Consider the following 121,896-nt stretch of genomic DNA (forward strand, 5'->3'; position numbering starts at 1 on the left):
TCCGAGGTTCAAACCCCGGGCCTCCTTGACCCATGTGGAGCTGGCCCATGCGCAGGGCTGGTGCGTGAAAGGAGTGCCCTGCCACGCAGGGGTGTCCCCCACATAGGGGAGCCCCACACGTAAGGAGTATGCCCCGTAAGAAGAACCACCCAGTGCAAAGGAGAGTGCAGCCTGCCCAGGAGTGGTGCCTCACAGGCAGAGAGCTGGCGCAGCAAGATGACACAGCAAGGAGAAACACAGATTCCCGGGTGCTGACAACAACAGAAGCGGACAAAGAAGACCTGAGGAATGGATGCAGAGAACAGACAACCGGGGTAGGGGGGAAGGGGAGAGAAACAAATAAATAAATAAATCTTTAAAAAAATATGTTAGGAAAAGACTTAACAGACTCATTGTAATGACTGAGAATGTGCTGGAGCATAATTAGTGAATGCATATTATAGATATATATTAAAAATACAGAGAGGTAAGTCTCACATATATTAACACAGTATACCAAGAATACAAGATTAATGCCAGTTGTTACATAATAATATTAAGTTTCTGGAAATGGTTACAAAGGAAAAATTCTAAAGGGAATTGAGATTATTTAAATTGGAAATAGAAATCTGAAAGGAAAATTAATAGGTATTTAGTAAGAAAAATGCATATTTGCGAGAATGTCGCTGAGCAATTCTTTCTTTCTTTCTTTGTATTTTTATTTCCCCCACCCCCTGAGATGGCCCCCTTGTTTATTTGCTTGGTTTTGCTTGTTGTTTGCTCATTGTCTGTTTTTTCTTTGGGAGACATCAGGAACCGAACCCATGTGGGAGGCAAGTGCTCAACAGCTTGAGTCACATCTGCTCGCCATGAGCAACTCTTTTAATGATCATTAACATTGACTCTATCAAACTGTGCCAAAAGTAGAGAGATTTAAGACAAATTAGAAAGCATTTCCCAAGCAGCAAGGTAACAAGCTTCTGGAATACAATGCCAAGGAAGTTAGGCAGTCTCACTCCATGGGAATTGTTTCCTTTGAAAAAAAGGGTAGTTACAGCCTATCTTTCAGGGTCTTCAGTGATTTTGCTTCAGAGGAGGGAAATAACTAAATGATTTCTCCATCATCCTTTCAATTCTCTCTGTAGGTGCTCTGTCCCCTCATTCTTTTTCTGATTTCTTTGAGGATGGCAGAATATCAAGACTCTTTTCAAAAGGAAATTAGATGTTTTATTACTAGTCATATTACCTATAATAAATTAATTTTGAATTTTTAAATTTCTTACAGCACCTTTTGAAATAACTTTTTGCATACATATTTTTCTTGCATACAAAGTTTAAAATGGATTACAGGTCCACAATTCCTTTTTCAGAAACCTTGAATAAAACTGTATTTTGGTGGGCCTTACCTTGGAATATGTGATAACCAATCTCCCCAATGTATCAGTTAGACTCTTTATACTTTTCCTAAACATGGTTCTTCTGCCCCTGTTATGTGAACCTATAATTAGCACAATATCCATTATATCCATTAAATCTTATGTCTGTTCAAAGTCTGGTTGAGCCCTGAATCTCAGCAGAGTTGCAGCCAATACCCAATCTCCAGTTCACTGGACTCACCCAGAACAACTAACAAAAGGATGATGATAGACAATGCCTATCCCCAAAAGTAGAGAGTATCTAAAACTGCAAGCAAGACAGCTCCATCCATCTGACCCATGGGATCCAAGCCCCCTCTCAATTAGAAACAGAGTGGGCATTATCATTCCTAAATCCTCTACATTGAGGCATGAACAAACATAAGGGGGAATGCAACTATAGACTAAACTAGACTTTTCATTATCATAGCAATGGAAGAACTTTCAACACTGATATAAAGACAGTGCTCACCAAAGGTTCTGAGGGGGAGGGAAAGGGAAAAATAGGTATAACGTGAAGCATTCTGGGGACATTGGAATTGTTCTGCATGATATTGCAATGACAGATACAGGCCATTATACATTTTGTGAAAACCTATAAAATTGGGCAGTGCAAAGTGCAAACCGTAATGTAAACTATAGACCATGGTTAGTAGCAATGCTTCAATGTGTTCATCACTTGTAACAAATGTACCACACTAATGAAAGATGTTGCTAATGGGGGAAGGTATGGGGGGGGGGTATATGGAAATCCCATTGTTTTTGTTTGTTTGCTTGTTTGTTTTGAGGTACTGGGACCAGGGATTAAACCTATGACTGTGTATGCAGACCAGCACTCAACCACTGAGCTACATTGGCTCCCCTGAGTTGGCTCCCTTGTCTGTTTCCTTGTTGTTGGTTCACTGTTTGCTTGTTGTTTGAGGCACTGGGAACCAACCCCAGGACCTCCCATGTGGGAGGTGGGCACTCAACTGCTAATGCCACATCTGCTTCTTCCCCTATATTTTTGATGTAACATTTATGTAATCTAAAGTTTCTTTAAAAATAAAAATAAATAAAAATAAATCAATTGACCAAAAAAAACTCCATGGTATTTTGGAATTGAGTATTCTGATTTTAGATAATATGGTGAGGTATCATATATTATATATGTTCCCAGTGGAGTCTAGGCCAGTACCCATAATCAAATATATTAATTTCTGCAGTGATGTGTCTGAATATTCACACTAAGTGAGGTAAAGACTATCAGCTCAGGTTTCATTTTGTTACCAAAAAAGTTACAAAAATGAAAGATGTTATTAAAAGAGGATATGTGAGAGGGGGAGGAGGTGGAGTATATGGGAATCCCCTATATATTATTTTGTAATACTGTTAACAGCTACTCTTCCAGGAATAGAGTTTGGTTTGGGTCCTTTTGAAGGGAGTTGAAGAAAATATGCTTTTTTGCAAAGGAAGCATGCGAATGAAATATAAAGCCTATGCAAAGCCACCCAAACCAACAATGCAAGATATTTTAAAAGTTAGAAATAACATGGCTGTTGTGAAACAATTTCATATCATTCATTTTATTAATAAGCCATTATTTCCGGTTTCACTTTAAAATTCATCTATAAAACATTCCTTTTATAAATTCAACTGTCCTGAAGCAAAGATATAGTGCCACCTAATGGAAAAAATAGCTAATTACAGCCCTTACTGGAACTAGGAATTAACCCAATAATTTCATGAATGTGTGTAACTACACACACACACACGCACACACACAATGGGTGAGTTTCTACACCTCTCATCTTTTGAAGCCAAACAGGTCCCAAGAACACGTAGTACTCATAGTTCTTGCAAGATCTGCTCTTGGATTTGGACTATTAAATGCAAATGTGTTTTTATTAAGTATAGCCACCAGCACCGTATGCTCACTCCTACCCCATGTCTTAACTACCTACAAAACATAACCTTAGGAGTGCTTAACTTTCTGCCCTTGAGAACCATGGCCTCTTCAGAGGTGGAAAGACCATCAACGATTATTTAAACCAGTGGTTTTCTACCCTGGCAGAGTATTTGAATCATCTGGGAAAGTTAAAAACTACCCTTGCTGGATCCATCAAGAGAAACTCTTATTTAACTAGCCTGGGGTAAGACCCAGACTTGGGTGCTTTGTAGCAGCTCCCCAAGGTGATTGTAACGTGCAGTCAGGGTTAGGAAGGGATGAACTTGAAAGCAGCTGGCTTGTTTTATAGTTGAGGAAACCAAGGCCCACTAAAGGGAAGTGATTCTCTAATATAGACTGTTAGAGACTCTGATGATGTGGGCTATGGGTGGGAGGCTCTTTGTCTCTTCAGAGATAACCTAGGCTCTCTGACTTGGGGGTGTGACGGTAAGAGGCTGCAGTCCTGCCCTTGGTAACAATGGCAAGGACTCCAGTCCCAGGAAACAGTTTAATAATGCAAGGTCTATAAACTTTAAGTATTTAGGGGAAATGCAAACTAAATATGCTAAAAGCTTACCTAGAATGTCTGAAGTCCATGCTAAAAGCTTACCTAAGATGTGGAAGATATATATGCTAATTGAAGCCTACTGAGAACTGAAACAAAGGGACCATTTGGCCTTTCCTCTCTGTATAAAAGGGATTCAAAAATCTTGTTCGGGGCTCGGGATTCGAACGAACGCTCTGGAATCCGGTCAGCCGTCAATAAACCATTTTTCCTTCTCAAAATCATTCCTGAGTCCTGGCCTCTCTATACACAAATAATTGAACCTCGCTCAAATTCTACAACACTGATGTATTAGTAATCACATTTCCTTCCCTTGCATCCTGGTGTTCCTAGCCACCTTTTCTCAAAAGCAAAACTTCCATATAAGGAGATGAGGCAGGAAATGATATATTTAAGAATTCAAATTCAACAACATCAAATCAGAAATAAGCATGTTCTTTACTTCTGAGAAACTGACCTCCAGATTAAAATCATGGTCATTTTGATCCCTATTTCTTTCACCCCTCTTTCCATTATTTCAGCAAATCCTATTAGTACTTTCATAAGCTCTGAGAGGGCCAGGACTAGGTTTGTCTTGTTCACTGCTGTATTCTTAGCCTGAGTACCATGTTTGGCTCATAGGAAGCACTCAATAAATATTTGCTAAATTAAATAAATGAAACCAGGGTCTTGTGGACCCTCTCTTGAGATCAAGCTCTCAATTCCTCCTGACTGGGTTACTGTTACAGTCTCTTTGTTACTTTCCCAGTCTTCCTTCTTTCCCAGCTAATACATTCTGCTTGTTATTTTCAGACTTTCCTAAACATGGCCTTCACCATCTCTTGTCCCTGCCCAGAAAAACATCTCCATTTCAATTGTTTCCTTACCTTGACCCTACCCTTACTCTCCAAACCTATTGTCACAGTTCCCCATCCCCTTCCATTCCTGCCATGTCTCTAGCTCTATTTCCTTCTGCTCATTCATAACTTAGTGTCTTGAAGTAGTTGAACAAACAGGCCATGGAACCAGGCTGTTAGGGGTTCAGATTCCAGCGCCGCAGTGTAATCGCTCTAAGCCTCAATTAAGTCTTCTATAAAATATGTGAGCATAAAAGAAGATAATGTATTTAAAGCACAGAGCACTATGTGCAGTTTTATTGACAGTAGCAGTAAAATCCAAACTATGATTATTTGATAATACTATTGTTTGAACTGATTATTTGATCATATAATACTATTGCTTATCACAGTTGTCTAATGCTGTTTCCTTTATTGGAATGCCTTTCATTCTTCTCCAAGCTCTACTCATCTCTAGGGTCCAAATTATGTCTGATAGAGAAGTCAATAGACACCTCTCAAACTTACCTTACTCTACCTCTCTGTAGAATTAGGTAATGTTAACTACTTTTCCTGGGAAAGGCTACCCTGGAACCCCAGACAGTCCACCCTTCCTGATTCTTCTCATCATTCACATTTCTCATTCCCCTTAGCCACCTGTCATTTGGTTCCCATTATCCACCCTCCATGCTGTAGTTAGTTCCATTGTTCTATTTTGTTCTATAAGCTCTATTCTGTTCCATTTGTCATTGCTCTATGTTACATGCATGCTGATTTAGTAAACAGAATCTATAAGCCTATTGAGAGCAGGAAAGTTGAGCCCTTTGTTCCAAGTTGGCTTCTACATATTTTTTGTTGGTCTAGTAGTTTTGATGTGGGCTATGGGTGGAAGGCTCTTTGTCTCCTCAGAGATAACTAAGTTGTTTGACTTGTGGGTGTGGAACGGTAAGAGGCTGCAGTCCTGCCCTTAGGGACAGTGGAAGCGGCTCCAGTCTCAGGAAATGTTTAACAATGCAAGGGCTATAAACTTTAAGTATTTAGGGGAAATGCAAAAAGTAAATATGCTAAAAGCTTATCTAGAAGGTCTGGAGTCCATGCTAAAAGCTTACCTAAGATGTGGAAGAGATATATGCTAATTGAAGCCTATTGAGAACTGAAACAAAGGGACCATTTGGCCTTTCCTCTCTGTATAAAAGACGTTTGAAAATCTTGTTCGGGGCTCGGGATTCAAACTGAAAGCTCCCAAGTCCGGCCGGCCATCAATAAACCATTTTTCCTTCTCAAAATCATTCCTGAGTCCTGGCCTCTCTATACTCAAATAATTGAACTTCTCTTAAATTCCACAACATTTTTGGCGACTCTGGTGGGACAACAAATGAAGGCCAGAGACAGTAGCATTTTGCTGCCCCTTCCAAATCCCCGAGGAAGCCGGGAGGACTCGGGTGAACCCCAAATCTGGGCGCCCCTGGATTAAATTTAATCCAGAAAAGATGTGGGCTCCACCAGAATCTTCCCGACAAAAATCGAGGGCAATGGAAGGTCTGAAGAGAAAGATTCTGGGAACGAAAAAGAACTCCGAACATGGAAGAAGGTAAGACTCCCCGGGTGAGCACAGTCTGGAAGGCCCTAGCTTTAATTGCTAGGAAGGGGAGGCTGATCACCTCCCGAGAGAACCCTAGTAGCCCCAGAAGGCTGGGGGAAGCCGTTCTCTCTAGGCTTGGGAAAAGGAGGAAACCGGGGAAAAGCCCTGGTGTTTTGGGTTTGTCTAACTGCATGTTAGAATCTGGTACTGGTCTTATATCCACTAAAGGAGTGGAGTCTCGATTTTAATAGGAAGGGCTATTTATAGGTTCAAGTCCTAATGTCCTGGAAATTGGTCTAGATTAAGGAAAACAAAACTTGGTTGCAGGAAAATGGATCGGCTTTTCTGGTGGAGCTTGGTCTGGGTGTAAAGTTTAAACAGTGGAAAAGTCTAGCTGAAATCTTTTGTTATGGTGCTAATTTGTGAATGAATTCGCTTTATACCAAATGTTAAGTGTTCTGAGGTTTGTGATGGCTGTGGGGGCAGCCATGGTGAAAATAAATATATAAACTTGTGGGTCAGATTAGTGACCTTTGTGCTTCTGTCTGTGTCAGCTCAAGGCTAGTGTTGGAGTTGTGTCCTTATGTAAAGTGGAATTACAGCTGAGCTGGAGCCCTCCCTTGCCATTGGCAAGGGAGTGAAATGATTCTGGGGCAAAAGCTGAGGAGTCTGGATGTTTGCGGAGTCTAGATGTTTTGTGCATGTTCTGCTGTCTTGTCTCTGGTCTGGCCCTTTGCCGGGGCTTGGAGGCCATCTGTGTCCGCGCCACGCACCCAAGTTTGTTGGGGATGTCCCAGTCAGGGTGGCTGGGTCCCTGGGAGAGTTGCCAAATTTGAGTAGGTTCTGTCTGCCCATTTTGGCTGAAAGCTGGAAAGGGGGGAGCGGCTTGCCCCTTTCCAGTGAGTCCACCCTTCTATTCATAAGCCGCATTCCTGTTTGTTGTGCGCCTGACTGCCTGGAAGCGGGGGGAAGTGAAGAGGGTGAAAAGCAGAATCAGAATAAATGCGGTAAAGTTCCCTCCTTAGGGTGTCAAAGCCAAAATACCTTTGCATTCTGCCCAGGTTCTTAGAAGGTATTGTAGTAACTTTAAGTAAGAGAATGTGTTCTGTGAAGGTAAAATTTGTCTTAAGGGTATAAATAATTATAAAAGTTTTACAAAGCATTGTTTAAATTAAGGTATTTAAATGGCTAATTGCAGAAGGTCATTATTTAACAAAAACTGAGTTAATAATAATAATAATAAAAGGCAATTTTATAACAAACATATTCAGCAGCCAGTCTCCCCTGCCAACTTGCTTCCAAAAAACTGTTTCTGGTATTACATGCTACTAAGTATTTAAAGTGAAAAAAAGTTCATTATTTTAACAAACTTGTTTAGTATTAATGGCAATTACATGTTGTAAGAAGTTTGCCTGGTAACTTAGTATGTGGGATATATGGAGTGTGTTTTTATTGTTAAGGAAACAGAAGATGATTTTGTCCTAAGATAAAATGATTGATTATTGGAAAGAGTAGAGTGTGGGACAGAACCTGAATGAATACTGAAAGTGTAGAAGGTTTGTGGAAGGAAAATTTTTATGATTAAATTGAGTAAGATCAATATACAAAGAAAATCTTTTATCAATAGCTTCTTGTGCTTTAACCTCATCATTTCCTCAGTGTTTGAAGAAGAGTCTTACCTCTTTTAAAAACATTTTATGTTCTAGAAATCAAATCCTGAAAAGTAGCCTTTTATTTCAAACTAACTGCAAGAGATTTATTCTTTTACTTTAAAGGAAAAATTAAAGTAATGGTTAAGTTCATTTAATATGTTATAAGTTGAATGAAAGGTATTTAAAGGTGTTATAAAATTAATAGGTTTTTAAAAAAATTAATAAAAACTGTAACTAAGAGTTAAAATCATTTATAAATGCATTTATATTATAAAACAGTGGAAAGACAATAACTGAGATTATAGCTGGGTGAATTTAGCCTGAAACTATTATTTAAGTGTAAATTCTACACTAACCTTTCCTTTGTTTATGGTTACTTCAAGCCTAGCCTCACCCTTTGCCTTTGCCTATGGTTATTTCATAATTGAGAAGAGCTGGGACATCACTGTCTCCTCTCCTGGTATTAGTAACCCTTTCTCTCATGAATTCAAGTGTAAACTAAATAAATTGCTGCCTGATAGAATAAGGTTAAATGGCCACTGGAGTTTTATTATCTCCAAAATCAAAAAGGGGGGTGGAGGGGGAGAAGTCTCCTGCCTTGACGGTCAGTGTTCCTAAGAGTGGCAATTCATGAGAGAAAGCAGTCTGTCTCCCTGAGGCTTCAAATAGCCTCAGTAAATATATATATAAAATTAATCTTGTTGCTTATCCAAAATTCTGCTAATTTCTAAGTAAAATATAAGTTCTAAAACAAAATGGTGCTAAGGCATTGAGAACATTTTGGTTATTACAATCCATTAAGTAAGAAAGAAAATTCTTGTGGTAAACTGCATGGTCATAGTGCAAATTAAGAAGAGTTTCAAAAGTCTTTGAAAAGTTTAAAGTAACTAAAGTCATGTTGTTGTGTCAAACTATTCATGTCTGCCTATTTGCTCAAATTGTTGAGGTTAAATATGCAGTTATATAAGTAATATGTATTTCTGGACCCCTAATTAATTAAGCTAAATGGTATATAAAATAATGCAAATTATAAGCAATATCAATGAGTTGTGTTTGTGTCTAACTCTTTGTGTCTGCCCATTTTAAAAAATGCTCAATGTATGTCTTCATACATCAGGATAATATCAAATTAACAAATAAAAATTCTTAAAAGAGGTCTATTCAAATTGTTAAAAATTAAATACACAGTTATATTTATAAATATTCTTAAAGCCCAAATTAAACTAAGCAGGATGAAAAAGTCATAGAAATCTGATTATGGAAACAATTGGGAAAGGGCCTCCTCTTTGCAAGAGCTTTTAAGGCAAGACTTGGTGTGGCAGATTAAACCTATCTACTAGGCTAGGGAATTAAGAATCAGTTTGCCTGGTAATTTCCCAGTTTAAACCTTTGTCAGCCATAAATTGCAAAAACAAAACAAAACAAAACAAAACAAAAACAAAAACAAAGATTAGGTTAATTTTCACATAAGAAAAATGTTGATGTAACCTGGCGGCCTGCTGCCTCAGTCTCCCACTCCCGGGTTGGACAGCAGTGGAGGAGACCAGTTTAGGCCAGTCCTATGGGCAGTGGAAGGATGCCCAAGAAGGAGCTAAGTTGGTGCCATTTCAGCACTAAATTCTATTCCTTATTTGACAAAGGGGGGAGCAGGTAAAAACTAAAATGGTTGGAATGTGATAGAAGAAGCAGTTAAATCAAACTTTTATCTCAGATAAGCTGTAACTTCTGAAGTATCCAATCTATGGAAAAACAGGAAGAGCTTGCATGCTAGGCTTAGGGGTATAAATTGTGTCATTTTTCTTTGTTCGTGGCACCAGCCATATTTGGCTCTGCACCCCTTCTTGCAAGATTGAGAATAAATTATTTTCTTCTCCACAATCTGGTGAGCCTTAATTTCATCCAGAAGATTTCTTTCCAACGAAATAAAGGTAATTAGTGGCTCTATTAACAAATTTCAGTAAGTAAAGGAAAGTCCATAAAAACTATGGAGAGATCTTTCCTGGGTTATGATTTTTAAAAAATTAAGTAATTGTGTAATGTGTTTTAAAACCTGGTAGTCAGTATGCATGTGTTTTAAAACCTGGTAGTCAGTATGCTTTTAATTTAATAATTTTCATAACTTAAAGAAAAGAAGTTTTTAGCTTCCTGTAAGGGAAAAAGAGAACATTCCTTGCATAAACTATTATGGTTTCCATTTTATTTAACTTGAGTGTAATCGCCCATAGTTAATTTATAAACTAAATTAACATTATATGTACAAAATCTTTACAGTAATGAAAATTGTAAGTTCACATTGGTGAAATTAGGCTAAAGGAAAAAGATTGTAGATATGCTCTCTTAAATAAAGAGTAAATTTCTTTCATTGGTAATTGTAATTTAGTAAGTTTATTTAAACATGAGGTGGCTAGTCAATGTGGTTATAGTCAATTATAAAGAGTTTGTAAAACATCTTCCAAACTGAAAATGTTTAAATAGTTCTAGTTGTAGAAGTCATTGTTAACTAAAGAAACTTAGATTGGTATTGGTAGCAGAAATAACTTCATGATAATAAACCTGTCTGAAGGCCACTGCAAAATACACATTTAAGTAAATGGTAATAAAAAGTTGTCTTGATTCTATTGGAAATATTCTGTTTTCATTCTAACAATGAAAAATAATATTTTTCCTCTTACTAAAGTACCTACTGTTATCTTCATAGTAAAATTGTGTAAGTAAACAGTCATTTGATATATGTGTTGCATTAAGTTGTTTAAAATATATATAAAAACAAGGAATAAACTTTAACATTGTCAAACTCTTGTGCATTCAAACCAGGCCTTGAATACATTACAGGTGGCCTCTCCATGTGAGTTATTGGCTAGGCTGGTCACTGACCCCTCAATTAAAATATGTGCTATATCAGTCTCTGGTTCTGCTCCTGAAGTCGATGGAAACTATATTGCAGTTTCAAGCTCCTGCAGCCAATAATGACTCGGTACAGCCAAGTGTACAATGGATATCGCCTCCAGACTGGCACTGTTCCATGGTGCCAGAGAGCACTATGCACCAGGCTAGTAGAATACTGGAAAATCTCTCTAAGATGAAGGATGCTGCAACTTGCTCACTGTGTTGAAGAACATGCTAAGTGGAGCCATGATACCAGGATACTGTAAGTAAAACTTAAACACAATTGGCATTATGGCCTGCTCTCATGGAGAGATAACATGTAAAGTATTACAAACCTGAAACTCAAAACTAATAATTGCAACTCTGAATCCTTATGCATTAAGTAATACATTAGTTAATATTAAGTGCTGCACTTTTATCCTGTACTAAATATATGCCTAATAATTGTAATGTTATCTTTTCTATTTTGGATCAAGTGCAGAAGTATATTAGACATGTTAAATTCCTGGTAAAATCATTTTCTAAACAGTTAATAACATGTCTATAGAATAAGGTGGCAGTCTCAGCCAGTCTCAGTCAACTTCTATATTCTGCTGTACTCTGCTGTGTAGCAGAAGTGAGGCTTGCTTGCTGATGGTGAGTCACCTATTGAACAAGTCAAAATTGCTAGAAATTGTACAATGAAAACCAAGGTGTAAAAATCTTTATTCTGTAGTTCTGATCACTCCCACAGGTGAAAACTAAGAGTATTTCCAAATTAATGTTCTAATCCTGAGTGAAGCCAGTTGCCCAAGGAGTGCCAGTTCACCAGGAGCATCTGATAGAGCGAATGAGTGTCAATCATTGAACAGCTTGGAATGTGTCTTCAGACAAAGCTAAGTGTCTGTTGCAATTTCTCTCTAAAGATGGATAACTTAAAAAAGAATATATATGCTGTTCCCACCAGCTTTTAAGGAATGCCATCTTTATAGGCACCTAACCTTGTCTACCTCTGTAATCCAATGTGTCCTCTTTTAAAAACAGGTATTCCAAATTTTTAATTAAGTTTGTTTCTTTCAGAGTGAACATCTTATTAACCATATGAAAACTTCATCCAGCTTCGTACAGAATGCCAGATCCATCTTCCTCCAGTTAGAATAAATTAAAGAGTTTTACACCTTATTAGGCAATGACTACAGCCCATGGCCAGCAGGAAGCAGTTACAGAAAAGAGATCGTCTCCCTTCAGCACCCCTTTTAAATTAAAGGTGTAAACTCTTTAAGAGTAAAATAAAAGTAATAGATGGATCTGGAACCTGACTGGAAATCCACGTGAGTGCCAGTGGCAGCAGAATAACTGCAGGAGGCCCCTGCCCAAGATTCTGCTGTCCAGAATGAAAAGTTCTAAACTTCTAAAAACAGTCCTGGATGCTGTACTAAAGACTGATAAATAATCAATCAAGACGACAAACAGCCATCCACCTCATAGCTCCAACGATAATTATGCCAAAGCTTAGCAAGATAAACTTTGGCAAAAGGGGGGGAATGATGTGGGCTATGGGTGGAAGGCTCTTTGTCTCCTCAGAGATAACTAAGTTGTTTGACTTGTGGGTGTGGAACGGTAAGAGGCTGCAGTCCTGCCCTTAGGGACAGTGGAAGCGGCTCCAGTCTCAGGAAATGTTTAACAATGCAAGGGCTATAAACTTTAAGTATTTAGGGGAAATGCAAAAAGTAAATATGCTAAAAGCTTATCTAGAAGGTCTGGAGTCCATGCTAAAAGCTTACCTAAGATGTGGAAGAGATATATGCTAATTGAAGCCTATTGAGAACTGAAACAAAGGGACCATTTGGCCTTTCCTCTCTGTATAAAAGACGTTTGAAAATCTTGTTCGGGGCTCGGGATTCAAACTGAAAGCTCCCAAGTCCGGCCGGCCATCAATAAACCATTTTTCCTTCTCAAAATCATTCCTGAGTCCTGGCCTCTCTATACTCAAATAATTGAACTTCTCTTAAATTGCACAACAGTTTTATAACAATTCCTAGACTGCACCCACCCTGTCTTACAATAATAATGAAGTATTCAGTTTATCTCCTAAAACAAATCTCTCTCCCTCTATCTATCTGAACAACACTCTCATCCAACCAACCTCCCAACTGAATTTTAAAGAATCGAGCTTCATCACTTGTTTCAGATTTAATGCTAACAAGCATTCACTGAACATGTACTCTGGGCTAACAATAGTACTAAACCAAGCCTAACTCCAAGTACAGGATCTTTGCAACTGTAAGTTCTTATTGTTCTTCCTCATCTTTATAGAATTTGGGGAAACAAGAGTGTTATGTCCAAAACCTGAATCTCTCTTGGAAATTAATAAGAATAGTCAGTCTGAAATTTCAAAGTATTTAACCAATTAATTACATTTTCTTAATTAAATAATTAAGAAATACTCCCAAATACTCTTGGGAGGTAGGTGTGTTTTCCCTAATGCTTTGATGCATGTTTGACCAGTAATAAGAACATGGAGAACTTATTCCAAGCACAAATGACAATGCAGAAGTGACTCTGGCGTCAACCAGGACATAGGCCATAAATACCTGAGGCAACTTGAATTTTGTCTAGACACCCACTTCTGTTTTTTTCCATGACTTGATACAAATTTTCTTCCCTTGCCCAGCTCTCCTAATTTGTAATACTAATTGGCACTATCTGGTTTGACCATAAGGTGCCCCATCAACTTCCACTAAAGATTAGAAGTTCTGATAGCCAAGTTTCCACAGATGTGTGGGACAGTGGGTGGGTGGTCATTTGCCATTTGTGTGGTCAGATTTGCTGCTGTGAATGTCAGTCAGCCAGGCACTCTCACAAGGAAACAGGTTATGATAATGCCTCTTGTAGCCTTATCTTGTTGCCCAAGTTTTACAGTTTATAGAGTATAGAATAGTTTTTATGTGTTCTAAGTAAAAACATGGCAATGTCATGCTAAAGAAATTACACAGGAACTCACCCTGCAGTATTCCTGGGAAGTCCATGTCTCAGACTGTGTACTTTTCTCGTTTTCTTGTCTCATAATAAACTCTTTACTACCTTGCCTTCCCTATGATGTGTCCTTAAATTCTTTCATACAACATAAGCCAAGAACTTAGAAGCCCAGAAACCAGACTCATCTGGAAACATTATTTGGTGACCCAGGCCTGGAGACAGAGAGGCGAGTGGCACTCCCCAAACCCCATCGAGGACTGGTGAGTTTTTAATTAAAGGCTTTCTGTGCCCTCTTTTGTTTTATTAGCAAGGTCCCTGAGATTACCTCCAGGGTCCTTGAAGTTGTTTGTCTATAAGATGCAGAACAGTTGCTGCTTTTTTAAAAAAAAAAAAGATTTTTAAAGCAAAGCTCTTGAAGTAAAGATAAAATGTTGTAAATTGTATTTTAAAACATTGGGAACAATTTGGTTATAAACCAATAATTAAAGAACAAAATTCTTGTGCAAAACTGCATGGTCAGTGCAAATTAGAGTAATTAGAAATAGACTTCAAAGAGATCTTTTCACTATAATGTTATTTTACAGTTAAACTTACTTTGTAAGAGAATGAAAATGATAAGTAACTGTCTCTCTATTTGGGTCTGCCTATTTGTTCAGTGCATATCTTCATAAAATCAGGGTGGTAATATCAAATTAACAAAAGAAAATTCTTAAAAAGAGCGCTACTCAAATTGTTAAAAATTAAATATGCAGTTATGTATGTTAATGAATATTCCTGGAGCCCAAATTAGGCTAAGGAGGATGGAAAGATCATATAGAAATCTGAATACAGAAACTATTGGGAAAGGGAAATAGATTTTCCTAAGCACTTTGACCTACTCAATCCCCAGGGCTTTCTCTTTGCAAGAGCTATAAGAGAGGGGCTAGTTATGGCAGATTAAAATCTTATCTTCTAGGTTGGGGAATTAAGAATCAGTTTGTCCTCTAATTCTCCAATTTAAACATTTTAACAGCCTTAAAATAAAAATGGTTAATAATACCGTTACCAAATTACAGTAAGTAAAGGAAAAGTCCTTGAAAGCTATGGACAGATCTTTAAAACAAATTTAAAAATTGTTGTATTTCCGGAACCTAACAGTCAGTATGCTTGTAAGATTATTCATGATTTTAGAGTTTTATTAAAGAAAAAAGAGGTTAGCCACCTGTAAAAGAAGGAAAAAGAACACTCCTTGCATAAACTATGAAGGTTTCAATTTTATTTTGTTTGGGTATTATCTCCCTAGGTTTATAGAACATCAATTAAATAAATTAACATTATATGTATTAAATATTTAAGATGATGAAAATTGTAAATTACTTTAATGAAATTAAGGTAAATTGCATTGGTTGCTAAATGTAAATTAATTAGCTTATTTAAAGATAAAGTAACTAGTCTATGTGGTTAGGGTTAATTTTAAGGAGTTTATAAAAGCATCTTCTAAACTGAAGTATTTAAATGGCTAATTAGAAACCTAAATTGATATTAATGACAAAGTAACTTCATAACAGGGAAATCTGTAAGGGGCCACCTCAATCTGCTTATTAAAATGGTGGCGAGGAAAGATAATCGTTTTTTTAAAAAGATTTATTTATTTATTTATTTTTCTCCCCTTTCCCCCCACCCTGGTTGTCTGTTCTCTGTGCCTATTTGCTGCATCTTCTTTTGTCTGCTTCTATTGTTGTCAGCGGCCCAGGAATCTGTGGTTCTTTTGGTTGTGTCATCTTGTTGTGTCAGCTCTCCGTGTGTGTGGCACCATTCCTGGGCAGGCTGCACTTTCTTTCGTGCTGGGCAGCTCTCCTTATGGGGTGCACTCCTTGCGTGTGGGGCTTCCCAGTGCAGGGACACCCCTGTGTGGCACGGCACTCCTTATGTGCATCAGCACTGCACATGGGCCAGCTGCACACCTGTCAAGGAGGCCCGGGGTTTGAACTGAGGACCTCCCATGTGGTAGATAGACGCCCTAACCACTGGGCCAAGTCCGCTGCCCAGGAAAGATAATCTTGATTCCATTGGGAATCTTAGATTTTCATAAAATAATGGACAAAGTAGTTTCTCCTATACTGCTAAAGTAAAATAACTATAATGTCATCATGGTAAAGGTGTAGAAGTAAAAAGCAAAGCACTATAATAGTTAAGTTCATTTGATATGTTATGCATTGCATTGGAAGTGTTTAGAAAGTGTATAAAGATTAAAAGAGATAGACTTCAGTATTGTCAAACTCTCTTGTGCATTCAAACCAGGCCCAAATAGCCTGCATGGTGCCTCTCCATTTGAGTTATTGGCTCAGTCGGTCACTACAACCCCTAAAACAAAAACATTTCTGAACAAGCTCCTGAAGTGGATGGAGAGTATGCTATATTTTCAGACTCCTCCATCAGCTGGCAATGGCTCCATATGGCCAGGTTTACAATGGACATTGCCTCCAAACTTAACTCTGTTTCATAGTACTGAAGGGCTTGTTAATTTCTGGAGCCTGCCTTCCTAGCTTTTCTCTAGGGTCAGCAGTGCTGCAGCATGCTGGCTGTGTGGAGGACATACAAAGTGGAGCAATACCAGAGTAACATGAGTAGAACTTAAACCAACACAAATGGCATTATGGCCTGCTACCATGGAGAGATAATATGAATATGGTATTGCAGATCTATATCCAACCCCTCTCAAACCATCCCTAACCCCTGACAACCACTAATCTTTTCTACATCTCTATAATTTTGTTACTTCAAGAATGCTATATAGTCTATCAACTGATTAATGGAAAAAACAAATTGTAATGTGTACATAAGATGGAATATTACTCAGCTGTAAGAAGAAACAAAGTCATGAAGCATAGGACAACGGGGATGAACCTTGAGGAAATTATGTTTAGTGAAGCAAAGCAGACACAAAAGGACAAATATTGTATAACTTCACTATTATGAATTAAATATAATGAGCCAATTCATGGAATTAATAGCTAGACTAGAGATTACCCAAAAAATAGAATAAAGGTAGAGAATAGAAAGCTGAGGCTTATTCTGTGCAGAACTGACAAAGTTTGTTTGTAAATGTTTGGAAATGGATAGAAATGTTGAAAGCACCTTATAAGGGTTTGTAATTAACAGCATTAATATGTGGATATTAGAGTGTCTGAAAAGGAAACTCTAAGGTCATATCACTAAAAGGAAAGCTAAAAATTGAAATATGACTGTTAAGCATAGCGAACCGTCTTGTAGAAAATAAGTATGCTAAATAGTGCATATATAAGAATGTTTTTTTCCTCTGAAACAGAACAAATGTATGTTAATGTTACAAGATGTTAATAATAGAGTGACATTTGGGCTAAAATATAACCAAAGCAAATTATGGATTGTAGGGTATAGTAATACATTAATATTCTTCCATCAATGGTTAAAAAGGTTAAGTATGCTGAGTGAAAGAAACTAGACAAAACACTACATATTGTCTGACTCTATGCAAATTTAAAGACAAATTTATAGAGATGGAAAAGAGTAGCAGTTATGTATGGCAGGGGAAGAATAGAGGGTCTGAGAGGTGACTACTGAGGGGTAATGGGTTTTTCTTCTTGGAGTAATGAAAATACTCTAAAAGTGAATACACAACTCTGATTATATCAAATGCCATTGATTGTACACTTTAGAGGGAGTGTGTGGTTTATGAATGCATTTCAACTAAAATTCAACAACAAAATAGAATGCTATATAAATGGAATCATATAGTATATAACCTTTAAGATTGCTTTTTTTTTTTCACTCAGTACAATTCCCTGGAAAGCATACCAGTTTTTGAGTGTACTGATAGTTCATTCCTTTTTATTGTTGAGTAGTATTCCATGGTATGGATGTACCACAATGTCTAACAATTCACCCATTGAAGGACACCTGGGATAGTATGAATAAAGCTGCAATGAACAGGTTTTTGTGAGAACATAGTTTTCATTTCTCTGGGATAAATACCCAGGAGTGCAACTCCTGAGTTATGGTAGTTGCATGTTTAGTTTTATACAAAACTGCCAAACTGTTTTCCAGGGTGGTTGTACCATTTTACATTCTCTAGCAAAGTATGAGCAGCCCAATTTTTCTGTGCGCTCAACAGCATTTAATGTTATTACTATTTTTTTAAAAGATATTTATTTCTCCCTGCCCCCCTCAACTGCGTCCATTCCCTGCGTGTTCTTCTGTGCCTGCTTGTGTTCTCATTAGGCGGCTCCAGGAACCAATCCTGGGGCCTTCTGGAGTGGAAGAGAGGTGATCATTCTCTTGTGCCACCTCAACTCCCTGACCTGCACTATCTCTCATCGTCTCTCTTCTGTGTGTCTTTTTGTTGTGTCATCTTGTTGTGTCAGCTCTCTGCGTGGGCCAATCCCCGAGCACTCCTGTGCAGGGCAGCACTCCAAGTGGGTCAGCTCACCACACAGTCCAGCTTGCCTTCACCAGGAGGCCCTGGGCATCAAACCCTGGACCTCCTATTTGGTAGATGGGAGCCCAACTGCTTGAGCCACATCTGCTTCCTGTTATCACTGTTTTTAATTTTAGCCATTCTGATAGATATGTGGTGATATCACATTGTAATTTTAGTTTGCATTTCCCTAATGACTAATGTCATTGAACATCTTTTCATGTGTTTGTCATCTATATATACTCTTCAGTGAAATGTCTGTCTCATGTCTTTTAATCATTTTCTAATTGGTTTTGGGGTTTTTTTTACAATTGAATTTTGAGAGTTCTTTATATATTCCAGGCCCCTGTCAGATATGTGGTTTGCAAATATTTTCTCAGTTACTTACATTTTTATTCTCATCATAAAGAGTCCTTTGCAGTGCAAAATTCTTAATTTTGATGAGGTCCAGCTGATTAATTTTTCCTCTTATGGATCATGTTTTGGTGCCATACCTCAAAACTTTTCACTTAGCCCTAGTTACAAAGATTTCCCCCATGTGTTTTTCTAAGAGTTTTATGGTCTTTTGTTTTAAGTTTAAGTACATGAGTTAATTTTTGTAAAAGTACAAACTTTTGATCAAGGTTTTTTGTTTTTGCCTATGAATGTCCAATTTCTTTGGTAAGATTTATTGAAAATGTTATCTTTCCTTCATGGAATTGCTTTTTATACTTTTATCAAAAATCAGTTGTGGATATGATCCAGCAACTCCTCTACTAGGAATATATCCAGAAGAACTAGGAATATATCAGTGCAAACAGATATTTGTATACCATGTTCATAGCAGCATTATTTACAATTGCCAAAAGATAGAAACAACACAAGTGTCTATCAACCAATGAATAGATAAACAAAATGTGGTATATACATACAATGCAAGATTATGCTGCTGTAAGAAGAAATGAAATTGGGACACATATGATAACACAGATGAACCTTGAAGACATTATGTTAAGTGAAATAAGCCAGACACAAAAAATACTGCATGGTCTTACTAATATGAACTAAATATAAAGAATAAATGCATGGAGTTAAAACCTAGAGTATAGTTTATTAGGAGATAAGAGGAGGCCTGAGAAGGTGTACTGATGTTTCATGGATTAAGAAGTTTTAATTAATTTGACTGCAAAAGTATGGATATGGATAGAATTGATGGTAACACATTATACTGAGTAGAACTAACGCAGCTGGTTTATAAATGGGATTATGGCTGAAAAGGGTAGTGTAGGGATGTAAATGTAAATTAAAAGAAAGCTAGAGAATAATCTAGGGACTGAATAAAATAGTGAACCCAGAGGGGGTAAGAATTATGGTTAATAGTACAAATACAAGAATGTCTTTCTACGAACTAGAGAAAACATACATCACTATTGCAAGGTGGTAAGAATGTGGAGAAACATGGGAAAAATACAATTAATGTAACCTATGGGCTATAGTTAACAGCAATACTGTAATAATCTTGCATCAATGTGAAAGATGTACTGTGTTAATAATAGGGGGGTATGGAAAAGGTGTGCCAAATGTATGCTTTAGACAATAGATAGTAGTAATCATCTGATGATATTACCTCCTATCTGTAACAAATGTTCTGATGTGGGCTATGGGTGGGAGGCTCTTTGTCTCTTCAGAGATAACCTAAACTATCTGTGCTTTGTGGGTGTGGCATGATAAAAGGCTGCAGTCCTGCCCTTGGTGACCATGGCATGGACTCCAGTCCCAGGAAACAGTTTAACAATGCAAGGTCTATAAACTTTAAGTATTCAGGGAAAATGCAAACAAAATATGCTAAAAGCTTATCTAGAATGCCTGAGGTCCATGCTAAAAGCTTACCTAAGATGTGGAAGATATATATGCTAATTCAAGCCTATTGAGAACTGAAACAAAAGGACCATTTGGCCTTTCCTCTCTGTATAAAAGGGACTCAAAAATCTTGTTCAGGGCTCAGGATTAAAACAGAAAGCTCCAGAGTCTGGCCAGCCGTCAATAAACCATTTTTCCTTCTCAAAATCATTCCTGAGTCCTGGCCTCTCTCTACTCAAATAATTAAACCTCTCTCAAATTCTACAACAGTTCCACAACAATGTAGTTTGTTGGTAGAGAACTGTTGTATGGGAATGGCACACATATGCATGATTGTTTTGTAAATTCACAACCTCTTTAATAAAAAGATATTTTTTAAAAATTCAGTTGAGAAGAGGAGTGTGGGAAATTAGCAGAGCAAGACGCTCCACCAAAACAACTGTTAAGCTGGCAGGAAATGTCTGAATCAACTATTATGAAACTCTGGAATTTAGTGGAACACCATGCACCATTAAGGGGAGAGCTGGAGGAAGATGCTGAAAAATGGCAGTTAATATTGGCGGATTTCACCCTCCATACAGCAGCTAGCAACCACCCCTATCCCCCAATTGCATTGCAGGAAGCAGTAGTGACAGCAGCCTGGACGCCTGGTGCAGTTTGCTGGTGCCAGCGTGAGCAATAAAGATCCAATCCTCCAAACTCTGTATTTGTGTGTGTAGCTGGGGGGCAGAGGTGTGGTCTGATCACTGATCATTGCTTTGGATCGGCTACTTTTGATTGCTGGAGCACAAGCTCTAAAGGCAGCTCTTGTTCCAACATCCCTCAGGCAAAGGTAGCAGAGGAGTCTTAAAGGGGCAGTACCTATTTTTTTTTTCCCCTCTTTTCTCTTTCCACTCCTTGATTGGGAGCAAACATAGTTTGAAAAAAATCACAAATTGTTGGTCCAACCCTCAACAACAGTAACAACAAATAAAACAAAACAAGGCAAAAAAACCAGCAATCCCAGAGAAGCAGAGGAACTAGATTTCCAGTTACAACAACATAATACTCAGAATTTCAAGTTCTCAACAAAAAATCACAAAACACACCAAGAAACAGGAAAGTATGGCCCATTCACAGGGAAAAAAGGAAACCATTCCTGAAAAAACTCAAACAATGGAACTGATGCTCAAAGACTTTAAATCAACTATCTTAAATTCATTCAATGAGCTAAAGGAATCCATTACAAAGAACTAAGAGAAATTGAGAAAATGCTGTCAACAAAATAAAGAAATGGAAATTTTAAAAAGGAACAAAAAAGAAATTTTGGAGGTGCAAAGTACAGTTGATGAAAAGAAAAACTCAATAGATGGGTTCAACAGCAGATCTTAATGGGCAGAGGAAAGTATCTGTGAACTCAAAGACAATTGAAGTTACCCAGGGTGAGAGACAGAAGAGAAATTAAGAAAAATGAACAAAATCTGAGGGACCTATGGAACACCATCAAGTTTAACAATATATGCATCACTGGAAGCCCAGAATCAGAGAGAAAAAGGGGGGCAGGAAAATGTATTTAAAGAAATAGTGGCTGAAAAATTCCCAAGTCTGAGGAAAGACATGAATTTACACATCCGGGAAGCTCAGCAAATTTCAAACAGGAGAGACTCTAAGAGATCTATATCAAGACACATTGGGAAACGGACATGGCTCAACTGATTGAGCATCCTTCTACCATATGGAGGGTCCAGGGTTCAATCCCCAGGGCTTCCTGACCCTCTGATGAGCTACCCCACATGCAGCGCTACCGTGCACAAGGAGTGCTGTGTTACACAGGGGTACCCCAGCAGAGGGGTGTCCCATGCACAAGGAGTGCACCCGACAAGGAAAGCCACTCTGCATGAGGAAAAGCGCAGCCCACCCAGGAGTGGCACTGCACACACGGAGAGTTGACACAGCAAAATGATGCAACAAATAAGAGACGCAGTTTCCCAGTGCCACCAGATAATACGAGTGGACACTGAAGAACACACAGTGAATGGACACAGAGAGCAGAAAATGGGGGGGGGGGGGGAATAAATAAAATTAATCTTAAAAAAAGAAAAAGAAAAACTCAGATATTATTTTTAAAAAAGACACATTATAGCGAAATGGTTTAACTTTAAAGACAAACAGGATTTTGAAAGCAGCAAGAGAGAAGTGATATGTCACATACAAGGATGTCCAATAAGATTGACAGCATATTTCTCATGAGAAACTATGGAGGTCAGAAGACAATAGGATAACATATTTAAAGTTCTTAAAGAAAAAAAAAACTGCCAACCAAGAATGATATATCCTACAAAGTTATCTTTCAAAAATGAAGGATATTGGAGTGAGCATAGCTCAGTGGTTGAGTGTCTGTTTCATATGCATGAGGTCCCAGTTTCAATCCCTGGTACCTTCTAAAAAAAAACAAAAAACAAAGAGATAAATGAAGACAATTACAGATAATTCACAGATAAACAAAAGCTGAAAGAGATCACTGCCCAAAGACATGCCCTACAAGAAATGCTCAAGGGAGTCTTTCAGGCTGAAATAAAAGGACATTAGATAGCAACTTGAAGCCATAAGAAGAAATAAAGAACACTGGTAAAAATAACTACATAGGTAAATTAAAAATCCTGTAGTATTGTACTTTGGTTTATACCCCCCCACACATGACTTAAGAGGCAAATGTGTAAAATAACATTTTACATCTATGGTAATGGGCATACAATGTATAAAGATGTAATCTGAGACAATAACGATATAAAGGAAGAGGGAAGGAGACAGGAATAGAGGGTTTGTATACTACTGAAACTAGGTTGGTACTAGTCAAACTAGGTGGTTATTAGTTTAAGATGTTAATTGAAGTTACAGAAGGTATCCACAAAGAGATTAACTATAAACATGGAGGAAAGAAAAGAAGGGAATAAAGTGGAATACCACAAAAAAGCAACTAAATACAAAAAAAGAATTAGTAATGGAGTAATTGCAATGGACTTTTAGATTTTATACCAAAAGCACAAGGAAACAAAAGAAAAATAGATAAAATGGGCTTCATCAAAACTAAAAACTTTTGTGTATAAAAGGACATTATCAAGAAAGTGAAAAAAACAACTTAAAGAAAGAGAGTAAATATTTGGAAACCATATATCTGATAAGGATTTAATATCTAGGAGATATAAAGAACCACTACAATTAGGGGAAAAAACACGAAAAACAACCCAATTTTTAAAAATGGGCCAAGGACAGATGGAGTTCAGTGCCATCTCACTTGGCCCTACTTTGGAGTTTGTGTTTCTGTGTGATGGAGTTGGACTCAGATGTGACCTCTGTCCACAAGCCTCTCCTATTACTTTTACTGGAACTGTAGTTGGTGCTGTGGTTTAATGTATACCCAGGGGACCTGAATCTCTGGACTGACCATGTGATAGCCAGGCCCTGAGCCTCAACAGACTTGCAAGTCCTACACTCTGGTTTATTGAACTTACCCCACTCGGCTAACATGGAGGTGAAGAAGGTAAACCACCAGACCAGGGAGCCAAGAGTGCCTACACCTGAAAGCAGGAGGATTGCATCCAGCATCCATGTGGAATCTAAGTCCCCTCTTGATATAGATGTCGAGTGGACACAACCATTCTAAGGTCGACAGGATGGAGGAATAGAGTATGGATTAGAGTGGACTTACTGATATTCTATTCATGAACTATTGTGATTAATAATCAAAGAAAATTTGACATTGGTGTGGAGAAAGTGGCCATGATGGCTGCTGGGGGTAGGGAGTGGGAGGAAGAGATGTGATGTGGGGCATTTTTGGGGGTTGGAGTTATCCTGGGTTGTGCTGTAGGGACAGTTACCGCACACTGTATGTCCTCCCATGGCCCACAGGGTGGACTGTGGGAGAGTGTGGGCTATGATGTGGACCATTGACCATGAGGTGCATGGGTGCTCAGAGATGTATTCACCAAATGCAATGAATGTCTCATGATGATGGAGGAGGTTGTTGTTATGGGAGGAGGAGTGGGGTGAGGCGGGTGGGGGGTATGTGGGGACCTCATATTTTTTTTAATGTAACATTAAAAAAATAAAGACAAAAAAAATGGGCCAAGGATTTGAATAGACATTTCTCCAAAGAAGATATTCAAATGGCCAAGAAGTATATGAAAACATGCTCAACATCATTAGTCATTAAAGAAATGCAAATTAAACCTACAATGAGATATCACTTCACACCACTAGGATGTCTATTATTTTAAAAAGTGAAAATAACAAGTGTTGGTGAGGATTTAGAGAAACAAGAACCCTCATACCCTATAGGTGGGACTGTAAAATGGTGCAGCATGTAGCCAGTTTGGTGGTTTCCACAGAAAGTTAAACATAGAGTTATATAATCCAGCAATTCCACTCCTAGGTATATACCCAAAAGAACTGAAAGAATTAAACCATCAATGTTCGTCCCAGCATGATGTACAATAGCCATAAGGCAAATACAATCCAATGGTCCATCAACAGATGAATAAATAAATAAAATGTGGTATACCCATACAATGGAATATTATTTAGTTATAAAAAGAAGTGACGTTGCTACATACATCACTTCATGGCTGAACCTTGAAGACATCTTGTTAAATGAAATAAAGACACACCCAAAAGGACAAATATTGCATGATTTATATGAAATACTTAGAATAAGCAAATTCATAGAGACAGAAAACAATAGTAGTTTCCAGCAAGGGGAGGGGAATGGGGAGTTATTACTAAATGAGTATGAGTATTGGTCTGGGATGATTAAAACAGTCTGGAAATAGTGGTGAAAGCTAGAAAGTATTGTCAAATACTTAATTGCCCAGGGGACTGTGGGGTTGAATGGGACTTCATATTTTTTGAATGTAATATTTTTTAAAAGATGAATAAAAATTAAAAAAATTTAAAAAAAAGAATTGCCCACTTAAAATGGTTAAAATGGTTTTATATTATGTATATTTTATGACAATTAAAAGCAAGTTAATTGTTTTTTTAAAAAAACAATCATTGGGGCATATTTATATGGGTCTATTTCTGGATTCACTATTCTGTTCCATTCATCTACATGTCTATCCTTTAATACAGTTTTCATTACTGTAGCTATATAATAAATGTTGAAATGGGGTATGCTGATGCTTCCCATTTAATTATTGTTTTTCAAATTTGTTTTCATTATTTTCAGTCCTTTGTCTTTACATATAAATTTCAGTATCCATTTCTTTTTTATAAAAAGTCTACTCTTAATTTTCTTGTTGAAGCCATCCACTGCCCCTCCTTTTATCTATGTAGTTTGGGAATGCAACATGACTGGATTAAACCAATCAGTTTAGTCCATCTCCCTTATTTCAGAGATTGGTTGAGGGAAGGGCACCCAGCTCAGTTTTGATCAAGGAGAATTCAACTGGGACTTACCTTTTTTTGTTTTAAGTCCATTTATTTTGGGTTTTCTGTCATTTGCAAACAAATGAGTCCTAATTTTTGAGAAAGAGAAAAGCAGCCAGGAGCTGGCCCAACACTCACAACTAGGACATGGTGTTTAACGTAAAAAATTCCACAAAACATTAACATCAGACAAAGCCACTCTGTGACCATGAGGGAACAAGACAAAAACAAGACAATTTAGAAATCATATTTGAGCACAAACAAAAACAAGAACACTGTTCAAACCATAAATATGACCAAACATCCTCCTTTTCTGGCTAATATGGGTGACTGCTGCTGCTTTGTCAATTACAGGTTTAGCCCTAGTTTATTCTTCCCACCTCAGATAAGATTCATCAATATATTCAATCACAGAATTACTCTTACTTCCTGATAGTACCCAATCCTGAGGGAACTCCTCTGCTGCCTTTAACCTCTACAAACCACCTAAGACCAGCCCGTATTCTATAATAAGTACCTTTAACATCCTTATACTACGCTGTCCCACAATTGCCCTTGACGTGTTGACTCCCTCACTGCATCATGCTGTTAAACCCAACTTTGACCACAGGTGTGTTTCTAGCAGTCTTTGACTGATGGACATCGGCATCCTTCAAAGTGTTTATTGAAATGATTATTAAGTCAAGCTCTGTTTTTGTATTCTGGCTTCTCCACTTCCTGGCAAATTACTTAAACTCTCTGTGCTCAGTTTCTTTATCCATAAAGCAGAATAATAAAATTACCAGCTAAATAAATTTTTACAAGTAAAACCTCAATGAATATCAGCTATTTTGTTTTACGTGTTCCGGCAAGAAAAACTTTGCATATCCCTTTCCCTTTCCTATTTAAGAGCTCCAGGTCAAGGGTCCAAGGGATTTAGAGGCTAAATCCTTAAAAAATTGTATATAAAATATTGTGGGAACTTTTCCCATGAAGAGATCTAGAGTCCTCATTAAAGGGGTTCATGACCCAGGAAAGGTTACAAAGCTTTCTGGACTGTTACCTACTTCTCCCCAAATATTGGCCACTTTTGTGCCAATGTTTTCCTCAGAAATCCCCAAACTAGCCCTGTACAGAAAGTGCTCTCTCAGATGCAGCCTCTGCTCAGCCTGAAACAAATGTAGGCTTAAGTATCAACAACAACAACAAAAAGCCTGTCCCATAGGGCTTACATATCTTTTAAACAAATTGTTGGAGAGAAAAGGTGCTTACTGGGACTCAGAGACTGATATGACCATAGGCAGACAGAGAATTTATTGAGAAGCTCTCCCAATGGAGGGGGTTTGAAGAACAAACTTCAGTCCCCCACCCCCCAGCATGGTGGGGACCTGAAGACAGACTTCAGCCCACTCCTGGAAGAGGGGGATCTGAATTTACACAGAACTTTCCTAGGTGGGGAAATGGTAGTTGGCGGGAGGGGGTTGAGGGTCCGAGTGAGATGCAGGGGTCAATAGGAAGCCCTAGAGGTAAAAATTTTCCCTGATATGACTAGAAGATAGTGGATTAGGGAGTTTTGGTTTCTTGGAATGCTGCAGAAGCAGATGTTTCTTTGATCTGTAGGGATTTTATCTCCCTGTGATATGTCGGTAGGGAAGGTTTCCATTTCCCCTTACTCCTGTCTCTATGTGGTTTCTTTGTTTAACCTGTGGGGATATGCCGTGCCCTTAGACATGTAGGCTTATGGGGGTTGGGGCTAGCTTTTCCCCAATGCATGTCAGGGAAACTGAGCTACAGCTTGTTAGTTCTTGCAAACCTCTAACACAGACAATAGCAAGATCTAGCAGATGAGAAACCAGGGGCTGAGTATAGGGTCAGAGAGAAGGAACATCAAAATAAAAATCCATTCCTTCAATTGTATTAATTCATCTTATTAGTTGTCTTCTTTAGTAAGGAGAATCAACTTTTATCATAGATGTTATCTTTCCAGTTTTGTTTATGTATCATACTATATCAAAGTCCTCCCGTTAGCATTTCTCTGTACTAATTATGTAAGCAAATATGCTACATCTTCCTTGCTTAAGATACTCGAGTAAGGTCTATTACGTGTCAAAGGTCAATTTATTGTGAAAATATCTCCTTCCTGAGGACATTACTATTTATGGAACAATATACTGTAGACTTTTCAGCACCTGACATATACACTATTCTTGGAAATGGGGGTAAATTAGTACAAAAATCTTGGAAGATAATTTGGCAACAACTCAACATTTAAAAGATTCATGAGTATAAAGATCTATAGGCAAGAGCAGTCACTGAAGCATTAGGTGGAGTCACAAAAACTGGAAATAGCCTACATTTCAGCACTGACTAGTTAAATAAAGTACAGCAGTGTACTTTATAATGTTATAAAATGTAGCTGTTAAAAATTAGAAAATGCATATATATGTGCTGATTGGAATTATCCCCAAGGCATTCTTGAATATACACACTTGTATATGTATTAAAAATACTCCCAGATGAATACTGGTAATACTCATTGTCTCTGAGACACATTGGGGAATGCGGAAGTAGCAGTCAGGAAGAGGGAAAAGTACTTTTCACTGTATACTTTGTTTAAAGTAGAAACTGCTTGATTATTCTACCATCTACATGTATTATTTGCCAATCAAAGATCTAATGAATTTTTATTATAATTTTTTGAAATAGAACTTACATACAGAAAGTACACAAATCATAAGTTAAAAGGACGCTGAATTTTTACAAAGTTAACATGTCCATGTAACAAACATCCATATCAAGGAAGAGTATTATCAGTTATTTGTCAGAGTTCTCTAGGAAAACAGAACTGACAGGATATACATAATGTAAGTATGATGAGATTTTTATAAGAACTGCCTCACACAACTATGGTGAGGGGCAAGTCCAAATTCCATAAGGCAGGCCACATGCTGGCAACTCTCATGAAGGTTTTTTATGAAATCTCCAGGAGAAGCTGGCTGGCTAAAGAAGAAAAAGAAATTCTCTCTTCTGACTGCTGAAATCATGACTTCTCCTTTTAAAGCCTTCAATTGATTGGCTTTGTTAAAGGCAATGTCCTCAGTTGATTATAGATGTAATCAGTCATATATGCAATCAACTTACTGATTATTTAAAACCACAAAATATCCTCACAGTAGCAATCAGGCCAGAGCTTGTTAGACAAACAACTGGACATTATAACCTGGTGAAGGTGACACATATACTTAATCATCACAACCAGAATACATTCAAAAGAAAATCACATTTTATCATTTTATCTGTAGATCCTTCAGTATGTATCTCTTAATGGATAAAAAGTAACCACAATACCATTATCACATCTAATAAAATTAACAGTAATTAAAATGTTTGATATTTAATGCTTAAATGTTTTAATACCCAGTCCATGTTTAATTTACTTTCCTTATCTCAGAAATGTCTATTTGTATTTGGTTTGTTTGAATCATGTTCCAGAATATACACATACTACATTTCTTTGATTTTTCTCTTCTATCACTTTTATTCTAAAGAGTCCCATCTCCTTTTTTTTTTTCTAATACTTTTTTCTTTTTTTTTTAAGATTTATTTATTTATTTAATTCCACCCCCCTTCCCCGGTTGTCTGTTCTCTGTGTCTATTTGCTGCGTCTTGTTTCTTTGTCCGCTTCTGTTGTCAGCAGCAGCACGGGAAGTGTGGGCGGCGCCATTCCTGGGCAGGCTGCACTTTCTTTTGAGCTGGGTGGCTCTCCTTATGGGGTGCACTCCTTGCGCGTGGGGCTCCCCTACGCGGGGGACACCCCTGCGTGGCAGGGCACTCCTTGCACGCATCAGCACCGCGCATGGGTCAGCTCCACACGGGTCAAGGAGGCCTGGGGTTTGAACCACGGACCTCCCATGTGGTAGACGGTCGCCCTAACCACTGGGCCAAGTCCGTTTCCCCCCATCTCCTTTTGAAAATGCTATGTTTAATTGGATTATTTATCTTGCAGAACTTCTCACATTATAGGAAGATATGGCTGATTAAATCCTTCTGGTGTTGAACTCCTGGGAAGATGGAGGATTAGAGAGACACAGGACTTACTTTGCTCCCAGAAAAATAAAGGACAGGCAGAAATGACCTGAAAAAAATTTTAGGGTTTAGGGCACCAGGAAAAGGCTGGACACCAGCCAGAAGAGTGAGGGGCAGAGGAAAAAATCATGAAGGGAAAACTGCAAGCACAAGCTGCAGCTAAAGCTGACAGAGCCCATCTCTCCACTTGAACAGCAGACAGCTTTGAATTATCCAGCCTCTGGCCAGTAGGTATGGACAGAGGGGGCCACAGGGATCCATCTCCCCAGGAAAGGGGAGAGAGAGGGATGTAGCTTAAGGCTGATCTAGCTTTTGGCCAATAAATATTGTCTGCTATGCCCCAGGAGCCCTTTCAGGGTAGGGCCACACCATTGTTTGCCTTAGGAGCCAGCAGGGGATGAAAGAAATCCAACTCTCACAAACACCTTTCCTACTGACCAGGATGGGTTGTTGAGGACACAGAGGGGAGAGGAATTATTTCCTATTCAGCAAAATGGAGGGGGCTGCCAGGAAAGGTTGGAGAACTGCCTCTGAGAAATGTTGATTTGCCAGGCTCTGAATAGCCTTCAGGCAAGATCCTCTGTCACATTGTTGCTGCTGATGATACAGCAAACACAGTGTGACCACCGTTTGAACTGAGACGTTTGCCTAAAAGCACCATCGTCCAGCCAACCAAGGTAGTGAATGCATGGCATTTACAAGTAAATAAGTAAGAGTGGCTTTTTTGAGCCTTTATATCCCCTTCCCCAAAGCACTTGGAAGCCAGTCTAAAACCCATTAATGGGGCCACAGCCTGGATTTAAGCAACTAAACAGGGATAATCCTAAAGAGCTAGCAGAGGTTGAACCAAGAATCCAAGAATGGCACTCACACTTAACCTCTTGCCACTAAATCCCAATGCAAAAGAGAAATTGAACACTAGAGTAAACTCACCATCAGTGAGTCTATGTCTAATCAGATGACTGATTATGTCTAATCAGATGACTAGACATAAACAAAAAATCATAAGCCATACTAAGAAAATGGAAGATATGGCCCAAGCAAAGGAATATATCAAAGCTCCAGAGGAGACACAGAATTTGAGACAACTATTTAATGAGATGCACACAAATTTCATTGTTGACTTGATACAAATCAACAAGTATGGCTAAAGAGATAAAGGACATCAAGAAGACACTGACCCAGCATGTAAATGCATTGCCTCCCCCCCCCCCCCAGCATGGGACAGGACTCCTGGGGATGAGCCTCCCTGGTGCCAAGGGATTACTACCAAGCACCACCTAGTGATGCAACTAGAAAAAGACCTTGAATACGAGGGAGAAATGGTAAAGACAAATGAGTTTATATGGCTAAGAGACTTCAAAATGTATCAGGAGGTCATCAGAGGGGTCACACTTACACACATCTCAGCAGGATCTCAGAGACAGCCAAAGTAGATACAACCCCAGGTAGTGGTGCTTCTGAGGGCTATGGAGACACCCAGGTCCTGTGGTCATGACAGATGGCTCTGGAGTTCAGTGCCTTGCCAGTGGGCCCTACTTTGGAATTTGTGCTCCTGAGTGTGATGGAGTTGGACTCAGATGTGACCTCTCTGCATATTCCTCTTCTGTCACTTTTACTGAACCTGTGGTTGGTGCTGGGGTTGGTGTATGCTCAGGAGACTTGAATCTCTTAATGTCCATATGCCTTGGAGATGGCACCTTTGGGACTTGGAGTTGTACTGAATGATATAGCAGGGATATATGCACGACACTATATATCCTGCCATAACCCACTGAATGGACTGGGAGAGAGTGTAAACTACAATGTAAACTATAATCCATGCTGTGTTGCAAAATGTATTCATCAAATGCAATGAAAATGCCACACTGATGAAAGAGGTTGTTGATGTGGGAGGAGTGAGGGGTGAGGTGGGGAGTAGGGTATATGGGCACCTCTTATTTTAATGTAACATTTTGTGTGATCTATGTATCTTTTTAAAAAGATAATAAAAATGCTATTAAAAAAGACACTGAGCACAAAAAAGAATTTGAGAAACTGAATAGAAAAGTAACAGAGCTCATGGGAATGAAAGACATGATATGTGAGATCGAAAACACATTACAGGCATATAGCACTAGACTTGAAATGACAGAAGAAAGAATAAGTGATATGGCAGGCAGAACAGCTGAAGTTGAAGAGAGAAAAGAATGGAAAAAATGAGCAGGGGCTCAGGGAGATGAATGTAACATGAAAAGCAACAACATATGTGTCATGGGAGTTCCAGAAGGAGAAGAGAAGGGAAAGGGGGCAAAAACAGTATTTGAGAAAATAATACTGAAAATTTCCCAACTCTCATGAAACCAATGAACTTACATATCCAAAAGGCAGCTTAGCTCAATCAGAATAAATCCCAATAGAATTACTCCAAGACTCATACTGCTCAGAATGTCAAACATCAAAGATAAAGAGAAAATTCTGAGAGCAGCAACAGAGAAGCAAACGATCACATGCAAGGGACACCCAGTAAGACTTAGCATGGATTTCTCATCAGAAACCATGGAGGTGAGAAGACAGTGGTATGATAGAATAAGGACATGGTATTAGTCAGCCAAAAGAGATGCTGATGCAAAGTACCAGAAATCTATTGGCTTTTTACAAAGGTTATTTATTAGGGGTAGAAGCTTACAGCCACAGGGCTCTAAAGAGTCCAACTCATGGTACTATAAATGGTACTTTCTCACCCAAAGTCATTGTCCACGTGTTGGAGCAAGATGGTGGGCGATGTCTGCAAGGGTTCAGCCTTCCTTCTTCCTCTTGAGGCTCCATGGTCCCAGCTTCTAAAATCTGAGTTGTAGGCTGGCATAAGGCTCCCTCCCAGGGGCTTGTTTCTTTCTGGGCTCAGCTGCTCTGGTCTCTTCACAAGGTCAGCTGTAGACTATCAGGCTCATTTCTCTTCCTTTGGGTCTGACATGTCTAATGAGCTGCCTCTCTTCCTCTGTGTTTTTCTTCTCTATGTATCTTCTTTCATGTGAGAGGCTGTTTTATCAGTCCACCAAGGGGGTAGGAATTCAACCCTGCACACCCAATGACTGTGGTTGAATCAAGGCCTAATCTGAACATAATTTAATCAAAGACATCACAGCTGAATATAATACAATCAAAGGGCATTACATCCAGAGGAACAGACCAGTTTACAAACATAATCAAATTATTAATTGAAAAATATTATCAAATTATTACAGATACTAAAAGAGAAAAACTGCCAGCTTAAAATTCTTTATCCAGCAAAATTGTACTTCAAATATGAAGGTGATCTTAAAACATTCCCAAACAGACAGAAACTAAGAGAGTTTGTAAAAAAGAATACACCTTAGCAGGAAAGAGTAAAGGAAGACTGAAAGAAAAAGACAAGAGAGAGAGGCTCGAAGGAGAGTATAGAAGAAAGTATAGCAGAAAGGATAGCCAAAAGAGTAAAAATACAGAGACAATATGACATATGAAAACCAAAGAATAAAATGATGGAAGTAAATAATGCATTTACAGTAATATCACTTAAAGTGAATGGATTAAATTCCCCAATTAAAATATATAGGCTGACAGAATGGATTAAAAAAAAAAAAGTCATCTATTTGCTCATCTTAGACCCAGGGTTACAAAGCAGCTGAGAGTGAAAGGCTGGAAAAAAACACTCCACACAATGAGTAACCAAAAAATGAGCAAGGGTAGCTATACTAATATCGAACAAAATAGACTTTAAATGCAAAAATTTAAAAGAGATACAGAAGACCATTATGTATTAATAAAAGGAACAATCCATCAGGAAGATATAACAGTCATAAAATAGGCACCTAACCAGCAAGGCCCCAAATACATCAGGCAAACTCTGGCAAAAATGAAAGGAGAAATAGACATCTCTACAATAATAGTTGGAGACTTCAGCACACCACTCACATCATTAGAACTAGGCAAAAGATCAACAAGGACATGTTGAACTTGAACAATACAATGAAAGAGCTAGACCTAACAGACATATTCAGAACACTGCATCCCAAATCAGCATGTTATACATTCTTCTCAAGTGCTCATGGATCTTTCTCCGGGATAGACCACATGTTACGTCACAAGTGGGTCTCAATAAATATTTTAAAAATGAAATTATACAAAGCACCTTCTCAGATCAAAATTGAATGAAACTGGAAATCAATAATAGGTGGGAAAGGGAAAAATCACAAATGTATGGAGGCTGAACAACATACTTATAAGCAATCAACTAGTAAAGAAGAAATTGTAAGAGAAATTAGTAAATATCTCGAGACTAATGAAAACAAGAACATAACTTTTCAAAACTTATGGGATACAGTGAAGCCAGTGTTTAGGGAAATTTATAGCCCTAAACACCTATACTTAAAAAGATGGAAGGGAAGCAGATGTGGCTCAAGTGACTGGGCTCCTGCCTACCACATGGGAGGTCCCTGGTTTCATTCCCAGTGCCTCCTAGAGAAAACAGGGAGCTGGCACAATGGGCAGTTTTGGCAATCTGATGCAACAAGAGACACAAGAAGAAAAGCAATGAGAGGCAAAACAAAGCAGGGAGCAGAGGTTCTCAGTGCCTTCTAAAGAAGACAATGAGCTGGCATGATGGGCAGTCATGAGAAGCTGATGCAACAAGGAAATGCAATAAGAGACACTGGGAGGAAAAAACGTAATGAGAGACAAACAAAGCAGGAAGTGGAGGTGGCTCATGCAATTAGGCTCCTCCCTCCCACATCAGAGGTCCCAGGTTCCACTCCTGGTGCCTCCTAAAGAAACAAAGAAGATGAATAGACACAACAAGTACAAAATGATGAGGGGTTGGGGAGAAATTTAAAAAAAAAAAAAAGGAAGCACTAAAATTAAAACCTAACTGAACGCCTGAAGGAACTAGAAAAAGAACTGCAAACTAATCCTAAAGCAAAAATAATGAAAGAAATAAAGATTGGAGCAGAAATAAATGAAATTGAGAATAAAAAAAAAAAAGTAGAGAAAATCAACAAAAACTGGTTCTTTGAGAAGACCAATAAAATTGACAACCCCCAGCTAGACTGGCAAGGAGAAAAAGAGAGACAATACAGATAAATAATATCAGAAATGAAAGGGGGCTGTTACAAATGACCCCACAGAAATAAAAATGATCACAAGAGGATATCATAAAAAATCAAACAGACTAAACAAGCAGACAATGAGCAGACAATGAGGAAAAATTGAGGAAAAACAAAGAGCAAACAAGACAAGGGAGCCAATGTGTAGGGACAGTAGTGAGGGAGGAAATCTCTCAACAAAAAAAGCTAAGGACCAGATGGCTTTACAGGTGAATTTTAATTTTACCAAGCATTTTGAGAAAAATTAACACCAATCCTGTTTAAACTTTTCTAAAAATTTGAGGAGGAGGTAGGATGGTCAGGCTAATGTGTCAACTTGGCCAGGTAACTGTGCCCAGTTGTCTGGTCAAGAAGCACTGGGCTAATTGTAATACAAGGACACTTATGGACTTTATAGTCACCAGTGACTTTACTGCATAGATGTCTGATTACATCTACAATCAACCAAGGAGATTGCCATCAGCAAGGAGTGACATTTTATCCAATCAGTTGAATGTCTTAAAAGGGGAAATGATTTTTAGCATTCAAAGAGAATTTCTTCGCTTGACTTCGGACAGCCAACATCTCCTAGGAACTCATGAAGGACCTTCATCAGAGACCCTGGCTTGCAGCCTGCCTGCAGAATTTGGATTTGTGCATCCCCACGGTCATGTGAAGGAATTTTATAAAATCCTATGCTATTTACTGATATCTCCTGTTGATTGTTTCCCTAGGGAGCTCTGACTAATACAGGAGAGAACACTACCTAACACATTTTATGAAGCCAACATCACCCTAATACCAAAGCCAGATAAAGACACTAAAAGAATAGAAAGTTACAGACCAATCTTGCTAATGAGCACAGATGCAAAAATTCTCAACAAAATACTTGCAATAGAATACAACAGCATATTCAGAGAATTATACACCATGACCAAGTGAGATTTGTTCCTGGTATGCAAGTGTGATTCAACACCAAAAAATCAATTAATGTAATATACCACATTAACAAATTGAAGGGAAAAAAATCATGATCATGTTGATTGATACAGAAAAGGCATTCAACAAAATCTAGCATCCTTTCTTGATAAAAGCACTTCAGAAGATAGGAATAGAAGGAAAGTACCTCAATATGATAAAGGGAATATATGAAAAACCTAAAGCCAACATCGTACTTAATGGAGAAAGGTTGAGAGCTTTCTCTCTAAGATCAGGAACAAGAAAAGGATGCCCACTGTCACCGTTGTTATTTAACATTGTCCTAGCAGTTCTAGCTAGAGCAATTAGAGAAGGAAAAAAAGGCATCCAAATAGGAAAGGAGGAAGTGAAACTCTCACTATTCATGGAACACATGATCCTATATTTGGAAAATTCTGAAATGTCTAAAACAAAGCTACATGAGCTAATAAATGAGACTGATTAAGTGGCAGGATGCAAGTCTAACATGCAAAAAATCAGTAATGTTTCTATACACAATTATTGAACAATCTGAAGAGGAAATCAGGAAAAAAATTACATTTAAATAGCAACAAAAAGATTCAAATACTTAGGAATCAAGGGAACCAAAAATTTACAGAACCTATTTTCAGAAAACTACAAAAAAAATTCTATAAGAAATCAAAGAAGACCTAAACAAATGGAAAGACATTCTGTGGTCATGAATTGGAAGACTAAATATTATAAAGATGTCAGTCCTACCCAAACTGATTTATAGATTCAGTACAATACCAATCAAAATTCCAAGAGCCTACTTCACAGAAACAGAAAAGGCAATTACCAAATTTATTTGGAAGGGAAAGGGTATCACAAAAACATCCTGAAAAAGAAGAACAATGTGGCAGGATTCTCACTGCCTGTCCCTGAAACGTATTACAAAGCTCTAATGGCCAGCAGCATGGTATTGGCATAAACACAGACAGATTGATCAGCGAAATAGAACTGAGAGTCTAGAAATAAACGCTCACCTCTTTGGCCAACTGGTTTTTGACAAACCTACCAAGTACACTTTGCTGGGATAAAACAGTCTCTTCAACAATTGGTATTGGAAGAACTGATTATCCATAACCAAAAAGAAGGAAAGACGATCCCTTTATCACTCCCTATACAAGAATCAACTTAAAATGGATCAAAGACCTAAATAGAAAAGCCAGGACCATAAAACTACTAAAAGAAAATGTAGGGAAACATTTTAATGACTTTGTAGTAGGTGGTGGTTTCTTAGACCTTACATCCAAAGCATACACAAAAAAAGAAAAAAGTAGATAAATGGGACCTCTTCAAAATTGAACACTTTTGCACCTCAAAGGACTTTGTCAAAAGGGTGAAAAGGCAATGGGAGAAAATATTTGGAAATCAATTATCCAATAAGGGTTTAATATCCATGACATATAAAGAGATGCTACAACTCAATAAAAAGACAAATGACCCAATTAAAAAATGGGCAAAAGACTTGAAAAGATTTTGTCCAATGAAGAAATCAAATGGTGAAAAAAAAACATGAAAAAATGTTCAAAATCACTAGCTATTGGGGAAATGAAAATGAAAGCTACAATGAGATATCATTTTATACCTATTAGAATGACCACTACAGAAAACTACAAATTTTGGAGAGGATATGGTGAAGTAGAAACACTTATTCACTGTTGGTGGGAATGTAACATGGTACAGCCTCTGTGGAGGACTATATGGCAGTTCTCAAGGAATTTGAATATAGATTTGCCATGTGACCTGGCAATACCATTATTAGGTATATAGCCAGAAGAACTGAGAGCAGTGACACAGACATTTGCTCAAAAATGTTCATAGCAGCATTTTCACAGTTGCCAAAAGAAGGGAACAACCTAGGTGTCTATCAACTCAAGAATGGATAAACAAATTGTGGCATATGCATATGATGGAATATTATGTAGCTGTAAGGAGAAATGAACCTGGAGGACATTGTGTTGAATGAAGCAAGACAGACACAAAAGGACAAACACTGTATGACTGCACTATTATGAACTAAATAAATTGTGTAAACTCATGGAGTTAATAACTAGAATATAGGTCACCAGAAAATAGAATGAGGATCGAGAATGGAAAGTTGAGGGTTAAATTGAGCAGAATTGGTAAAAAGGTTGTTTGTAAATCTTTGGAAATGAATAGAAATGGCGAAGACACATCATAATGTTTGTAACTAGCAGTGCTATTACATGGCTGTGGCAGTAGTTGAAAGAAAAAGTCTAAGGTCACATGTATTACTAGAAGGAAAATTTAAAAATGTAATATGGGACTGTATAGCATAGGAAAACCTCAAGTGACATATGAATATGGGTAATATTGCATATATCAGACTGTTTTTCTTTGAAACTAAAGAAATATACATTATTGTTACAAGAGGTTAATAGGCAAAAATATGAGAGCAAAATATGGGCAGTAATGTATAGTAATATATTAATAATCATCCTTTAAGGGTAAAAAAATAAGAAAATATACTAAGTGAAAGAAACTAGACAATAGGAACTACATATTATTTGACTCCTATACAAAATATAAATACAAATAAATTAGAAAGACATAAACAGAATAGTAGCTATGAATGGCAGGGGAAGCATAAAGATCGAGAGGTGATTATTAAGGGGAAGAGCTTTTTATGTTTGTTTGCTTTTGTTTTATTATTATTAGTAGTAGTTTTGGAATAATGAAAACGTTCTAATAATGACTGATGTGATGAATGCAAAACTAAGTGATTATACCAAATACCATTGATTGTACATTTTGGGTGGATTGTATGCTTTATTAATATGTATCTATAAAATTGATTTTAAAAACAAGAAGAAAAATCCTCATCGTGTCTATGACCATCTTCGTTATCCCCTGCATTTTTTGTAAACCAGTAGTTACATATGAAGACCCAATATCTTTCTTGAGTTGGTAAAGAAAAGGATTCTATGATCCAGTAAAATAATTTGGGGGACGAAGGCGTAGAGATTCACAAATAAAGTAGTAAAAAAGTCACAAAGTGAGAAAATTTTGTTTAGCCCAGCATTTCCCGTATGTTTTCTGGTTGTTGTATTGTACTACCTTTTATGTTCACATGGAACTAACATTCTGTTTACAACTCTGATAAACACTGGAGTAAAAGATCCATTCTTCTCAGAATCATATAATCTTTGTATGGTGCAAGATATACTGCAAATGCTCATGGAATTTTTCTGGTTGATTAGCCAACAGACATTTATTGTGCATACTCTATTTACAGAACAGTGTACTTGAAAACACTGTTTCTGTTCACAAGAAATAAGACTAAACTGATGAATCAGCATTTGTTCAGGAAATAAACCCTCATGTTCATTTAAAGTATGAGGCTGGAACGATTCAGCTGTGTACATTGCCAAGTTACGCAGTTGAGTGTCCTGGTGAGAGTCATCAGGTAAGCGAAAATGGAGGAATCAGCTTTGGGGTTAAAAACAAGAATTCACAGAAGGTGAGAGCTGAAAAAAACCCTAGAGATCATCTGGTTCAATATCCTCCTTTATGGAGGAGGGCACAAGAAGTCTGAGAAGAGAGGACTCTGCAAGCTGATAAGGCACATACTAAAACCCAGATATTCCTCCTGCTAGCTCAGTGCTCCCTGATTAGGTCCAATTTAAATCTGTAGATGAACTGTTTTCTTTTCTTTTCTCTTCCCTCTGGAAGATTTTAGGATTCACTCTTTAACCTTTAGAGTTCTTAAATTTCTTCCAGGATATGTCTAGGTTTGAGCTTTTCCTTTCTTCCTGCCTGGCCTTCAGTCTGCTCTTTCAATCCACTCAGATTTAAGAGGGGAAAAATTTTTTTTCTGTTCTCTGTCATTTGTTTTTATTTGTTCCACCTAAGCTTTCTCTTTGATGCTTCTGGTTTTGTTTATTTTGGATCCTTGGTTGCCTTTTTCATTTATGAGTGAAAAGCAAGGATATTAATGTAATTACCTGGTTTATTTGTGGTTGTATGGATTTGCTTATTAAGAAATGTACACAGAAATGAATTCGACCTGAATTTTAGCCTCAAGGAATTCACAGTCTAGTAAGAAAGGAAAGCAAGCAAACTGAAAATTCTGTCAAAGTGTCAGAACTCCTATGGTACAGTGTAAATGAAAGGGGGCTGGTACTGGTTTGTGTACCAGGAAATTCCAAGGATTGAAGTTCAATCAGGGATCTTTTTCTTCTTTAGGCCCTGCTTGGCTTCATGCTTCCTCTGCTGCCTCTTCAGAAAGAATAGAATGTTTCAATAATTCTGGCAAGGAAATCCGTGCCTGTTACAGATATGAGTGGTACATCATAGAGTATAAGCAAATATCAATCTTTTTCTTTCCCGCCTGTGTTCCCCTAAATCCATTCTACAGACCCTTTTCCCGAATCGTGGATACTATTTCAGGCAGATTTCACAGTTTTTCTAGTCGTTTTGACAATTTAAAGGTCCCCTGTCACTTCTTGATGACTAGAACAGACTTCTATCACTATTTAAGGTATCCAGTCAAAATAATTAAATATAATCCCAATTCCAAATTTCATGCAAAGTCAATGCTTCTCCTCACCATCAGTTTGGGCTTGCTTCAGGTTGAATATTTGAGAAGGGAAGATTCTTGGGCCACTTCTGTATTTCTTTGGCTTATGTTTTCCTTCTCCAACCCTTGGCTGCCTCTGGCTCCTCTAGGGTTGGGTTGGAAATGGAGCGGACCAGTCATGGGAAAGAAAGGGGCAGAAAAGGTCTAAATGAATACATCTGTTCTGGCGCTATGGCTCTCTGGCTTGAAGAAAGTTCAAGGCTTGTTCTGGATTTCTGGATTTCTCAAAGATTTATCACTGAGAATCTTTAGCTGCAAAATGTTTGACATGGGCAGTGACTTTTCATAAGCTGACTGTTTCCAACCCGAAGCCCCTGGGTTTTGGTGACCCATTCTACAAAACCCTTTCTCTTTACGGCCCCATCTCTCCTCTAAGCAGTCGCCTTGAGTCGAACACAAAATGACCCAGGTCTGGTCCCTCCTCCATGGACTACATCTGGTCTAGGGAAAACACTCTTCCAATCTTGCGTCTGTCAAAATGAACCTCTCATTGCTCTCCTGTAGGACAAACTACTCCAGCCACTGTCTTTGATCTTACACTTCTTAAGGATGAACCCAACACCCACGAGTCCTCAACCCTTCCTGTGTTCTGGAAGTAGGTAATGAATTAAAGCTTACAAAACTGGAATTTGAGTACCTTCTTTGCCAGCTCTACACAGACTGTAGAACACCTTGCACTGGAATTTGGAAATAGTGAGCACCTTTAGGTTTGTTCTCAGCCTTTGGAACCTCAGCTCAAAAGGGATAGAAAAAGTCCCATTGTAAAAACCTGTTTTATGCCTAAATGAAAAATACAGGAATGATGAAGGCTAATATAGGGAATGCATAACAATGATTTGGCGGTAGATGGAGGTTGTGGTTAATAATATAAATACAGGAATGTTCTTCTATGTGGTGTTAAGAATGTGGTGATACATGGGAAAAATATAACGAATGTAATTTATAGACTATAGTTAACACAGCATAGTAATGTTGTTGTAGCAAAAGCAAATTTGGTACTATATTAAGGTCAAAAAAAGAATATGAGGTTTGGTTTTATGCAATATGAAGATGATTAAGCATTTTTTTCTCATTTGTTTCATTAATAAGGAGACCCTTACTATGTCATTTAATTCATCTGTTTATTTGTGTGTCTTTCTGAAAACTAAATGAACTGAGTTAGTAGTTGGAATTAGATAAAAGTTCTTAGACAGAACATCTAGGAGTAATGCTTCCATACTTGCTGAGCTGTTTTTCTGTTAGATTCATTTTTTGAATTTGAAATAAAATTAAATATATAAATATATTTTTTAAAGATTTATTTCTCTCTCCTCCCCCTCACCCTGGTTGTCTGTTCTCTGTGTCTATTTGCTGCGTCTTCTTTGTCCGCTTCTGTTGTTGCCAGCGGCATGGGAATCTGTGTTTCTTTTTGCTGTGTCATCTTGTTGTGTCAGCTCTCCGTGTGTGCAGCACCATTCCTGGGCAGGCTGCACTTTCTTTCGCGCTGGGCAGCTCTCCTTACAGGGTGCACTCCTTGCGCATGGGGCTCCTCTACGCAGGGGACACCCCTGCGTGGCACAACACTCCTTGCGTGCATCAGCACTGCACATGAGCCAGCTCCACACGGGTCAAGGAGGCCCGGGGTTTGAACCGCGGACCTCCCATGTGGTAGACGGATGCCCTAAGCACTGGGCCAAGTCCACTGCCCTAAATACACACACACACACACACACACACACACACACACACACACACACCCTCCTTAACTGGAAGCAGAGTGGGCATCACCATCCCAAAATCCTCAAGATTGAGGAATGAACAAACATAAGGGGAAAATGCAACTATGGGCCAAAGTAGACTTATTATTGTTCTAGTAATGGAAGAACTTGAAACATTGATATAAAGATAGTGGTCACCACAGGTTCTGAGGGGAGGAAGAGGGAAGAATAGGCCTAACTGGGAATTTGGGGATGTTGCAATTGTTCTGCATGATATTGCAATGATAGATACAGGCCATTATATATTTTGTCAAAACCTATAAAATTATACAGCACAAAGTCTAAATCATAATGCAAACTACAGACCTTGGTTAGCTCCAATATTTGTTCACCAATTGTAACAAATGTACCATACTAAATTAAAGATGTTATTAATAGGGGAAAATGTGAGAGAGGGAGGGGATGGGGTATATGAGAATCCTCTATATTTGTAATGTAACTTTTCTGTAATCCAAAACTCCCTTAAAAATAGAGAAAAAAGTAGAGCAATGAAATAAGTCATCCACCGTGTTTAAAGCAATGGGCCTTCTTCCATGACTAACCTTATTACAACAAAGATGTGTGGCAAGCAAACCTCTATGTTTGGCCAATTTATGGGTTTCAGTTCAGGCAGCAGGGAAAAAGGCTTTTTCTTGGTTCTCCTAAGAAGCTGAATGAAGCTGGTTGAATGTGCATCTCTGTGAGAAAATATTTCATGGCAAAGAAAGGTTTGGAAGCATCTTAGCACTAAGCATTGAAGCATTGCATTGAAGTCAGGGTTTAAATTGCAATTTGTAGCTTAACAGCTGTGTGAACACAAGTACACTATTCCATCACTCTAAGCCCTTGGTTTTTTTTACTGTAAAAAGGGAATAAGAGCTAACTTGAAGGGTGGCTATAGAGAGCAAATGAGAGTGTGAAAGACTAAAACAGAAGCTCCTCTATAAGTAGTGGCCACTATCACATCTTCTCTCCTTAAGCAGTTCTCTCAGCTTAGAGTACCTTCCCTCTTCGTTGCCCCATTAATGCCCACTTTTCCTGAAAGACACAGCTCAGGTCAGCCATATCCTCCAGAAAACTTTCTTGGATTTCCCTTTCCCATTTGGTATGGTATAGGTACTTCTAAACCATCTTTTGAAATATCTCTATTGCTGCACATTTACCTAAAGTTGTTTATTCCTGTGTCTGTTTTCCCCAATAGAACTGTGTGTTCCTTGGGTGCAAAGAGCACATATTACTTATCCATAAACCCTCAAGGCAGAGCCTGGCAGAAAAGAAACTGATAAACATACACTTGCTACACCCTGTAAGTCACACCTCCCTGCCTCAGAGAGACAGGGAAAGAGGAGTTATACATTAATGGTTCTCTCCTTGAGGAGAAAAACATATCCATTCAATCATAATTGAGACAGCAGTTCTCCAATTTCAAGTCAAGTTCACTGAATCAGGGTATTTCTACATCAGTATCATCCTGGAGAGCGGCAATCAGAACCAGGGGATGGGAAGCATGAGATGTCTGTGTTTATCAAAAGGAGGCCAGAGGTTACCAAAGTTTGAGAAACACTGACCTTTTCCAAACTATTTATTTACAGATGAGGAAACTGAGGCACAAAGGGGCAAAAAGGTGTGTTCAGAGTCACAGAGGTAGTAAGTGCACAAAAGGCAGATATCTGACTCCCAGACTCATGCTCCTCCGCTGCACCACAGCCTGACCATGGTCTGGTGTGCTGGTGAAGCAGCACCTTCTCAGAGCAGAAGGGGCAAAAGGTGGATGGCATTGTGAGACCTTGGGCAAGGCAGTAAATCTGAGACTCAGTTTCCTCTTCTGCAAAATAACATTCTGCAACATGGGGCTGCTGAGGAAAGTTTTGCTCAAAAGAGAGGAGAAAGCCCTCTATAAACAGCAATACCTTATTAAAAGTGGCATTTAAGTCATCGGCTTATAAAAGAGAAGCACATTGCAGCTATAAATTTAGGCTCTATAATTACTTCAGCATAACCATAAACAAGGATTTCCAGACAAGAAATAGGCAAATCAATGCTAATCAAAACTTTCTGAGTGCTTTTTAATAAGGGGTATGGTATAAGTGGGTAGACACGTGGGAAAAAGGTAAAATTGGATTCACTTCTCAAATTGGAAATCAGGATAAATTCCAATTAGATCAAAGACCTAAATTTAAAAAATGAAACCATATAAGTACTACAATAAAATGTGAATTCTATAACCTGTGAGCAGGAAAATCTTTTCTAACTATAGCTCAAAATCTTGAATCAATAAGGAAAACATTGATAAATATAATTGCATAAAAATAAAAATAATGGGATATATGATAAGGACAAAAAGAACTGCAAAACAGTCAAACTGTAAAGGAATTTTTTTAGGTATTATTGTTGGTATTTCTTCCTGACTGCTTTGTGATTATTGTAAACTACTTGTGTTGGTATCACTGAGAACTGGGACTTTCAGCACGGGAAAAAAGAGATACAGCTATACAATAGATAAAGTAAGTAAAAACCCTGTTGTACTCAATCTGAATTGGAAGCATCAGTATAAACCCAATATTTTCTCAAAGAAAAAAACTAATGTATTTCTACACTCGGTCCACTCTGTCCTGTTTCCATCCTTTTCAGGCCTGGAAACAATGATCAATCCAGTAGCCACAAGCACCTTTAGCACCCAGAGCATGGTCAGAGCTCCTTAAAGAAATAGAAGATTCCAGATCTGCGGCAAGAAATGTAGAAGCACCTGGAACATGTAATCATACCAGAAACCAGGGAAGCAAAAAAATCTGTCATGTTGAAAGGACTTAGAAGCCAACTTGAAGAGGCTCCCATTAGTCAAATTGGGATAATTTGAATATCAATAAGAGTAACTACAGTGGCTAGAACATACCAAGTATTTTTATACCATGGGTTCAATATTACAGATTGAATCCTGTCCCTTCACAAAGACATGTTCACGTCCTAATCCCTAGTCCTGTGGATGTGAATTCACTTGCAAAGGATCTTCAAAGATCCAATTAAGATAAGGCCAAACTGAATCAGGGTGGGCCTTATCCAGTATGACTGAAGTCCTTATAAGCAGAGGAAATTGGGACACAGGTGTGAGGAGGAGTGAGAAGACAGAAGGAGACAAATCATGTGACGGAGGCAGAGACTGAGTATGGATTGCTGGCAAGCCACCACCAGAGAAAGCACAGCCCTGCTGACACCTTGATTTTGGACTTCTGGCCTACAAAACAAAGAAAAAATAAATTCCTGTTATTTAAGCCAACTAGTCTGTGATATTTGTTATAGCAGTCCTGGCAAACTAAAACATTCAATATGAAGCAAAAACATGAATTAAAAAAACAAAAACAAAATTAAATTCCTTCCCCACCACCAAAAGAAAAAAAAAAACCTCACCAATGACTCTAGAATGTGCTTGGGAACTAAATCAACACATGAATATTATCAAGCATTGATCCTTTTTTTATAGGGGAACTACCTCTTTATAGGGGCAGTCCAGTTAGTAAACAAAAAAGAATGATAGAATTAGAGTATCACCATTTGGCTATCCTTAGAAATCAATTGATCCAGGCAGTGGTTATCAGTGACTGCTACCATGACAAAAGGGAAAACCAGACTTTATGTATCTGATTTAATAGATGTGCACAATACTTAACAGGATTCTAGGGGGGAAAAAAATCGAACTTGAATCTGATATTTGATCAAGTCTCTAGATCTAACTACCAACTCAAGGGAAATATAGTAGTGCAATATGTTAAATGACACTACAGGTGAGGGGGTAGGCAATCATGAAAATCCAAACTGTGGGAAATCCTACAGGACAAATGATCCAGATTTATCAACAAATAAACTGGGGGATGGGAGGAAGAGCGAGAGAACCTCCAGATGAGAGGAAGTTTAAGAGATATCATTTAATTGTAACACAGAGACCAAATTTAAACACTGACAGGACATTGGATGATAAAAGAAATTACTAACAGGGAAGTAGACTTAGCCCAATGGATAGGGCATCTACCTACCGCATGGAGGTTTGTGGTTCAAATCCCAGGCCTCCTTGACCCATGTGGAGCTGGCCCATGTGCAGCGCTGATGTGCGCAAGGAGTGCCCTGCCACACAAGGGTGTCCCTCGCGTAGGGGAGCCCCACGTGCAAGGAGTGTGCCCCATAAGGAGAGCTGCCCAGCGCGAAAGAAAGTACAGCCTGCCCAGGGATGGTGCTGCACACACAGAGAGCTGACACAGCAAGATGATGCAACAAAGGGAAACACAGATTCCCGGTGCCGCTGGTAAGGATAGAAGCCATCACAGAACACACAGCGAATGGACACAGAGAGCAGATACCTGGGGGGGGCAGAGGAAGGGGAAAGAAATAAATTAAAAAATAATAAAATCTAAAAAAAAATAAAGGCAACAATGACAAAAAAGAAATTACTAACATTTTACAGTTGTGATGAGGTATAGGGGCTAGATTTATTTTATAGATATATATACACATTTTTAGATTTATCTATTTCTCCCCACCCTTGCTGTGTCTGCTCCACTTCCTTGTTTCTGTAGGAGGCACAGGGAACAAAACCTGGGAATTCCCATGTGGGAAGGAGGTGCTTAATTGCTTGAGTCACCTCTGCTCCTGCTTTGTTGTATCTTTCATTATGTTTTCATGTCTTTTGTTGCATCATCTTGTTGTGCCAGCTTGCTGTCTTGCTCATTTTCCTTAGGAGGCACCTGCAACTGAACCAGGGACCTCCCATGTGGTAGGTGGGAGCCCAGTCACTTGAGCCACATCTGCTTCCTGTTATTTATTATATTTAAAGAGTCCTTATCTTTTAGATACTAAAAGTTAGAGATACAAATATAAGTTTATGGATGAAATGATTGTTTTATCTACTTTCATATAAAATTGAAAATAATAAAAAGTTTAAAATGCAACAACACTTTCCAGCTGTTGCAGGAGCCTTGCCAAGGCAAAGAAAGTCTGAGAGTCTTGTAACCAAAGGTTAACGAACTATAACCTATTGAACTATATCCCACTTGTGACCACTAATATTCTAATATATTACAATGTAGTCAAGAGCTAATAATTGTAATTCTTCTAACTCATTGTAACCCAGATGCCTTGTGTCTTTGATTCTGTTGTTTTGTAATTACATTGCTGTAACTGGACAACAATGAGACAAACTGTGACTGGCCCTGCTTGTACCCCCTTGTTTTTCAACTCTGAAGTCTGGTGCCCTTGCACATAGCACCCTCAAGTCTGTTCTTCCTGAACGTAGCCCCCTTAATGATTTTTAATGAAGTAACATGAGCCAGCCCAGAACTGACGTCAATTCCTAAGCTATCTTGCTAAACCAAGCCAGTTCTAATCAGAGTTGGCCCACCTGACAAGCACAGTAGCCAAAACCTTAAACTTCACCTCAACTATACCTTATTATAATACTAAAAATCATGCTCACCATCATATTAAGGCAACCATTTTTTTCTTACATCCTGTGACTAAGCACATAATCAATCTGCACATATGCAATAATAAGACTATCTCTAATCTCATCATCTCGAATTTCCTTGCTCATTATCCTAAGCTTGCCTGCCTGTATTTGAATGCTATGAAACATTGAAATTTTTTCCAGTTCAAGGAGACAGATTTGGGGCCCCACAGACCTTCTGTTTTCCTCGTTTTGCACTTGGCAATCTCTATCTTAAAGCTGGTGTCAAAGAATTAGCTCTTCCATGTGCATGGGTCAGAAAACCCCACATTGGTATCAATTTCTCAGCCCTTCAGGATAAAATGTTTCACAGTTGTGATGTCACCTGCCCAGATTGCCTACCCTGATTAAGACATTCTTAATCAGAGTTTAGGAATTTAGGCTTAATTAAGCCCAAAGCAAACTTTCTTAAAAAGCCAGATAGTAAATATTTTTAGGCTCCACAAGCCATATGGTCTCTGCTGTAACTACTCAACTCTGCCATTGTACACAATACATAAAGAATTGGCATGACTGTGTTCCAATAAAACTTTACCTACAAAAAAATGCACTAGTCTGCTATTCTTGCACAACGTAGTCCAGGCCCACAGCTTGACTTCAACCTCATGAGATCCTGAACCAGAACGACCTAGCTAAACCACTCCTGGGGTTCTGGCCTGCTGAAACTGAGATGTTTGTTTTAAGGTGCTAAGTATTGACATAACTGATAATACAACCCCCTCCACCTCCTACATATACACACACGTTTACCTCTCCAATTTCACCTCTTTCTACTCTCCTCCATTCATTTAGCTCTGGTCACAGAGGTCTTCTTAATCTTTGAATATACCAGGCATACTCCTGCCTCAGGGCCTTTTTACTTGCTATTCCCCAAATCCGAAATGCTTCTGTTGCAGATATCTACTTGGTTGGATCCAATATTTCCTTCAGGTCTTTACTCAAATAAGCCATTCTCAGTAAAGCCTTTCCTGGCCACTCTATTCACAAAAGCAACACTCCTTCCTCCCTACATACCCTATCTCCCTTCCCTGATTTTTGACAATTACCATCGTGTATTTTGTCCGTCTTCCTCCACTAAGCTTCATGAAGGTAGGGTTTTCTATTTTTCTTTGCAGTATCCCAAATAGTACCTAGCATATAATAGGCTCTCAGTAAATTGTTTAATAAATGAATTTGTCGTTGACTAGCCTGCCAACTCCTTAAAGGTACAAGTGTCTTGGGGAGTGGATGTAGCTCAGTGGTTGAGTGCTTGCCTACCACGTGCGAGGTTACAGGTTCAATCCCCGGTACCTCATTTTAAAAAATAAAATAAAGGTGTAAATATCTTATTTGACATGGTGTACCCAGCCCTTGGCACACAGCAAACATTAGGTGCTAAATTAACTTCGAAGAATTTTAAAAATGTAACAAAATCAGATGTTTTTGAACGATTACTCTAGAGGAAGAATAAAGAATATTGGTGTTTGCCTCAACACTTGGTCCTTACGCTACTCTCCACAGGCAATTTTACCCATATCTACTGCTTATTACTACATATGTGCTGAAGACTAGCAAAGATAGCTTACTCAGACCCTTCCTAAGCTCCAGATGGATAGATTCAACTTCCTACTTGACATCCTCTAGATATCAAAGGCACCTTAACTCCCCCTATTCTTGCCTTCTCCCAGTGACTTAAGCAAGGCACATCTAGCCAGGTAAGCCAACTTTGACACTTCTCCCTTGTCACCAATATTCAGCCCATCACAAAGTCCCATAGATTTTATCCTCTCAAATTTACTTCTCCCGGATCTCTGCCACCCTAGTCTGATCAACCATCATCTTCCACAGCCTCTGGTACTCTAATTCTGGACCTACTGAAAACCATTCTCCACAAATTAGTCACCTTTCCCAAAACTCTCATCTCCTCAGATCACATTCTCTGCTTAAAACTCCTTAGCTTCCCATTGCTCTCAAGATTAGAACATGGACTTGAGTCCTGGATGGGCTGGTTTCTGCCTACCTTTCCAAATGCCAACCAGGCCCCTAAAAACTTTTATACTTTAAAATCGCCTACCTGCCCCATTCTAGGTCAGCTCAAACATCACCTCTCCCCAGTTGCCTTCCTTGACCAGATCAAATTCCTTTTTTAATTCCATTCCTCCACTGTAGCATTACGTTTTTGTGATTACTTTGTCAATGTTCCCCTATTATTAATCCAGAAGAGTGGGTGTTTTCACTCACCATATCCCCAGTGGTCTGCAGAGCACATACAGTAGGCATTCATGGAAAACATCAATCAGAGTGATACAGCAAAAAGCTCTAATGAAACCATAATTTCAATCATTCCCAAGAAACAATTATGTAAAATCTGAAATTAGATTTTGAGTTTCAGGGGTTTATAAGGCATCTGGAGATTTCTAATGGGCAATTAAGCATGCACTCAGGATTGCATATTAAACTATACAGTATCTGAGACTGTGGGGAACTTTATGTACTTTAGTATACAGATATTATCAAGGAATGCCAGCATCATGTAAACAGCACACCTCTAAATAAAACACATAAGACAGAAGTGTTAAGAGACTACGTTTTTATTCACCAATAAATTAAAAAGTCCATTTCTAGGTGTTTCCTTATCTTGAACACTGCCAATTGTTTTATCAGTAAGCAAAGCCTTATGAGGGGAGGCTTCACCTAGTCTTCAGACTCAGATCCATCTTCATCTTGACTAATTTGGAAGTAACGAAGTTCATAAGTCTCCTTGTCAGATGCAACCACACGCAGCCAATCACGAAGATTGTTCTTCTTAAGGTATTTCTTGGTAAGATATTTCAAATACCTTAAAAATAAAAACACAATGAAGAACATCTGCCTCAGTCCTTTCTAAACTCATCACTCCAGGGATTCTCTTCCACTTAAACTTGGCTTTCAAGACTTGTCCTCAAGCTACCTATCACTATTCTCAAAATGCAACAGACTTCACATTGGCCTCCTTGCAATTTTTCTGTTCACTTTGCCTGGAACAATCATTCCCCAATTCAACTTTACAATGCATTTCATTCTTTCTTTACTAGAATTTAAGATTCTTGCTGATGGATACTTTGTCTGCTTGATTCACTGCCAAGTGACCCAGTTCTATCATGGTGCTACCATGTAGTAATCATTCAATATGTTGAACATTAGATATGCTTCTTTCAACATATCCCAGTACTAAAGTACCTGACATTGTCAACCATTGTATGCAACTTGGCGGGAAGGCTGGATATGACTTGCCTATATTCCAGCAATAACTCACTTGTTGACAAGACGACTAGCAAATGGCCCTCAGTTAATACTCCATTATCACAATTTCATTAAATTATGCAAAACAAGCACCAACCTTTTAGAGAACTGTTTCTCAGAAACAACTGTGATTTTATTCTTAAAGCGTTCAATGTGAACAACATTTCCCAGATTTCCAGTTTTTCCATTGACTTTAACCTTCTCCCGTAGAAACTGCTCCTATTTTAAAACAGAAAAATGCAAAACTAGGGAAGAGAACCCTAGATATTCACTAGGGAAGGCACCCTAGGAATAGAGTTTAAGTTAAAACCAAATATTGCATACTTAAATCATTTTCAAGAACTCTACTGCAATTACAAAAACAAGCAAAGAATACTTACAAAATTTCCAGAATCAAAAATTCCATCTTCTACTGGATGAGTAAGATCCAAGTTAAACTTCCAGGTTGACTTCTTGGGCTTCTTATCTTTCTGCTACAGAAAATTAATATTATGATGCCATAAAAAATTAATTCATTCAACACACCAAAGTTATGAATCTGTCATCAATGAAATAATGAACAATGTAAAGGTAGAGGTGCATATAGGAATGCTGAAAAACTCTAAAAAAACATTACTGGAAAATTTCACCGCAGTGTCTTACAAGTTAAAAACTCAAGGAGGCTTGAGGTAATGTGGTAATCTTATTTTTTACTATAATTGGAAAAGATTAACAGAGTATCACTACTTCCTACAAGTTTTAAAAAGAGAATTTTTCTACCTGTATTCTTGATTAAGGACCATAACTTACCCACCCTGGGGCTGATTTGAACCTCTGACCATGCTAATTCCATTTTAAAGCCCCATATGCTCATGTACTTAAAAAAAAAAAAAAAAAAAAAAAAAAAGCTTTTCTCAGTTTATTGTTTGTCAACTGATGTTTTTAATTACCAACAGTTTCCTAAGTGCCAGGTGCTGCTTTACAACTACTGCAGTTGCAGAGGATTCTACTCAATCTTCTACTTATGACTTCTAAATGAAAAAATCTGAACTGTTGTAGGTGATGGGTGTGTGTGTGTGAAATCTGTATGGTAAAGATTTGTTTTGGGGGGGGGAATAATTTATTATTGTTAGGGCAGAGGTTAACTACGGAGATACAAGTAATTTCTGCCCAGGGGGGACTATGGACCCCAAAGGTGTATGACCCTGTTAGAAAGGACCGATTTTTGTTACAACATTTTCTGGTACTGTCTATACATAACTTTTCAAACACTTTTTTGGAAACTTTTTTTTTTTTAATATTTCACTGGTTCTCTCATTAAGAACAAAATAATGGAAACACGCTCTCTTTATATCTGCTTGAGTCATGACTTTGCTTATTGAAAAATTACACTTTAACATCGAGTATGACGCAAACTCCCCCATTTAGTTCTACAGTTTCCAGAAACTTGTAAACGCGGCCATCTTGAGAGCCGCGCGTCTCGGAGTTCCCTCTGGTCCTGGCAAGTCCATCGGACTGGCCCTGCTACCCACCCTCCCAGTCTGGGTGCACGGTCATTATCAGGTGTAAGAAGAAAAAGAAATGCCCAGTTTCCACTGGCTCCATTCACCGTCTTGCCTTTTACCCGCGCGCCCGCGACTACCCAACCTAAAATAAGCCCAAACTCCACAAGAATGTGCTCCCGAAAAACAATTCAGGACACTAAATTCTTGGTTGTGTTCTGAAGTCAGTTTCAATTTCTCTTTATGTTGAGTAAGATTTCCCCACTTGCCAGATATAAAATCATTTAAACTGCGGCAAAACTCCACCACTACGACCACACGCACTCACCGGCGCCATCTTGAGAACCGGGCGAGCCATCAGAGAGGAGGCGGTGCCTCTACGGCGCGTTATTTATACCAAAGTGTGTGCGTCACGCGCCGAAAACGTAAGAGCGACGCTTCCCGGAAGAGAACGTGGAGAGGGGTCTGCTGGTCTGTAACCCAGGAAACCGGAGGCGTGGACAGGGACGCATAGGCTCCGGTTGTAGTTGGGTTCCTGGTTGTTTCTGCCAGCGGCCGGGGGCGAAATGATTCACCTGCTTTCTGCCGTCGCGGCACCCGGGTGGTCTCTCCAGTTACGTGACTGCCGCTCCTAGAGGCAGACATATCCAGGAAATGAAGGAGTCATCTTTCACGGATCCCCTGGATCTTCTTTCCAGTCAGGACAAAGCAGTGTCTCAGGTTGCTTTGGGCTCTCTTCTCTCATATTGAAATTATAATCCTCCTACAAAGAATTTATTTTTACATATATGTTTTGTCTATGACCTCGTTTTCTAAACGACTGTTGAGGGAAATCAGTGTTTCGGAGAGCGAAAATAAACTTCTCGAAAGAAAAATCTTTCTAAGAAAAACACGTAATGCTCAGCTCTTGTTTACATTTTGGATATAATTTATTCTATTTTATCATGGGTTTTAGAGTTAATCCCAGGTCTTCTGGATTCCATCCAAATGACTCCCAATTAAAATTAAAGGAACATTTTCTGAGAGCTAACTAATACGTTCAAGGCGACGGTCTTAATGAAAAAAGGAAAGCATAGTTGTTGATCTTTGAAGGATTCTGTAGCTCAGGTATAATCAGCAGGAATTTGTAGCGTGAACAGAACATAATGTACTTGTCACATAGCAAGCACTTCAGAATAAACATAAAGTTTTTACAGTAGAGCGCATAGCCCTGTCGAGTTTAATATTAACTAGACTTTCTACGTCTCTTTCTTTGTAAAGAAAATGTATCTGTTCTTATAAACTTGAAACGTAGAGGCATCAGATAAAATATGTATTATAAATGTTAACCAAGCAGAAAACTAGGAAAATTCCCTAATCCCTTTAAAGAAATGTCGAGTCTATGATTCATTTTTGTTTCAAATCTTATCTATGATTAATTCTCTTTGTTTCAAACCTGTGGCAAGACGCCTTGATGGGGAGGCAAATTTAAGGTTATCTCTCCATCCTTCACCGGCCAATAAAGCCTCTTTTCCTTACTGGCCAGTTAGTCGAGTCTGTCTATTCTGCTGCGTCAAGCAAAAAGCCCATGGACCGTTCTGGTCTCCTTCAACTCTTAACGTCAGACCAGAAAAGTGACATGCCTCTCAACGTTTTATAATAGTAAACTTGTGGAGATGAAAATAGCATACCGTGGAAAAGGGAAGAGAAGCTTTGGTGTTAATTTGGACAGAAACCCTAGAAAGTGATAGCCGTTTGTTCCAAAGAACAATGGGCTGGTTATAGTGGGAAATTAACATTAAAGCATAAAATGTGTAGAGTCTGAATAGAGGTGTGGAGTTCCTAGAAAAAAATCTATTTCAACAAGGTTTTTTAGCTGCTTTCTCCATGAACCACAATAATTTATCTTCCAAAATTAAGGGGGAAAAAAGAAATTGGAATTTTCTTCTCAAGGGTTTGCCCAGGTTCCAGAGAAGAATGCTCCTTGTGCTATAGAATATTTTGAAAATATGCCATTAATTGAACCCTTACTGTATCCCTCCCAATGGCTCTCTCCTCTGTCTGCTTGTTGTGTCTCACATTGTCTCTGCTCCTTGTGTCCACTTGTCTGCTCACCTTCTTTAGGAGGAGGCATTGGGAACCAAACCTGGGACCTCCTGTGTGGGAGGTAGGTGCCCAACCACTTGGACCACATCTGCTCCCTGCTTATTGTGTCTACTCATTTATCAGTTTGTTGCATCAGCTTGTCTTCTTTCTTTCTTTCTTTTTTTCTAAGTGAAGCAAACATTTTATTTAAATAATTTGTCAAATCACAGTTTATCCAAATGAACATAATGCAACATTGTTTGTAAAAGAAGTGGACCCAATATGGCACGGACACAATCCAGCATCTATCAAAATTCTATCTTATAAAGAACCTGCCTCGTTCCATGCTGTTTGTGAATGTGATCCAGATTTCAGAGAGAACCAAAAAACTTACAACAGTCACTTCTTGTCTTCAGAACATGAAAAACATCTTTGCTTCAAGATTAAGCACTGTCATCTGTCCAAACCACCATAATAATCAAGAGGCAAAGGCTTAAGTTTGCCTGCTACTGAAAAAATCTTCCTTTCAACCTCCATTGGGCTAGAAAGAAAAATTTAACTAACACCAGGATCTTCTGTACATTTCAAAAAATGCTTGATTTTAGCGCACTGTGCATATTAGGAAAGTGACCAATTTCAGAGTAACACTAAGTTGACCTAATCATTAGTGGATTTTAAAGTTGGTATTGTACCTTCTGATCAGGAATGTCATTTCTTGGAAGCTCTGTGTTCACAGGCTGTAACTGAGGTGTGACCTTTCTTGAGCTACCCCCATGGCTATGTGCCCTATTATCAACTGTGTGGTATAAAAAGCATGGACTACATGGCACAATTCCTTACACATTAGGAAAAATATACAACAGACACAGAAGAAGGATATTGAAGATGCACATACAAACACGTAAAGATGGGTACTCCAGTTTGAGAAGCAGAACTAGGTATTGCCAACTCCAGTTCTACTTTAAGAATTTAGGACATTAATCAGAAACATTATATGGTATTAAGGGAAAACAATAGGATGGTCTTGGAACAAGGAAATGATAAATGACTTAAGCTCCTGATGAAGCCTCAGGATTGTCAGGGGTTCTCTAGAAATGGGATGCATGGGTGGGCCTGCTCTTTGGTTCTCAAAGTTCTGAAACATTGGTCTTGAGTCTCAGCAGCAGCATCTGTCGTCTTCTACTACTCATCTTCACATTCTGGTCTCACAAAGGTACAAGGAGTTTAAACGATGGTTTTAGGATTCAGTAAGTTCTGCTTTTGCTGCTACTCCCTCTTGTTTCCAAATCTCCTCCTGTGTGTCCATCTGAATTTCTGGTTCTGACTCACTACTATGCACTGTTCCTTCCTGAAATTCCATTGCCTGGACATCTTCCTTCTCTCTCAGTCCTCCCATAAGCTCGTCTTCTTTAGGAGGTGCTGGGAACTGAACCTGGGACCTCCCATTTGGGAGGTGGGTGTCCAATTGCTTGAGCCACATCCACTCCCCTTTATTGTATTTTGATTGTCTTTAGCAACTTTCCATGTCATGTCATGGTCTAATATAAATTATTAGGTCATTTAAAAAGAGATATAAAAGCAGCATGTGATTCAAAATAACTAGCAATCCTAAAATAATTAGTAAGAAATTATAATGGGGAAAAATATATATTTCTTTCAATTAGAAAAAAAAAATCCTAAGAAAAATATTACCTAGAAATGTGGAGGTGGGAAGACTCCTATAAACAACTCAATTCTTCCCAAATAAATATAAAAATATAAACATATATACAAACACACATATAGACAGTATATAGTAACACAATGCCAATTAATATACCCCACATACGTTTTTTAACTTGACAACTGATTCTAAAACATGTTTCTGAAAAGAGGCCAGATAATTTAGAAACATGAAGGAAATGTGCTTTTCCAGATATTAGAATATAATATACTGTAATATGTATTTCAAATATATAATAAAACTTCAATAATCCTCAGTTGTCCCCAGAAGTGACCAACCTAATAGTACACATTTCTATTTGCTTTTGCCCCTTCGCTGTTTCACAATTCCCAGTTCTCTTATGTTGTTAGTTGGGATTATTTTCCAAAATAAACCAGCTGAATATAAGCTTCTGCCTTCAGCTCTGCTTTCTTGCAAAAACCTAAACTAAGACACTAATTTTCCACAAACCCTTTCAGGTAATAGAAAATGGGAGACACTCATCAACTTATTTTATGAGGCCAAAATAACTGTGAATCAAAAACTTGATAAGGAAATTTTGAGAAAAGAATATTATAGTCCAATCTCACTTGTTAATATATATGCTATAATCACAGATATATTATCACCAAAACATATCCAGCAATATGCCATGAATAAAGCTGGGCAATAATGTTATTATTTGTAGTGGGTATAATTGCTATATAGAAAATTTTAAAAAATCTACAGATAAATTATTGGAATTAATATGTGAGTTTATCAAGATTTCTGGATATAAAATATACAAAAATCAATTGCATATCTATAAATCAACACTGAATTAGAAAGTGAAATTTGAAAAAGGCACTGTCAGCATAAAATATATCAAATATCTAAGGGAATAACTAACGAAAGTTGGGCAAGACCTATAAGCAGAACTATAAGATATCATGAGAGAAATTAAAGAAGATCAGATAATAGAGGGACATTTACTGTTCATGGATTAGAAGATCCAATGTTATAAAGATTTCAGTTATTCAAATTGATTTATACGTTAAATACAATTACAAATATCTTAAAATGTGTTTTTCTTTCCTTTTCTTTCTTTTTTCCCTTCTCTTCCTTCCTTTCTCCCTTCCTTCCATTCTCCATTTCTTACTTTTTTTAAAGTAACTTGACAAAACAATTATAAAATTTATGCAGAAGCATGTACATCAAGAATAGCCAAAATGCACTTGAGGATAAATTAAGGTAGGAGTACTTGCTCTACCAGATTAACACTTAAACATTAGTCTTGTGGTCAACAAAATCTTACAAGCCATGCTAGTATTTTGTACAGGAAAGATTATAGATATTTTTGTGAATGTTTATAAATAATCTAATAAACTTTATCCATGTAAGTATCAACATCTATTTTGCCATTTAAGCAAATAGAGTTCTCTGTTATGTTCCATTTGTATTTCATTCATCAACTCTTCCTGAAGAATATCTTGGCACAATTCTTTATCTGTTCTGGGGTCTGTGCATAATGCAAGATTTCTTACAGGATTAAGTAGTGCACCTTATTCTGTATACAATGTTATCTTTTGGAAGTCCTCAACTCCATTAACATCACAAGAATCACTCTGTAACATGGAAAAAGGTTGCACTTCTGAAATTTACTTATTTTCAAAGTCCATCCTATTTACAAGAAGGTGATTCATTAAAAAAAAAAAAAGGAATCTGTAAATTTCCCTTTACCAAAACAAAGTTTTCCAGTAATCAGTCCCATCACCATTTAGGCATTGTAAAAAGTGGATTTTTTATGTGCAGCTTTGACAGTTTGAAGTTTTATGAATTCCAGAAAAGACCATGTTCTTTGAACTAATCCATGCTTATGGGGGGTAGGAGGTCTTTTGTTTGCATTAGATTCGGTTAAGACCTTTTGGTTAGGTCAAGATTGATTTAGGGTCTTTGATTGGACTACATTAGTGAGGCATGACCCAGGTTGGGTCTCTGCTCTTTGCTAGGCTCTTATATAAACTGAGAACTGGAAGCAGAAACACAGAGAAAGAGCCGCCATTTTGACTTTGCCATGTGAGAGAGAGGACTCCAGGAAGACAGAGAAACCCTGAAAGGCTGAGAGAGAGGCAAAGAGAAACTCCGAGAGTTGGAGAGATTGGCTAGAGGTTGTAATTAGTGGAGAAGCTGAAATAACAAGTGCCTCAAGAGGCATGGAGCAGTTTGAAACTGAAAGAGAAGGCGAGCCTGGAGGAGAAAACAAAGAAAGAATGACACATCCGCTGTTTTGCCTTGCCATGAAGCAGGAGTCCAGGATCTAGCAGTAAACCTCTGGTAAGACAGTATTGCTGATAATGCCTTGATATGAACATTTTCAAAACCCTTGGAACTGTAAGCTTTTACCCTAATAAATTTCCCATTATAAAAGTCAACCCATTTCTGATATTTTGCATTGGCAGCCTTAGAAAACTAAAACATCAGCAAAAATACCATTCCATTCCTTTCTGTACCATGTGCTACAAAGTGGAATATGTCGAACATCATGAGGCATTGCACTACTTATCTCTGGACAAATACACTCAAAAGGCATTACAATGCACAGAGTTCTATGGAAGCAAATTGCATAGGTTTGACAAACAATGTACTGCAACCCTTCTGTGCAAACAATTATGCAGTGAGGAGAAATGTGTTATTACTGAAGAATATTGCTTTTAATACCTCAAGCCTGTGTGGTTCCTTGGACTAGGCAGGAGAAATAGGAACTGAAGTCCCTGCCGTTTGCTCTTTCCTTGCTTATTTGATTAGAGAGCATTAAAACCTAGGATTTTTAAAAGTTTACACTGGCTTCAATGCGTCTTTCCTCTCAGCTTGTTTTAGGTAAACCTAGCTTATTAAGTGTTTTTATTATTTCTAACAGTTGTAGTTTTAGAAGTAAAATATTCTTGTTATCTGGTGTCACAGGAATTCGGACTACTGAGCAACCTTTGAAATGAGACCAAGTATCCTTTTTCCATTGCTTAATTTCATTACTGGTTATTTGCAGTTTGTTTAGTCATCTACCTATTAATGGACATTTTATCACTATAATAAACAAGGCTTTGGGGAACTTTAAAAATTTACACAATTATTGCTTATTTTCATAATAAAAAATACTCATGAAAGAATATAGAACAGAAAAAAATAGAATGCATTAAAATATCTAAAATATCATTTGCCCAGAAATAGCAGTTTAATGCTTTTAGCATCTGCAAGTCTGTGAACATATGTGTGTGTGTATATACATATGGCCTTTAGGTAGCACATGTACTTACATAATTGTATACATTTATATCTCCAATCCGTTCAGAGTTTATTCTCAAATATGTTGTATGGAATCCATCTTATTTTCTTTTCTCCACATAGCTATCCAGTACCATTTATTAAAGTCTATCTTTTTATGATGATTTGTAGTACTACCTTTTATTGTGTACTAGATTCCTGTATGTAGTTGAGTCAATTACTGGGCTTTCTCTTCTATCCCATTGGCATGCTATCCATTTGCCAATACCACACTTTTTTGACTGAAGAGGTTTTATAGTATGTTTTAATGTTTGGTAGAGCTAGTCCCCACTCAAAGCTCTTGCTTTTCATTACTTTACTAGCTATTCTTGCAGCTTTATGTTTCCATATAAGCTTTAGTAACAACTTGTTTAGCTCCAAAAAATATAGTTAGTGATGTAGAGTGGGGGTTTCTGGTCATCAAGATGGTGGAGTGAGTCACTCCAGAGTTCTGCCCTCCACCTTATGAACCTTTAAACAACAAACAAGAGCTGGTAGAATCATCTTTTCAAAGTCCCAGGAAATAGTTAAATGGTTGCAATAACATGGCAAGCATGGAAACAAGAAAAAGGCAACTTAAAATGGTAGGACTCGTGGCACCTAGGGAGCCCCTTTCCTATTCCCTCACCAGGTCAGTACAGAGCTGGCCCATACCTTCAGTGCAAGTCCCTGATCCTGGTTCTGGAGGGAGCAGAGTAACTCGCATGCAAATATGTCTGTGTAAGTCTGGTGGCACCCCAAAGGACTAAACTAAGACACTCATTAGAAGCTCACCATCAAAGAATATTTCTTTATAGAGGTATTCACAAAACTCTCCTATAGAACACTGTAGGAGAACAATCAAATCTCAGCTGCCTGGGGAAAAGGATTGCTGGCTATGGAACATACAGTGCAGTATTCAAGACTGAGAGAAGACACTATTTCCTTTGGAAAAGGGAACATTTGGACCCATGTAAATGGGAGAATTTCTATGGCCAAGTGTACATGCTTGGGACAAGTTATATGTGAAGAACAGACTGGACAGGACCCTACACTTGAGCCTTGGGCTATTCTTTAATTGGTAGGAAAGCTAAGTACAGGCCAATATGCAAAGACTGAGAAAAGTGGTTTCTGTTGTTGTTGTTGTTAGCTCCTGGCATTCGATAATCTTTGTCATAACAGCAGCTGGGTACAAGCTTAAGGAACAGATGCATCAGTGTCTAAATTTCAGAGGTAACATGTTAAAACATCAACATGTCCAGGTTACAACAATTGATTACAAAATATATGAAGAAACCAGAAATGATGGCATATGCAAAGGAGCAGGATAAAGAATAAGAAAGCATCTTGAGGAATACCAGTGCTTGGAAATACCTGAAAGACCTAAAAAAAAAAGGTCCTAAATATGCTCAAAGAGCTAAGGGAAAACATGAACTAGAGGAAATCAGGAAAACAATAGATGAATTTGAAGAGAATGCCAATAAAGAGAAATCATGAAAAGGAACCAAACTGAGCTGATGACCACAATAACAGAAATTTTAAAAATTCTCTAGAGGGATTCAACAGCAGAGAGGAGTTATCAGAAGAAAGAGTCAGTGAACTTGAAGATAAAGACAATCAGAAATATTCAGTCTGAGAAGCAGAAAGAAAAAGAGTGAAGAAAGGTGAACAAAGCCTGAGACACATGTGGGACACCATAAAGTATACCAATATATGCACTGTGGGAGTCCAAGGAGAAGAAAGAAAGGTAAGGGCAGAAAGAATATTTGAAGAAATAATGGCTGAATACTTCCCAAATGTAATGAAAGATATGAATATACACACAAGAAGCTCTATGGACTCCAAACGGGATGTTTTAGTCAGCCAAAAAGGGTGCTAATGCAAAGTACCAGAAATCTGTTGGCTTTTATTAAAGGATATTTGGGGTAGAAACTTAGTCACAAGGCCTTAAAGAATCCAACTCAAGGTACCATAAGAGGTACTTCTCACCCAAATTCATTGGCTACATGTTGACACAAAATGGCAGGCAATGTCTGCAAGGGCTCAGCTGTTCTTCTTCCTCTTCAAGCTCCATGGTCCCAGCTTCTTCTGAACTCAGCTATAGGTTGGCATAAGGCTCATCTCTCTCCCCAGGGCTCATTTTTTTCTGGGCTTGGCTGTTCTGGTCTCTCCACAAGGTCAATGGTAGACTATCAGGCTCATCTCTCTTCCCAGGGCCTCTGCTGTGTCTAATGAACTGTCTCTCTTCCTCTGTGTTTTTCTTCTCATGTGTCTACTTCTGTGTGAGAGTCTGTTTTATCAGCTCACCAAGGGGTGAAGACTTAATGCTGAGTTGCATTCTAATGACATGGTTGAATCAAAGCCCTAATTGTAACATAATTTAATCAAATGTTTCAGCTGAATCTAATAGAATCAAAGGGTTATCACACCCAGAGGAAATGGACAGTTTACATACATAATCAATATTTCTTTTTGGAATTCATAAATAATATCAAACTACCACACAGGATAAGCCCAAACAGATCCACACCAAGACATATCATAATAAACTGCCAAATGTCAAAGTTAAAGGCAGAATCCAGAAAGCTGCAAGAGAGAGCAATGTGTCATGTGCAAGGGAGCCTCAAAAAGACTAAGTACCAATTTCTCATGGAAATCATAGGGTTAAGAAGGCAGTGAGATACATATTTAAAGTGCTGAAAGCAAAAAAAAAAAAAAAAGCCAAACAATCTGGCAAAACTGCCTTTCATAAATGAGGGGGAGATTAAAACATTTCCAAATAAACAAAAACTGAGAGTTCATCAGCACTAGGTTGACCCTATAAGAAATGCTAAAGGGAGTTCTTTAGGTTGAAAGGAAAGGACACTAGACTCTAGATCAAAGCCACATGAAGAAACAAAGATCTCTGGTGAGGGTAATGACATGGGTAAGTACTACTGGATTTGTGATTAGTAACCCCACTTTTCCTATAGAAACTAAAATGCAAATAGCTAAAACATAGTAATAAATCAATGGTTTGGGACTTATAATATAGTATTATGTAATTTGTGATAAGAACTACATAAAGAGAGGGGCAGAGGCAGGGAGTATAGAAACATAGTGATGTATGCTATTGAACTTAAATTGGTATCAAACCAAAGAAGATTGTTATAGATGTAGGATGTTAAATTTAAACCCATTGTAACTACAAACAAAATGTTGGAAAAATATGCACAGAAAGAAATGAGAAAGGCTTCTCAAGGGATCAGTGCAGAAATGGGCAAAGGCCTTGAATAAGGATTTTTCCATTCTCCAAAGAAGAAATACAAATGGCCAATAAGCATATGTAAAGATGCTCAATATCATTAGCCATTAAGGGAATGCATATAAAAAACCACCATGACCACCTCACACCACTAGCATGGATATTATTTTAAAAATGGAAAATAAGTGCTGGTGAGGAAGCAGAGAAATAGAGACCTTAGTATACTGTTGGTGAGAATGTAAAATAGTATAACTGCTATAAAGAGCTGTTTGACTAGGGAGCAGATGTAGCTCAAGCAGTTGAGTGCCTGCTTCTCACATGGGAGGCACCAAGTTTGGTCCCTGGTGCCTCCTAAAAACAAAAACAACAACAAGCAAACAAAGGAAAAAAACAACTCAGGGGAGCTGATGTGGCTCAGGGGTTGAGCACCAGCTTCCCACAAATGAGGTTCAGGGTTCAATCCTCAATTGAACCCTGAACTCAAAAAACCCCAATACCTCAAAAAATAAAAACAAAACAAAACAAAACAGTTTTGGTCATTCCTAAAAAAAGTTAAACCTAAAACTACTGTATGCCTGGCAATCCCACTTCTAGGTATATACCCAAAAGAATTGAAAGCAGTGACTTGGACAGATGTCTGTACACCAAGGTTCATAGCTTATTCACAATAGCCAATAGCTAGAAGCACCAAAATATCCATTGGCAGATGAATCGATAAGCAAAACATGGTATAGACACACAATGGAATATTTTTTAGCCATGGAAAATAATTTCTGATACATGCCACTACATGGATGAACCTTGAAGACATCATACTGGGTGAAATAAGTCAAAGGGACAAATAGTTTATGATTACACTTTTATGAAATAAGTAGTATATGTAAGTTCATACTGACAGAAAGCAGAGTACAGATTATCAGGCTTGGAGGAGGAGAGAGAATAGGGAGTTAATGCATAATGGGTGTAGTATTTCTGTTTGGGATGATGGGAAATTTATGGTAAACAATCGTAGTGAGGGTAACTCATAATTGTGAGTGTGAATTGTATGATTGGTGGTGTTGAAGTGGACAAGTTCATGTTGTATATAAATATTTCCACAATTAAAAGAGAGAGAAATTAAAAAGAAAATAATGGCTAAAGGCAATATATAATCCTAGACTGGATCTAATAATGAAGTAGAAAATGCCCCAAAGAACATTAATGGGGAAGTGGATGTAGCTCAAGTGCTTGGGCTCCTGTCTACCACATGGGAGGCCCTGGGTTTGTTTTCCAGGGCCTCCTGGTGAAGGTGAGCTGGCCTGCGCCATGGAAAGCTGGCCTGCACTGTGGTGAGCTGGCCCATGCTGCAGTAAGCTGGCCCACACCACAATGCAACAAAAAAAAAGACACAGAGGAAAAGACAATGAGAGACACAGCAAAAACCAGGGAACCGAAGTGGCTCAAGCAAATGAATGCCTCTCTCCCACGTCAGAGGCCCCAGGATTAGTTCTTGGTGCCTGCTACAGAGAAGATGAAAAGACAAGCAGACACAGAAGAATGCACAGCAAATGGACACAGAGAGCAGACAAGTGCAGGCAGCAAGGGGGGAATAAATTAAATCCTAAAAAAAAGAACATTAATGGTGAGAGTGGATGTGGCTCAAGTAGTTGAGTGCCTGCCTCCCACATGTAAATGAGCATGGTGGGACTGGCTCCAGGCACACACACAGGCACAGGGCAAGAGGGTTCAGTTCCCAGTGCCTCCTGGGAAAAAAAAAGCAAAACAAATGAAAAAGAACATTAATGGGACATACGAAAAAATTGAATACACTATACTAGAAATGGGTTGATGTTTATAACGGGGATTTATTAGCTTACAAGTTGACAGTTCTGAGGCTGTGAAAATGTCTGAATCAAGCCATCATCAGGCAATAATCTCTCTCAGAAGATTGGCTGCCGGCAATCCTAGACTCCTCTGTCACATTGCAAGGCATTTGGCAGCACCTGCTGGTCTCTCCTCTTCTGAGTTTCATTGCTTTCAGCTTCTGGCTTCCATGGCTTTCTCTTTGTTTCCGTGGCTTTCTCTGTGTCCTCATATTCATCCCACTTATAAAGGACTCCAGTAAGAGGATTAAAACTCACCCTGGACCACACTTTAATTGAAGTTACCTAATCAAAAGTTCCCACCCAGAATAGGTTCCCACCCACAGCAATGGACCAATTTTAAGAACATGATTTCCTGGGGTACAGACAGCCTCAAACTATACACTGTAAGCTTTGTACCAATTTAAAATTTCTGGAACTTGATAACTGCACTCAAAAAGGAACATAAGTGAGTATCCTTATTCTTAGAAAATGAACATGGCAGCATTAAGTGTGCAAGGAGCGTGATGTATACAACCTACTCTCAAATGTTTAGAAAAGAGATGATAGGTAGATAGATATAATACAGCAAATGTGGCAAAACATTAAAAGTTGGTGGATTCAGGTATCTAGGTGGGGGTGTATGTTGGATTTCTCTGTATGGGGTTTGTATTATTTTTACAACTGTCCTACACATTTGAAATCATTTCAAAATATGATTTAAGAAAACATAATAGGTGTAATTATGATACATGAGTAAAATTATAAATCTACAAATTCTGAAATGTTTTTGGTGTTTTAATTTTATATAATGCAATACATAATTTAAAACTCCTTGTTTATCTATATGTGTGTATATATATATATATGTATTTTTTTTTTTTTTACAAAGCTACTTTTAATTATTTGGGGTGAGCCCCACAGGAATAAAAAAACACTGGGAAGGGGTAGGGGAAACCCCCTCACCCCCAGGAGTGACCCAGGTGAGCGAGGCTACCTGAGGGGAAAGAAGCACGATAGGGACCCGGGGCAGCCTCAGGGCACGGGGAGTGCCATCGCTGCAGGGACCTGTGAGCACAGCAGGAGCAACCGCGAGCGTCGCGGGACTGGCTCCAGCACACAGCCAGAGGGCAGGAGGGTTGACGCGAAGCCACGAAGCTACTTGGGCTTCTTCTTGTTTGCCTTTTGCTGCTTCTGCTGCGTGATCTCCGAGTCCTCTCGGCGCTTTGCTTTAACCGAGTCCCTCTGCTTTTTCATCTTCTGGCAAGTTCGTACTCGTTACCGCGGGTCGTGGTGACGTCAGCGGCCTTGTTAGTATTTTTATTGGGATTGCTTTGATTTATAAATTAACTTAAGTAGGATTATTTTCTTAACGCTGAGTTGTCAACTAAGAATCAGGAATATCTATTTGTTCAAATCCGCTTTTATGTCTTTCTGGAACGTTTTATCGTTTTCTTCATATATACCATACTATATAATATAGTATACTACCATAAACTAACCTGAAACTTTCTTGTTAAGTTTATTCATATTGTTTTATCTTTTTCTTGGTACTGTAAATGAGGTTTTCTCTTCCATCATAACTTCTAATTGGTTATTATTTGGATATATGAAACACTGATTTTTGCATGTTAAATTTATATTGCTACCTTACCGAATTATTTTGCTTGTGTTAGCTTTATAATTGATTATCTGATTATATAGTATCAGATTGTCTGAAATATAGAATAGTTTACTTTCTTTTACTTTTACAATTCTAATGCATCTGTTTTTTCTCTCATCTAATTGCATTAGCTAATTCTTCCAGAATAATGTAATATTGGCCAAGATAGTGGGCATTCATGCCTAGTTGTTGACACTAATGAAAATGCCTTTAGTGTTTTTCAACTAAGTAAAAGGCTAGTTTTTGGAATTTTATGTATACACACACAGAGCACACATACATATAAATGCACATGCACATACACATATGCAAACACACATGATACACATGTTATATATCATGTTAATATATATAAATTTAAATAAATTTATTTATATTCATCTAACTCTATTTTCTAAAGAAATTTTTGGGGGAATGGGTATTGTTTTATCAAATGTTTTTTCAGCCTCCGTAGAGATATTTGTATTGGTTTTCCTCAGTCCTATTATAATAGTGAATAATATTAAGATATCATATCATATATTTCGTATGGTAGTGAATTATGTTAAAAGATTACCTAATATTGAACATTCTTACATTCCTGATATACCTCTACATGGACATGATGCATTATTTTCTTCATGTAGCATTATGGGTTGAATTTTGTTCCCCCCAAAAAATGTGTTCAACTCCGAACCTCCAGTTCTGTTGACCTTATTTGGTAAGAGGGTCTTTGAAGACGTTATTAGTTAAGATAAGGCCAAAATGGATTAAAGTGGGCCCTGATCCAATATAAGAACTGATGTCCTTTTAGTAAGAGAAAATTGGGAGACAGACACAGATAGGGGAGAATGCTATTTGATGACTGAGGCAAAGACTGAAGCCCAGAGATTGCCAGCAACCCACCAGAAGCTAGGAAGAGGCAAAGAAGGATTCGGCCTACAGAGTTTGGACTTCCAGTCTCCAGAACTGTAATATAATGTATTTCTTTAAATCAACCAGTTTGTGGTATTTTGTTATGGCAGCCCTAGCAAACTAAGACATGTGGTGGTGTTTGAATCTAATCATTTACATTATAGTTAGGATTTTTGTATCAATATTTCTATTTCTTTTAGCTTTTCTTGTTTATCAGGTTTAGGTACCAATGTTGTTATACTTGCTTTGTAAAAAGAATTTAGAAGTTCTTTTCATTTCCTGTGCTCTAAAACAAGTTATATAACATGAAGATGGTCTGTCTCTAAAAGTTTGTTAAAATTCCTTTGTGAAAACATTGGGTCTGGTTTGCCTTTTGTTGTTTTGCTTTGTGTGGGACAGTTTCTTGATACCTTTCTCTTTCTTTATTAAAACTGATCTGTTTAATGCTTTCTCTTTCTATTGAGGTCAATTTTAATAGTCATAGTTTCCTAAGACCATTTTCTCTATCATCTGAGTTTTCAAATTTATTTTCATATAACTTTGCAAAATAGTCTCTGCAGCTTTAGTTATCACCTTCATTGCCATTTCTCACTTGTTATATTTGTTCTGTCTTCACTTTCCTTAAGTTAGCTAGTGGTTCACATATTTTGCTTTTTTTTTTCAAAGAAAAAGTTTTTTTTTTTTACTATCTCAATTTGTTTATATATTAATTTTTCCTCCCTTGTGCTTTCTTTTGTTACTTCACTGTTACTTTTTTAGCTGCTTGATTTAGGAATTTAATTCATTTCTGTTCATTCTTTCATTTTTATTGATAGATGTTTTGGTCTATGAATTTTCCTCTGATTGCCATTTTAAATGTCTTCCATAAATACTGATATGGGTTTTTTGTTTCATCAGCTGAAATGCTTTAATTCATTGTTTTTGTTTTTTTGTTTTTTACAGTGGTTTAGTATGTGTGCACTTTGTTCTAATTGTTTTTGGGAAGGTTTTTAACTAAAGATCAACCTGTCAGTTATGCCCATTTCTCAAGTTTCTTTGATGGATAATGTTGGAGGGGGTGTCACAAAAGGAATTTAAGCGTCTTGTTTTTCTTTAGTTTCTGCTGGCCCCTTACTTTATTCCCTTCTTTTCTTTTACCAGTGAGCTTCCCAGGAGTACCACTTTTCTGGTTATCTGCTTCTCCCCAGGAGCGATATTTCTCCATAGTAATCACTTCTGGATCCATTTGTCGTCAGGCTTCTTCCTTTTAATAATGCTGTGAACTACCAACTTTCAAACCCTTGTTCCGTATTTGACCATTTAATGCTGGCTTTCCTCTTTCTGGGTGTGGCAGTTTGATATTATTTATGAATTCCAAAAAAGAGATATGTTTGTAAACTCATTTCTTCCTCTGGGTGTGACATCCTTTTGATTGTATTAAATTCAGAGGTTTCACTTTTAGATTAGGGCTTTGATTTGACCACATTGTGAGGGTGTGCAGGGTTGAGTCCCTGCTCCCTTGATGAGTTACATAAATGGACACTCAATCAAGAACAAGAAGTAGATACACAGAGAAGATACACAGAGGAAGAGAGACAGCTCCATAAACATGGCAGAGTAAAGAACTTGATCCCGGGGCCCCAGAAAGAGATGAGTTCATAGTTTGCAGCTGAAGAGAACAGAGCAGCTGAGCCTGGGATGAAATAAGCCCCAGGGAGACAAGCCCTGTGCCAGCATACAACTGAGATTGGAAGAAGCTGGACCCATGGAGCCTTAAGGGGGAAGAAGGCTGAAACCTTGCAGATAATCACCTGCCATCTTGCTTCAACACATGGCAACAGAGTTTGGTGAGGAAATAACTTTGAGTTGGATTCTTTAGGGCCTTGTAACTGTAAGTTTCTACCTCTAATAAATACCCTTTATAAAAGCCAACAATTTCTGGTACTTTGCCTTAGCACCCCTTTGGCTAATACACTGGGGATTGTTTTTACTGTGCTTTCCTAAGTCCTCCATGCCCTCTGCTTTTTTATTGAATATTATAGTGGGTCTGAATAATGAGTCCCCAAAAGGTATGTCTACCAAGAACCTGCAAATGTGACCTTATTTGGAAAAGGATCTTTGTAGGTGTAATTAACTTAAAGATCTTGAGATGAGATCATACTTAATTATCCAGGTGGGATCTAAGTCCAATGACAAAAGTGTACTTACAGAGAAGATACACAGAGAAGACCATGTGGAAGTGGAGGCAGAGTAGAGTTATATAGTCACAAGCCTAGGAACACTTGGAGCTACCAGAAGCTGAAGAGACAAGGAAGGATTCTCCCCCTGCAGCCTTCTGAAGGAATGTGGCCTTCAGTATCTTGATTTCTGACTTCTGGCCTTCACAACTGTGAGAGAATAAATTTCTGTAGTTTTATATCACCAAGTTTGTGTTAATTTGTTATGGCAGCCACAGTGATCTCATAAAAGGTTCTAAAGCCTCCCTCTCTTTTCCCACTCACTGTGCCCATGGCTAGCAGCAGTGAGATGTAAGAACTTTGCTAAAATTTGGCTTATTTTTAAAAAATGGCTTATTCGTTTACTTCTTTTTGAGGATCATGGTACTCTCTTAGTAATTCTGAAGGCCTGCATCATTTGTGGTTTTATGTGTTTTCCTTATTTTATGTTTTCTGGGGGGGAAAGGGAGGCGAGATCTGTTGGGATATGTGAAATTAGGTAGCCTCTATTACCCTTCAGGCCTGGAAGCTTTTTTTTTTTTTGGCTTTCACAACGGGTATTAGTTTGAGAAAAATGTCCAGATCAATGCTTCATCAGGAGATGCCTTCTCCTCACTGCAGCTGTGGGTAAAGCGGCATGACAAGGCAAAATGGTGGCATCTGTTCTTTTCTCCCCTCTCTTCTGGGCCTTATTGCTTTCAGCTTCTGGCTTCAGTCACCCTTCTCAGCATGGGTTCAGCTGATTTCAGATTCTGGATCCTTAGGCCTTCTCTATCAGCTTCTAGGAGTTTTCCCCTGTCTCTCTGTATATTTCCTCCATTTATAAGGGACTCCAGTAAGAGGATTAAGATCTATCCTGGGTCACAATATCTAATCAAAGGCCCTTAGCTGAAGTAATTGAATCAAAAGTTCCGATGTACAATTCGTTTACACAAACAAGAATAGATTAGTTCTAAGGACATGATTTTCTGGGGTTCATAAAAGCTTCAAATTGCCATAGTATCTCCCATTTTAATAGACCATAAAACTATGAAGAGCATGGGAGAGTATCCATAATTAATTAAGCCTTCCCATTCTCCCTTTTTTTTTTTTACCCCCCATGCTTACCTCTGGGAAACCTGGCTAGTTTTTTCCAAGTGGCAAAGAAGAGCCACTTAAGTACAGGAGACTCTAATCTAGTGCTTCTTTTATTCCCAGGCTATGCTGCTAGATCTGGAAGATTATGGATATTAATATTAATGATCATGAGTATGGAGATGATAATTCTCAAGGTGGTTCTGGTATTGCCCACATGTCAATGGGTGGGAGATGTTCTAGGATGGTACAATGTATAAAGGAAAGAAACCACTGAATCATACAGGGATGAATATGGCCAGAAGGTGTGTATGAGACCGATCATTGGAGAAAGGATGAAATGGTTGCTGCTGATACTCATTACACTGCTTATGTAGCTGTATGAAGGACAGTAACAACCCCAGCTGGTGCGTAAGGAACATTTTAGAGACTGTGAGGTCAGGAGTGGCAGGAATGACCATTAACCTTTTGTATTAAGTGTCTGTGGAAGGTTATACCAGAAGGATAAATAGGAAGAGGATGAAGATGGGAAGGTGTCTATATTCTGAACTCTGAACCATATGGATGTTTTATATTATAAAAAACTATCATACATTAAAAAATTTTTTGAAGTACTTAAATCTGGAACTAAAATCTAGAAATTAGCATTCCTGTAAGAGCTGGGGTACTCTCTAATAGGGACTAGAATAAAACATTTACTTTAAAAAAAAAAAGGTAAATTTTCTTTAATAGTGATATATATATTAAGTCATACTACTTTCTAGTATGAAAATGAATATGTATTCAAGAACAATGGAAGCTGTTATATTAACTTTATTTTTAAGTGAAGAAGTTAACAGACAAACATTTTAATGTAACAAAAAATTGTAATTGATGGGCTTACCAACTACATTTTAAAGTATTTCAACAATTGTTTTAGTATAGCGAAAGACTGAACATTTGAATTTTATTATTTTGAAATGTAAAATGCACAATTATAATACCAATACTACGTATCTTACAACTTTAGAGTTTTAACTAAAACATGAGTTTCTGTAGTAGAAGCAAGAGTTCTCCTATACCTAATACAAATAAAATGTATTACTAATAAAGTGCCACTGCATTCAACAATGCCATATCAGCTATTTCCTTTTTTTGGGGAGAAGGACAAGTTTGATTTCAAAACTACTTTGTAGTATAGAGCTAGTTATTGTCATTATACTAATATAGAACTAGTACTTTGCATTATTATACTTTGTAACAAACACAAGAGTGGTTCTTCATGGTAGATATTAACACAGTAAAGAATCCCCCTTAAGAAAGATCACAACTATGACTTATGACAAGGTGTACAGTAATACTGTATAAAGTTAGTGTCCAGAGATTTTAAAAAGTGCAACCTTGAACTAAGAGAAGTCTATCAATAACAAGAAATTGTTTTAGGGACTTCAGATAAATAAAATAACCTTGTTTTCTATTGTAAAATAGCTTTCTACCTATTCTAAAGTGTTGGGTGGCAGGGGAGAGTGAATGCAAAGTTTGGCAATAAGTATCTTTCTAGCAGGTCTTCCAGCCTGATATGCATTGCTATAAAATGCATCTTTCATCTAAGGAAAACATGCTTATTAAATATATGTAGCACTTTTCAGGCACTTGACCTCACTTGATAGTTAGGTTCATGTTCAGATGTTTATTTAATGGAAAACATTTAATTATATAGTTACTTCAAGCAGTGATTCCACAGAACATCTGTGTTCCATAAGCTAAATCCAAATGTTCCCTGCTAAAATCAAATAATGATGCCATATAATCAATTCAGGGGAAAACATGTAAGAGATTAAAGTTAATAGATTGAATTCACTCAATTTTAAGATTTCCCACCATAAGCTTTTATCAGGCCTTTTTTGCCTATCACCTGTTTAAATGTAGAAAAAAGGTTTGAAAATTATGAAATGTTCCACCTAAATGATATTAGAAAATTTGAAAACTGTTGATCACGTTAGTTCAATAGCTTGTATTGCTCATCGAAATATGCCTATAATTTTGCTCTTATACTGCTTAAGAACCATATTTTCTCCTAGGAGATGTGTTCCTAGTTCATATTATATAAATCAATATGCAAACATTTTAATGTGCCCAAAAGAGCATTATGAACTTTCAATTTGTTGTCTCTAAATATGTTTGAGAACTACTACATTTAACATCTGACTCAATCAATCTTTGGGGCCCATACCAAAGAAATGCTTTCAGATATATCAATAAGGACAGGGTTCCAAAATCAGATTACTAAATTCTATCCTGAATTGAAAAAAATATGGCAAGATACAAGTATAGAGTCTACTGTTCCCCCTTTTTCGTAAATACTTAGCATGTACTTTAAATATGCTATATAAGGATTTTTTGTTTGTATCACTGTATTACCATCTGGGAAGATTTTGCAATTTACTTTTTAGGCAGTTAGCTTTAAAATAATGAAACTTCTGCTCTTAGCACAAACAGCCCTGAGAACAATGCATTCAAATTACAGCTCAACTAGAAATAATCTAGTTGAGAAACCTCAGAGTACAAAAAAACAAATTCTGGAAAAGTTGTAAATTAAAAAAAAAGCTACTAACATTTGAGGCACTACCAGACTACAGTACTTTTAAAAATTGGAAGGAGTTTGGAAAAAAAGGAATATACAAAGCTATGTGTGTACACGCACACATTCATATTGTGCTGTAATGAAAAGTTGTGTCCTAAAATGTTATAGCCTGAACATTTTATTGCAGCATCTCCTATAAAAGACATCATGCTCTAGCTGCAGGAGAGTTTTGGTAAATAATATAAAGCATTGGTACAGAAGTCTGTACCATAAACGGAAACAGAGTCAAAAGCTTGGTTAGCAACAATGTCATCAACTGACAGCTCTTCAAGGGGAGCATGAAAGAATCATCATAATTATGTTTATGATGCAAATGCTAAGTCAAAGTAGCAATGATTTCATCTATTTCAAAGGGCATTCAACTTTGTAGCAAATAAGATGCAACAACGTCTGTTGCAAAAGAAAATATGACCTAGAAAGAAATATTTGTTCTGTAAATATAATACTGCATATAAAGCGGTAAAAGGCCTGAAGACAAAAATGGTTTACCACTGTATTATCAACATGACACTCTACATTCTATACATGGTAACTTGAGATATTTAACATTGGCTACAAAAAAGTACGATACTAGGAATCAACAATTAACACATCTCTGATATCATCAAAAAAGAATGAAGTCACTTGTTTCATGTTAAAAAATGTATGTTCCCTGCTTCCTTTTAATACGTTATAAAGCTTTACTAAATAAAATATTTGTTCTAGAGAAACATGTATCAACTTATGTGAAAATAAACAGTCCTATATCTTTAAAATCTATAATTATTTTACGTCAGAAGAGTATTTATACTTCATATAGTACTTTAAATGAAATATCTCATACATAGCTTTTGCTATTCAAGGCTTGCAGATAGATGCATTATTATAAAATGTACACTCTTACATTGCAAGTAAAAATATACTTATGTGAAGCTTGACAAGTTAAGAAAAGCAAGGGCATGCTAATCCAGATTTAATACTAACCCAGAGCACTAGTAAGGTTAATTAGAGCCATATGAATGATCAGCAAGCAGCAGACTGTTAACTTTCTAGAATTCCTTTGGGTAACAATTCCAACCAGTAGGAAGTAAGAGAAACATTAAAGAGTACCAAACACAGCACTATGAAGATATTTAAATAGAATACTGTAACAATATTAGCCTAATTCCTAATTGTGCTTTCGATGGGGAAAAGCTAAAATGTTCCACTAAAAACAATTTACTACAACCTCATTATTTCTTGTGCTTTACGATACTTCTAGTACTTTTCTTAAATATCTTGCTTCTCCAAGTAGACTTGGTGAGGGCAATACAAGATTTAAAAGTATGCACAAATTAAGCAGCTAAAACCGTGGTTATCTTCTGCAACTAATGTTATTTCCAGTCACAGATTAGATCAGTTACAGAATCATAGATACTTTCCTTAAGATGACAAAGCCAAGGACTATTAGAGGTCAAGGCAAGACAGGCAAAGTTTCATAACCAGTATTGGAGAATCAAAGCATTGCTGAAAGGGTGATTTTGTTCTAATTTGACTACATATAATGATTGTTATTGAATTCTGTAACAATATCTAGAATTCTGGAAATAAAATACATATGATTCAAAAGGCTAAACAAATGCAAGTGTCACCTAAAACACCTTTTAAATAATTCAGTTTGTTTTACACTAATAACTGAAATCTTATAACAATCAAAATAAAATACATATACTTCTTAAAATAAATAGCTATCACATAAAGTAACATTTTTCCATGATTCACTTTCATTTAATTTTAGAAAAAAAGTACATAAAATTTAAAAAACTTTTCAAATCAATTTAAAATTTAAATTTCCAGTTTTTGTCTGACAAAAGTCTACTTAAAAATGGTTAGAAAGGAGTGGTTACTGATAAATACCTAAATTAATTCAATAAGATTGAAAAAAGTACTACTTTACAGTATCCTGTAAAGGACACTGGAGACAGAGAAAGAGAAGAGGGGGGTGGGCAAGAAGGAAAAGAGGAGGTGAGGGAGGGAAATGGAAAACAAAAGTTAAAAGCAAAAATATACACAACTAAAAGGCAACTTTCTATATTTTATGATTACAAAAGGCCTCCAATGAAAATCTATAGCTTTAACCAATTCCTTTTCCCACACACTGTCTTTTGTGTCTCTTTTACAATCTGACTTGCTCTAATATTCACCCAACAGTGCAATGCCCCTCTGTCAACCACAAACAGGTACTAAAACCACCATATAAGGTTATTTTAAATATGCCAACAATTTGGCAAGGTGTATTACGACTGAACTAATACAGGTGATTGCACATGGCCACCAATTTTTGATAACATGATTTTTCTTTGTTATTTTAAGTATTTGTGCTTGCCAAAACAGGTTCAAATGGTGACATTTCCAATCCAATACTTAATCTATGAAATTAAGTCTGAAATTAATACAGACGCAGTTCTAATTATATGTGGTAATTCAATACCACTAGATGCTACATTATTGATTTAAAACCCTGGTTTATTTATCATTTAAATAAAATTGAGGAATGATTTTCTCATATAAAGCACATTTCATTTGCTGACGCTATCTTGTCTGTTTCTTGGAATCACATATGGAAACCACAGGAGTGTTATAGGAAAGACACCTACAAAATTAAAAAAAAGAATTATACATCTTGGTTATTTTTTAAATTACCAATTTCCTGCAAAACTAACCCATCACAATTTCAAAACAATTAAAAAAGAAATGAGGTTACTTATGAAGGACATTGCTTTGGTGACACCTTAGAACCAAACTTTAGGTCTGCAGTTGATCCAGACCTAAACAGTTTGTTCATGCCAGATGCTTCCATTTATTTGCAGGGCTTTATGGCTACAGCATATTCTTCACTCATTGCACACATGACAGACACCTAAAAGGAAAATATTAAGGCAAAATTATTCAGAAGAGAATATACTCTAAGATGCATTTAGTTAACCATATACTATATATCTGAAGATATTTTGTGAATATATAGATTTTGGAAAGGGGTATTCCAAGACTAAATAATCTGTTACAGTTTTCTAACTTGGAATTTCTCAAATTGTGGTTTGTAAGACAACTTCTAGGAAAAGAGAGAATAAGAAATGTTTCAGTACTTATTAGATATTATACTTCTGAATGTTATAACAAAGAGAGAACCTCCTTTACTCTTTAGCACTCTCACAGCATCTCTTCTCATCCTTATGAATAGTTGAGAGGTAGATCTTCAAAACAAATTTGGGGTCGACATGCCTATATAGCAAAAAATGAACACTGATACTTTCTTTGATAATGAGTCTCCAGAGTATCATGGCAAAACCATCTTATAGAGATCAGTTTTCAACATTTCATCAAAATTTAAAAGCCATATTCCATAGATCTTTACCTGTACATCTTCACCTGCATTGTATTTTCCTTCTATTTCTTTACCAAGTTCACCTTCTGGAAGCTTAAGATCCTCACGAACTTCACCAGTTTCTGTCAGCAGGGATAGGTAACCATCCTGAATGCATATCAGCTATTAGAAGAAATCATATCATTTGCACTGATTATCATAACCACTCTTTTGCAATATTTACAAGGTTAAATTACAATCCACATTAATTTGTATAAGTACACAATAATACATTAATATATTCCTGATTAAAAACTAAAAATAAAATATAGAAGTGTAAGTTCATTCCTCCCTATATACCCATAAAATCTGTGCATTATTAAACAGTTTAGACTTCTTTAGAGTATATCCTGACACATTTACAAACATCTATGAATACAATACAAATACAGTTGCTTTTTTAAAAAAACATTAGGATAATACAAGAATTTTTCAGCAAATTGCTTTTTTCATTTAATAATCTGTCTTGGAAACTGTTCCAAATCAAAATATATGGACCTATCTTAGTCTCCAACTGCTACATAACTGCATGGATATAACGCAATTAATTTAACTATTTTCCCATTAATGGAAATAAAATTATTTTCAGTTTTTCACTATTAAAAACAATGTATTTTATAATTTAATTATGAATAAAGTGGAAAAATTTTGGTCTACAGCTCACTGCTAACACTCTAGATTTTTTAATAAAGACAAACACTAGTTTGTTGAAAACATTATGGAAACTAACCCAGTCAAAGTTAACCTGGAAAAATGTATAGTTTAATAGAGCTAAATTTCTTATATCATAGGCATGAGGAAACAACCAACCCTTAATGATTTATTCCAAAAGCACGTATGCTATCAGTGTGCCTAGAACTCTAAGAGGCTTTATAAAAGTCAGTCTTCTAGAATATCAGCTGCTAACAATATAAACAAAAGGAATCAAAGACATGATTCTTGACCTCCTTTTAACCACTATTATATAACATAGGCATAATATAGACATGACTTTCAAAGCTCTCTACTATAGCAGCACTAAATCTGGTGATTGCTTTTCACAGAAACCATAACTCATCATGGGAGATTTGAGGTTTTGAACATCATCTAATATCTAGGTAAAAAACCATCCCAGGGTCCACAGGATGGAGGAACAGAGTATGGATTAGAATGGACTTACTGGTGTTCTGGTGGGGAACTATTGTGATTAGTAAGGGGAGAAACTGTTGTAGTGATGTGGAGAAGGTGGCCACAGTGGCTGCTGATGGTAGAGAGACGGAAGAAGAGAGATGGTGTGGGGGCATTTTCAGGATTTGGAGTTGTCCTAGGTGGTGCTGCAGGGATGGGTGCTGGACATTGTGTGTCCTGTCGTGGCCCATTGGGTGGACTGGGGAAGAGTGTGGACTACAATGTGGACCACTGTCCATGTGGTGCAGCAGTACTCCAGAATGTATTTGCCAGGTGCAGTGGATGACCGGCGATGATGGAAGAAGTTGTCGATGTGGGGTGGGTGGGGTGGGGGGGTATATGGGGACCTCATATTTTTTGACTGTAACATTTAAAAGAAAAGAAAGAAAAGAAAAAAAATCCTACAGAGCACAGCAACAAAAACCTTTAACATTTTACTCATTCAAATGCTTGAGTGGTTGATGGAAGACTGGGGAGTGAGGTTGAGGTAGAAGTGTAATTTGAAAAAAATAATTACCCACAGATTTACAGCAAGACAGATCTTTCTGATTTTTGCTCCTTTAGCAATTCCCTGATTTAGAAATGGTAAGAATTAAGGGTTCCCACAGTGATTAGTGATTGGAGCATAGGAGCCAAATGAAATAATACTGGTAATCTGAGGTTTATTCAGATAACAATGGTATTTAATTTTAAGAGCTAAGAATTAACCTATAGAATGAAATATATAAAGCATTTCAAATACAAAAATGTATAAACAGGCGGCAGACTTGGCCCAGTGGTTGGGGCGTCCGTCTACCACATGGGAGGTCCGCGGTTCAAACCCTGGGGCCTCCTTGACTCTTGTGGAGCTGGCCCATGCACAGTGCTGATGCACGCAGGGAGTGCCCTGCCACGCAGGGGTGTTTCCTGCGTAGGGGAGCCCCACGCGCAAGGAGTGCGCCCTGTAAGGAGAGTCGCCCAGCGCTAAAGAGAGTGCAGCCTGCCCAGGAATGGCGCCGCACACACGGAGAGCTGACACAACATGATGATGCAACGAAAAAGAAACACAGATTCCCTAGTCGCTGACGACAACAGAAGCGGACAAAGAAGATGCAGCAAATAGACACAGAGAACAGCCAACTGGGGAGGGGGGGAAGGGGAAAGAAAGAAAGAAAGAAATCTTAAAAAAAAAATAAAAATAAATGTATAAACATTACAAAAAATCTAGCAGAACAATATTTCTATAAACATTAAATATTAAAATTACTATATGAAATAAAATTGAATTAAAAAACCTCCTCTACAGAAAAATAAGTGAATTATTTGATCTTTTAAAATTGATTAAAAAATTTACAGAAACTGCAAAATAATTTTACCCTCATTCACTTATTGTTAACAGTTAATCACATATGCATTTTTCTCTTCTATCCTCCCCAGATACATACACATACATACACACATATAAATGCATATAATATATAAAATACATACTATACATTCTTATCTTTTCTTGTTTTACTGAACCATTTGAAGTTCCAAAGATCATAATTAATTCTTCAGCATTTTCCCAAGAACAATGACATATTTTTACATAACCACTGTTTAATATTCAAAATAGTATATTGGTATATTATCTAATATAGTTGATATTCAAATTTTGCCAATTGTTTTAAAACTCTTTAAGTGGCAACTTCGCCGCTCCCAACTCCAAGATCATCCTTGTATTTATTTGCCTGCCATGTTTGTTTAGTCTTTCTAGTCTTTTTGTCATGACATTGACATAGTGAAGAATATGGATTCACTGTTTTGTAGACTGTTCCTCAGTTTGGGTTGTCTGTTGCTCATGATTTAAGTAATATATTTTTGGAAGAAATACTACAAAATGATGTGCCCTCAATCACATCAGGAGGAAAATTATGTCAATTTGTGCCATTATTGGTGATGTTAACTTTGATCACTTGGTTAAGGTGATACTGAGAAGTTTGATATGGTTATAAATTCCAAAAATAGATACTGGATTATGTTTGTAATCTGATCTGTATGTGGGCATGATTAAATAAAGATAAAAGGCATAGCAAAGGGCAGAGTTGAGGGTTTTTGATGTTGGAGTTTTGATGTTGGAGGTTGATGCTGAAGCCTTAAGCTGGAGCCCAGGGAAGTAAGCTCACAGAGGTAAGAGAAGCAAGCCCCAGGAAGAGAGGAACCCTAAGCCCAGGAAGAAGCAAGCCCTGGGAAGAGAGGAACCCTGAACCCAGAGTGAAGAAATACCCTAGAAGGGAGGAACCCAGGAAGCCTGAGCTCTCACAGCCTTCGGCAGCCATGTTGTTCCAATGTGTGGAAATAGACTTCGGTGAGAAAAGTAACTTATGCTTTATGGCCTGGTATCTGTAAGCTCCTACCTCATATAAATATCCTTTATAAAAACCAACCAATTTCTGGTATTTTGCATCAGCACCCCTTTGGCTGATTAATACAGATATCCACTATATTTTTCTACTCTAAAATATCCTTTTCCCTTTTGTAATTTGCTATCTTAAAAAAAAAAGCCACTGGTGTCACTGTTACTCTCAAGCACATTTTTGTGCAAAGTTTCCCACTTCTCTCAAAGTCCTCTTTGACTATATAGTTGGAAGGTGGGAATGGTGTGGAGGCAATTATAAGCCAATTTGAGATATTTTCTTCTGATTCTTCACCTTTAAACAAACCTAATCATTTGAGATGTTTTTAAACTTTTCTTTTTTGGTAGGGAAAGTTATCTTTTTATTAATAACAGGAGAGGAGATGGGAGAGGACAGGGCCAGAAAACTTGTAGAGGTGTTGGGCATGAGGCAGTATACTAAGCTGCTGAATGGCATACAAAATAATATTATAATCAATAATGGTAGCACCCAGAATGTGGTATCTATTATTTCCTAAAAGAATCTAGAGCTGCTTGGAAAAATGGATAATTCCAGGTCTAAGGCAGGAAGGATACAAGATGAACCTCGAACAAGCTCTCATGCTAGAAAGCAAGGAAACTATCAAAGACCAACAGGACCATGTCAAAGAGACTCAGAAGCTAACCTGAACAGACTCACTGGCCAAAGAGAATAATTTAAGAATCAATAAGGATAACAACTGCAATGGATTGAGAAAAAAATATGTTTAATGCTCAAGTTTCATAGTTGAATAGAAGCATTTTATTGGTCATCTTCAGTAGGGAACCAACTAATTTAGAAAACTAGTAATTAAAGGTAAAGAATTTCCCTTTCCTAAATATTCTGTACCTTAGGTTAAACAAAAAATTGATCAGGGGAACTTTCTCTTTAAATAAGTATTCTGGCTAAAAAAATATGAAGAATGACAGATCATTATTTTGCCCCTAATTAATGGTTGAGACAATGATTACAAATCTAATAACACCACAAAAAGAAACAATCAGACTTAGGTACCTGATTGTTAAAGAGAACATCACCTATGGAGTAATTTTGTTAAAAAAAAGAAAGAAGAGGAAGAAATTAAAAATCTAAATGGAATCTATCAAGCCTAGATGTTTAATTACCAATTTTCAGGAAATACAAGGGACAGAGGAACACGTTAAACAACAAGGAAATGCAATCAGCAAAACTGTGGAAAAGTCAACAGAACAATTTACCCGATTTCTTCTTCAAAAAACTGCAAAGAGAAAGAATAAGAGAGAGGGAGGGAGTCTCTATAAAGGAGAATTTACAGATTAAAACAGATTTAAGAAATACATCAACCCAAGTTCAATGTGTGGACCTCATCCTCATTAAATAAACTGTAAATCAACTATCCTTCACCACCACCACCTCTCCCAAAGAAAAAGAATAGAAAAGGACAATTAGGAAAATATTGATATTAATTTGATTTTGTTTTTTGTATTTATCTTTTAAAGATACATGACAAAATACTCACTGATGAAATGATATAATATCCGGGATTAAGTTCAAAATCCCAGAAGGGAGAGGGGAGAAGAAATAATAGGTGGTGATAGGTTAAGATGAAACAAGTTTGGTCACATATTGATCATACTGAGTGATGAGTAAGTGGGATTCATTACATTTTGAAGTTTCATAATAAACAGTAAAGAAAAATGGCATGTTTTATCAGAATTTTAGAAAGAGCACTATAATCACTAAATGCTGGGAAGCACAGTGAGCTGCAGAAACAAAACACAAACCTAAATGAAGGGTGCAGGAGGTAGGGGGAGGGAGAGTTAATGACAGTGTGCCAGGGAGCTGCAGATTCTGTTCATGATCTAGTTAGAACATAGTCAGAATAAGAAAGAACATTAAAAAGGGGGAATTACATAGAAATTTATTTGCCCATGTTTGTATTATTGGTTATACAACAGAAGGCTGGAGAAGACATATCATTACAGGTGCCTTCTAGCCCTAATTTCTGAATTTTGTTTCTCAATCTACTTCTTAAAAAAAGATTTATTTATTTCTCTCCTCTTCCCCCCACCCCAAGTTGTCTGCTCTCTGTGTCCATTCACTGTGGGTTCTTCTGTGTCCACTTGTATTCTTGTCAGTGGCACTGGGGATCTGTGTCTCTTTTTGTGGCGTCACCTTGCTGCTTCAGCTCTCCATTTGTGCGGCGCCGCTCCTGGGCAGGCTACACTTTTCTCGCGTGGGGTGGCTCTTCTTACGGGGTGCACTCTTTGTGCATGGGGCTCCCCTACACAGGGGACACCCCTGTATGGCATGGCACTCCTTGCCCGCATCAGCACTGCGTGTGGACCAGCTCACCACACGGGTCAGGAGGCCCTGGGTTTCAACCCTGGATCTCCCATGTGGTAGGAGGATGCTCTATCCATTGAGCCAAATCCGCTTCCCTCAATCTACTTTTAAAACAACCACACCTATTTAGGTAAGACCTATTTATTTCTACTTCTGCCTTTCCTTCTCCTAGAACTCTTGACCTTAGAGCTGCTGGTCCCTAAAAGATACTGAACACTTGACCATTAGTATTATACAAGCTTAGCTAATAACACATCATGAAATGGGGTGTTATCTGACCCACCAAACCATGAAATTAGGTATGTAGAGCAGTACTCCAAGTGGAAGAAGCACACATGAGATCAATTTCATCAGCTCTTAAAGGCACAAGCAAGTTGTATGAGAAGTGGCTTAGATTCAGTCTTGATACCAAAAGATCAAGACAGGAAATTTGCTGACAATAAGGTCAGGGGAAGTGGTATGTGGATGGATCTCCCCAAATACAGAATATGTCCACATGAATGCTCACCAAAGGGTATCTGCTGTAGAGGCTCCAAAGAAATTAGGTGGAGAAGATGATGTTCTCTGTGGATGACACTGAGTCCCTTTTTGTAGCCTCCCAGTCCTTACTCAATGGGTTCATGAACAAAGTGGCCATGGCAACATGGGCTCAATAATACAGGTGTTCTCTCACCAAGGCTTATCTGACTATAGCCACTACTGAACACCCATAGCAGAGACTAAAGAAGAGTCCCTAATATGACACCATTCCCCAAGAGGAACAACCAGCTACCTGATAACACTGGACTCCTTCCATCATGAAAAAGGCAGGGAATTGTCTGCATTGCAAGAGATTATTACTCTACATAAGGATACGCTTTTGCAGCCTTCGGTGCCTCTGCCAAAAGCCCATCTGTGGATTTATGGATTGTCACATTCCTATCATGGCATATCACAATGGCATCACTTCTAGCTAAGAAACTAATTTTACAGGCAAATACTGAGGCAATAGGAGGACACAGACCAGAGAATTCACTGGTCCACATACTTATAATCTCAAAATAGCTTGCCTGTGTGGATTGGCCTCCTGAAGACTCAAATGTGCTGTTTTACATGTTAGAATATATTCAATATACAGTGCTGTTTCTCCCATAGGTAGAATACATTGGTCTGGGAACCAGTGCAGCAGAATGTTTGCTTCTTGTCCCTGCAATACTGGGCTCTGCTGATTTACTGGTTTTCTATTCCCAGATAATGCTTCTATCATGGGACATGAGTTTTACAAAACATGTAAATATTGTAAAAAGCATCATTACTTGTTATGTTGTTGTTTTATTTTAAATTGCAACAATTAAAGTCAACTCATATCCCTATATCCAAAAGGCATACCACTTATTTGAAAAATATACTAAGATTTAAACTAACAATTCTAATCCAAGCTACATTCAGGAATGGAAGAGTCAATATACAAATTTTCTTTCATTCTGAATTGATTTTTAAGTACATAAAATTCTCACTGTAAATATTAATAATTTCTTTTCCTAAACAAAGATTTACTTTTTAATTATTTTACTGGAGAGATATACATATTTCATTTTAGCTGACTGCCAAACTGGCACCTGAAATTTTGAATTTAGCAAATATAAAGGACTACATGTAACTGAATAATAGGAAAAGTTGAAATTTAATCAAGGTACTTGTATAGTTCAGTGAAGACCACCACAGCACAACAAATATAGCTGAAAAGCCTCACAGAACTAATCTTTTAAAAAATGAACAAAAATATTCTATGCTGACTTTATAAGAAGGATGTGAATGCTCAGTACTTACCCTGCCAGGCAGTGCTCTAAGTATTAACTAAGTAAACCTCACAATTATCCCACGAGAAGTTTATTATTCTCATCCCCATTTTATAAATAAAGAAATGTAGGCAAGAGAGTTTAAATATTAAATAACCTGCTCAACCAAGGAAAAAATGTCAAACAGCCAGGAAATACCAAAGTAGGGAGTTGGACCAAGACTGGCTCCAGAGTCATCCTCTTATCCACATTGCAGTATGGACTATATACCAAGAACTGGGACTAGGGGGTGCAAATATTGAAGAGGTACCAAGAAAAACTGCAAGTGATCAAGATAAATAATATTTAAAAGCAATATTTTAAAATATCAGAATTAATGCAAAAGTTCCATGGCAAAACATCAAAATTTAAAATAAAGACAGAATCAATTTTTTTTTCTTTTGCCTTAGGCTCCAATATGGCTTGCTATTGTTACAGGTTCTGTGTTTATTTAAGATTCTGTGCCTGAGGCAAGGGCCTCACCTCACTAACCTCACCCTAGACATAACAAAATCCAAACCAAATTTTTCCTTTATATTAAATACTAACCAAATGGGTAATTCTTTGAGCTACTCATATCTTTCTGAAATACTCAATTGGCAAAAACATTCTAACATCGAATTTAAAGCATTCATTCACCTTTTAGCCATAAAAAGAAAACCAATTTTTGGCAAAAGAAAATTATATGCTCAGCCTTAGTCTGCTGCCGTATATTCTTACCACATTAAACAATCAGATATGTATTCAACAAATGTTTATTGAAGATCTACTATGTGCTAAGTCTATATTAGGAGCCCCCAAAACAATGGAATGATTAAGTGGAATTTTTATACAGGAAAAGGGGAAGTAGAAAAGAACCGCTTTTTGGTATACATCTACTTAAGGGGTACATATTATGGAGTATATTTTTTCTTTTAATCCTCACAACATTATCCCTCTTTTGCAGATGAAAGACTGAGGCTCAAAAAGGTTGAATAACTTGTTAGAGATTATCTAGGTGGAAAGTGTCAGAACTGGATCTAAACCCAGATGTGACTGACTAAAACATCTACTTGCTATTAAACTGACAGCAATAACTAACAGTTATTACACTGTTATTACATAAGCAATTCAAATTTCTATAAAGATGCCAAAGCAATCTAGGAAACATTTACAATCAAGAGGGAAAGTGAAAATATAGAACTATTTACAATGATTAAAACTATGTAAACATTTTTTGCATGTGGACAAAGAATAAAGAGAAATAAATTGGATGGTTTCAGTTGGCAACATTCTTTAAAAATGTATATAATAAAAGGCATACAAAGAAATTGGTTATAATTGGATAATACAAACATAAATGTCAAACTGGTATTTTTCATTATGTAATATGAACAGAAAAGAGTTTCATATATATAATGCCTGATACAGAAATTAAAGAATTTCAAGAAAGGATTTAGTTATGATTAATCTGAGCTCCTATATCCTATGAGGTCAATTGTCTGGCTACCATCATTACTACCCAAACAACAACATGCTATGATTAAATGTGACCTAACCAAATGTATAATTGGAACTAAAATTTGAAGTTAATACCTTTAATTTAACAAAAGGTCACAGCATGGTCACTGAGTATAAATGAAACATTTACCTAGTTTTTAAAAATTTTCTTCCTTATATTTATTGACCATGTACATTATCCTTTATATTTTTGGCTTTCAACATATTTCTTCTTCAAGAATACCAAATTCTGACTTACATCCAATGCACAAACTTGGTTGGTAAGAATATGAATAGGAATAGTTTCTCAAAAGTCTTAGGTCTGTCCGGTGAAAAGAAATAAAATATCCAGGAGGGAGTTGCCTAAGTTTGAAATGTTTTACAACAGACAGAAAAGCAATTTTATTAAACATTGGACTTATTCAGTCACAATACACAATCACTTGCTCTGAGGTACACTAAGAAATGTTCAACTTAAAAAAAATTTAAGAATGTTAAAAAAATAGCAAACAATAATCTTAGAGTACAAGTGTTAAACATCACTATTTTTCCAATTTCTAAGATGCAATGTGTAGTACCTAAAAATTGGTTATAAAAACCTAGAAAGCTACTAAGGTTCTGTGAAATTACAGTTGATAGTAAAAAAATATTTGCACCTTTAAGAAACAAGCAGCATTCTAAAGGAAATCAGTACGTACCTGATAATCATTTCTCTTAATATTTGGAACGTCCATGTTGTGAGTAGAAGGGCAAATATCTTCATATTTTTTGCCCGTGAATATATCAATTCCAACAAGGTGAACCTATCAGAGAAGGAAAAGAAGAAACCTGTTCAATCTTTGTCAAACTTATCACTCATTACATACATAAGAACATGATACCAAAGCTGATTATGACAAATTCTTTCTCCTCCTCTCAAGGTCGTTTAATTTTACTTAAGGAAAAAAAAAAGGTAGTCGTCATAGAATTGAAAAGCAGTAAATTACAGTATGACATATCAAGAACCTAATATCATACATAGCAATTTTTGGTAAGAATAGATAAGAAAAATTAAGTTCAGTTTCTCAGAATTCCCTTAGAACAGGTTTTTGCATCTGTGATTTGAATAGATCTTCTACATCTTCTAAGATCTTCTGGAATTCAGGTAAGTTTTAGTTCCCACTTAATAATACCTTTTAAAAGGCCAAGAAGATGAAATGCTACCTTTCAGTATTCAAGTGATAACTGATCATCCGGTAATTGTGGAAGAAGAAAATGATACTACAAAATTCTCAATACAAAAGTCTCAGTATCAGTAATGAAATACAGATGATTGAAATCCCAACATTAAAGCTAAACACAGACCTGGAAGGGCACTTACCTTGGCATGACCGTGCTTTCCAGTTTTGGAAGTTGACATCTCCACTATTTTGCATGGTCGTCCTTTAAGCACCACGAAGCCGTTTTTGCGCAGGGCCGAGCACTGCATAGGGTAAGTGCTGGAAGCCCCAGCATCTCCAGTAGTGAAATCAATTTCATCTGCCATGGTGGGCTGGGGAGATGGTAGCTTTTCCGAGGGAACTAAGCAAAAAAGTTTGTGTTTGCTGGTTAACAAGAGCGTGCGGGTAGGGAAAGTCTCGTTTCAGATAGGTTACATGCCAAGCATCACTTTTGTATTTATGGAACACCCATCCAAGGCGAACCCGCACTTTCGAACTCCGGCCTCTACAAAGTTTTCCATCCACTGGTGGGGAAGCAAGTCGCAGAGGAGTTTGATGGGGAAGGGGTACACCCCTCGGACGCTCACCGGCGCTGAGAGCAGCAGGAGCCGGCGACACTTCCGCGCCGCGCCGCCCGGCCCTCCCCGCCGCCCCGATCCCCTCAGCTGGGGGCCCAGCCCAGGCCGCACGTCCCCGCGAAGGATGGGGAATAAGAGGACCCGGCCGGCAGCACCAGGTCCTCTGGCCCTCGGGAAACGGCGCGCACCCCGCCCTTCAACCCGCGGCGCCACCGCCCGCGCCGCTCAGGCGGACCCCTGTACCACCAGCACCCCCGGCCCGGCCGGACCCGCGTGGGCCTGAGCCCCGGCCGATCCCGCGTTGGTCTCGGTTCCCCCATCTATCCTTCCACCTTCCCTCGGTCAAGGCTCGGATCCCGCCGCCTGCCCCGGTCCTGCTTCGCACCAGTCCTAGTCCCACCAGCTTCTTCCCATATCTTCACCTCTCAGCAGGGAAAGAGCTCCTTCGCCTGCGCACCCGCGCCGGTACCCCACTGCTGCAGCGGTGGCGGCAGCGGCTGCGGCCGCGGCAGTTCCGAGAGACGGGGCGGGGCCGCCACACTTTCCACACCCGGGCCTCCCCGCCCTTTCCCGCCCCCACCTCAGCTCCACTTCCGGGATAGGCCCCCGGCGCGTCACAGGCACCGCCCTATCGGCCTACCATTGGCTACAGGGTTACCAAGGCCCCGCCCAGTCACGTGAAGAGCGCCCTGGCAACCCCACGTGCTGCGGCTTAGTACACTTCCGGCACGGGGAGCGTTTTCTGGAGTCTCACTGCTGAGCGTAAACTCGCCTGCTAGGGATCTTGCTCTGTTAAACTCTTGGGTTCTTTACGTTTGGGCCCCAGTCAATGTTAACCGGAACACATGGGCCCAAGCCACGCGCCCACAACCGTTCCCTCAAGTACTTGGGGGTTGTCACGTGATGACCGCTGTCAGAGATCGCGAGGCGCGCGAATTCAGCCGAGGCACTGCTTGGCTGAGGGGAGAGAGTTGGGTTCAGCTTTTGCCTCAGCTTTCTACCCTCTTTGGGATTCGAGCTTACCCTTGTTATTTGAGGAGAAGCCAAGGTGCAATTTTTTATTGCCTGGCTCTGCATTGCGAGGCAGCCAATCGCCCCATGATGACATTCTGGAAGCAACTGGGTGCCTCGCCAGAATTAGCGGTACTCTTGGGGAAGGGGCGGGGTGGGAGCTCCTGAGACCATCCGACATAAAAAGCAGCAGTGAAATAGTGAAATGATCTAACCCATTCTCCACTCCAGAGGCTGTTATGGAGTGGAGAAGTCTTGACTTGTGGCCCGTTGTCATAGGAGGTGTTTTGCAAAACTTTCAGTTTTCAAAACTTTTTTCTTCGTGGCATTGGGGTTCTTTCGAGTTTAGGGGGTCTGTCCAGAATTTCATTGGAGCGTTGGAGTATATTTAAAATGACTTGGACCCACTGGAGACTTGAATAGGATTAAGGACCAATGTCCTTAAAAGAGATGTGCACCTTTTCACAGTTCATTTCACAATTCACCACTTTTTCCCTTGGAGAGGTGACCTAGGAAACTACTTCCCACTACACACCCCAATTTATGTGAGCCTATGATTTTGTATTGCTATCTCAGGAATAATACCTTTTCTCACATTCCTTTACAGTTTCTACAGCTATTTCTGGTATTGTCTAATTTAACCTTAACAATAAGCAAATGAGCTCCCATGTTCTGAGCTCAGTCTCTGGCAGATACAAGAAACAGCCAGATTGAAACTCGGTTCATGAGTTGACTTTTTTCTCACACCACACAACCTTTCCTGGTTGGGCTATTCGTGTTATTAGAATGAATGCTAATATTTAAAGAATTTATGTGGGTAGGCATTGTGCTAAATGTTTTATGTGCAGTAGTCATTTAATCTTCTCTTATTCTTTTATTTTTTAATTATTTTTTTTAAGAGGTACCAGGATTGAACCCAGGACTTCCTGCATGGGAAGCAGGCACTTAACCACTCAGCTACATCCATTCTGCTTATTCTTTTTTTTACACCTCAGAATTATTAAGTTATATTTATGCAAAGTTCACCCTTTTAAGTTCTGTGAGCTTTGAAAAACAAATACAGTATGTAACCAAAACTATAATCATGATAGAGAAATTTTTCTCACTCCAAAAGGTGCCCTTTTGTGGTCAATCCCTGCCCCTAACCCCAGCCTCTGGCTACCAGTTCACAACTACTCTTTTATTTCCATTTTCAGTTGAGGAATAAGGCAGAGGAAGGTTAAGTAACCTGCCCTAGAACACACAGATAGCAAGTCGGAGAACCAAACTAGAAATCTAGGCAGTTTGGCTCCAGAATCCACTGCTTTAACCACCACACATACTGCGTTCACTTAGGATAACAAAGCATTGGATTTGGAATAAAAAGATCAACCTTCATTCATTCAACAAATATTTATTAAGCACCAGTAGCTCTTGAATTACCAACTGACCAAGACAGCTCTTAGTCCATAGGTGCTTGCAGTCTAGTGCAGGAGACAAACTTGCAATTTTAATGGAGTATAATAAATGTTACCGCAGAAAAAACTACAGGGTGCTTAAAAGGGGCGACTCCTTCTTATCCAGTCTAGGTGTATGATTGAAATAGCATGCAAGCCACATATATATATATATAATTTGAAATTTTCTTGTGGCCATATAAAAAAATAAAAAGAAACACATAAAATTAATTTCAGTAAGATAGTCTAATTAACCAAATTATCCAAAGTAATGTTATTTCGCATGCAACCAATATAAAAATTTTAAATAAGATACAGTCTTTTTCATACTAAGCCTCCAATACATGGTGTGTATTTCACACTTCCAGTACATCTCAATTCAACAGGGATGCATTTCAAATAGCAGCTAGGTGTGGCTGCTGGTTATAATGGACATCACAGGTGTAGGTGGTTTGGAGATGGCTTCTCTTGGGGGCAATGATATCTAATTTGAGATCTGAAAAAAATAGAAATTAGCAATGGGGAAAGGGTTAGAAGGGGCTACAAAATCCTAAAAGTGGCAAAATCATGGCATCATTCTGTACTACAAATGATTTAGGTGAACTGGTGTATACTGTCAAGAGCGATAAGCAAATTTGTACTTTCTCCCAAGGACAATTGAGAAACATTGAAAATCTCTCTCAATGACATAAACATACTTTTTAATTAGAAAGATCATTCTAATTGCAATATAGAGTATTTATTAGGAGAGAGAATGTTGGAAGTAGGAAGCCAGGTAAGAGGAAATAATTATGTCCTGAATAATATTATTCACATAATACTAAAGTCACAGGTAGTGACTGTGAGAACATAGAGAAGACAGAATTAAGAGAGTTATGAGGGAAAGGTAATATAGTTAACTGAAGGTCAGAAGCAAAAAATAGGAACAGGACGTGAGGAGGAGGAAAGAATCAAATTAAAACTCAAAGATTGGGAAACGGACTTTGGCCCAGTGGTTAGGGCGTCCGTCTACCACATGGGAGGTCCGCGGTTCAAACCCAGGGCCTCCTTGACCCGTGTGGAGCTGGCCATGCGCAGTGCTGATGCGCGCAAGGAGTGCCGTGCCACGCAAGGGTGTCCCCCGCGTGGGGGAGCCCCACGCGCAAGGAGTGCGCCCGTGAGGAAAGCCACCCAGCGTGAAAAGAAAGAGCAGCCTGCCCAGGAATGGCGCCGCCCACACTTCCCGTGCCGCTGACGACAACAGAAGTGGACAAAGAAACAAGATGCAGCAAATAGACACCAAAAACAGACAACCAGGGGAGGGGGTGGAAATTAAATAAATAAATAAATCTTTAAAAAAAAAAAAAAACTCAAAGATTTATGGCATGAAAAACTGGGAGGATGGTGGTACCATTCATTGAGATGGAAAATATAAGAGAAGGAACAAGTTCACAAGGGAAATTAAATTCGCTTTTGTACAGAATGGGTTTAAGTTTCCTATGGAAAAGAGATCTATCTGAAATATCACTATACATTTGTGAATCTTCAGTATATAGATGATGAATAAAGCTTAAGCTGGGAATAGATGTAATGTCTTGGGGTAGATATGCACAGTAAAACAAAGAAACAAACAAAAATGGAGAGCCTGGACAGAATCCTCCTACATTTGAGGAATGCCCTGAGGAAGAGGAGAATGAAAAAGAGCATTGTATTTCATAGGTCTCTTTGGTTGCAAGCAACAGAATCCAACTCCAACCAACTTAAGCAAAAGCATGTTTATTGGAATGATATAGAGGAGATACAACTTTGAAGGGAAGCCTGAAAGAACTGGAACCGTGCAACTTTAGCGTTTCTGTAGCACTAACCATTTTAAAGTTCATCTCATGCAATTAGAATGAACAATTTTAAATGTTGGTAGAGAGAGAATCAAAGTTCTGGAAAATAGTGTTCTCTAGCTTTGGTTTCCTGCTCAACTATTGACAAGGCACCCTGTTCTAGCAGTCCAATTTTTACCTCGGAAATATAGCAAGGAATTTCTAGCCTGTCCGCTTCCTTTAAAATGGAATAGCATTGGGTTCAGAATAGCATTAACCAAATCAGCAAAGTCTCTCACTTAGCTAGACAAATGACATATTGATATAATACCCATATCAACAAATTAAGCCTTTTAAAATTTTTTTATCTGCTCAGTATGGATGCATACCCTCCATTTCTACAAATTCCAGATTTTGACAAAATAAATGTTAAAATCCCTGTAATTCTTCTTATGGCTAAACTTTCACTTCCAAGTATTTTATTTTGTATTCTACTTCCAGTCTGAAAATTGGGATTGGATTCTGGTCTATATCACAATGAAGGGTGAGGCGTAAAGGCAATTATTGCTTTCCTCCTGCAAGGGAGTGACAATTTCCTCAGGCAAGGGAGAAACAACTTCTTTAGACAAGGGTATGTGCTATACATATAGACTTTTCAGAGGATTTGGGGGTTAGGAGTAATTTAAAGTTTGTTTTTTCCCCAGATATCTCTATTCTCTTTGCTAGGGCCTTTCCCTACATTATCTAATGTTTACAAACAGATCCGTGAACCCAGCAACCCACAAAATGAAACTAGTTTCTCAGCAAATCTTAGCCTTTTAATAATGTGAGTTTTTTTCCCTTCCTTTAAAATGAGAATTTAAGGATTAGAATGCCTCTTGCTAAAGCTTAAAAGCTATCCAATGCTGTTGGAAAGAGCCATCCTACCCCAAAGTTCTAAAACTCTTCTCATCTTTTGAATTCTTTAAATTGTTCCATGGCAGCAACTACCAGTTTACCTCCACTGGAACTTCATTTTCACTAGGCTCACAGCCCAGAAGAGAATTTATTGAGCTATTTTGCCTCTGCATACTGTGTACTGCTGTGTCTCTCTTTCTTAATAATGAACTTGGAATATGTTATTGTCTTGCACCTCATCTTGGCTCTAACCAGTTTTCCATATCCACATTTACAAGATTATGTTTGGCCTGCAGCTTCCTGGTACCGGTTCAGATTAGTTAGGGTTCTTTGGTTACAAGCAAAAGAAACTGATTTTGGTTAAGCAAAAAGATAATTTCATGGAGTAAATGAAGGAGTTGCCACAACTGAAGGAAAGAAGGAAGAACTGTGTAGAAAGGACCAAAATAAAGTATCTCTGGGGATTTTGATTGCAGATTTGGATCTGTCATTGGAACAAAACATTTCAAATTGGGATGACATGATCATTTCCTTACAGGGTAAGGGTGATAAGCCTTGGAAAGATTTTGAGTCATGTATAGAAATGATGGTGTAGAGCACGTTCGTGGGTTTAATATTTTCTGTTAAATAATTGGTATGGATTTGAATTTTTAATGGTTTGTAATAGTTAAGATAATTTAGCCTATTAAAGATAAACCTTGAGATTCCAAATTTAAAATGCAGAACTGGGTGATTGAATTAAACTTTTGGTTTCAGATTGAAATCTTACTAAATTTATAGGTAGTATTCGAACATTTAGAAGAACTTAAGACGCACCATATTTATAAATTAAATTTATTACATTTATAAGAACTACATATATGCTTGCGAAGCTTTTGTTTATTTATTAGACTGTCAGTGTACTTTACAAAAAATAAACACCGAGCTGGAATTCCCAGCCAGGGCTATTTCTGGCGCTGGCGCGGCTCCGAGGACGCATCCGCGCGTGCTCCCAGCCCCGGGGGTGGAGCGCGGCGGGTCCTCAGCGCGGGGCACTGTCGCTCCCCGCAGCCCAGGGCGCGCCCCGCAGGCTGGCGGCGCGGCTCGCGCCTCCCAGCCACCGCCCTTCCACCTGCTCAGCAGAGATGGGAAGGTGAACGAATCGAGCTAGAAGTCCACCCGGCCCCTGGCCTCACAGCAGAACAAAGACGGCACTAAGAAGCGAGGGCCGAGCGGGTCACACGAGTAGCCTCCGAAGGAGCCCAGCGATGTGCCAACACCTAAGAGGCCGGGGCGGACCACAGCGGAGCAAAAACAAGGGTGCTGCGGAGACCAGGAAAACCATCACCACCACCAGGGAGGAAACGGAGGGGCAGACGCAAAAAAGTGCTGGAGGAGGATGAAGAAGGCATTTCGCCGGAGTCTTGTAAGAGGAGCAGTGACCGCACCGCGCACTCTGGCCGGAGGGAGCAGTGCCCGGGGCTGGGCGACCTCGCGCCGTGCCCACCCTCTGCTCCTTCCGCAGCCCACGCGTCAGCAGCCCCCGCTGGGCACCCTCACGCCCACTCACGCCCTCACTCTAGCGCGGCCCGCGGCCCGGGTGGGGAACAGTTTTTCGGTTTTGGTTCCCAGCGACCATTCCCTCCGCCCTCCCCCCACCCCCCACTTGCCCTCCGGACGGAGCTAATTTCCCACTTGGCCGCGCCCTGCGCCAGCTGCATCTCCAATTCCGGGGTGGGAACATTGCTGCCTGGGCTCCTGGTTTAGGGCCCACTTTTCTATTCCTGTAGTCTTCCCTCTGGCTTCCCAGAAAAGAGTGGGATGGGGCTTCTCTGGCCTTAAAAGCGGCCCAAGCCCCATCTCATTCGGATGTGTTCCATCCTGGCAGCTGCAGGGAGGCCAGTGGAGGGAGATGTTCGGGCGCTGAGGATGCCCTGAACCAACCCGTGTCCCTGCCACCAGGTGGAGCTCACACCTCCCTTTCTTCCTTCCCCACCTTACTAGGGCCCTGCAGAAGGTTGGACAGTGGCCCTCCCTTGGGACGCTGGAAAGCAGTTGGGGTTTGAGTCCCCAAACCCTCTTCACCGGGGCTCCAGCCTACCTTGCCCTCACCCTGGAATCTGAGCACATTACAGTGATGGAGATACCACATCACCTTTTATACAAGTGGGCTTGAGGAGGCCCAGGTTCCTGTGGTGCACACTCAGGTGGGCTGGGGCTGCTTGCCCAAATCTATCTGCTTCCACTTTAGGCTCCTTTCCGCTTTCCTCAAACTGAATACTACTAATAAGAAACTACCAAGACCACTTCCACCCCTTCCCCCCCCTCCCCCCAAGGTTCTGGTTCCATTTTTCTTCTGATCACAACCCACCTCTGGCCAGTTGTGGTTTTTGTTGTCGTTCAGTGTTTCTCATTCTTAAAAGGTCCATCGTCCTGTGGTTGGCGCTGGGGTTTAGTGTATACTTGGGGGACCTGACTCTCTGGACTGTCCATGTGATAACCAAGCCCTGAGCCTCAACAGACTTGCAACTCCTACCCTCTGGTTTATTGGACTTATCCCAGCCAGCTAACAGGGAGGTGAAGAAGGTCAATCACCACACCAGGGAGCCAAGAGTGCCTACAACTGCAAGCAGGAGAATTGCATCCATCGTCCAAGTGGAGTCGAAGCACCCTCTTGATAGAGGGGTGGACTGGACATAGCCATCCCAGGGTTCACAGAATGGAGGAATAGAGTATGGATTAGGGTGGACTTACTGATACTTATTCTGGAAACATTGTGATTAGTAGTGGAAGTAAATGTAACACTGAGATGGAGAAAGTGGACATGGTAGCTGCTGAGGGTGGGAATGGGAAGAAGAGATGTGATGCGGGGGCATTTTCAGGACTTGGAGGTGTCCTGGATGGTACAGCAGGGACAGTTACTGGACATTGTATGTCCTCCCATGGCCCACTGGGTGGACTGGGGGAGACTGCAAACTATAATGTGGACCATTGACCATGTGGTGAAGCAGAGCTCAGAGATATATTCACCAAGTGCAATGAATGTCCCATGATGATGGAGGAGGTTGTGGTTATGGGAGGAGTGGGGTGAGAGGGGGCGGGGTATATGGGGATCTCATTTTTAAAAAATGTAACATTAAAAATTAATTAAAAAAAACAAAAAACAATAAATCAGCTAAATTTACCAAAAAAAAAAAAAAAAAAAGGCCCATCGTAGCTGCTGCTGCTACCAGCGCCAAGTGTTCGCCCTCGCTGCCTCCCCCTGACCTGCCTATATTCTCCTCCCACAGGATACTTTCCTTGAAGAAGAGAGTCTGGAATCCGGCAGGCTGGGTGACTGACTGCTGCAGTCCCAGGGCAGGTGGGCACCTGCCCCAAGGAAGCCGCAGCAGAGTGAGGAGAGGAGGAGCGTGGAGACCAGTGAAGATGTCAGGGGAGGGGATAGGCATTATTTATCCCACCTGGGGCCCTCCTCAGGTTTCCTATTTGCAGTTACTTGAATTTTAAAAAATCCTTTCTGGGGGCGGGGGAGTGGGGGGGTAGGGGGTGGAGAAGAAAGCAATGTATTGAACTTTTTAATACAATCTATAAAATTTATGGGAATTTAGGTTGTGATTGGGACAAAACATTAATTAAAGCTCACTTAAAATTGTAAAAATGGGCTAGCAATATTTGTAAGTAGAATAATGGGTTTATAAATCGAATTTCAGAGCTTAGCAAGACCTCAGATGGAAATGTGAATCTACTGCAAGGAGTGAAGAGCATCTGAAGTGGTAAATATGTGAGTAAATGAGAAAGATTTCATATTTTCTTCTTTTCCTAATTTCTTTAGAAGTTATTTGATTGATTGAAGCAAAATATATAACACATGTAACACTGTATTCTGGAGTTTATTCCTTATGTGGTTGTAATATATATATGATATAGCACAGAGGATGGGAGATAAATGGAACTACATTGCTGCAAGGTTTTTAGAGTTTACTTGAAGTGATATAATATTAACTCTAAAAAGACTGAGATAAGAATGCATATTATAATCCCCAGAACAATCAAACAATGCAAACAGCAATAGATAAGAAACTAGGGAAACGGACTTGGCCCAGTGGTTAGGGCGTCCGTCTACCACATGGGAGGTCCCCGGTTCAAACCCTGGGCCTCCTTGACCCGTGTGGAGCTGGCCCATGCGCAGTGCTGATGCGCGCAAGGAGTGCCTTGCCACGCAGGGGTGTCCCCCGCGTAGGGGAGCCCTATGCGCAAGGAGTGCACCCGTAAGGAGAGCCGCCCAGCGCGAAAGAAAGTGCAGCCTGCCAGGAATGGCACCGTCCACACTTCCGGTGCCGCTGATGACAACAGAAGTGGACAAAGAAACAAGACGCAGCAAATAGACACAGAGAACAGACAACCTGGGTGGGGGGATTAAATAAATAAATAAATCTTAAAAAAAAAAAAAGAAAAAAAAGAAACTAATAAAATAATTTTAAAAAGAGTACTAAAAATTTTAGATTAACCCTCCAAAAAGGCAGGAAAGGATGAACAGAGGAACAAAAATAATATGGGACAAATAAAAAACAAATAGCAAAATGATAGGCCTAATTTAAACACATATAATTACATGAATATAAGTAGTTTCAACACTGATTAAAAGGCAGAGATTATTAGAGAAAATTGTAAGACTCAACTATATGCCATCTGCAGATATGCTTTTTTATCGTGATACATGTAGAACATTGCATTTCCCATTGCAACCACTTTCAAATATACAATTCAGTGTTATTATGTTTGCAATGTTGTGCTACTATCACTGCTATCCATTACCAGTAGCTTCTTTTTTTAGTCAATTTTATTGATACATTTTAAAAATAACTCAATTTTATTGGTACATATTAATAAAGTATAAAACCCATTCAAAGTGTGAAGTCTACCCAAGGTATACAATCGGTGGTATTTGGTATAATCACATAGTTGTGCATTCATCACTTCAGTCATTACCAGAGTTTTCATTATTCCAATAATAATAAGAAACAAAAAACAAACCAAAAATAATCATCTCTTAATAATAATTTATTATTATAATAATCACCTTAATAATCACCATCAATAATCACCTCTCAATCTCTTGCTTCCCTTGCCACTCAAAGCTGCTGTTCTCTTTCCATCTTTCTAATTTATTTATATTTATATCAAACATTTATATACATATCAAATAATATGTAGTACCTTTTATCTAGTGTTTTTCACTTAGCAAATATATTTTTTTAAAACCCTTAATGGAAGATTATTAATATATTACTATATACACTACTGTCCATATTTTGCTTTGGCTGTACTTTTGCCTGATATTAACATCTTGTTACATTAATGTACATTTGTTCAGCTTCAAAGAAAAACAGTCATATATGCAATATAACCCATATTCATATTTTACATGAGGTTTCGCTACGCTACACACTTTTTTTTAATCTTTTATTTTTTATTTTATTTTTTTCCAAATTCTACTCAATTTATTCATTTTTTTAAAAGATATTACATTAAAAAAATATGAGGTCCCCATTCACCCCCACCGCCCCTACCCCACCACTCCCTCCACAGTAACACTCTCCCCCATCATCATGTCACATCCATCGCATCTGGTGAGTACATCTCCAGGCATCGCTGCACCCCATGTCCCGTGTTCCACACCATAGCCCACACTTTCCCACGTTCCCACGTTTCAGTGGGCCATGGGAGGACATATAACATCCGGCAGTTGTCCCTGGGGCACCACCCAGGACAACTCCAAGTCCCGAGAATGCCTCCACATCTCTTCTCTTCCTCCCATTCCCCACACCCAGCAGCCACCATGGCCACTTTTTCCACATCAATGCCACATCTTCTCGATTATTAACCACAGTAGTTCATGAATAGGATATCATTAAGTCCACTCTGATCCTTACTGTATTCCTCCTTCCTGTGGACCTTGGCTTGGTTGTGTCCATTCCACATCTGTGTTAAGAGGGGGTTTAGATTCCACATGGATATTGGATGCAATCCTCCTGCTTTCAGTTGCAGGCACTCTAGGCTCCATGGTGTGGTGGTTGACATTCTTCAACTCCATGTTAGCTGAGTGGAGTAAATCCAATAAATCAGAGTGTAGGAGCTGAAGTCTGTTGAGGCTCAGGGCCTGGCTATCATATTGTCAGTCCAGAGATTCAAATCCCCTAGATATATCTTAAGCCCCAGCACCAACTACAATTCCAGTAAAGTAGCATGAAAGGCTTGTGAAAAGAGATCCCATCTGAGTCCAGCTCCATCACACAGAAACACCAGCTCCAAAGAAGGGCCAACTGGCATGGCAGTGAACCCCATCTGCCATGACCATAGAACCCGTGGGTCTCTTTAGCCCTCAAAAGGACCAATATCTGGGATTGTATCTACTTTATCTGTCTCTGAGACTCTGCTCAGGTGTGCATAAGGGCAATCCTTCTGACAACCTCCAGACTCTTTTTTAGAAACTCATAGCCATATGAACTCATTTGTCTTTTCCATTTCCCCCTTACTTTAGGTCAAACAGCATTTTTAACTCCTATTATTATATGTAGACAGGGATATTCTGCTGGTCTGCGTTGAACCTTTAATTTAAGGTCATTTTCTAGTTACGTCATCAGCTGGTACTTGGTAGTGATCCCTCGGTGCCAGGGAGGCTCATCCCCGGGTGTCATGTCCCACGCTGGGGGGAAGGCAGTGCATTTACATGCTGAGTTTGGCTTCGAGCCTGGCCACATTTGAGTAACACAGAGGCTGTCAGGAGGGAACTCTTAGGCACAGTGCTGCTCTAGGCCTTGTTCTTATTTCAGGTGTATAGGCTCACAAGCATAGTCATTAGTATCAGGGGCTCACTGTTGAACCCTTATTCCTTCCTGGTCCTTACCGTTGCACCTGGGGCACTGCCGCTGCTCCCCTAGGGACCACGACAGAGCCTGCCCCCGGCCAGTAACTCAGTACCCCCCAGCTGTTGTTTTTAATTGTTTCCACTATGAGTATATCCAAACATTTCCATGCACCCTGGACACATGCCCTGTATAACTCCCTGTCAACCATATATCGCCTGTCAATAACATTCCATACCAGTATTCCTCCGCTGCCATTGTTGAACCACTCTGTGATCTAAAACTTCCTGAAAAGCGAAGCCCAATATAATGTCAGGTTCCCTTACTAGTAAGATGGAATATAGCAATGAGTTTAAAGGTTAGATATAGAATACATATCGATTTGGAAAAATTCTACATCCTATCTTTTTCTTTTCTTTTTTCCTAATGAGCTTCTCTTCACAAGAGCCTTAGATCACAGTAATTCATATATACAATATACAGTACTCCCACACATCCACCATGAAACCTTTTCCCTTCCACAGTGATAATTTTTAACTTATTCATATCATATTTACTGAAACTGATGTACAGATATTGAGACAATAGCTTTCAAACAAGGTGACATCTGTGCTTACAATGTGGTCCGTACTTTAGGATATACAGTTTTCTAAATTTTTTAGTTATCCTATGTTTTACATTATGGTTTACATGATTAGTCTGTCGTCCCCTATATGTTTTTGGTGTAATACATGTTTTATATCCATCCTTGTGTACTCTCGCGAAACTCCTCTCTCGCCCCCACATTTACCTTGGTTCCATCCATTCATCACCCATTTTCCCCTCCCCTTGGGGCCCACAGTGACAGCCAATCTCCATTTCCTGAGGAACCACGTCCAGAGCTACTTGCAACAGTGTTCAGGGCCTGACTTGCTCAACTGCCCTAATGCCCTGGGAGCCACCCTTTCTCTCGAGAGATACAGTTCCCTCTATTTGATGGCATTAGTCCTCCCCAGGATGTGGGTCCACCCCCACTCTCACTACTTGGGTCTCTACCTAATGGTACAACCCACCCTGGCAAAATGAGCATTCAGACATTCCCCAGGAGTCCATCCCATGTCAGACCATCCCCTCCGAGCATCCTAAACAGGTAATCCTCCTAATTATATTTTGATACGGTTTTCTCAGCATTTTACTCTCAACCAACACCTGACAATCTCCTATGTTAGTATGTTGTCCCTCCCTCCCCCCAATTTTTTGGGCAATATTACCCATCCGCCCATCCCCAGCCCTCCTCAAACCCGCAAAGCCCCACCCAAAGGCAACCCCTTGCCCCCATTTTATCTCTCCTTTGTGCTCATACTTACCGCCAGCTCATCATAGATTCCACCCCTGCAGACATCGGCTCACATCCTTCCTTCAGCCCCCGATTTCCTGTAAGCCTGTCTTCCAGTCTCTAGCTCTCTGAGGCAGCTTGCTTATTTCATATCATTGAGGTCATGCAGTAATTGTCCTTCAATGCCTGGGTTGCTTCACTCAACATAAGGTTCTCAAGATTCATCCATGTTATCACGTGTGTTTGTAGTGTATTTGTTCTTAAAGCCGAGTACTATTCCATTGTATGTATATACCATATTTTATTGATCCACTCATCTGTTGATAGGCATTTGGGTTGATTCCAACTTTTGGCGATAGTGAACAATGCTGCTATGAACATCGGTGTGCATATATTGGTTTGTGTCCTTGTTTTCAGTTCTGCTGGGTATATACCCAGCAGTGGTATTGCTGGATCATATGGCAAATCTATGGTTAGTTTTTTGAGAGACCACCAAACTGTCCTCCAGAATGGTTGGATCCTTCTGCATTCCCACCAGCGGTGGATGAGTGTTCCCATTTCTTCACATCCTCTCCAGCATTTGTATTCTGTTTTTTTCATAGTTGCCAATCTTATGGGAGTAAGATGGTATCTCATTGTAGTTTTTTTTTTTTTTAATATTTATTTATTATTATTTTTTAATTACATTAAAAAAAATATATGAGGTCCCATTCAACCCCATCGCCCCCGCCCCCCACTCCCCCCACAGCAACACTCTCTCCCATCATCATGATACATCCATTGTACCTGGTAAGTTCATCTCTGAGCATCACTGCACCCCATAGTCAATGGTCCACATCATAGCCCAGACTCTCTCACGTTCCATCCAGTGGGCCCTGGGGGGATCTACAGTGTCCCGTAATTGTCCGTGAAGCACTATCCAGGACAACTCCACGTCCCGAAAACGCCTCCACATCTCATCTCTTCCTCCCGTTCCCCACACCCAGCAGCCCCCATGGCTACCGTTCCCACACCCATTCCACATTTTCTCTGTGGACATTGGATTGGTTGTGTCCATTGCACACCTATGTCAAGTGAGGGCTTAGATTCCACATGGGTACTGGATGCACTCTTCCCGCTTCTAGTTGTAGACACTCTAGGCTCCATGTTGTGGTGGTTGACCTTCTTCAACTCCATGTTAGCTGAGTGGAGTAAGTCCAGTAAGTCAAAGTGTAGGAGCTGAAGTCTGTTGAGGCTCTGGGCCTGGGTGTCATATTATCAGTCCAGAGATTCAAATCCCCTACATATATCTTAAACTCAGCACCAACTACAATTCCAATAAAGTAGCATGCAAGTCTTGTGAAAAGAGATCCCCTCTGAGTCCATTTCCATCACGCAGAAACACCAGCTCCAAAGAAGGGCCATCTGTCATGGCAGTGAACCCCTTCTGCCATGACCATAGAACCCGTGGGTCTCTTTATCCCTCAAAAGAACCAATACCTGGGGTTGTATCTACCTTATCTGTCTCTTAGACTCTGTTCAGTTGTACATAGGGGTATTCCTTCTGACAACCTCCAGACTCTTTTTTAGGGACTCACAGCCTTATAATCTCATTTCTCCTTTCCATTTCCCCCTTACATTAGGTCAAACCGCTTCCCGAAGTCATGTTATTATATGTAGACAGGTATATTCTGCTGTTCCGCATTGAATCCTTAATTCAAGGTCATTTTCTAGTTGCTTCTTCAGCTGGTATGTGGTAGTGATCCCTCGGTGCCAGGGAGGCTCATCCCTGGGTGTCGTGTCCCACGCTGGGGGGAATCATTGTAGTTTTGATTTGCATTTCCCTGATAGCTAGAGATTTGGAGCATTTTTTCATGTGCTTTTTAGCCATTTGTACTTCTTCTTTGGAGAAGTGTCTGTTTAAATCTTTTTCCTGTTTTTTAAATGGGTTTTTTATCTTTTTATTTTCAAGATATATGAGTTCTTTATATATGCAAGTTATAAGTCTCTTATCGGATATATGGCTGCCAAATATTTTCTCCCATTGTGTAGGTTCTATTTTACTTTCTTGACAAACTCCTTTGAGGTGCAGAAGGCTTTAATTTTGAGGAAGTCCCATTTATCTATCTGTTCTTTTGCTGCTCGTAGTTTTGGTGTGATATTCATGAAGCCATTTCCTATTACAAGGTCTTGTAGATGTTTCCCTACACTGCTTTCCAAGGTATTTATGGTCTTGGCTCTTATATTTAGGTCTTTGATGCATCTTGAGTTAATCTTTGTATAAGGTGTGAGATGGTAATCCTCTTTCATTCTTCTACATATGGATATCCAGGTCTCCAGGCACCATTTGTTGAATAGGCCATTCTCTCCCAATTGAGAGAGTTTGGTGGCTTTATCGAATATGGCTATATATATGAGGTTCTATATCAGAACTTTCAATTCGATTCCTTTGGTCTGTGTGTCTCTCATTATGCCAATACCATGCTGTTTTCAGTACTGTAGCTTTGTAGTATGTTTTGAAGTCAGGTAGTTTGATTCCTCCAGTTTCGTTTTTCTTTTTCAATATGTCTTTGGCTATTTGGGGCCTCTTTCCTTTCCAAATAAATTTCATAGTTAGTTTTTCTAGTTCCTTAAAGAAGGCTGTGTTGATTTTTATTGGGATTGCATTGAATGTGTAGATCAGTTTTGGTAGGATAGACATCTTAATAATATTTTTAGTCTTCCTATCCATGAACAGGGAATATTGTTCCATTTATTTAGGTCTTCTTTAATTTCCTTGAACAGTCTTGTATAGTTCTCGGTGTATAAGTTTTTTACATCTTTAGTTAAATCTATTCCTAAATACTTGATTTTTTTATTTACTATTGTGAATGGCATTTGTTTCTTGATTTCCTTCTGATTTTGCTAATTATTGGTGTACAGAAATGCTACTGATTTTTGTGCATTGATCTTATAACCTGCAACTTTACTAAACTCATTTATGAGTTCTAGAAGCTTTGTTGTAGACCTCTCAGGGTTTTCTATGTATAGGATCATGTCATCTGCAAATAATGAAATTTTGACTTCTTCCTTTCCAATTTGAATGCCTTTTATATCTGGTTCTTGCCTCAGTGCTCGAGCAAGTACTTCTAAGACAATGTTAAATAGAAGGGGAGACAGTGGACATCCTTGTCTTGTTCCTGACTTTAGAGGGAAGGATTTTAGGATCTCTCCATTGTAAACAATGTTGGCTGTAGGTTTTTCATATATACTCTTTATCATGTTCAAAAAATTTCCTTGTATTCCGATCTTTTGGAGTGTTTTTATCAAGAAAGGGTGCTGTATTTTGTCAAATGTTTTTTCTGCATCTATAGATATAATCATGTGATTTTTTTTCCTTCAGTCTGTTTATATGGTGTATTACATTGATTGATTTTCTTATGTTGAACCATCCTTGCATACCTGGAATGAATCCCAGTTGGTCGTGGTGTATAATTCGTTTAATGTGTTGTTGAATACGATTAGCAAGTATTTTGTTAAGTATTTTTGCGTCTAGGTTCATTAGAGAAATTGGTCTGTAATTTTCCTTTCTTGTGGTGTCTTTGTATGGATTTGGTACTGTTGGGTAATGTTGGCATCATAGGAGAAGTTAGGCAATATTCCTTCTGTTTCGATTTTTTGAAATAGTTTCAGCAGGATTGGTGTTAGTTCTTTCCGGAATGTTTTGTAGAATTCACCTGTGAAGCCATCTGGCCCTGGGCTCTTCTTAGTTGGGAGGTTTTTTTTTTTTTAAATTTTTTATTGATTTTGTAAAAATATTACATTAAAAAAAAATTATATGAGGTCCCATTCAACCCCACCACCCCCACCCCACCACTCCCCACCCAGCAACACTCACTCCCTTCATCATGACACATCCATTGCATTTGGTAAGTACATCTCTGGGCATCTCTGCACCTCATGGTCAGTGGTCCACATCATGGCCCATACTCTCCCACATTCCATCCAGTGGTCCCTGGGAGGATTTACAATGTCTGGTGATTGTCCCTGAAGCACCTTAGTTGGGAGGATTTTAATGACTGATTCTCTCTCTTTACTTGTGATTGGTTTGTTGAGATCATCAGTTTCTTCTTTCATCAATATAGGCTGCTTATGTGTTTCTAGGAATTTGTCCATTTCCTCTGAATTGTCATTTTTGTTGGAATATAGTTTTTCAAAGTATTCTCTTATGATGGTCTTTATTTCTGTGGGGTCAGTGGTGATATCTCCTTTCTCATTTCTTATTTTGTGTATTTGCATCTTCTCTCTTTTTTTCTTTGTTAGTCTCGCTAAAGGTTTGTCAATTTTATTGATCTTCTCAAAAAACCAGTTCTTGGTCTTGTTTATCTTTTCAAGTGCTTTCTTATTTTCTATTTCATTTAGTTCTGCTCTTATCTTTGTTATTTCCTTCCTTCTTCTTCCTGTTGGATTACTTTGTTGTTTTTTTTTCTAATTCCTCCAAATGTGCAGTTAGTTCTTCAATTTTTGCTCTTCTTTTTTGATGTATGAATTTATGGCTATAAATTTCCCTCTCAGTAGTGCTTTTGGTGCATCCCATAAATTTTGGTATGTTGTGTTCTCATTATCATTTGTTTCAAGGTAGTCATTGATTTCTTTTGAGATTTCCTCTTTGACCCACTGTTTTTCTATGAGTGTGCTGTTTAATTTCCAAATCTTGGTGTGAAATCTGGGCCTCTGGCCCTTGCAGATTTCTAGCTTCACTCCACTGTGCTCAGAGATATTATTTTGTATGATTTCGATCTTTCCGAATTCATTAAGCCTTTCTTTGTGGCCTAGCATATGGTCTATCTTGGAGAATGATCCGTGTGCACTTGAGAAAAATGTATATCCTGCTGTGTTTGGGTGTAATGATCTGTATATGTCTATTAGATCCAGCTCCTTTAATATACTGTTCAAATATTTTGTTTCTTTAGTGATTCTCTTTTGAGATGTTCTGTCCAGAGTTGATAGTGGTGTTTTAAAATCCCCCACTATAATTGTAGATGCATCTATTCTTTCACTTAGTTTTTCCAGCGTTTGCCTCACATATTTAGAGGCGCCCTTGTTAGAAGCATAAATATTCATGATTGTTCGTTCTTCTTGACAGATTGTCCCTTTCACTAATATGTAGTATCCTTCTTTGTCTCTCACAATTGTTTCGCATTTAAAGTCTATTTTGTCTAATATTAATATAGCTACTCCGGCCTTTTTTTGGTTATTGTTTCCTTGTAAGATTGTTTTCCAACCATTCACTTTCAGCCTTCATGAGTCTCTGGGTCTAAGATGTGTCTCTTGCAGATAGCATATAGATGGGTCATATTTCCTTATCCAGTGTCCCAGTCTGAATCTTTTGATAGGTGAGTTTAATCCTTTGACATTCAGTGTTATTACTTTCAAGGAATTATTTATGTTAGCCATATTTTGATTGGACTTGTGTTTGTCATATATATTTTTTTCCCTTTTCTTTTTGTCTTTTTTGTTGCTCTTACACTCTCCTCCAACTCTGCCTGTCCTGATTTTTCCTTTCTTCCAGCAGAACTCCCTTTAGAATTTCTTGAAGGGGAGGTTTCTTGTTGACATACTCTTTCAGTTTCTGTTTATCTGTGAATATTTTGAACTCGCCATCATTTTTGAATGCTAGTTTAGCTGGATAGAGTATTCTTGGTTGGAAATTTTTTTTTTTTAGTACCTTGACTATATCATACCACTGCCTTCTTGCCTCCATGGTTTCAGATGAGAAATCAGCACTTAATCTTATGGAGCTTTCCTTGTATGTGATAGTTTTCTTTTCTCTTGCTGCTTTTAGAATTTTCTCTTTGTTTTGAGTGTTGGATAATTTGACAAGTATATGTCTGGGGGTGGGCCTGTTGGGGTTTATGATGATTGGGGTGCGCTGTGCTTCTTGAATATGTACATCTGTCTCTTTCAGTAGATTTGGGAAGTTTTCAGCCATTATTTCCTGCAACACTCCTTCTAACCCCTTTCCCTTCTCTTCTCTTTCTGGGATGCCTATAATACGTAAGTTTGAGCATTTTGCATTGTCATTCAGGTCCCTAAGTCCTAGCTGGATTTTTTCTATCTTTTTATCGATCAATTCTACTATCTGTTTGATTTACGATGTACTGTCTTCCATATCACTAATTTTCTGCTCTGCCTCTTCTAGTCTGCTGATATTTGCTGCAAGTGTATTTTTGATTTCTTGAACTGTGGTGTTCATTCCCATCATATCTTTTATCTTTTTGCGTATGTCTGCAATTTCCCCTCCAAGTGTTGTCTTTATGTTGTTAACCTCGTCCTTTACTTCGTTTAATTTGTCTGTGATATATGTTCTGAGATCTTTAATTACTTGTGTGAAGTTCTGCTCCCCTTCCTGGTTTTAGTTTGTTCATAGGATTCAGCCATGTTTTCCTGATTACTGGTTTGGTTTGTAGATTTTTGTTGCTGTCTGGTCCTCATTTTATCTTGACGGGTTTAATCAGTTCCTTAGCTTCTTTGTCTAGTCTTGGGGATTAATTAGCTGTTGTTTTTGCATAAGTGTTATATCTTCTCTTTGTCACTTTGTTCTTCTTATTCTAATTTCTTATTGCTGGTTGAGTTCACTTTAAAGGAAAGTATTTGTGCCAGGGAAAGGCAATTGTGTAAGCAAGGAAAAAGTGTAAAGTAGTATTGGTGATAAATGGTAACAGAGCAACAATATGAGATCTGGGAGGATGGATATTAGATTCATGTAAGTTGTGTAGAGTTATAGCAGTAGGTAGAGTACCTATAATGAGGTAGTCGACTGAATATGGGAGGAATATGGTATGAATTAAAAAGCTAGTGTTTTCATGAGAGAGGGAAAGAGAAAAGAAAGGTAATAGTTTCAAGAGTGGATAAAAGACAGACAACAAAACTAAGGTATTAGAAATTAAGATTTAGACACTTTGGGGATCAAAGAAAGGGAGGTGGAATATAGGAGAGATAGTAGATGATGGAGGATATCAAGATGTAGGGGAAAGGAGATAGTGTAGGTAGCCAAAATCAATTCACACAGAAATGAGGCAGTGGAGGATGAGGAAACCCAGCAAATGTGAGGTGTTCCTGCAGCACCTATTGTATAATTAAGATAAAATAAAATAAGAAGAAAATGAGGGACAAGAGAGAAAAAAAAAAAGAGAAGAAAGAAAGAAAAAGGGGGTAGGTAAAGGGAGGGGAACAATGGGGAAAAGAAAAAATAGATATAGAACAACCACAACAGCAGCAACAAAAAAACCCCCCTAAATAACTGGAAAAAAAAAGACTTTGGGGGATACACTGGGAGAAAATACTAGGAGATAATGCAATGTTAGCAATCAGGACATTAAAAAATAAAAAATAAAAAAATAAAAACAAAACAGAAAAAATGCAAACATTGAGGGCTAGGACATTCAAGAACCTCAGATGGACCTCAGGGCGTGATGGATTCAGGGATGGAAAGTCTGTGATATTGAAGACTCAAGAGATGTGAGTCTCTGGGGTGTGGGCCACCAGGGTTTAGGGGACTCAGACCTGGCAACCTCAAATCTGGTTAACAGGGAGCCTGGGAGCACCGTAGTGCAACACAGCCTTCAGGGATCCCTGCAGCTGGGTGCCAGCCCTATAGAAGAGGTCACATCCGCAAACTCTAACCTATGTGTCTGAACCCTGCAATTCACGCACACACTCGGGTCTATTCTGTGGCTGTATCACCAATTCGACTTCAGGACACCTCCCACCGTGTAAGCCCCCAGAATGACCACCTGGGGGCACCTCAACACTGCAGCCAATTTAATGACGCAGATCAGTAGCCAGGCCCGGGGGTGGGGCTCCAGCCAGAAACGCCGATAACAGAGTCCAAAACTGAAATTCCCACGCTTCGCAAAATATTCCCCTAATCGGCTTCCAGAAGTCTCCCACCCTGCAGGCCCTGAAACAGTCTCTTGGTGATGTCTCTTTATTGTCAACAATTTAAGGCTGCTTCAGATCGGCAGCCGGCCTTGGGGGGGGCAGGGCTCTAGGCAGAAGCGCTATTATTTGTGTCTGCAATCAAAATTCCCCGCTTCACAATAAAACTCCTGTTTGTCTCCCCAAATTGGTCTGCGAAGGCCTCCTGTCCTGTTAGCCCCCCAATAGCCTGCTCAGGGCTTATGAATTTCCCAGTACTGCAGAGCCCCCAGAAATCGCCGCCCACGCCAGGGGAGCGTCCTGCGTGGAGCTCTCACCTCCATGTAATAGAGCCTCAATTTTATCTTACAGATGAATTTTCTCTGTTACCTTCCCACCAAATCGATGTCCAGACACCTCCTGTCCTGCACAATCCCAAAACAGCCTGGTCCCGAAGAATTTCCAACACTGCCCAGCCGCTTCTTTGCAGGAGAGAATCTCAGGTGCACTCACTCAGCCACCATCTTGCCCCCCCCCCTCCTGTTTTTTTTTTTTAAGATACAGGTCATTGAAAACAAAGGGATGGGAAAAGGTAACTATTCAAATAGTAGGCAACAAAATGCTTGAGCGGCTATACTAATAAAAGATAAAGTAGACTTCAAGACAAAGTATTATTAAGAAAAAGAAAGAAAATGCATAGTGATAAAAGCATACAATCTTTAGGAAGACCTATCTTAAATGCCTTTATTCCTAATAACGGAGCTTCCAAATATATGAAGAAAATTGGTAAGACTAAATGGAGAAGTAAAGAAGTCCACAATGACAGTTGGATGTTTAAAACACCACTTTCAGTAATTTATGGAATAATAGACACATTATCAAGAACATAGCATGTCTTAATACTTCAATGGGATCATCAATCATCTTGACCTAATTGACATTTATATATCACTGAACTAAAGATCTGTAAAACACACTTTTTAAGAATACACATTGTTTTTAAGTACACATGGATCATCTGAGATATGCTGGACCAATTTTCAGAGAATGTTTTCTGACGTTACTGCAATTAAATTAGAAATCACTAAGATATACTGAAAAACTTCAAATATTTAGGAATTGAACAGCACATTTGTAAATAACTCATGTCAAAGTAGAAAAAACAAGGGAAATTAGAAAATGTATCAAATTGAATGATAAAAAATACAAGTATCAAAATTTGTAGGCTACAGCTAAAATAGTAATTAGTGGGAAAATTATAATTTTATTTATTTTAAAAAATGAGAAAGGTTTTAAATCAGTGGCCTAGGGTTCCAATTTAAGAAATTACTGAAAGAAAAGTAGAGTAAATCTATAGCCAACTTTTTCTCTAAAGAGTCAGATAGTAAATATGTCAGGCTTTGTGGGACATACAATCTCTCTCACAACTACTCAGATCTGCCATTGTAGCCTGAAAGTAGCCATAGACAATATGTAAACAAATGAGCATGACTGTGTTCTAATAAAACCCTCAGGTACAAAAACAAAGAGGTGGGCTGGATTTAGCTCACAGGTTGTAATTTGCTAGAGTAAGTAGAAGAAAAGGAATAATAAGGAAGAGAAATCAGAAAACAAAGAGGTAAAAAACAAACAGTAGCAAAAATAGACAATATCAAAAATTGGTTATTGAAAACATTAATTAAATTGATTAAACCCTAGCAACACTAGGATTTTTTTGTGTATTTGTGAATATGCAAATGGTCAGTATAAGAAATGGAAGAAGTGATATCACCATATATCCTACACATAATAAAAGGATAATACAGGAATATTCTGAACAAATTTATAACAATAATTTTAACAATTTAGATAAAATGGACAAATTCCTTGAGAAATAAAATATACCAAAATGGATATAAGGTAAAACTAGAAAATCTGGATAGCATTGTGTAGCAGTTTGATATGAGTATGAATTCCAAAAATAGATATTGGACTATGTTTGTAATCTGGTCTGTACCTGGGTGTGATTGAGTTACGATTGTGGCTTTGATTGGGCCATGTCATTAGGGTGTTGAGTCCCCATCCCTTGGTGGGTGAGGACTCACAGATAAAAGGCATGGCAAAGGACAGAGTTGAGGGTTTTTGATGTTGGAGTTTGATGCTGAAGCTGGAGCCCTGGGAAGCGAGGAGCACTGAACCCAGAGAAGAGCAAGACCCTGGAAGGGAGGAACCCAGGAAGCCTGAGCCCTCGCAGGCATCAGCAGCCATCTTGCTCCAACATGTAAAAATAGACTTTGGTGAGAGAAGTAACTTATACTTTGGTATAATTGATGGTATAATTTGGCAGTTTGGTATAATTGATGAATCCCAAAAAGAAATATTGGATGATGTGTGTAATCTGATCTGTGCTTGGGCATGACTGAATTATGATTAGGGCTTTGACTGGGCCAGGTCATTAGGGTGTTTAGTGTAGGGACTCACAGATAAAAGGCATGGCAAAGGACAGAGTTGGAGCTTTTGATGGGAGGGTTTCTGATATTGGAGTTTTTATGTTGGAGTTTGATGCTGAAGACTTAAGCTGGAACCCTGGCACGTAAGCCCACAGAGGAAAGAGAAACCAGCACGAGGAAGAAAGGAACCTTGAACCCAGAGAAAAGCAAGCCCCAGGAACATAAGAACCCAGGAAGCCTGAACCCTCACAGGCATTGGCAGCCATCTTGCTTCAAATAGACTTTGGTGAGGGAAGTAGCTTATGCTTTATGGCCTGGTATCTGTAAGCTCCTATCCCAAATAAATACCCTTTATAAAAACTAACCAATTTCTGGTATTTTGCATCAGTACTCATTTGGCTGCCTAATACACCTTATATTTATTTTTTAATTGAGTTAATTATAAAAAACATTTCCAGAAAGAAATCTCCAGATTTCTGTTGAATTCCGTCAAAATTTTAAGGAAGAAATAATACTAAGCTTATATAATGTTTTTCAGAAAATAGAAAAGGGAACTCATCCAAAATAAATTTGAGGCCAGCATAACTCTGATTCTAAAACCTGATAATGACATTACAGGGAGTAAACACTACAGTTCAACATCTGTCATGAAAATAGATGCCAAAATCCTTAATAAAATATTAGCAAATTGAATTCATCAATATATAAAAAGGGTAATAAATCATGAAGTCAAGAGGGCTTCATTTAAGGAATGCAAGGTTAGCTTGACATTTAATAATCAACATAGTAGCAAATCTTAAATTAGACAAATTTTGTCTTGAAGTAGCAAATCTTGAATTAGACAATGGCATCAAATGGATAATAGGTCAATTGAACTGCATTAAAATTAAAAACTTTTCTGTGTCAAATGACGCCATTATGAAAGTTAAAAGAGAACTCACAGAATGGGAGAAAATATTTACAAATTATATGTTTGTATCCAGAATATATAAAGAACTCTTATAACTTAACAATAAAAAGACCAAAAACAAAAACAAACCAAACCAAAATCCACAATTTAAAAATGGACAAAGAAGGCATACAAATGACAAATAAGTACATGAAAATATAGTCAGCATCATTAGTTGTGAGACACATGCAAATCAAAACCACAAGTTAACACTTCACACCCACTGGGGTGGCTATAATAAAAAAAGACATAATAACAAGTGTTGGTAGAATGTGGAGCAATTGGAATCCTCATCCATTACTGGTGGGAATGTAAAATGGTGCAGCTGCTTTGGGAAACAAAATACTAAACATAGAGTAAGCTTATTTAGGTAGATACTCACAGGAATGGAAAACGTACATCTGCAAAAAACATCCACTAATGTTCATAACAGCATTATTAATAATAGCTGAAACAGTGGGAACAACCCAAATGTCTATAAACAGATGAGTGGATAAACAAAACATGGTCCTCCATACAATGGAATAATAGTCATCAATAGAATGGAATGAAGTACAGATGCCTAGTATAATATGGATGAGCCTTGAATACTTATACTAAGTGAAGGAAGAATGTATGATTCCATTTATATGAAATATGCAGAATAAGCATATCCATAGAGACAGAAAGTAGATTCGTGGTTGCCAGGAGGTGGGAGGAGAGAAAGAAGAGTGACTGCTAATGTGTACAGTTTCTCTTTGGGATGATGAAAATATTCTGAAATTAGATAAAGGTGAGGGTTGCATAACTAAATATAATAAAATCATTCAGTTGTACACTTTGAAAAAGATGAATTTTATGGTGAGTTATATCTCAACAAAGCTATTTTTTAGAAATAATATTAAAAGTAAGGGTCAATATTCCCCCACCTGGCATAAATAATTTTGGCATACCAAAGTGAGAGACCTTTGCAATTTTGTTCCTTTATATGCTTTGTATGAAAAGCTTGATTTGTTATCATGACTTTCTAATATATTAATAAAAAAGAGACAAGAACATAATATAAATCACTGTATTAATAAAAAAGAGAAAAACCATATGATCATCATAATAAAGGCAGAAAAAGCATTTGACAGTGTTGAATACCCATTCTTGAAAAAAATCTTGGTAAACTAGGAATGTAAAGGAACTTCTTCAACCCAATAAATGGCACCAATGAAAAAACTCTACAACATTATACTGAATATTAAAATACCAAATGCTTTCGTAGCCCTAACAAATTGCCACAAATTTAGTGGCTTAAAACAATATCCATTTATCATCTCACAGTTCTGTTTGATAAAAGTCCAGACACAGCATGATTTAGCAGATTCTGTGTTCTGGATTTCACCAGGCTGGATTCGAGTTGTTAGCAGGGCTACATTTTTTTTTTTTTCTGGAGACTCACAGGTTGAATCCACTTTTAAGCTCATTCAAGTTGTTGGCAGAATTCAGTTACGTGCAGTTGTGGGACTGGGGTCCCTGTTTCTGTTCCTGTTTCTTTCCTGGCTCTCAGTTGGGGCTTGTCATCAGCTTCTAAAGGCCACTTACATTCCTTGGCTTGTGGCTCTCTTCTTCCATTTTCAAAGCCAGTAATGCCAAGTCAAGTCTTTCTCATGCTTTGAATCCTTCTGACCTCCCTTTCTGCATCTTCTCTCTTTGGCTACTTCCTCTTCTGGTGTATGTCTGTCTTCCTCTTATGCTTGTAAGGGCCATATAATTAGATTGGTCCACTTAGGTATTCCAAGATAATCTATCTAATTTAAGGTTAGCTGACTAGTAACCTTAAATCTTAAATCTGCCTGCTAAATCCCTTCACAGCAGTACATAGATTCATATTTCATTGGGTAATCAGGGAGAACAAATCATGGGAGAACAGCTTTAGAATTCTGCTTCCCATGTGCTTTACGAACGGAAATAAGACAAAGACTTCCACTGTCACCAGTCATATTCAGCATTGTATTGGAGATCTAACCAGGGCAAGAAGGAAAAAAAAAAAAAGCATATAGATTGGAAATAAACTGCTTTTATTCATAGATGACATGATCTATGTCAAAAATCCCAAGGAATCTATTTTTAAAAAGTGACTAGAAGTGAGTTTACTAGAGTTGAAAAATAAGTAAGTACATTATAAAAAATGGAAGCTGTGTTTCTTACTGTCAGAGAAAGAAGTTACAAATAAGCAAGTAGAAAGGTTAGAAGGAATATTGTTTTGGTAGATATGAGTATGAAATCATGTTTATTTTGATAGAGAAATAAATATGTATATATACATGTGTGCAGGAAAGAATTATTTAAGCAGGCCTGAGCTGCTCAAACATTATACATCCCTGGAAGAGTGCTTTAGGCCTTGAATATTCTATTGGGGAATGCTTTTAACCAAAATGATTTCTTTAATAAATAATCGAGCTATTCAAGTTATTTGTTTCTTTTTGAGTAATTTTTGGTAATTTGCATCTTTCAAGGAATTTGCCTCTAGCACTTAAGGTGTAGATTTGTTGATATGATGTTGTTCATAATCTGTTTTTTCTTGTAATATTTGTAGACTCTGTAGTGATGTCATTTCTTTCATTTCTGATGTTGGTAATTCATGTCTTTTCTCTTTTTTTATTTCCTAATCAGTCTGGCTAGAGGCTTTATTGATTTCGAAGAACTTTCAGTTTCAATGGTTTTTTCCTTTAAACTTCTTATTTTGAAATAATTTCAAACATACAGGACAATTGCAAAAATAAGACCAAGTCCATACAGAGAACTCCAGCATATCCCCACATATAGATAACCAGTTATAGCAGTTTGATATTCTTGATGAATTCCAAAAGGAAATATTGGATTATGTTTGTAAATTGGTTTTTTCCTCTGGGCGTATTAGATTATATTGGACTCAAAACTTCTTGTGCCAGTAGGGTGTTGAGTCCCCACCCCTTGGTGGGTTGAGACTCACAGATAAGACATGGGAAAGGACAGAGTATTCCTCAAGGAATATTGAGGTTGGAGTTTTGTTGTTGGAGTTTGATATTGAAGTCTTAAGCTGGAGCCCTGGGAAGTAAGCACACAGAGGAAAGAGAAGCAAGCCCTGGGAAGAGAGGAACACTGAGCCCAGAGAGAAGCAAGATCCTTGAAGAGAGGAACGGAGGAAGCCTGAACCCTTGCAGACGTCAGCAGCCATCTTGCTCCAATACGTGGAGATAGACTTTGGTGAGGGAAGTAACTTACTTTTTATGGCCTGGTATCGGTAAGCTCCTATCCCAGATAAACACCCTTTGTAAAAACCAACTGATTTCTGGTATTTTGCATCAGCACCCCTTTGACTGACTAATACACCAGTTTACCAATTTTAACATTTTGCCACATTTACCTAATCTCTTCCCTCCCTTCCCTTCCTCCCTCTCTCTCCTTCCTCCCTCCCTCCCTCCCTTTCTCTCTCTCTTTCTTTTCTCTTTCTTTCCTTTCTCTCTCTTTCACTGTCTTTCCTCCTCTCTTTCTCTGAACATGTGGGAGTAAGTTGTATATATCAGGCTCCTTGAACACTTAATACTGCCACATGCATTTCCTAAGAACTAGGATATTCATTTATGTAATCACCTTAAGTAATGTCCTCAAGTTAAAGAAATTTAACATTATGTAAAGATTACAGTTTATACTCCATTTTTTTCACATGTCCCAGTAATGTCCTTTTGAGCCATTTCTCCTCCATTATTAGATCCTGTTAAGGATCCTGTATTGCATTTAATTATTCTCTTTTTAAAAATATTTTATCTAATCAATTTTATTAGTATTATTAAAAAGCATAAATCCATTAAAATATATAATCAGTGATATTCAGTATAATTACATAGTTTTACATTCATCAATTAAATCATTTTACATCATTTTCACTATTCCAGTAAAATTTTTCCCTTTAATTGTTTTTTTTTTTAAGAAACATAGATCACAAAAAACATTACATTAAAAAATATGAGGTTCCTACACAGCCCCCCTCCACTCTTCCAGTTGCTTTTTTTAAATTGTGGAAACATGTATACAACATAAACTTTTCCATTTCAGCTGCTCCAAGGACACAATTCAGTTAGATTAATCACATTCATGAGGTTGGACTATCCTTTTCACCATCATTTATCAGAACTTTCCCATCACCACAAATAGAAACCCTGTACCCATTATGTATTGACTTCTTATTCCCCCTGCCCCCACCCCTGGTAACCTATACTCTTTTTTTCTGTCTGTATGAATTTGCATATTCTAGCTATTTTATATAAGTGGACACAAAAAATATCTGTCCCTTTGTGTCTGACTTAATTCACTCAACATAATATCTTCAAGGTTTATCTATGTAATGGCATGTATTAGAACTTTATTCCTTTTAAGGAATATTCCATTGTATGTATTATTCCAGTGTATGTATGTCAATAATTTTACTTTTTTGTGGGTTTTAAACACCATAATACATTATTGTTATGTTTGTTTAAGCAGTCAGTTATCTTTTGAATTGATGCTTTAGTCTGCTAAGCTGCTAAAAGCAATATACTAGAAACGGGTTGGCTTTTACAATGGGGATTTATTAGCTTACAAGCTTACAGTTCCAAGGCTGAGAAAAATGTCCAAATCAAGGCATCATCAGACAATACTCTCTCCCAGAAGATGGACTGCCTGCCAGAGATCCTGGACTCCTCTGTTACATGGCAAAGTACAAAGCAGCATCTACTGGTTTCTCCCTTCTCTTTCAGTTTTTGTTACTTCAGCTCTTTGCTTCCATGGCTTTCTTTCCATCTGTATCTCTGTATTCATCCAATTTATAAGGGACTCCAGTAAGTGGATTAAGACCTACCCTGGGCTGTGCCTTACCTGAAGCTATGTAATCAAAACACCCCTACTTACAATAGGTTTACACCCACAGGAGTGGATCACCTTTAAGAAAATGCTTTTCTGGGGTCCTTACAGCTTCAAATCATCACAAAAAATAAGAAAAATAATTGTATATATTTATTCATATAGTTACCACTTATGGTATTCTTTTTTAAAAAAAAAAAGATTTATTTTTTATTTGTTTCTTTCCCTTTCCCCCCCACCCCAGTTGTCTGCTCTCTGTGTCCATTCACTGTGTGTTCTGTGACGACTTTTTTCCTTATCAGCGCCACTGGGAATCTATGTTTCTTTTTGTTGCATCATCTTGCTGTGTCAGCTCTCTGTGTGTGCAGCAGCATTCTTGAGCAGGCTGCACTTTCTTTCACACTGGGTGGCTCTCCTTATGGGGCACACTCCTTGAGTGTGGGGCTCCCCTATATGGGGGATACCCCTGCGTGGCATGGCACTCCTTGCACGCATCAGCACTGTGCATGGGACAGCTCCACACAGGTCAAGGAGGTCCTGGGTTTGAACAATGGACCTCTCATGTGGCAGGCAGATGCCCTATCCATTGGACCACGTCCGCTTCCCATTTATGGTATTCTTCATTCCTTCGTGTACAGCCAGATTTCCATCTGTTATGATTGTCCCTCTGCCTAAATGATCTCCTTTAACCTTTCTTGTAGTGAGGGTCTGCTGGTGACAAATTCCTTCAGCTTTTGTATATTTGAAAATGTCTCTTTTTCACCTTATTTTTTGAAAGATATTTTTCCCAATATAGAATTATTGGTTGATGGGTTTTAGCTTTCAGTACTCTTATGATGTTATTTCACTGCCTTCTTTTTTACCTTGTTTCCTACCAGAAATCTGATGTCATCCTTACCTTCATTTTTCATACGTAACATATCTTTTTTCTCCAAATATTTTAAGATTTTCTCTTTATGACTGGTTTTGAACAATTTGATTATGATATGCCTGGTATCATTTTCTTCATGTTCTTTGTGCTTGAAGTTCATTGATCTTCTGTTGATTTATGGTTTTCATTAAGTTTGGAAAGTTTTTGGCCATATTTCATTAAACATTTTTTTCTGTCCCCCTCAGCTGAGACCAGCTCAGCGTTAGGTCTGCATGAAGGGAAAGCAATGTAGAACTGAAGAAATAAAAGGACGGAAAGAAAGACACAAGAGAGGAAACAAAGATGGAACCAGGGGACTTCACAGCTTTTGAAACTGAGAGCCTCAACCCTAGTTTCCACAGCCTATTTATTTGGAAATTAACAAGCCAACTGTTTGCTACAGGAAGCAACTTGCAACATCTTCTACAATGACAGGAAACAGCTTGCAACATCTACAATGAGGTAATTTACAATAACAGGAAGCAACTTGCAACGTCTTCTATAATGACAGGAAGCAGCTTAGAACATCTTGTACAATAACAGGAAGCAACTTGCAACATCTACAACAAAGTAATTTACAATAACAGGAAGCAACTCAGAACATCTTGTACAATAACAGGAAACAACTAATAGGTAAACCAGTTTCCCACAACACCCCCCCTGTTTTGTGAACCCCAGTTACCAATATATTAGGCTGTTTAAACTTGTCGTATCACTTACTGATACTTTTTTCATATTTTAAAATTTATTTTATTATGGATATGTGTATATATAATCACAAATCTTGGCATTTTCACCATTTTTAAGTGTACAAATTCAGTGGTATAATTTTATTTATAATGTTATGCTAACATCTTTTCAGTTTAAAAATATTTTTTTTGTGTGTGTGCACGGTTCATTTATTTATTTGTTTATTTATTTATTCCCCCCCTCCGTTGTCTGCTCTCTGTGTCCATTTGCTGTGTGTTCTTCTGTGACCACTTCTATTTTATCAGCAGCACTGGGAATCTGTTTCTTTTTGTTGTGTCATCTTGTTGTGTCAGCTCTCCATGTGTGTGGTGCCATTCTTGGGCAGCCTGCACTTTCTTTCATGCTGGGTGGCTCTCCTTATGGGGTGCACTCCTTGCTCATGGGGCTCCCCTACGCGGGGGACACCCCTGCGTGGCAGGGCACTCCTTGCGCGCATCAGCGCTGCACATCGGCCAGCTCCACACGGGTCAAGGAGGCCTGGGGTTTGAACCATGGACCTCCTATGTGGTAGGTGGATGCCCTATCCATTGGACCAAGCCCGCTTCCCTGCATGGTTCATTTTGGATAGTATCTATTGCTATGCCTCCAAATTCATTAAACATTTCTTATGTAATATCTATTCTGACATTAACCCCATCTGGGATATATTTCTTTTCAGATATTATTTTTATATTTTTTAGTATTTCCAGGTCACTACTTAACTTTTTGAACATATGAAATTCAGTTATAACAACTGTTTTTGTTTTTCATTGCAGCATTATTCACAATAGCCAAAAGGTGGAAACAACCCAAGTCACCATCAACAGATAATTGAATAAACAAAGTGTGGTATATCCATACAATGGAATATTATACTTTATAATATTATAATATTATAAGAAGGAATGAAGTTCTGATGTTGCTACAACAAAGATGAACCTTCAAGACATAATGTTAGGTTCATAGATGAGGCTAACATATAAGGACAAATATTGTACGATTCCACTTATACGAAATATCTAGAAATGGCAAATTCAAGAAGACAATAATTAGATTACACATTACCAGGGACTTGGAGGAGGGGGAAGGGGAAGAGAGAGTTGTACCCTTGGTGGGCTTAGAGTGCTTGTAAATTTTAGAGATTAAGAACACAAGTGGGGAGTGGGGAGTGGGGCATATGGGAATCTCCTATATTTTTTAAGGTAACTTTTTGTGTGATCTATGTACCTTTAAAAGAAAAAACAAGCCACAAACAGGACTGTGAGATGATGGCAGAGTAGGACGCTCCATGGATCAGTCCCTCCACCAAAACAGCTATTGAACTGTGGTATATCTATATGTATTATGTTTCTCCAGGGAAACAGAACCCTGACAGGATGTGTGTGTGTATATAAATATTAAGATTTTTTTATAGGAATTGGCTCACTTGACTGTTGGGATTGAAGAGTCCAAATTCTGTAGGGCAGACTACAAGCTGGGAACTCTGATAAAGGTCTCAGTGAATTCCCCAGCAGAAGTTGGCTGGATGAAGTAGAGATGGAAATTCTTTACTCTGACTGCTGAAACCATCAGTTCTTTCTGTAAGGCCTTCAACTGATTGGATGAGATGTCTCTTATTGCTGAAGGCAGTCTCCTTTGTTGATTGTAGATGCAATAAGCTACAGATGTGAGCAACTGATGATTTAAATATCCCCCCTAGTAATAATCAGACCAGTGCTTGATAACCTAGTCAAGTTGACATGTGACCTTAACCATCACACCATACAGTGGATATTATTTAGGTGTAAAAAGAAGTCAAACCCGGGGATGAGCCTCCCTGGCAACGAGGGACCACTATCAACTACCAACTGATGATGCAACTGGAAAATGACCTTATACGGAAGGTTCAATGCGGATCAGCAGAATATCCATGTCTACATAAAATACCATGACTTTAAAATGCTGTTTGACCTAAAGTAAGGGGGAAATGGAAAGGAGAAATGAGTTTATATGGCTACGAGTTTCTAAAAAAGAGTCTGGAGGCTGGCAGAAGGTTTGCCCTCATGCACAACTGAGCAGAGTCAGAGAGACAGATAAAGCAGATACAACCCCCAGATATTGGTTCCTTTGAGGGCTAAAGAGACCCATGGGAGTTATGGTCATGGCCGATGGGGTTAACTACCAGGGCAGATGGCCCCTCTTTGGAAATGGTGTTTATGTGTGATGAATCTGGACTCAGATGGGATCTCCCTTCATAAGACTTTCATGCTAATGTGCTGGAGGTGCAGTTAATGTTGGGGTTTAAGATATATTTAGGGGATTTGAATCTCTGGACTGACAATGTGATAGCCAGATCCTGAGCCTCAACAGACTCCAGCACCTACAATCTGATTTATTGGACTTACCACACTCAGCTAAGATGGAGGTGAAGAAGGACAACCACCACACCATGGAGCCTAGAGTGATTACAACTGAAAATGGGAGGATTGCATCCAGCATCCAGGTGGAATCTGACCCTCCTCTTGACATAAAGGTGCAATGGACACAACCAATCCAGTGTCCACATAGAAGAGGTGGCATTGGATTGGGAAAAGTGGACATAATGGACAAAGGGTATGGGGAAAGGCAGGAAGAGATGAGAGGTGGAGGCGTCTTCGGGGACATGGAGCTGCCCTGGATGGTGCTTCAGAGGTAATCACCGGACATTGTAAATCCTCACAGGGCCTACATGATGGAATAGAGGAGAGTATGGGCCATGATGTGAACCAATGTATATGAGGTGCAGAGGTGCCCAAAGATGTACTTACCAAATCCAATGGATGTGTCATGATGATGGGAACGAGTGTTGTTGGGGGGGGGAGAGGGGGGGTGGGGGGGGGGTGGGGTTGAATGGGACCTCACATATATATTTTTAATGTAATATTATTACAAAGTCAATAAAAAATAAAAAAATTAAAAAAAAAAAAAAAAAAAAAGAAGTCAAGTGCTGGTACTTGCTACACCATGGATGAACCTTTAAAACATATTCCATGAAATAAGCCAGGCACAAAAGGACAAATAATGTGTGATTTCTCTAATATGAAATATTTAGAATAAGCAAATTCATACAGACAGAAAGAATACTAGTTACCAGGGGTGACAGAAGGGAGAAATGGGGAGTTACTGCTAAATGAGTATGCATTTTGGTGGTGAAAGTTACACAGTATTATCAATGTACTTAATGTAAAAAAATTGTCTACCTCAAATGGTTAAACTGATTTTTATGTTATGCCTATTTTATCACATTTAAAAATAAATGAAATCAAACAAACAAAAGGAGGGTGTCCAGAAACAAAAAAGTCCCATCACTTTATTTGATCATTTTTCCAAGGTGGGATTTCCTTTATTCTTTTAATCTACATGCAGATATTTTGAAAATATACACCAGCTTCCACCTCCAATTCAGCCCAGATGAAACACCTGGTGGGATCCATATACTTTCCCTGCAGGCAGCAGGCCCAGCCCTGGCAACCCCGAGGATCCTTTATGCACTCTCTGGAGAAGAAGTGGGCTGATATGGGTCAGCCCAAGAGCGTTCATCATCCCTGACTCTGGGTGCAAGAAGCCTCTCCTTGGGCACTGATAATGTCTTTGCTCAAATAGGAAGTGAACTTGCTCCCATTTAACCCAAGTGTCTGTCAAACGAAAGAGGAAAAAAACGCACATCAACAGAGTTCCCTGTTCACCCACATCATTTTGTGGCATAGGAGGTAATGACCGAGGAAAAGAGAAGACTAAAACATTAG

General features: G+C 38.4%; 2 protein-coding genes and 1 long non-coding RNA gene across 8 annotated transcripts; 1 reads left to right on the forward strand and 2 right to left on the reverse strand.

The window, feature by feature from the left end:
* Positions 1-49,986: 49,986 nt before the first annotated feature.
* On the reverse strand, positions 49,987-52,549 carry RPL22L1 (ribosomal protein L22 like 1). Of its 2 annotated transcripts, none has more exons than XM_004447922.3 (4): positions 52,505-52,549; positions 51,076-51,165; positions 50,793-50,914; positions 49,987-50,252 (listed from the first exon to the last, which is right to left on the reverse strand). In XM_004447922.3, exons 1-4 carry the CDS (start codon positions 52,532-52,534, stop codon positions 50,108-50,110), a joined length of 387 nt encoding a protein of 128 aa, XP_004447979.1. In that variant the 5' UTR covers positions 52,535-52,549; the 3' UTR covers positions 49,987-50,107. The 2 variants fall into 2 exon arrangements, with proteins under 2 accessions (XP_004447979.1, XP_004447980.1); XM_004447923.3 differs by having other exon boundaries at positions 51,076-51,168; positions 52,505-52,548.
* Positions 52,550-70,924: 18,375 nt separating this feature from the next.
* Positions 70,925-87,722, reverse strand: EIF5A2 (eukaryotic translation initiation factor 5A2). Of its 4 annotated transcripts, none has more exons than XR_009185473.1 (6): positions 87,518-87,681; positions 86,679-86,878; positions 86,017-86,121; positions 76,126-76,257; positions 75,502-75,630; positions 70,925-75,363 (listed from the first exon to the last, which is right to left on the reverse strand). XR_009185473.1 is itself a non-coding variant. In XM_004447921.3 (6 exons), exons 2-5 carry the CDS (start codon positions 86,841-86,843, stop codon positions 75,571-75,573), a joined length of 462 nt encoding a protein of 153 aa, XP_004447978.1. In that variant the 5' UTR covers positions 86,844-86,878; positions 87,518-87,696; the 3' UTR covers positions 70,925-75,363; positions 75,539-75,570. The 4 variants fall into 4 exon arrangements, 2 of the variants coding, with proteins under 2 accessions (XP_004447978.1, XP_004447977.1); XR_009185472.1 differs by having other exon boundaries at positions 75,475-75,630; XM_004447921.3 differs by having other exon boundaries at positions 75,539-75,630; positions 87,518-87,696.
* A 5,531-nt stretch (positions 87,723-93,253) lies between these two features.
* Positions 93,254-120,922, forward strand: LOC101445210 (uncharacterized). Of its 2 annotated transcripts, XR_009185474.2 has the most exons (5): positions 93,254-94,418; positions 95,502-95,572; positions 95,922-95,992; positions 117,610-118,036; positions 118,909-120,922. It is a non-coding gene; the product is annotated as an uncharacterized lncRNA (long non-coding RNA). The 2 variants fall into 2 exon arrangements; XR_011648610.1 differs by having other exon boundaries at positions 93,254-95,572.
* The last annotated feature ends 974 nt before the right edge of the window (positions 120,923-121,896 follow it).

This window comes from Dasypus novemcinctus, chromosome 4 (assembly GCF_030445035.2).
Source record: "Dasypus novemcinctus isolate mDasNov1 chromosome 4, mDasNov1.1.hap2, whole genome shotgun sequence".
Lineage (NCBI taxonomy): Eukaryota > Metazoa > Chordata > Mammalia > Cingulata > Dasypodidae > Dasypus > Dasypus novemcinctus.

What these genes read in the sequence shown, in the direction of transcription:
- EIF5A2 (XM_004447920.4), bottom strand. Translation starts at nt 86,843, where the DNA reads ATGGCAGATGAAATTGATTTCACTACTGGAGATGCTGGGGCTTCCAGC. An exon ending in TTAAGAGAAATGATTATCAG is followed by an intron (nt 76,258 to 86,016) that starts GTACGTACTGAT and finishes TTCTTCTAATAG; the next exon opens with CTGATATGCATTCAGGATGG. An exon ending in ATGCAGGTGAAGATGTACAG is followed by an intron (nt 75,631 to 76,125) that starts GTAAAGATCTAT and finishes TTTTCCTTTTAG; the next exon opens with GTGTCTGTCATGTGTGCAAT.
- RPL22L1 (XM_004447923.3), bottom strand. Translation starts at nt 52,534, where the DNA reads ATGGCTCGCCCGGTTCTCAAGATGGCGCCG. An exon ending in CGGTTCTCAAGATGGCGCCG is followed by an intron (nt 51,169 to 52,504) that starts GTGAGTGCGTGT and finishes AATTTTCTGTAG; the next exon opens with CAGAAAGATAAGAAGCCCAA. An exon ending in TTTTTGATTCTGGAAATTTT is followed by an intron (nt 50,915 to 51,075) that starts GTAAGTATTCTT and finishes GTTTTAAAATAG; the next exon opens with GAGCAGTTTCTACGGGAGAA.